The following is a 144,179-nucleotide window of genomic DNA, read 5'->3' on the forward strand; positions in this document are numbered from 1 at the left end:
CGCAAGGGAAGAAAATAAAAGGCGGGCCATTTCTCTGTTAGATACCATAACACTGCAGGAGGAGTTTATAACAAAATGGAAGACGTTATTGATTTAAAGAACACAGAAAAGAACAGATCGTTTTATTTTCACAGTGAATGATGAAACTATTTAGCTAACTGTTTTCAATTTGCACTTCCAATATCTTTGTGTTAGTAACCAGGAGGGCATATTGGAAAGAAAACAAGAATATTTTGGAAAAATCAGTAAGGAACAAATGGACCGTGTATATTATGAGGGAAAAATGCTTTTACATAAATCTCAATACAATTCTGGAACAGAAAGCTCCTGGAGAATCCACTAGGAAACATGGATTTATTTAAAAAAAACCCAAAAAGGTCTGTTACAAAGCAATTTTGAAAGCGTGTGGACAAACTTCACCTGATTAAATCAACATAGCCCCAAAATAAATCACATATATTGAAGCCATTGTAACAAAAATTATTTATATTACCTGAGGATATACCTTTTATGTTAACCTACTGAGCATAAGGAAGTAGCTGACTTCTTGAAGATTAGTTTATTTAGATTGCAATGCTGATTTTAAAAGAGACAATACAGAGCAAGAGCATAGCCCTCCCTTTATTTTCCTTTATGCTGAGAAATAGACAGAATTTCCTCCAAGTAGTTGGTCTTTTACAACAAAACAATGTAATAACTTTCACAAAGCTGAGAGGGACTAAGATGGGAAATGCTTTAGTACCTTACTGTCCTGAAACCAGAGTTCTGCTGCAGCAGTGATGGATGGTGTCGTTTAATTGCTCACAAGACCGGTATCAAATACCATCCTAGTACCACCAGACATCATATGCTATTAAATATGGGGCAAGGAGGTGTTAAGAGGCTGTCTTGCCTCAGTAGATCAAACAGTGGGCACTTGGTTAATTCAGCTTGTGAAGGCAACCATGGTCTAGTCCTTGGGCCCCCACCCCTGGTGGAGTCTGTGGTACTAGAAGTCCTTCCCCATTCACCAGGAGCTGGAGGAAAGGACCTCTGGCACCAGCTTCTCCTTCACCCACCCTTCTTCCAGGCAGCCACAACCTGTGCTCAGGTACTCTGTTGACTGGCATGTTTTCTGACATTTTGTCTGTGTTTAACTGTTGTCTTCTAAACAAACTTGACAACTGACGATTGAAGACGAGTCAATAAGTGTAATGGGTGGTCTAGAACTGAGACATCTGCATCATTCTAATCACTCCACTGATGTGTGTGCATTTGCTTTTGCCTAAAAAAAGTTAAAAGTGTTTGAAGCTCTGAAATCAAGAGATTGAAAAATCAGAGAAAAAACAGGATAAATTTGATCTCACTGAAATCAGTGGGAAAACTCCCCTTAAATTCAACAGAACCAGACTTTTAGTGGTAATTCTCAGAGTAAGGAAAATTAGTAACCTCAAATTTGCAACAGCAAAGGTTTCTCTCCTTTGCAATAAAATTTAAGACTTCCTATTGACATAGTAACATTAAAATTGTGCTCATACCGCATCCTCACTATTCCCATACAAGCCATTATTAACTGAAATCAGCTGTGAAGTGATTAACTTCAGGATAAGGATTGTCCTTTAACATGTGCTTTAACATGTCCACATGATGGTGGGTTGTACTGGTATTGTTATGGTAAAATTATTCTACGTGGATAGACTACCAAACAAGGGAGAAACATAACTAGCTAACACGATTGGATCAAAAATGGGTACAGATACTTGCTGTTCTTTAACACTGATCCATCCAGCTCATAAAATTAAGTCTTAACAGATGCCAGCAGCCAGCTGTGGTACAGGACAGCTGTGATTTCCTACACAGGACAGATGAGGCACAAAGGTAGAAAAAGTGTACAAAAATTGAGACATTGATGAGGACACAAAACAAGAAGTGAAAATAAATAACTTTCTAATAGTGACATCAGAAAAGTAAACATCAGTTCTAATTTATGTTCTTTGAGTATTGCACCAGCTTATCACAATTGCTAACTGTAGTTTTCCCTTACTAAGCAACACCAGAACATTCAGACTCTCCCAAATGTACAAATATAGTAATTAGAGTTCACAGCTACAGTTTTTTGTGGACAGATTTTTATGTCTAAGTGTTGATAAGTAGAAAAAAAAAAGTAATACATAATACAGAAACTATAGAACTAGCAGTATTTCATTACTTGTTATTGTTTTCTATTGCTTTTACTTCAAAAATTCTCTAAAATCACCACTGTAATCTAAAATACTGTTCAATAGAAATACAGTGCAGTAATACCATTTGAGATTTAGGGGTTGTTTTGGTTTGTTTGTTTAAATCAGACCATCCACGCACAGTAAAGTTACCCGACCAGAGCTCTCCGTAACTGCAAAAGTTGGATTCTTTCCCTTTTATGTTAATGCTTCAGCTTCCAGATTCCCAGCTTCTGTATTTGCCTATACTCTCCAAGAAGTTTGTTCTGGTTTTGACAGACCATCATGTGACTTTGTTCTGAAGAATTTAGAAGTACTTAGTTGTTAAATGTATTTATATAAAGCTCTCTGTGTAGGAAGGCAGGTCCGGGGCAGCGAGAGCTGGCCATGGGGGTCTCTGGCCCATTTTGCAGGAGGTGGCCAAGGCTGCTGGTCTGCACAGCCAGAGCTGCCAGGGCAATCCACTGATACGGCTCCTCTTTCTAGTAGCCTGTACTGCTCTTACCCTACTTTAGTAGGATTTTGACCCTACTCATATGGCTTAAACTTTTTTTTTTAGGGAACAAAACTCAGTTTTTCTCAGCTATACCCTTAGAATAGCATGATTCTGTGGGATTTAGGATGTGTAAGTGCAGGCAGTAGCTCAGCACTACCAGATAAGCTGCTACTACCTGAAGGTGCTACAGTCTGGATACAAACAACACTATAAATAGAAGCCTTCAAACTACCTTTCCTGGGTGGAATATGTTGCTTAGACACTGCACAAAAGTGATTCACTAGATGGTACACACCGCAGCTCGGAGATACTTGAAGTTTTCAGGAATTAGATTGTTTTATCTTAACGGATAAAAGTTGATATCATAACACAGATTTAGTAAGACATGCTTTGGGATGAATAAAAATCTTATAGAAAAGGTTTTTGTTTTATAAATTATTCCTCCCTTGCACTGTCAAACATTTTGAAAAGAAAAAGCAAACAAGCTAGCATTGAAGGAAGACAATATGAAAGATTTCTACCTGCTGTTGGGTTAGCCATTGATTTTTCTGACTGAGAATGGTCTTTTCATAGTTACTGACTACCAGGCAACCACAAATGAGTTTGAGTCAAGATCCACTATAATGAAGAGGGAAAAAACCCCCAACCCAACCTTAATCAGTCCCCCCTACTTATCGTAAGAATGAACAATGGTCTTGTTTGGAAATAGGCCACAGAAGGAGGGAAACGCAAACAGCAACCATTAATGCATATTTCACCTAAACCACATAACGTTGTTGTCGTCACAAAAATATTTCTTCATGCTCTTGGTGCAAAAATCTGTTGCATACAGACCAGCAAGGTGGATTTGTTTTGTGGTTGTTTTTCGTTAAGATGGGAGCTTTAAGTTCAGGAAAGATATCGTTGTGTTACATTGCCAGGCAGCATAAACAAGCAATCTGAACCAGGTTTATTGTCAGATTTCACTGCCACCAAATCTAGTACCGTAAATGAACTTTAGACCTGGGAAAATGCAGCTGAGAGCACAGATCACTTTCTCTAATAGCTATTCATAAGCATTTGATTGCTTAATGATCTTTCAGCTCAAGAGTCAAACATTGCTTCATACATAAGCAAAAGTAGTTTTATATACCTGCACAAGAGCTTTTTTTTTTATTTTCAACAAACAAAACACTCACCAAATCTGCACCCGTGCTTCCTCAGACTTCCTCCACCACCACACAAACGCATTCTTTACAAGCCAGCTCTCGCATACAGCCAAGTGGTTTCTTCCTCAGGTGTTTTGTACTATGGGAAATCAGGACTTCATTATACAAAAGGATTTTATTTTTTTTTTAAAAATCAACCTAGCATCTGAACATTAGATTGTTGAATGATTTGCACAGCAACTAGTTTCAAATATGGATGTATGAGGGCTAGGGGGACACATTCCTCCCTCAGACTGCTCAACTAATGAGGCTTGTGGGGTTTTATATTTCTTTAAAAAGCAGCTGTAGCAGCAGGAAATATTCATTTTAAAGCAGTATCAATCTCCATCCCATTCCTGCTTCACTACAGCCTGTTGGACAGGATTTGATAAAGGCCATATTCACCACCAAATCTCTGAGCCACAAAAGGCAGACTCAAGAGTTAAAAAAAGGATTAGAAGACTCAATTCAGCAAGTTTAAAATATCAAAGGCTATCAAGGATCAAAAAGGTATCATTTGAAGGACTCCAAGCAGGAGGGAGCAGAACCAAGACATACCATTGTTGCTAAACACCTGTGCAGCTATTTAAACCTGCTGCAGAACGTAGAAAGCTTCAGCATACTTCGATGGTGAGCAGATTCACTGCTCAGGTCATTCAGTATCCCACAAGAACTAATGTCTGAGGAAATTGACTCACCAGAAGCCTCGCAGCACCTCATTGTTCGTGCACCTCAGAAGGCAGAAAGATGGCATTCCTCCAAATGGCTTTTATGTGCAGGATCTTCACAATTTCTTCTTCGTCTTCCCTTATTTATTTGTGTGCATAAGCAATTTTCAGGATCCCATCAGCTTTTACCAATTAACTTACAGCAAACTAAAGATTCGTGTTGCTTTTTTTCCCAAGCTTCATAAACATCCAAGTTCGCCACTGGCTGCACTGCTATAGGAAGGAGCAAATGGGAACAGGCAATTTTTAAGCCAGCTACTGCCAAGAGAGAGGCCTACGGAACTGTACCTCACCCACGTCTATGGTCAAGGTGTCCACCAAAGGCACCTCACTTCTGTTAAAAGTTTTGGGGAGTCCACAAATCGGAAACATGGTCACGGTGGGGAAATCACTAAATATACTAAGAATTAAAATCAAACTTGTTCAAAATTAACTGATCTAAATTTGAGAGTAATCTGAAATGTAGATTAATATGATCGAGCACTACCATGCCAAAATGCAGAAGTAGCACCCACTTTCTGGCTCTTTTATTCCGATTTCCTTTTCAAGTAGATACTTGACACAAACTTTGGGCTTGTAAAAAGATCCAATAATGCCATGTGAATTCTAATTCCTGTGTTACTCAGGGCATTGTTCATTAGCTTGCAAAGGATTCCTGGTGTTGGATAATTTCTCTAGGATCATCTCAAACATCCTAACAACCAACCTTTGACAATTAGGTAATTAGGCTCAGAGCAAACTATTACATTGAGGAGCCCAGTCACTTTGGCACAGGAATATCTACAACCATGATGTAATTAAGCACCATGAGAACTGCAAAGCTGGTTTCAACTCATAGATGAAACCATGAATACCGATCTGACAGAACTGTTGGTAAATGACTCGGGGGAAATACAGTCAGGACACATTTACATTCAGGTCACTCCAACTGGAAAACATTTTTGAGGAAGACTTGTGGAAAGACTACAAATTAGCTAGAAAATAAAGTTCTCAAATTCTGCGCTGTCAAGACAAACAGTTTCAGGACATGGCAAATTTGAGTCTTAGAAAATTATTTTACATTGTTAAGCAACAGAATCAAGTTCTAGGAGTCCGCAGAATAAACAGTCACTACTTTTTGCACTTTAACAGTAGCTGGAATAATTAAATGTACTTTTTGTTACAGCCTCTAAATGAGTAAATATAGCCCCTTCTTGAGAAATTACATTACTTTGAATCTCCCATAGCTTTTACTCTTCAGGAAATAAATTGGGAGTCACACATTCAGTTTCAACATCTATCGTGAGTTTTAACATCCATCAAGATGTCGAATGGCTGGTTGCTTTTATGTACATTTTCAGGATGAGACCGTTTCCTAATCAGTTGCTTGCATGCTGTATTTAGGATGCACTCATGATGACTCCAGGTATCAAATGGAAAAGGACCACTTCGAAAATACATAAAAAAGTTCCTACCAGCCATTGGACTACTAATTATTTTCTAAAGATTAATTTCTAGGAAAACAAGTTTATTATAAACATTTAAAAACCTGAGCTGTAAGTCCTGAGGAAGCTGCACAGAACAGGGAGGCCAGTAAAGAGAATCACGTCATATCTCACAGAATCACGTCATACTTACATTTCGGCTTCTTTTCTGCCACAGGTAGAAGACTGACAATTAAAAAAAAAAAAAAATAAATACACGGCTTTTGACTATAAACACCATTTGAACTATTCTTTCCAAAAAAAGTAAAAAATCCCTTAACAAATCAATCTAATGTCAAACAGGAAGATATATAAACATTTTATCTTATTTACATATTTCAGATGGCGTTTGGTAGACTACCAGCAGCGAGACTACATGAACTCTCAGTATGCGTACGTCTCCCTACCGATTTATGCGTGGAAGGAAGACAACCAATGTCAAGAACATACTTCAGTAATATCACCCATGCTTCAGGAACTATACTAAACACTGGTTTGTATCTGAAGGTAACTCAAATTAACTTTTGCATACTTCTAGCACGCTGCCCTCAGCGTGGCAGCTTCAAAAGCTGCCGTCCTGCAGCTGCAACACCACCCTTAGCCCAAAGTAAACGGATCCTTGCACGAGCTTCCTATGCATAGTGCAGCAGAAAGTTATAGAAAACTAGTACAGTAAGAACCCTTTATCCGTGTATATTCTTCCACTTATTCTGGGGCATACAGACTCTGCTTCATCTCTCCTGGAAGGAAACACGGCAGACCAGGACACGTGAACAAAATAAGCTTCCACTCTCCAGGCAGAGGGGCCCAGCGCAGAGCTGGGGAGGCACCCAGATACTACAAAAGCGTTACAAAGCGCCTTGAGGAGTCTGCTCTTTCCACAGTACTGTGAAGGAAAACAGAGGGTAAGTGTCAAGAATGGTGATAAACTGCAGTAGTTAGATTAAACATTTATTTTTCATATATTCACAAAATCTTCACAAAAGTATTGAAACTCAAAAAGGAATCAGACTTGAGTCAAATACAGAGATGAAATGTACAAGACAAATGAGCAGGCAAACTAAAAGGTCTTGAAAGTATTTTACTTCAGATTGAAAAACGAACAGTTCAACTGTTCTGTTTAAATAAAGATTTGCAAGATATACAGTATTTTATGAATACAATGCTGGTCATTTGAGGCAATGTAAAACACCTCAATTTTTCCTTCATGCTTTTTTTTTTTTTGCCTTTTTTTTTTTTTTTTTTTTTTCTTTTAGAAAGATACTGTTTACCAAAAAGAAACTTGAGCAGTCCAGGAAAAGCTATTTTCCATTAAATTTATGAAAACCATAAATTGAGGCAAACCTAAGATTCCCAATGGAATCAAGATTATCTTCCCGCTACCACCACCTTAAAATTATCACATGCTTATTGGAACACTAATATCTGCACCCTAAAAGTACATTTGCTTTCAACGATGAGGGTGATTCTTTTAAAAACACTTCAGTGTGGTAAATGCGATACAGATCTTTGCAAGTATTGAGTTTTGGAACATTTTTGCTAATAGCAGCTAACAATACTGGATTAATATAATTTATAAATAATTGTTCCCTAAGCGGTGAACATAAGTCTACACATTCACAATAATCTAAAACAAAATAAATACTGTGATTATGCATAATGTGGTACAAGTTTTACTAGTTTCTATGAACAAAAGCTCAACATCTTGCTGTTAAAATTATCTGATCAAATTAAAATATGAATCTAAAATTTAAAAAAACATTGTCAAATTAACATCACTTAAGCTTAGTGTTTGAGTAAATGTTACGACTGTCTGTATTTTTGGAACACATATATTCTCTTTTTTGAAGTAAAACACTTTAACACATTGAAAATGTTTATTAATTTAAGTGATGACATCAATTCTGGTCTTATTTTAGCATTATTTTACTTTAAAAAAATCATTGCACTCATTAGTGCCCATTAAGGGTCAGGTTGGTCTGTAGTATTCTGTAAATGTATATTAAAAAAAGTTTCTAAAAGCTAAGAGTACTTTTTATAAAAGCATCGTCTCCAGAACAGCTGCATTGAATACAGTCATGTATGCCGAGTACAGACTTTCCTCTTTAAAGAAATATGTGAAAGTAAATGCCACTTAACTTTCTACCACTGAAGTGTCCCAACGCCTGTTCCAAGCTATGCCCGTGAGTGTAGTTACACATTTAATTCGCATTCATGGCATCAAAGTTACTGCAACCTAGAGCTGTAATGCGACTGAACCAGACAAACACGGAGTTTAAATTAAATGACAACCAGATCAATGAAGAAATACTATGAGATATGAAAGGTTTGGGTCTTTAAGGCAATACAAAATATATTTCATTATTTGAAGTTGTTTTGTTGTGTTTGGTTTTTTTAAATAATTAAGTGTAAATATAAAAAGGCCTAAGAGGGGAGTGAGAAAAAAATACTTTAATTGTAAAATTTACTTAAAGCTTCAACAGTTATCATCTCCTACAGGAGTTAGCAAAAATATAAAAGACAAAAAAACCCAGATCTGGAAGGGGAAGGGAAGGCACAAACAAAGAGGCATGGGATTAAAGCAGCCCAGGAATGCAAACGTCTGTAACAAACCGAGTTCTGTTGTTTTCTTAAAACCAAAAAAAAAAAAGAAAACGTTCACCACCAACAACCAAACAAAAAAACCCCAAGTGGTTTTGTATTTCTTTAAAAAAAAAGAAAGAGTCAGGAAGAGACCACTAAGGGGAGGAAGAGAAGGATGCAACTATAAAACCCCATTGCCTGAAATGATGGCACTCTAGAAAACAAGGTGAAGGTTACTTCTCTGAGATGACAAGCTCAGTGTCTACACAAAGCACACATACACTTTATACAAATGAAAAACTTCATTTGCCACCATAAACCCTTCTTTCAGAGGAACAGCTTTTGCAGATCAAATGTTCTATTAAATCTTTTAAATGCCAAGAAAAGAAATTCTGAGCAATATAACTAGTAATGTCTCTTTATATGGATGTTAAGATGACAATTCAGATTATTTTCCAAACTAATCCTGAGAAAAATTTATGTTTACAATTTAAACAGTAATGTTATGTAAAAAGTATTAACAAATCCACTATTACAAATGTCAGTTTTCCTATATGGTCATCTATATATACACAATAAAATGGTAAGTATATGCAAAAATAATAAAAAAATCATGCACAAATTACTTTCACCTTTAAAGGCTGGGTTTCCCTCAAAATACATTTTTTTGCTTTTTTTTTTTCCTATTTTTTGTGTTTTATTTGTTTGTTACCACCCCCTAGACACACTGAGTACTACCTCTACAGGTCAGCATGAGCTGATGGGAAATACATTTATTTTACATTCAAGCTTTTATATCCTAAATGACCCTGTTGTAGCATATGACTTATCAAATGAGCAGCCTTTTTCCTCTTTTTAAATTTTTTTCTTTTTAATTTTTTTCTTTTTTTCCTTTTTTTTCTCCTTTTTTTTTTCTTTTTTTTTTTTTTTTCTTTTTTTTTTGTTTTTGCAGTGATCAGTCTTCATGATCCGTTCCGTGGCGAGCTGGGAAAAAAAAATGCAGTTGCTAATCAATGTCTGAACAGTCTGAAGCTCCGGAAGAGATCCAAGGAGTCACTATCAAACTATCCTGTAGCATGAGATCATTGCACACAGAAGAACAGTCATAAAATAGGCAACTATCTACAAAGGTCTGAAAGGGCCGCATCCCTCTTGTGTTTCCTCTTTTTGCCGTGGAAAAACTGATGGTGTGATTTGCTGCCTTGATGTTGTTTGTTTGTGACTGAGGTACCGTGGCTTGAGTTTGTTGGACCTTGGAAGCCTTTGTTAGAAGAGCGAAATAACCGTGCAGATCCATGCTGTAAAAGAAAGAGAACACGGTACATCAGTGCAAAAAAGAAAAAAGCGTGGCAACTACACAAGCCTATTTCTGGATAATGAGGACGCTAACTCATGGAAGTGTCACACTTGAAAAAATTGATATGGCAAAAGAAGCTGGGCCATTGTTTAGACAGTAGCACGGTACCACGAATCTTTCACTCTGGTGGCTGCAAACAAATGCTCATCTCTAGACCCAAAACCATGCAGATCAAGCGAGGAGAGCAGAGCACTTTGAATTTTGAAAAGGACAGAACTGTTCTATCGCCCCCATTTCACAACCATCAAAAAAATGTTTTACAGAAACCTAAGTCCATAATCCAAGACAACAGATGAAAATTGCTCAAATCTCATCTTCTGTGCAAAATCAAGACAACTTTATTTTAAAATCAGGACAAATTTCATACCACATCTTTTTACAGATGTAGAGTATCTCATATCGTGCATATTCACATTCCAGCACCAGAATTAGCTCTGCGTAATAACAAATACACAACTTATGGTATGTCCAAGGCCTATTTGTAAACTGTCTCATTACTAGCTAGAGATAGTTCGTCAGCAAGTAGGGGCCAGCAAGTCTTCAGAATTACTTTTCAGGAATAATATTCCAGACTATTTTTCATACATTAAAGTCCTAAATTCTGAAAACATAAAAATCTAAACCGCATATATCCAAAGTATATTGTATATAGAGGCATATAATATTTCCAGATTACTGAGCTGTCACAGAAGCATTCTTCAACATGAGAAATCCCCTAAATGCATGAGCTCTGGTAGGTCTCATTATAAACATATTTCTCTTTGGGGGGAAATCATCATCATAGATGAGAAGGAACAAGATGGAATTAATGAAGGGCATTTCAACAAGTATCAATAGCTAACACAGCAGCCAGTCATAGTTTTAAAAATACATTTTTGCTGTTTTTTGCTAAAGCATAGGCAAGGCTCATCAGTTCTCAAATTCTGCAGTAAAGACTGGACTGATGTCCTTTTTGCAAAAAGGAAATGGGTGCAACAAAGCTGTATGCGTCTGGCAAATCTACATTTCCCAAAATAAAGTCAATTCAATTTCATCTGTTTTAAGGCTGGGAAAGCCAGCGTTGTAAACTCATCTTTGTACGCGAAACAGAGAACAGGGTCATTTTAGATACAATCAGTGCTCAAAGCTTTCTAGTGGGGTAAAGGGGAAGAGAAAAATGCAGTGTTTCCTTTCCAGAACAAGCTACCCTTCCATGGAGGGCATGTGAAATATTCAAATAATCTATACAGTTGTTGTTTTCAAACATTTCACAAACCTGAGATTTGTTCGTGTTGCTGGATGTATTGGCTGTTTGGCTATTTTGTGTTTTCCCACTTGACTGGGAGGATTCCAGTGACACTTCTTGTGACCCCACTCTGTTTGTGGTAGACTGACGACAACTCAACTGTTTAGAGGTTTTGCAAGGTGTTCCATCAGAATCCTTCAGGAAAATTTAAAGTATTAGTGAGTTTTTCTTAAGAGTGAGTTTTTTAAAAGTGAGTTTTCCCTTAAAAATAAAGCTAGAGTGGACAAAACTTAACACATGTATATTCTATCAGATATCAAAACTCCTTCAATCCAGAATTCTTACTGAATAAACAGATTTTAAAATGTATTGATGCATGATTCTGATTTTGGGATTTGTCTTTTATTTTTTAAATAGAATTCCCAGATTAATGTCTTACATATTCCTTCCTTTTTTTTTTTTTTTTTAAAGCATATGGCTTAGGACTACCTAGTCTTTTTTTTAAAATACAGTTTTCCCAGAGAAAAGAGGGCAACGTATCTTTGTATCTACTGTATTCATTTTCTACACCTGTTGTGTCAAAACACACTGCAACTTACATGAGAAGAAATTGCATAAGAGGTAACATCTTATGCAAGTTAGGATTCTGGATGAAATAACTAACTAGGGTTCCAAGCTTTCCAAATGTATACTGCGGCAATACACATCAGGAAAAAAAAAAAAACAAAGAAGTTGAATCAAAATCCTAAAACCTCCAGTACTTACTACATCACTAGAGCTGGACAGTGTAGATGATGACGATGATAAAGGACCTGATGAAGAATTTGAAGAATGTTTACTAAGTGTTTCTGAAGTTTTATTTCTAGGTTTTCCCAGTGCTTCATTCTCTTCAGCGAGATTATTGTTGCATTTGTCTAGCTGCTGAGTATCTACTATCAAGGTTACTCCATTACCTATTAAAAACAAAACAGAAGCATCACATTAGCTGCTAAAGCATGTTGCTTTTTTGGTTTCTAATACCTCCTCAGGTATTAAATATTATCTCCAGCAGGACATGTACAGACATCTGCACATGCACATACTTTTAATACATGTAGGCACATGTGTGTGTGTGTGTGCGTATGCACTGTGCAGCAAGCCAACACCTCGCAGGGGGTGTGGTGGTTTCCTGACAAGATCCATTAATGCGCACTATGAAAACCACCAAACATTACCCATAGTTCAAGATGGAAATTAGATAAGACACGGAAGAAGCTAGTAACAGAGCTCAGATGTGCTGCTTAATAACATGACACACTTCAACAGCAATCAAAAAAAAAAAAAAAGGTTTAAATTCTGTTCCTATATGCCCAATACTCAGCAACTCCCATTTTTCTTCTGCGTGAGCTGCTGAAGTCATAAGAACTCCAAGTAAGTCTGGTTGCTCTGTATGATACCCCGCACTGAAAATACGAGATACAGAACTCTATCTCACTAACTGCTACCTTAGCTAAAAAAAATGGAACTTACATCTAAACTAAATCTATGAGACGACCACTGTAACTGTCACCATTATCTTCTTGATTCAGGGTTATTTTTATTTTTTTAATTACTGTTTTATCTCACATAAGATTCACAGGAGTTACTTCTGATTTATACAATATACCTTTGTTGCCCCGCTACCTGTATTTGCACGCAGAGTTCAATCCATCCCTCACAATAGGCAGCTAAGTATCACTCTGGAGCTTGTGGGACTGACCCGTGGTCGTCTGCCATTTCCCGGGTACAGCCGCGCCACGAGGGTCTACAGACTGATGAAGCACGAATGGCCCAGGAGCATATTCAATTTACAAGGACACTGAGCAAAATCACTAACAAAAGCTTTAAAAACAAATAAGCAAAATCCCAACCTAGCCTAAAGAGCGGCTAGTTAGTTGTGTCATCTTCTCTGATTAATTCCTAAGAAGAGAAGACTTATAGTAGCTAACACTCTAAAATTAATTGGAGACTATTAAAATTAATTTTAATTTGAAAACTTCCAGCCAGCAGATACACCTACACCAAAAGAGGGTGGCAACTGGCTGGTAGAGTCAGAAGATGGACAATGAAAATAAATATTATTTCAAAGGACATTTTCAGCAAACTCTCAGGCTAGATTTTGTGCATTTCCATTTGTTAGTAACAAGAATTATGATTAATATTTCAGGATTTCTCTGCTTTGAAGTCTTACTCCACTTATATGGTCAATCCTGGTTTAAATATTGCTTCCATACACATACAGTATGTTAAACTTTAAAATGAAAAATAAAAGAACAATGGAGGGTAAGGATTTAGATTTAAACTAGCATTCACAGTAACTCTTTCTAAAACCTTGTCCACCTTTAAAGGACAAAGGAAAGTGTGACACCAGCAACACATGTAATTTAAACTGGAAGTTTTTCAAAAGCCTCCTTTTGGAAGGCAGGACTCTTTACAGACCTCTGTGCGGACCAAACCTACTGCAGTGCAATAAAGATGTTGTAGTATAGCCTTTTTATTCCTGTACAAATCTAAATTTTCTGGATGAGAACACAAGAGAAAGTGCATCACTGCTGAAAATGAAGATGCATACATTGCCTTATGTGGGGCAAAAGCAACAACAGAATTTGTACGACCACAATATGCAGGAAGTTTCCCCGTCAGCCACGCTTAGTCAAGACTCACCATTACACGAAGACTCTGTCCTACTTTGCATTCCCCACTGCTTCGATATCCAGTCTCTGTACGTGGCCACTTCTTGCGTTACTCTAATTATTCTACCTAATATACTGTAAGCCAAGAAAAAAAAAACCCCAAATGTCACCACAATTCATTTTTAGGTACACAAAATTATAAGCAATCAATGTCTGAGATTTAGACTCATAAAATTTACCTTTCCGTTTCGTTGTTAGGATAATATTTAGCTATTGGGGAAACTGCATGGCTCAAAACAACATAGGCATAATCAAAAGCCTGTTTCACTTGCATGGCACCATAGGAACTCCTCCCAACATCGTTACCTTAAAATAGGAATATAATTAAATAAATAAGTAAGATTGAAACCGTGGTTACCTCCTTTCAGACAGGAAACAGTAACATTTTTTAAAAATTGCCCTTTAAGTCCCAACTCACGGCAATTACTTCTTGTGGAATAGAAGAGGATTAGTGAATCATAAACATTTGAAAGAGCTTAAAAGACCTATAGATGTTCACATGCACAGAAGTCCAAAATGGCAATTCTCTGGGTAAAAGTGCAATACATGAAGAAAAAAAATAAAATCACGTACTGCATATATTACACATATATAACAGTACTATCCTGGATGACATTTTTTTAGATCAGAAACATGTCAACTCTTTTCTCTGAGCAGCACTTGAGCCACCCATTCAAGTCAACAATCAGCCTTAACGTAAAGGTAACAGCCCGGAATGAAACCACTTTGCATATATGTGACTTTGCAGAATCAAACAGGAGGGCATGCCTAAGAGTCTATGTACATTGTAAGGTGCCAGCGTGAGACAGGCAACCACGAGCTTGAAAGGGTCCATCCCGGTACCCCCAGCCCACCCTCCGGCCCACGCTGACGGAGCTCTACTGCTGTTACCACGGAGCACATGGAAGCTGTTTGGCGTGCTCTCTCGTACCCTACCCCGACTGTGGTACAGGCACGCTCTGGCACGACACTGTAGCTTTTGTAGGAACACGTCTTAAAGAAAATCATTGTGTTCTGAGTGCATCTTGTGTTCACAAACATGAACGAGGTGCTTCTGTTTGGGTGTTGGTGGCGATTCTATGCTATTCTTTGATTTAACTCTGCTGGATTAAGCATTCCTGTAACTTTTTTTTCTCAGTCAATACGTTAAATCTTGGTTTATGAGGATACCTGGCTGTAACGGATCTTCGATATACAGCATTGATGGTCTGTAGCCATCCAGCATGCTTTTTTGCACTTCATCCTTGGCAACATAAGAGCCACCATCTTTTATTCGGATTCCAGTCTTCAGATAATTGAAGTGACGTCCATATAATTCAAAAAACTCTATTAAAAGAACACCATAGTTGGCACTGGGCATACAGGCATCTTCCCTGGGATGCAGCTATTAAGAAGAGAGAAAAAATAAATCATTTTCTTAAGACTTCTTTGTTTCAAGTGCTTTTAAGTGCCCATTTTTTTCTACAGCAAACATGTCTAGGTACAATAACAAATAATAATAAAACATAATATATAAAGCAAACATGTCTAAGTATAGTATTTTTCCTTGACAAAGCAGTTTTGCATCTTTAAAACAAGATGCTAACAAAACTTTTATAAACTAATTATCTCTAAAAAATCAAGGTTGGCAAGTATTAAATGTTTTTGACCTTTCAGTTCAATAAGTGAACTTCCAGCACTAACGGCAGGGTTCTTGTAAAAAAGCGAAGATATTTGCACTTCACAGCCCTGGCTTTCCAGTACAAATACAGGCTTTTAATGTACACAACTACACACATAAATGAGCCCCTCGACCATTAAGTATGCAGCCTGAGAGATTACGTACAAAACCAGTTCGTAATTGTAACAGATACGAAACTTCTTTTTTTTTCCTGCAGGAGCGCATGGAAATGCTATTTGTCAATATAAGAGAAAACAGGGGTTGGGAGAGATGTTGGTTTCTTTCAAAATGATATGCCTGTTGCTTTCATTTCTTTTGTGCTCAGCAAACACCGAGCTGCAGCTCAAGGCTCAGGTTTAAAAGTAACTACAATGTGGGAAAGTACAGACACGCACGCAGTTGTACAGTGACATTTAGTACAAAAGGAAAGAACAAGGGTGATAAAGGCACAACTTGGCTACTTCATATTTCTACAATATTTTTCTCCCCCAGGCACAACAATATAGATTTAGCTCATGCATTTTCTTCTCTTAGATTTAAGAGGAAGTTGTGAAACGTGTTTATTTGATACCGGCTTAAAAACCTGGACAAACAAGCAAAATTCCATTGCATTCACAAAAGCACATACAAGGAGTATGACCTGGAAAACAAGGACAGCTGCATCTAACACTAACCTATGTAGCTTGTTCCAAATAATTACGCAATAGTGGAGTTATTTCACCATGAACAACACACATGCCTGGCACCGATGCACCAGCAGATGTTCCAAACATCTCCGATACCACAAGTACCAGTATGGGAGAAAGCACAGAAGACAGGTGGGATGTGTCTGGTTTTAAATGAAAAGGGGGTGTAGAACCACAAACAGGATAGCGTAAATAATGTAAGGATTGATTAAATTCCTTCTTAACATAATGTCCTTTTGCATCAATGGCATCAGTAGATTTCATTAAGCTTACCTGAAGGAAACTGACAGCCATTAAAAAAAGACTATAAGAACCGATTCCACCTGTAAATACTTCATTAAGGTCCCTCTGCAACAGGAACTGTTTCAACACTAAAACTAGATACGGTAACACAGGATATTTCTGAAAGAGAAAAACAGCGGTGTTAGGATACTGTGATGCATGTATACAACTGATGCTAAGAATGCATATTGAAGCTATCTGTTACATTAAGTTTCAAAGCTAAGTATTATTCTAACTTATTACTTTTAGCAACAGGGGAGAAGCCAAGTGCTCTGCCTGTGATCAAGACAATTATTTTACCTCTTCAACTCTGGCGGCAGACATTAACAGCAGAAAAAAAGTTATTACCTCATAAAATCAGAATGATTGTGTTTGAATATATAAACATGCTTGCGTTTCTCATACAAGTGAAAAGGAAAGCCAAGGAGGAACTAAGGAGATATCCGCGTCTGTAACAAAACCTTCCTGCTACAGCCAAGGTGATGTCCCAAAGTGGACTGAGACCCCTGTCCTACAGGTACTTCAGCATTCTAAACAGTTCTTCAAAATCACTACACCCAGATTACATTTTTAAAGGAGCCAAATACATACCTTTGGGTAACTGGTCCTTGCATGGACTCCCTTAGAGGCACGCGCGGAGCAGATGAAAATTTGGGACAGCAGTGGAGGCTGGGGCTACGCCTGCACTGAGCTCCCCCTCACAGGGGAGGGGGCAAAGGGGCTTGGGAATATCACTACTCTTACCAACACAGGGCTAAAAAGTTCCTTAGTGTCAGAGAAGAGATGTGGATCATGGTATCTGCGATTGCAAAAGATTAAAGGCAAAGAATTTCTCCAAGAACTTCTCTGCATGAGTCTCACGGCGACTATCGGGAGCCCTATTTAACCGAAGATCCCAAGATCACCTTTTTGAACTATTAAGAACTTACAGTCACAAGCTGAAGTGTTGAGTACCAGTATATACCAAAATTTAAAGACAGGATTTTTCTCAGGAAACTGCAAAACCTTATTTAAGGCTTCAGCTGCCTCGGACTTCCTAAATAAGCTGGATGAAGAGAAACTGGCATTTCCGAGGGTAACACTGAACAGGACATCTCAGTGAGCTCTTCAAAGGGAGCGGGGCAAAATAAGACCCAAGAGAATGCCCTGGAAGTGTTTTATAGAGAGATGCCTGAGAACGCCAATGAAGTCATTTGGCAAGTACACACGGAGTTTCCTCCAAGTCAAACCAATGACCCTCCCTGGTGGCACAGCCGTTACCTGCCGTGTGTCAGGGCCGAGTGCCACCTCTCCCCCCGCAGCAGGCTCGGCCGCCCCGTCCCGGGGCCAGCTCTGGTGCGGCAGAGCTGCACAGCCTTGGCTTGGGCTGCCGGGCAAGCAGCCCTGTGGGAAAGCCCCATGTGGGCAGCCCTGTTGAGAGTCCCCCACACTTGCTCCAGAGCTGCTTTTCACCTCAGCTGTTCCCCATGGAGCCTGCTGGAGCCATGCTGTCCCTCACCACTGGCTTGGTGTCCTCAGCCTCAACCTCCTCACTGGGGACTCGTCTGCCAGGCTGCGAGGTGACCCTGCCTACTGCCACCAGAGCCGGCTGCTCTCTGGGCTGGGGTACCGCAGGGCTGCACCCTGGCGGGGAAGGTCCCTGCTCCGAGGCCAAAGCAGCCTCTCCACAGGGTCACAAATAACCCGGGCAGCAGGAACACGCTAACACTTTTATCTTTTTTTTAAGCACACAAAAATGCCTTCAAGTCTCAACAGAAGACTATCTCCTATCTTGAAATTAAGAAGTACATAGGCAATTTTGGGCGAGCATGCAGGGCTTTATGGACTGACCTAAAAATAAATTTATATGCGGAGCGTAAAAGAAATACAGCCTGTCTTGTGGCAGAAAACCAAATACAGACTGCCTGTCCACCATGAGGCAATGCGACAACGAACAGGGTATAAAAACCAAAGTCAGCTACCAAATTCCAGGTAGGCGTCTTACAACAGAGAATCTGGGCATCTTCTTTCCCCAACAAAGGGCTACATTGCACAAAACTATTGGTCTTGATTCAGCAGAAAAGGGTTGGCCAACACAACTGAGTTCTGCTCATCAGACAGAGGCGGAGAGAAGAATCATAGAATCTTCATGGTTGGAAAGGACCTTTGAGATCATCGAGTCCAACCAAACAACCTACAATCTCTGCCACTACAGCATGTTCTGAAGTGCCACATCTAGACGTTTCTTAAATACCTCTAGGGATGGTGACTCAACCACCTCCCTGGGAAGAAAGGCCTCTGGAGGCGCTCCACCCTCATACCCTGAGCAGGGATGCAGAAGGCCTCACCAGCACGCAGCTTAAGCAGAAGGTCTGTATAACCACACAGAGAAGGACTCACGCTGTCCTACTGAAAATGAACTAAGTACGGAGATTTTTCTCCTGTACCCTTCCACAGGTTAAAGAAATGGACACTGTAGAAGGAAACTGAGCTACTATGAAATGTGGCTACTAAACACACATAAAGGAACTGAAGATTAACAAGTTGAAGGCCATACATTCAACTCATCAGCAGCTGAAAACCCTCCAAAATTTAGACAACTTCTTGCAACTTGATGACATTATTAAAGCAGATATACATGATTTCTGACCTCTGTGATTGAAAGTAAAGTGCTTGCTTTATTCAGATTTCCAGAGCTTTCTGAATGAGTTTTACTTGTCTAGCTATTGAAATACTTTGATTCTCCTGCTGTCCATTAGTTTGGTTAAAAAAACCAGAGCAGCGAGTAGTAGAACAGTAATACGTAAGCACTTAAGTGTGACTGAACTGCACTTCATTTCCCTATACAAAACATGAAAATACAAGAAAAAATTTCTAATGCTTTTATGAGACATTTACTATGAATGTCCAATGCACTGAAGAGGGGACAGGAAGGAAAAGAATGTAACGATACTTCAAAACTTGAAATACAAAAGCTCATTGATCCTAGCAAAACGATCCTATATATTACACAAAAATAACTGTAATGTATCTATGCTACAGATATTAGTGAATCCCTGAACAGTAACTTACTAAATTTAAATTATTCTACTAATTAGCATTTGCATGCTGAAGCAATATTCAATCTAGAACAATATTATTCCTACTTTCTGAAGGAATGCGTGGTTATTACTGATTTTAAGTTCAAGGAACCACAGTTAGAAGAGAAAAACATTTTAGACAGGCATTACTGCATTCTCCTTAGTTATTATATCATTGTAACTTCTCCATACTTTCTTTGTGCATTTTACTATCTTCATGCCTTTTAGGACAATATATCTAAAACCTAAGAACATCACAAAATAGTATCAGACAGCAGAAAATAGCAGAGAATGAAAGCGTTATCTCTAATAAGGATGCAGTCAAAGGAAAACAGCAAATCAAATTAAGCCATCAAATATTCAGCTGTGCAGTGCTATTCAGTGTTGCCTAACCTTGATAAAATCTTTGATGAGCTGGGCTGCTTTAACCCCATTCTGTACATTAAAGCTTATATCAACTTTTACTTCAGTGAAGGAATCTGTCAGTTTAATAATAGGTACCTGCAAAACAAAGACAGATTAAATCAATACAGATTTCCAAGACACATTTGGTTTCATTCATACTTACATGCACCAGTAAAACGGAAATGTTTTATGAATTTGTAGAGAGGAGACAGACAGAGAAAAAGGACTCCTATCTATTTAGGAACTCACACTCTTTGACAATCTTTTTACATACACTTTGTTTTTCTAACTCATAAATGCTATTTTCAATCTACTATCCTGTTTAATGGAACTTAACACTTCACCTTCAAAGTGATTCGTTTTAAATTGTTTTTAGTCAGTATCTTGTGCAGAAGCATAGCTCTAGTGGGAAAAACAAACACCAGAGGGAGACAAACACTTAAGAAATAAAGATAAGTGGTAACAGACATTCTTAAGAAAAGACACACTCCTGTCATTGTGGGTCATTGATTCCTCATCAAATTATCTTCAAACAAGAAGCACAAGATATTGAGAGCACTCTGACATACCTCCACCTGAGTGGGTTCCAAGTTATCTCTCTCTACTAATAACAGCTAGCAATTAGACACCTGTTTAAACCTCACCATTCTTACATACTATTACAATTAGCAAAAGGTAGGAAGTTATAATGGCACTAATTCTATCCTGCATAAGACATACTATTACATATTTATATAAGGCTGTACTTACAACTTCTATGTGAAAATGTATTACGTCTGCTTACTTGGAATAAGAAAAAATAAATCATTGATTTATGCACAAACTCCGTCCAGAAATTCACAAGTCCAATCACATCAATTCCCAACAATGACTAGTATAACCTCACTTAAAAGCAAGTGTATGTTGTGCAGTATCGAAAATCCAATGATTTTCCCCAACAGAAGAAATGCGTCTGCTGGTGCGCTATCAAGTATTTTGTCAGTAATAAAAAATTTACTAAATGCAAAGGTTCAATTGGTTCTATTTCAAATTTATATATAAAATAGTTTCTGCTTATGAAAATTCATTCTTTTAACCAAGATCTTTCTTTGATTAGAAACTTAACTTAGAACAAGGAAATACCCTCTTTCCCCAAACTTACAGTTGCTTTATCTAGAACCTTTACTGAGTTTTCATCTGCTACATTGTGCTTTCTAAGAGCTTCTTCCAGGGTCCAAAGAGGTAATGTCTCCCATTTTCCAAACACAACTAAATCAATATCACTGAAATGGAAAGAAAATATAGATTTATTCAAATTAAAAGACCAATACACTTAAAAGAAAAACAACTGACATCCACACATAACTAGAATAAAACTGACAGAATGTAGCTTAAACAAATAATTTATTCTTAATTTTCTGAGGAAAGGGGTGGGTATGAACTCTGACACTTGGGGAAATACAGAGCACTTCAGGGTAGCAAGGGGAGGGACAGACATTAGTCCGCTCAGGGCATGCTGCCGGCAGACTGCCATCAGCTTCTCCAGAGTGATTGAGAGCAAGAAATTAACTTGTGATTCACCACCTTTGACCTGTATTAATCAGTAAGGCCGACTTAACAGCTTGCCACTGAAAGGGACTGCCCTGTTCCCAATCCTCTACTCCCAGATGCATGGCTCCATCTCCTCCTTTACTCCAGGTTTGGTATTTGTCCAATTCACAGCAAATCAATTCAACATATTAAGGGGCCTGGCAGAAACCAACTCCCTCCTTTAAGAAAACTCCAAAACATTCTGGGGTAGTCTTATGCTTCCTTGCAACTGCAAGTTGGTTTTCTGTGTGACCAGAGCAGCAGCCGGCACACGGTAAGCAGCTGGCCTCTAGCGCCAGGAACAGGGAGCAGGGAAGGAGACAGGAAAACTTTGACTTTAGGAAGCAATAAGCTGTTAAATATAATCAAACCATCTAATTAACTTCACTCATCAACTCAGCTCCTTGAAGAGGTGTTTCCATCCTGCTACACTTCCCCACTAAGCACATACACATTCGTTTGACTACGCAGGGAGCTGACAGCCTAATTCAATGCCTAAACTCAAACGCAAGAGGGGACTGATGCCCAAGCTGAAGGCAGCTAAGGCCACTGTGAGATCCTGAGCTTTTTCCTCTTTGCTCGCCAGCTGCTTCTTTAATTTCCCCTGTTTAGTTGGGAACACAAAGAAGGGGGAAATATAACCCTAGAGTTATATTAGCTGGCCACTTCAGTCCTATGGAAAAACGCATTACAGAAAATACCAAAAAATTTAGAAATACTTTTTTACCCCTCACAGATTCTACAGATCTGCTGATTCACAATCAATCTTTAACCACTGTAACAATCTCATATAAACTACCTCCGTGTCAGATGAAGTATCTCTTGCCGACACACGGTGCCGGCACAGTCAAGTTGAGCTGTGCACCATTTAGCTGACAAGGACGGGCAGCACTCAGCCAGTTTCAGAAAACCATGTTCAAAACCTGCCTGGAGAGCAGGAGATGCTGCTGGACACTTCTCTTCTGAACTAAATTACTGTTAAACCCACTACTGATGCTGACAACAACGGGAGACATTTTTCTGAAGCACACCACGAGGGAAAAAGCAGCTCTGCTGTCTCCTTGTGGATAGATTTTGGTTCCAAAATAACAGAGATCCAGCAGCTCAACAATCATGTACCCAAACCTTCAATATCAGCTTAAGTAAAAGGATAGTAGGCAAACTCTAACACAGAGTAACAGAATTAAAAACACACTGTTTCTGAACGCCAGAACCTGAAATCTACATTAATTACATGGTTACTGACAGAGGGGGAAAAACTAGGGCAAAGGGAAGTTTTGAAAGAAGGCAACTGTGAATTCATTACCAACACACAAATTTTGAAAGTTTGGCAAGTACTGCCACAGGAAGATTTTTTTGTGGGTTTATGTACTGTGTTTAAAGTATCTGCATTTGTTCTCCTCCAAAAACTCAGCTGAAACAAATATAGAGGAAAGGCAGTATATGAAATCAAACAGACAGTAGCAAAGCCCTTTTGTTACATCAGTTTCAAAACAATCAAGCAAATCCAGCAAAGAACTATTGCTACCAGTCATGTGGAGCGCAATATCTCTTTTGTAAGCATCCAACCAAGTTTAATCAAGACTATTTAAAATCAATGAAAAAAAGGCCAAATGTGAAAAACATGTGTCTTTGTATGCCTTACTTCTGACTTTCCAAGCAGAAACTGAGCAATTCAGCTTTCCTGCAACACCTTAGACTAAAGCAGGAACTACAGCATCTGTCAGACACTTTCTTTTTCAAAAAGAGATGAAACGATGACTTGGGTATCCACCACTTGCAGTCAGTACTAGATATTAATTCCTCGTGTTCCCAAAGTACAGGATTCAATTCAAGTGTTAACCTCAGACTTAACGCTATTTACATCTGCTTATCCCCTGCAGCCATTTGAGTTGTTCATTCTATTTCTATTTAGTTGTCAAAAATACTTACAACTTCTACACAGAAGATACCAGTGTCACTGAGTAAGAACTTTTATGAAAACTAGTAATAAATTTGGAAAAGGTAGAGGTTGGCTATTGCACAGATTTCACAAAAGACAACTGAAAGAAAAAAACAATTCTGTATGTAATCTTTTCTCTTCAGTGTTAACATTAGCAATAACAAGGTAACATTAAAAGGTTCAATTTAATTGTCTGTGGAGATAAAATTTAGCTTTTCCTTTAAGGCCAACCTCTTATTTTGCTTCAGTCATCTAATGAAGCCAAATCACGAAATAAGCCTTTTTTGACAACACGGTAATTCAGATCTTTTACCGATACATGTAAAATCTATATAGACACACGTATTATAGTTAATAGTCTTAATTACTACATTTATGTACAATTTGCAGAGTACCAATAGCTTAACATTTTCTTAATGTAACAAGTATACACACAAGTAACATAGATCTTGGGAGATCAGATAGATCACCACAGGGTACAGGTTCCACAGGCTATTTTTTCTCTTGTACAGAATTTACACTGAAAAATTACTAACCTTGTAGGTAAATATAAACCAGTTTTAAAACTTCCAAATATCTGCACCTGAAAGACAAGAACAGGATATATGAAAACAAATTTTCAGGCTTCAGAAGACAAACAAGTTCTATTAAGCTGCCTGTAAAGGCTGGGTATTGCTACCCTCCATTGGCAGATTTTGGTATTGCTAACGCAAGTACTCCTTTCTGTTAAAGCACTTACATCTCCAATGTAGAACAAACAGCTAATCTTCATTGTTATTACCCACAAAACATCAATAACTTTGACCTTTTTTTATTACAAAACCTTCTTTGTAATGTAAAAATTTTCACCATTACCAAAATCTGGCAAAACCCAGAAACCAAGATTTGAAAACACTGAAGAATGACACAACGGTAAAAAAACCCAGTGTCAGTTCAATTTATTTTAATCTCAAAGTATACTCTTTAGTTTTTAAACACATTTTCTAAGCTTAAGTTTAAATATACGTCTGTTGCTTTGCATACTTAAAAAAAAAATAATTAAATCATGACCAATTTATTTTTCTGTATTAAAGAGCAAGTAGCACAACTCTGTTTATTTCTGATTAAACAACAAACACAAAAAGTTTCAGAAAGTTCCACGTCCCACAGATTTAGTTTATTGTGCTGGATTTTTACTGGCTCTGGAGGTTTAAATGATCAGGTTTCCACAGTAAGCCGTCCGAAACCACATTCTCATTAACTCAGCCAAGCCTCGCAGGGAGGTCGGACTCATGCGCTAAGTCTCAAAGGGGGACTGGTGAAACTTCAAAGTAAAAATATCTACACATTTGGACTAATTTTCCACCAGACAGTCTTCTGATGTGTTTCCTGGAGCCACCTTACAGACTTGGGCATTCTGCCTTAATGAGTCTCATGCACTAGCCTGACTGCCACCTATTTGTATGTCAAGTGACCCACTTTTTATGTTTTTGCCCTTCTGGATAAGAAAAATGGGAGAAGGAAAGAGATGACGTTTTGCAAGGAAGTGTCTTCATACTTTCATAGACTCAGCAGCAGTATGAATGCTTCCTCTTGATTATTTTACATCACTTCACTCTTCTTACCCTCGCACCCAACAAAAAGCACATGCTGGCAGTAAATTTAATGCTGAAAGTTCATAGCTTCTCACACTAGAGAAGACTGCCAGAGATGCCACCGAACGAGCATCAATATCGTATTTGATCTTGACAAAAGCATAAAAGCATCACAAAGCTAAGAATGTAATAATGGTGATTATTATTACTATTTTTAATCCAGGATAGTAATATAAGCATCCTCCATGAAACTGGGTTGAGTCAAACAAGGATTTATTTGGCCACCAAAAACACTCACACAATAAAACAACCACTAGTGGGTTTGCAAAAAAACTAAATGTGCTTTCACATTATGAAACAAAATAGTGTGTTCAGCTGAACAGCAAAGCAAGCCTTTATTGAATAAACAACCCTGAAAGTATTCATAAACTTACTGATACAAACTTATATGACCTTTACAGAAAGGAATGAGGCAACATCTGCTATTGTACAATAATTTGGAGTATGAGAAACATGGAATTATTATAAAAGAAACCCACACCCACACTTCAATCCCTCTCTCATCAAATCTGGAAAGATGGAAGTAGAAGAGTGGGGAAATCTGAACAGAAATTTTAAAAGACTTTGATTTATCGAATCAGAATTTAAACAGTTGAAGCTCTGTAGCCATGTACATATTTAAAGCATCCCAAATACAGGACACTATTATGACTTGAGAGACGTGAGCATTAGTTTTTGTGGTGTGCCAACTCTGACAATTATGTTTCGATTCTATGCGGACAGAGATAGGTATTGCATTCGTAAGATAACTTAAAATTCACAGTACTTGTAATAAACTCCTACTCCTGCATGTTATTCATCCTACATTTCTGTGAACTGGTTCATATTAAATTCCGAAGTTCCTGAAGGAGCTTTAATGGTGATATGTGTCCAAATACATCCTCACTACGCACAACAGAATGTGGGAACCCACAAAAGCTTGGCAAGTCCTTGCTACCAAAATCCCTCCGCCAAAATAAAACAATCTATCCACAGACAATTTGAATTTCCCTTCCTTCTACATCATTAAGTAGAATTTTCTGAAGTATGTCAAACTAAACAGGATTTATCTTTCTACTTCCATTCCCAACCACAGTATTTTCATAAGTGAATCGTGTGAAGCATGCAACATTGCTTCTTTTCAGATCTACCAGGCCACATAATACTCAGACATGAAGCTGAGGACATTACGACAAATGTATCCTAAATTCCACTGTGTAAGTACTTATTTATTCAATAGTTAAATTTTCATATTCAACTTGTCAAAAAACTTTGTCTTAAAATGCTTTCGTTTAATGTTTTGGGTTGTTCAGTTTCAGTGTAATTAAAGCCTTTCTTATGGTCAGAGCCCTGCTGATGCCAAGAACAGTTCTCACTTACTAGGAATGTTTCCTTCTAAGCACATTCCCTTGAGTAAGAGAGCAAATGACACAATTGCTAACTTCTATAAATAAAGTAACAGTTTAGGATACCTAGTTTTACCCCTCCCTCCATCTGCTTTTTCAGCATTTTCCAAAGTGGAACTAGGAAAAAAAAGAAAAAAAGTATGTGCACAGCCACATTCCACACACTTTCTATATATTTACATTCAGGAAGCCTGATTTTCCTTTTCTTGGTATCTGATTTTTATAGAGCTTGTTTTACCTACATGTTTAGTGAAAATTACAAACTAAATGTGTATGTTCAGCTTACAAGTTTATTTTAGCTGGATTCGCTGCATCTATGGCTCAAAATGAACAGCTTAAACATTAACTTATCACTTTACACCACAGCTACAGCTGAGGACATTGGACCAGATAACACTCCACCTTCTCAGAGCATGTACTCAAAACTTAAATCTTACAAGTAGCTAAACCAACACAGATTTCCAGAAGGTTAGTGATTAACTCAAATGACTGAAAAATTCCAACAGAAGACTGTCAAAGTTGAACACAGTTGAGTTCAACAGTTCAGTTCCCAAGCAGATCTGTAAAGTAAGTACCAGAAAAATAACATTACAGTAATTTCCAAGTTGTAACCTCGCATACTGCTGTCACTCTTCAGTTCCCTTCTAGCCTCCAGAAAATGGAAGGGCGTACAAGAGGACAATTCTTCCTCGACGTAACAGCAGCAGACAAAATGCAGAGTTAGGCTTTGAAGAGCAGTTACCAACTTGAGAAGGAGGAACTGGCTCGCTCTTGCTGTCTCACATTTTCAAGAACAGTGAAGACAGCCAGCCACAGCAGTTTTAACTGGCACTAACAGAAAAGTGAATTTCAGTTTTCAACTGCATGGTGTGTGCTTCTGCTCAGTCCCGTTACAGCCACACTCAGGGGTCAGCTGTCACTGTGTGGCAGGGCTTGCCATTTGCTTCCCCTTCCTAAACAGATTATGGCTCCAAAAACCAGTTTCAGTAGCTTAAAGACTATTTTCCTCAAGGCCTCAAAATCATATATGTGTGTGTGTATAAATATATATATATTAAAAAATTATTTTAATATATATGTATGCACATAAGTATATATGAGGATGTATATAAATATATATATAAATTATTTTTAATATAAAAGACCTAGCTTTTACAGATCAAGTCTAGAGTATCTCCGGAAGCACTAAGTCCCTGTGCCACATTCCAAGTGTTAGCGGTAGCAAAGAAAGATCCCCTGGCAACAAATCCATCCACCCCAGTACACTGGTTAAGTCTGCAGCACACAAACTTGTCTAGGAAATAGCATCATCTTCTCTAGGCTGAAGCAATCAGTTATTCAGGTGAAATTCCCTACTACAGGACTTTGGCAGGGTGTATGATAGTAAGCACCGCTTCATGCCCGCACTGCTTCCTGCACTATTGCCTGGCAGCCCGCTGCTCCTGCTCTTCATGAGAGCCTACAGCAGCGTTTCACTGCTATGCAACACCTGTGAGACGCTGAGGTCTCTCACAGTTCCCTTGGAAAGGTTATTGGTTTTGCTCAAAGAGAAAAATTACCAGAGGTGCGTGGCACTGACTACCAACTCACCGTAACTGTGCCAAGGTGGCTGTCACCGAGTGGAGCGTGCTACTTCCATATTATACCTCACTAATACATTGTCCGTAACAACGTGAACCACCTTGAAAATGTGAGTGTATTTTACGTACAAACCCACACACCACATACATATAGCTTATACAGAATTCATGTTCTGTCATATTCTACCAGTTTCTAAAAACACATTCCAAAAAATAGGTTAAGAAAATCTGAAACGAACAGTGGGTTTAAGTCACTCACGTCAAAACACTACTTTTACCCTGGCAGGATCAAAGAGCATTCCTTATATGAAAGATTCTGCTGTTTGAATTAGGTTTGCTATTCTGGCTAACAAGTCCTTATTCTCAGCTACTGTTACCTACAGATAGACGACTACAACTACAAATCTGCATTCTGGAAATGAACACCGTGTTAGTAGAGGGATACAATTAAACTAGATTCAATTACACTAAAAATCCAACTGTGTCCCCATAAAACCATCCTGAGTTGTAAAAGCAACTTCTCTGGCTTCTCTTTAATCCAACCTTTACTTAAAAAAAACATAGCTCTGCATAGGAACTCTTGTTTCTACTGAATGAAGTACGAGCAAAAACCCATCGTCAGTGGAAAGAGGCATTGCAGACTTCAAACTCAATACACAGATCTACAGACTTGTTTGCTTCTGTACCAAAAACTGGTTCCTTCGAATTTGTAAGATAAGTCAATTTAGTTTAACTGCACATTAAAAATAGCATGGTCTATGTAACGTGGCATTGCTGGCATTCCACCTTAATAGACTTATTCAAGAACGCAGGTCTTTGGACTAGAAGCCCTGCTACAGACTTTTTCAGTGAAGCTATGAGTTTCAGAAGATTTTTTTTAAAACACAATACTTTACAAGCATGCACGCGTGCCTGATATGTTCCCATTAGTCTCAGTAAACAGATATTAATGAGACTAAATGTTGCCACACCTTATGCCCTTCCTTTGACTACAGTAGGTCTAACTTGTCTTTGTTCCTATTTGTGATAGAAATGTTGACATGTATTATTCTAGAAATAAAGATCATCTCTCATTTGACCAGAAATCCTTTTGGGTTTTTTTAAATAAGAAAAAATAAAGAGTATTTTCATTATTCAATACTTCACAAAGTAAAGAGGCACAAAAGGTTGCTTTTTTATATTAACAAATAGAACAGCGTCTTACTCACATCTGCATTAGGCCAGAGCTCTTTTATAACATTTTCTATCCTGTTCACCACTTCCATCCGCATTCTCTCTTCTTCAGGTCTGGGAGACATATACTTATAGAAGTCAATGATTTCTTCATGAAGACTAAGAAAGAAAGAAAAAAAAAAAAAAAGAACAAGAAGTCAGGAAAAAACCCACTGGAGAATGAAACAGCAAGTACTCTAATCAAACACGGTTTTTAAGCTCCTAGTTACCTATTTAGTTAAGGGGCAGTTTAAGAGTAGCATGCAATTAAAAAAAAAATCAGATTCACAACACTGATTAACATTTGCTTTCATGTTAGTTTCTTACGCCATAGGTCAATATTGCACTGCATTTGCTACTAGCATGGAAGCAAATCTAAATCCAAGCGCCTTCAATTCACATTGAAAGTCACACTCTGTATTTTAATGCCAGTGTAAACCATAAATGTCTCAGCCTTCAACTACGAACGCAGCTGTAAGCTCCCACTACACACTTCCCAAACATTTCAACAGGAGGTTTTCAACCAGCGCTTCCAAGGCAGCCCCTTGGCAGCGGCTGGGAGCTTCAGGCGTCAGCCTGTACTCAGTACCAAGCTTTTGAAAGAGCTGGTAGTAATTGTGCCAGTACGAGAGCTAGAAAAACCACTTCTTTTACTGCTTAGAGAAGACACTAAACTAAATATGCACTCCCTCCCCATAACAAGAAAATAAGTAGCACACGCGCAGCAGCAGCGGCGGCTCAGAAGAGTAACTGATTGACAGACAGTTAACCCATATATTTGACAGTTTACCATATTACATGTGCTGCTCACAGTCAGTAAGCTATGTTTAGATTGCCTATGATTAGAGCTGAAATAAAAATGTCTTCATACAGTGCCACAAATTTCTATGCTGCTGTAATATCATAAACACATCATCATCGTCTTGACTAACAACGCATTTAAAAAAAACAGACACAGCCCTTTAACTCCAGCAAAATTCAGATGAACTCTGGCACAGAGCAGCTAAATTAATTTCATTTGTTTCCTGCAATGACCATTACAGTAATAGCTAGTTATTTTTAAAAAATGTATTGTTTCTAGTTACCAAGTGCAACGGTATCTCTCCTTAAAGCTCCGAGGGACCATCAGAAGAGGGCAATTTATTAAGAGCAAGCCCGCTGATGAGACGGGGAATCTAATACTTCCCCACTGCACACAGACTTAAATAAATCAAATGTTAATAATTGGAGGTTGTATACACGTGTCCACAAAACAGTTTAAAATATCTGAAAGATATATTTAACAGAGTCAGGATAGGGATAGAACTCAAACCGTCTGCATTATGTTCTTCAATACTGCACCGTTATGAACAACACAAACTTCTCTCTCTCAGAGACAGAGGAATAAGATATTTACATTACTTTTCACCCCCGCACAGTTAGGGGAATAGTCAAAAAAGCCTAGCAACTTGTGGTGGCCATCACCACAGGCTCTCTATAGCCAACACAAAGAGAAAAAAACTCCTCTGACGGAGTTCCTCCAAAGGGAGATCCAGACAGATACCCGATTTAGCTGTTCTAAATCAACCTTTGGAGAAGCTTCTCCTCCTTTGACACCTACAGAAGGAGCCTTACAAATGCTTAAACTAAAACCTAAAATAACACAGTCCTCCCCAAAACATCTCCTGCAAAAATGCAAGGTGCCATCTCCCTCCTCTCTCTCCCCCTTACTGCCACACTCACATCAAGCCCTTTTCACACGCATCATCTCGGGTACCACAAGGATGTTCTGAACAAAGCAGCTGCAATATTCATACTGATAAATGCTGTTTTCAGCGCGTATTTTGACATTGCTAGGAAATTTCTTACTGCCTCCTACAGCTGCTTTCTTGCTTTTCCTTGGAAGTTTACAAGCCGGGGTTAACGTGCAGATTCCAAACCACCACTGCCATGCCTTACATGGGCACTGACTCCTCCGCCATCTCCTGTTCTTCTATTCTTTGCTGCTGTTCAAGGTGTTGGCACTTAAACCTTCTTACAGCTATCCTCCCATTGCAAGAACTGAATTCAGATCTCCCACTGCAAGAACTGGACAAGTTGAGCACTCCGGCAATGAAGTTCTCCGTTCCCACCACCAATGACACATACTGAATTGCTAATTTAGCCTCCACGTGCTTGACCATTAAGGCAGCATCCAAAAACAGGAGCAACAAGTAAGCAAAACCCTGATAATCAAACTCTAGTTATTTTTCAACCGTCATTTGGTGAACCAGCTTACAGGAAGACCTGGGAATCAGCCCATGGCTTCCTACCACATCTGGAAAACTCTTCACTTTCTTTGCAGGCTACATTGCGGGGAATTGACCAAGCAACAGCCCTCTTTCTGCCTCCGCTCCTCCGGACCAGCCGGAACAGACCTGTTACATCCACAAGGCACAAGATCTGCCCCAGGGCAATGTTTTAGTAACGTAAGATCGAGAGCACACGTGCACTGCGCGCCATGAGGAGTGGCACCACGTTGTCTGAGGGCACTTAATGGCACAAGATGTGCTGGGATAATACGGAGGGACTATCCCGGGGGAGAAATTCATGTATGGCACAGCACAAATCCATACTGCCTGTCATTAGTGGGTCCAGCTGCTCCTGGGCTTCCGCTTTATGGGAGTTAATTGTTCCCCTGCCCCATAAGGGAACTTAGAAAGAACAAGGCAATCAGAAATGAGGTCCCCAAAGTGCGCAAAGGGCCAACCTACACAGATAGGGCAGTTCTCAGGGCACTTCTCTTTATTAACTCTACTAACTCCACTAACACTCCTAATCGAGATAATTATATCAATTGGTGCATTCTTCAGAAGCACATAAAGTAACGATGTGTTGTCAGAACCAGGTGTATTTCTTTTTCTAAACATAAATAACATATGTCTGCATCTCTTTAAATGGGATCCGTCTTATTCCTAGGTAGTCATAATAAAGCTCTGTGGCAAAACAGAAAATTAAGCAGCGTGCAAACACACACAAACTTGTATTACACACACAGTGAATGTTACTAAATAATGCAGAAAAAACAAAATCTGAACTTTTTCAGTAATAGAATGCTTGAAGACTGATAGAAAAGTCCCCACCAGCACACCAGTTGGAAATACTACAGAGATATCTGCGTTCCATCTGCTCCAGCACTCTGTGCTGCCAGGACCGCCTGGGCTGCACAGCCCCAGCATGCAGAAGGCAGGCAGAAGCTGTAAAGGCTCAGGACTACACCTGGAACTGTATTTCCCTGCCCAAGAATGGCCACTGCCAAGAAATAAGAGAATGATTAATTAAAGGCAAGACAAACAGAAGTAGCCACATGCAGATTTCAGAGCAGTACAACATGACTTAGAGGCGTGACTCCAATTAATGTGGAGTTAACTCAAGCTGTATTGAAAATTAAAATTCAAGGTTATTCACTGTCTTAATCAACATCTATTATAGTCGCTGTTTTTCAAAACAATTTGTTTGGATTAATGGAATCTGTTTAACAAGAGCCTCTAGTGGAATTTTGTATCTTTAGCCGAAATGAAGATCAAAGAGACCAAGAAGTTATTTTTGGCATCATAACAGTATTTTATTATTTAATGCCATTACATTCATTAGTTATTTTAGATAAAAGTCCTTAAAAGGAGACTTGTTTTTAGAAGGAAATTACACTGTAATAAACCTGATTTCACCACAGAGAAATTATTTAATTTGGCTTTATAGTCATACTGAAGTATATCAACACCCGAGACCCACTTAGGATGCATGGATAGAGTTCTCTGCAACGCCTAAGAGCATTGGTTTACTGTATTTATTACAGCAAATAGCAGTAAATGAGTGGGTCTTTGTCCTATACTTCAGGAAATCTTAACATGCGGGGAAAAGAAAAATAAAATAGTCTCTTACACTTTCTCTGAGTATGTTTTATAACAAAGCGGAGCTGCATCACACCGTTTTCATGCCCAGTAAGCTGATTCCATCAGAATTTCACAGACTGAACAGAGTTACAGAGAAGAGAAGCCACTAAATGTATTGGATTGTCGAGTCTGTTATGTTTACCCGACAGGGATAGTGATGCATCAGTAAAAGATAAATTATGGCTGCAGAAGTTGTAATCACAAGAAGGACTTCCCGCCGTACCATCACTGAATAGCACCACGAGAAAGACAAGTCTGCTAGACTCAAGCAGTTTAGGTGAAAAGCTGCAGCTTTGTTGCAGATGCAAGCACTATGGAACACAGCGCATTACATTTCTTTTGTAGTTTGATCACACCTTGCTTTATTTCATAGCACAACTTAGAGCTCTAAGTGTGCAACTCAGGGTTCTCAAAATAGCTTACTTATATCGAAGATGTTGTTATTCTGGAGTATGAATCTTACCACACCTCTGACAATCAATTAAAAAATAATCATGTACAAATAAAATGTTGTTTGTGTTTTATACGCACGGCACGCAGGCAGATAGAGGGACAAGCACCTACACTTGACTATGCCCTTCAGCTACCTGAGACACCAACCAGCACAACTTGCTATCGCTCTACATCCAGAACTGGAACCGAGAGTGATACTGGGAGGCACGTCGCCTTATGAAACGTTAAGTGGAGGTACTATAGGTTTCACTTTGCACTAGGACCCCAATATAGACTAAATGACCAGCCCCCTGTGCCCACAGAGCTCAATGGCTTGGGGGAAGCTGACCCAACACCAGTTCCCAGCCCCACCAGCAGCTGCCCTGACCGGGACCATGCCCTGGAGCTTCCCTGCCTGCCCCGGGCAGCCAGATAGATACAGGTAATTCTGAACGGGTTTCCTTACCCACAGGAAAGCACTTAAGCGTTGCCTTTGCATGCCAACATGCAGTATTATGCTAACCAGAGTGTTAAGTTTTAATTGAAAAATTTTCTGCTTTTGTCATTCTGGAATTGTGTTATACTTCCACTCTCCTCTGGCTCTTCTTCACTCTTCATTTCACAGGAGAAATTATGCAGGCATGCATGTTCTAATTTCTCTCATCAGGGTGTTACCCATAGCTTCTGCTCCAACTCTTAAAAACGACCGAGTTAAAAATTCTGCTCATCCATCCCAAAGAGTTTCCTCTGCCTTGGGCATATATATTCTGTTGCATAGAAAATGACATTTGCAACGTCACTGAAGATAATTTAAAACAATGTATAATAACCATATGCAAAAAAAATAAAATAGTGTTCACGCACTACAATATAACCTTTGGCAGGATTTTCTGAAGGAAGCTTTGTTTTCAGAATGATGAATATCTAAATTATTTAGCACCTCCGCAGACAGTGAGCAGAAGTAAGCAATGAACACACAGATGACTTTTGCCTTCCCAGACTCTATGCTTTAAGATGAACCCCTTCTGATTTAAGAGTTTATTGATTTTATACTCACACTTGGATAGGATATCTGCAATGTACCCCTGTAGCACCAAATAAGCCTTTTGTATCTGAATTTTCTTTGGATGAATAATTCCTATAGGACAGTGTTGTCGCCCCTACCATTTTATGTCTCCTCTGGAGAAAAAAAAAAAAAAAGAAAAAATCAAAGGCAACAAGGAGAAATATTGTAGAATCTCAGGTTTATAACCGTCTTTGGCGTCTTTGGGGAAGAATGCGAAGGAGGAACAGGAGGTATTTTAGCTTCTTGCAAGCATCAATACTTAAAAGAGTCCTAACTGCATCCATCCCTCCACTCCCGAGAGGAAAGCTAGCATTGCACAGGAGGAGAGAGAATAAGTTCTGTTTGAAGCTTCCCAAAGTGTTTAACTAAGAAAAAGACTGTACTGGGTTTGCAACTGTAAAAAAAAGAAAAACAAACAACAACAACAAAAAAAACAAATTATGGCAGGAAATTCTTATCCTTTGTAAGTTTCATGAACTGAACAAAGCTTTTCCCTCTCCTGTGTGCGACCTACTTGGTCCTGAAGTGGTTTTGAACAAAATTGTAACTAAGATAAAGGGAAGACACAGAGCGCTCCAAACCTCCCTCTCCCCCTCACTGTTTTATTTATTTTTATTTTAATATTTATTTTAAAAGCAACCTTGACACTCCACAAGATGGGGAATGCAGCAGCTTCCCAAAATAACTTTCACTTTTAACATTTTCTTCCACGAGCTTAATAAAATAATTTCTAGATTACTATTACCATCTACATGTGTTGAATAACAAAAGCAGGAACAGCAGACACTGCGAAGATCACGAATTATTTTCCCACCTACAAACTCAGGCAAAACCAAACATTAGAGTAGTGAAGAGAACTGTAAACATGAAGCATCTGCTGAGGTCCTCCCTCTCCCTACCACCTGGCTCTCTGTAGCATACAAATTCTTTTAATATTTGCTAGGTTTCAAGCTACTGAAAAACCACCTAACTGCACCTGCAGGCGATTTATAGGCAGTTAAGTTTTGTGGTGACTGATACATCAGACTTCATAAGAAACTAAAATTGTGCATAATAAAGAAAACAATTTTCAAAAGCCTCAGAGACTCTGACCATCACTTTTTATACGCTTAGTTACTGAACGGTATCAATATATTATAGGTCATGTATGAACCATATTTTGAGCCACATATGCACTACGGGAGCTTTAAAATGAAACTTCTCAAAAGATGTTCGTATTAGTAACCTGACAAAAGCAGGGAAGCTTAAGGAGCTGGGTTTTTGATCACACACGTTTTTCCTTCAGTTCAGTTCAGACATACAGCTTCACAGACCATCTCTTCACAGTTTACCTAAAAACTGGCTTGCAGAAAAAACAGGTAGTCTGCTGCCATATGATTACTAAACAACATTAAAAATCAAGATATCTACTGTATAAACAGGTTCCTAAGATGCAAATGGAGAATTTCACTTAGCAGAGAGCCAGGCAAATAACATTTATTTCTGCTCCCTTCTGTTATAGCCCAGGCATTTTTTATCAGTCCCCGGCTTCTCAGAGACAAGGTCTGTCGTAACAGGATTACATAAACCCCCCAGATCCATCTATGGCAAAGTTAGCCATGTTAAATCCCACCACCAACTTCTAAGAGCCCCAGGAGAACCTCTTGTCGCTTCCACCATGACGGCAAGGGGCAAGAAGAAGCCAGTGGAAGAAACACCTTCAGGCAGTGTTAGCTACATCCAGAAGACCACCTGTGGCAACCAAGCAGTATTTGAGTAACTTTCAGTATTTGCCCAAGAACAGCTTGACGTTTCCAACTAGCATTTGTTGTCTGCGTATTAGTTCACAGATTGCCTTTTAGGACTGAGGGAGGGCAAAATTTTCACAAACAGGCAAGTGATTCAGGAACCCAGATCCTGCTTTCAGGACTAATGTCTTTCAGGATTAATCACTCTGATACTGAGTTTGAAAACACATTTCTGAATGGAGTTAGTTTGTTCACTTCAACAATTTATGGTGGACTGATCATGCACATTTCTTCAAACGCTGTAGAGTAAAAAAAGATGCCACTAAATTTACATTACAAGACCTATGATTTCTATCCTGTGCAAATACTTGAAAGCATACTGCATAGTCCCCTCTTTCTTCCTGCCAATCAACACCCATCCCCCCCAAATCCCTCAAATTAATGTAGGGGGTTTTATTTTATGTTCTGGATTTAACATTAACTTACAGCTTTAACTGCATCATAAAAGGCACTTAAACAGCCCTGCCTTATGGAAATGGCCAAAGTGTAGGGGAGACGTATTAGAACACAGGAGAAAGAAGCAATGCGGGCATTTCTTTTCAATTATTTACACTGTTATCCCCACCTTGTCATGTTTTTTATTTATTTTATAGGCCCTTTGCTTCAATCAGGATGAATGCTGTCTTCTTTAAACTCATTCAAGTTATTTCTAATTAAAACAGTCAAGCACATTCTTTAGTCAAGAAGTAAGAGAGTCCTTTTCCTACCAAGGTAGAGGCAAGCATTTTTTGTCTGTTTATAAATTGCAACGTGTGCTTTGTCTTCTTATAATACATTCAGATGTACTAGAATTTTTTGTACAAAAATTTGTCTTTTAAGAGGAAAAAAAGTCCTACTGAACCATAGTTATAAATCAGATGCTTGAATTAGTCCTACCAATAAGCAGTCTGAAGTGTAACTCTGCAACTGACCCACCAGCTTTTAAACCCATGCATACTCGGTCCTGCTCCCTATTTTTACAGCATTCCCAGCAAAACCATCAAATTACAACTGGAAAGACCATTTTGAGAAGCACCCTTACTTCCAATTGTTGGTGTTTTGGTTTTTTTTTAATCATACTGTACATTAGAAGAATCTAGCTGAATCACTACTTGTGTGGGAATAACCTTCTATTTCTTCCCTGGAAAGTATCTACATATCATCCCTCCTCATCTCTGTAGGCAAGTGCTGTGAGAGTCTGCTGCTTCTCTTCTCCCAGGCAATAGGTTGCCAAAGCCAGGCATGTGTTTTGCTAACAGACGAGTGGGGGGAAAAAAAAAATAATTAAGAGAAACCGCTCCCTCAACTGAGCTGAAAGAAAAAGTGCTAACAAAAGAACACAAGGAAGCAGGAGAGAAAGGTTTTGTGCAGGAAAAACAAAGTGGGAAGAGCAGAGATGGGAAATAGCTGGTTTATTTCATAATGACAAAAAGGCTTCAACTCTGGTAATATCTAATTACCTTGAAACACACCAGTAATTCCAACGTCTCCTATAAAATACTACCACCAGGTTTTCCTTTAGCTCGCTTGTAGAAAAGTGTTAGTCTCTTGGAACAGTTACATACGCAGAGCAGCTATGCAGTTTGCAACCTCATAATTTAAAATACAGATATATATTTTTAAGCGCCTTTAAGTTTAAAGCGCAACTGTTAGCATGCACTTCATACATTCTGTAATTACAACTTGGGTTAAGTTTCCAAGCAGATAAAACCAGAGAGGAGTTAAAGGTACCTATTTCCTGTAGTGGGGAATTAGTAATTTCTCAGCCTGACAATTCCCTTTGCTTAAAAAGCTCTCAACTCAACTTTTTTTAAACAGGAGCTTAACAAGAAGTAAAAGTAACTATCAGTAGCAGTTCAATTTATATTAGCTGAACTTTCCCAATAACACTGGTGCATCTGGGTTTGTCTTAGGATTGTAACGAAAGCTACAGACAGCAAATCCCTGCAATGCTTGCGAGTAGGTCTGACCGCTTCTGCACCAGCACAACAGGTGGGAGAAGGAGTTAAAAAAAAGGAAAAAAAAGTTTATTAGATCAGTTTTGCAAATATCACCAGTGGTGTTACTATCAAAGCAGAACAGAGTGATACAGCAGGTCAGCTAATACGCCTTTCTGTTCGTCTTCATAAAGCCAGGCTACCAGGAGAGTTCTTTATACATCACTAGCATATTGCTACTATTCTGTCAGTGTAGTAAACATTATCACATAAACAAACAGTCTGTGACCTGCCAATAAATGACACCGCACTCTATCTGGGCAGAGGTGAGACTCACACACTCCCTGCAGGCTGACTTTCGATGAGTGCTTCTGATGGATATTGTGTGCTCGGAAAAAGATCTCCATCTGGAGACTGATCGGAGCTAAAAACTCGCACCAGAGACCTTTGTCACCACGTAAACAGCTGCGTGAGTGGCGGGTCACCCAACATGCAGCCAGGCAAACCTGGCACAGGTCTCAAAACAGGGGTTTCTGACACAGAAGAGTGGAGAAACGTCCTCTACTTTCACACACACAGCAGGTTCTGCCTGGCAAATAAGTCTTCTTGCTTATGACTTGATAAATTATTTGACTTGAAAGATTAGTTAAATGAAAGGAAGGAGAGCAATGTAATTGTCTCCCGTTTCCTTCCATCACAGTTGATTTAAACTTTCAAACATCCACCCAAAATTAGCCCACCCCAGTCCCTAAGAAGGAAGGGAGACACTACCATAACCCCAGGCTTACACTGTTCACCTCAAAGCCACATCAAAAAGCTGTTTAAAGTCCAAGTTCCTACCTGCAGCTGGTACTGCTTACACCCTTGTCCCTGCAAACCAGTAACGCACTGGGCTAACTCCAGAAAGCCACCTCACATCCATCTGTGCAGCAAGCCTGCTGTTTAGCTGCTAAGGAGGCCAGAAGAACCAAGAACAGAATAAAACTCCAAATACCTCTGCTTCAGTAACACACTAGCTCAAACTTACAATAATTTAATATAAAAATATTAAGTCCAGTAACTAGACACAGCTGCAGTTTGTTAATACCTTTTCAGCTCCAGCATAAGAACATTCTCAAACTAAATGTGAAGTGCCAGTAAGCCACCTGGAAAGTCAATGCAGATTCCTAAAGCTTTCCAATATTTTCTAACATTCACAGTTTGGGGAGGCTTTTTTTTTGTTTGTTTGTTTGAGAGGAGGGAATTTTGCACAGCATTTTGGAACATTCAATGAATGAAAAAGTGAACCACAAGTCACTTTGGTCGCATCTCCTATATTAGAAGTATGCAAAACTTCTTATGAAAAGATTTGAAATTAGCACTTAATATTAAAACCACAAGGTTTTAAGTTTGTATGTTAAATTTATATTCTTCAAGCAAAATGGACAGTGACCCCAACTTATCTGTTTGGCACATGTTCCGAACCAGCTTACCACCCGTTTATTAGTTGTTTCTGCACTTTGGTGACACTCTGCTCCAGTACCGATACAAGTTTAGAGGTGCTGCTGTCATACACAGGCAAAATTCAAATCCCAGAAGCACTTCTCCCTCGCGGTTCCAAACGCTCAAAAGCCACTGAAGTGGGTGGAATTTGGAGGAGGAGGAACAAGCAACACATACTATGGCAAAGTACAAGGAGCATCTCAGGTAACTTTTTACTTTGATTATTTGTTATCTTTACAGTATAGGTGCGCACAGTGAACTATGTTCAGACTAAACAGCGCCATATTCCTTTTGGGACTCATGACACAGTAATATGTTCCCTTAAAGGAATATATTAGAAACTATTTGTTCACGTTCTGGTTTGTTCTCTTGTGCTCAGACACTCCCACTTGCAAGGCAGGATGCACGGGCACCAGAAAAACCAAGGGCCTGGAGCAGCAGCACTCAACCTGCACAATGTTTTGGAGAGTCATCAGCCTCCTTTTGCTCTGGTTATCACTCTGAGATAGAAAGCTACAAACAGAAACTGTCAGAAAGGGAGAATGCCTAAGCAGGTCACACACAAATGCTTCCTGAGGTCACCTCTATTAGTCCAGCAAGAGAGATGCACGCTCAAGAGCTCTGATGTCAGGAACTGGAAGAAATGCTTCCTCCTCCAATGTAGGTGACTGGTCTCGTCCTTCAAAGTACCTGTAGAAGCCAGTCCTGACTAAGCCTGTAGATCAAATCATGGATTTTATCATCTTCTTTCCACTAAAGCTTCAGCTAGTACATCTGTCTGAAAACTACCAATATAAGCCTAGAAAATACTTCACTGAAATACCTTCCATGAGTCCAAAATCCTAAAATTCACAGACATCAACAAATGCTGAAAGAGGACTTATAAATGATTTCACGCAACCACCTCAATTGCTGGGTTCTGCTTGGACATAAGGACGAAAGAATCAGCACACGGTGAAAAAGTGGGACTTTACTGGTTTGAGTTAAATCCTCACAATTGACCCAGCCCTAATACCAGGCAGGTGAACGCTGTAAGCCACTCTAGGACGGGACATCCCCAGCATGGCACAGCTCCTCACACTGCCCACAAGTTGAGCATTAACACATTTGTGCGCAGTGTCCCAACAAAAGCAGCAAATGGAGAGCGAGGGGGTGTGCTGAGCTCTGAGACCCGCTCAAGATTCATCCAACTCACCGAAACCACTCTCAATATAACTTCAATAATAATTCAAAGATTAAGCAAATGTGTCTATGGTCCCAAAAGTCTGAGTAGAAGAGGCTGCAGTGGAGACCAGCTACCAGAGAAAGGTAAGAGGATCTCTGCGAGCTCCACAAACGGCCGAATCAACAGGAACTTGAAAGAGCGTGTTCCAGCACGCCTGAAGCAGGTAGGCTTCAGAGGAGCAGAGGCTGAAGTGAACTATTCCAGCATATAATGCTCAGTGACTTAATGCCTACAGGCAAATACCACATTATACAAGAAAGGAGAGAGGAAGTTTGCTATCACAGAGTTATTCTCTTCATCTGCTCCAAGGTGCTGTTATGCCAGGAGCTGACACTGCTACTTACTGCCATTGAAACATTACCTTTATTACCTTTTACCACCTGTATGTGCCCTGTCAAAGTTGGCCAAGTTGTAGCAAGGGCAGCTTCAGAAGAATTCAAATTTAGATAGATTTTAGCTAAGAAAACGGTTGCAGCTGATGTACAACGTAATTACAACAAAAGCAAGACAGCGCTGTCCTTTCTGCCTAATCTCAAAAACTATCCCGTAAGAGGAAACAGCTCGATGAGACAAACTTCGCTTCACCTGATGGTGGAAGCAGAGGTACATGTGAAGAAGCTGCTTACCTCAAATAACGAACTATCTCTTCAAGGCAAAAATCAACATGAAAATTTCCTCCTGTGCTCCCATACCTGCCAAGTATGACCGCTACAAGGAGAAATCCCCATGGATGAATGAGAGTCAAGCACTGAGTCCAAAACATAACAACAAGCCTAAATACATAGAAGATCCTCAAGCACATGAGTTGAATCACCCAATTGAAGATGAGTGTCACATAATAAAGCAAAAATAAAACCAAATAAACTATCAGAACTTCATTTTTTCAGCCTGGCTCAATACTGACCCAACACTGTGATTTGCAATCATGAACATTATTCAGATCAAGATAGTTCCCTTATTGCACTATGTTTAACCCAAGACTTCAACTGACAGTTGTGGAAAGCATGCCGACCAGGAACACTTCTGAATACCTAAGAGATAAAGCCACTGCACAAGGCACAAGTCCACACTAAAACCTCACCCAATTTTCAAAAACAATACGCACACTTATTTTAGATTAAAGCCAAAAATCTCACTGAGGGAGAAGAGGGAGGAATGTAAATGCATATAAAGGAGTATGCTTTTTGTAACAACCCCCTTGAAACAAAACAAACAAAAAAAACCCCAAACCAAAAAAAAAAACCAACCCAATCACTTTTGCTTTTTGTAATATGTAAGAAAAATATCAGCTGTTCCTAAAGTAACAGAGGAAGCGAACAGCTTTAAAATTAACACGGTGAGACAAAAACTTAAGAAAAGAAGAAAGTCACGTTATCTCACTTCCTCAGTCTAGATCAATCACAACATCACAAGGTCAGGCGAGGTCAACAAGCTTTGATTAAGGACTCACTATCTTCAGACTACACATTGACACGTAACAGTAAGATCAACACCTTAGTCATCAGACTACAGCAAGATATTCCTGCATGCTGTATTTTGGCGGTATTCTTACTCTAATTACAGTACAACATTATAGGAAGGGCTTATCTATACTAGATATTTGCAACAGGTTAATGCAAGTTCTTCCAGATTTCACTGGGCCCATAAACAAAGTAATTGTAAGAAAGCACATGACACTTTAAATGTGTGTACTTAAATCTACCTGGAAGTAAATCTAAACTGAGTGAAGACGGACTAGCAATGTTCCTACTCACCTACACACCTCTTCCTCTACTACCCTCATTTCCCTGACTGGGAAGTTTCTACAGGAGTTTAATGCTTGCATTTGCCCTGTTATGTCCCATTACTTGCAGAATCACACCACTGTTTCCTCCATGCTAACAACATTTTCAATGTAGTGTTGGCTATTTCCCCCCCAATAAATCATGCCAAGACGGAATAGTGGAGATGCACAGACACTTACTTCGAAACTAAGCCTCTGCTACCATAGTCTCCTCCAGTAAAAATCCTTTAAAATGCAATGCAAAAAAACTTGCAAGAGGTATGCAATACAGAATGGTGATGGAGAATTCCACACTGTGAAGCCTTCTCAAGCAATTGTACCAAGACTGTGCCTCTTCAGCTGCACACTGATTTTGAATAATTCAGATGTAGTTCTCGTGCCATGGAGGACATTACGAGAGCATCAGAGAGGCTGATCTGAATGAGGGCTGCCAAATAATCTTAATTGTCACCACGGGAGGAAGCAAATTAACAGATGTTGCTGATGTACTGGCATAAGACATCCTCAGACCCAGTCATGCAGGCAGTTCCTCCTCACACTGAGCTGATGGGCTGCAACTGCCCTGGAGCAGCTGCCTCCTACCTGCAACCTACCCTCAGAGCTTCTACCTACCCTCAGAGGTTCACCCCGGAGGTGGCCATGGCCACCATGGTCTGCACTGCTCAGTCTCACGCAAATTTTGTGACACAGCTTTAAGGTTCAGAAAGATAACCACCAGGGACAGCTAGTATCAGAAGATATATACTGAATGCAGCAATACTAATACATTAATTGCATGATAATGATACAACACATGAGTATCGCCAATACAAAGTTATTGGAAAGATTTAAACAGGCTCTAGAGATCTGTAGAAGAGGGTTTTGTACAAACTTGCAAACAAGAGTTCTGCTGCCTCAATTCACGTCTATCTCTTGCTATGACACCAGAAGTTCATAGTATTCCTGGAAAAAATTCCTGCTGTGTTATCTATTGTAGGTTAAAGTTACAAAATGATTAAAGTTCAAATTGCTCCTTTTGTAAAGCTGTTTGCAGCCTAAGAAAAATATCTGAAGCCTGCATCTAATTCCTCTCCTTTTCTTGCTTATAGGAATATTTTCTGTAGCCCCAATTTCTAGGCAAACGGACAGAAATCAGTATTCAAATACGACTGACATCTTGAGCACTCTTTGCTAGTTCATCCAAAAAGATAATTAAAAAAGACAAATGCTCATGATTTAAGAAATTCTAGCATGTTCAAATAATGAATTAGCATGCAACCTGCTCAGCAAGAACAGCAATAGTATTTATTTACTCATAATATGCATTATGCCAGATTTCCACTGGTTATGTCGCTATATCACTACCAGCACACACACCTCTCAACATAATACCTAACCTGGCTCTGGGCCACGTTCTGCTACTGCTGCCAGATCCAACATCCAGCAAAAAGTGTAGGTACCATTGTTTTACATCACATGCAACAGAAACAAAAAAACTTTGAAGCAAAAGTCACCTCTTTAATTTTGGCACATGCATTATTTTGGAGCACATACCCCATATTCAGAGACATGTTCTGAACAATCAAATGAGGTCAATAAAAAGAAATACGAAGTATAATATTATTGCCTATTTTGATAGCAAGGTTACATACACAACTTCTCAAAATCACATTTTAAAGCTGTTTTGCAAATTCCCAAAGTAAAAAACAGACCTCATACTCTAACTTTAAATAAGTGAGTATAAGCTGCCCGGGAATAAAGTATAACAAACAGTAAGATGGTTAAAAAAAAAAGTTGAAGGAGAGAAAAATGCAACAATATGCTTTCATGATATGGGTCCCCATCTATTTGCTAGGACCAACAACACAATCTCAGCCTTCCTAAAACTGACCTTATACTAACAGTTTGACAATTAAAAAACAAGAGCTACAATCCCAATAGTTTAATATAATACTAATAAAGATGCAGGGTGAGATCTTTTTTCAACTGCATACCGCTACAGAAAACATGTATCAGCTCTTAGGAATCAGCAGGCATACAAGAGGGAATGACAAGCTCTTCCTATTACTTAATATAGACATCCCTATCTACCAAAAAAAGGCCGCCAAACTTCTGTTCCTTATATAGCCAGTTCAAGGTAAATAGGTGCCCAAGTCCCAAAGAGAAGGTAAGAATCGGAGAAAACAAAACAGTTCATACGAACACGTTCGCATGCTGTCTCCTCGCATGTGTAGAAACCCACAGGCCTCTGAAGTCCTCCTTAAATTGTTTAAACAAAACATGCAGAAATGTTGGCACCATTCCAAAATTCTGCAAGCACAAACAATACTGTTAGATAATATTTACAGTATATTTCCTAAAGGTTCCCTCAAACTGCCGTAGTCCAACATCTCCATCCCCCAGTAAACTTGTGTCTCTCTCCCAACCCCTCCAAAAGAAGCAATTTCTTACTACAGGAGGCTGTGGAGAAATATCCGCTGTCACTCCACAAAACACAGCTGACCGCCCCGGAGAGCTGCACAAGCTGTCACATGGGAGTCGCCAGAACCGTGCTGTGGCATGACTCAGGACAAGACCGACAGCGACGGTGGATCTTATCAGATGGATACAAGAGAAGGATCTGCACTCGAGGCATACCCTTGCACTTCTACCTTACAGCTTATGTACGCAGCTACAGAGAGGAGAAGGGGCTGTTCAAGAGGCTTTACTGGGGAGCAAGCAGGTTTGTGTCTATGAATGTTTCCTGAATAATTCATATTTATGCATGATGTACACGGTGAATTCAACTGCAACCTGCATTTTAACATACATGTCTTCCCTAATCCAAAGCGCATGCAGCTACTCTAACAGAAGATACGCTTAGAAGTCGTGCACGCACCTCGCTGTTTCACCAGAGATCAGAAGCCTGTGCACAAAAGTGCTTGTTTTACTTACAGGAAGCATTTGTATGTGTAATGAGTAATGCAACAGCAAACGAAGCACCACCCATGCATTTAATTCAAGCACTTAAGAGCACATGATGAAAAACAACACAATTGATTAGGATTTTATCAGATTTCCCTAAATTAGGCATTTAGCCCGGCCAGACGTTGTGCTGCTGGTACACATCCTTGATGATCTTAAAGGTCTTTTCCAACCTAAACCATCCTGATTCTATACTTGCTGTGCTCACTCAGCTCGTTCTGTTCATGCTCCAGCCCACGTGGGGACCACGCGAGGGCCTGAGCAGCTAAGAGCTAGAGAGACACCAGCTAAGTTATCTCAGGCAGGCGGCTGCATTATTGCAGCTTTGTGTCCTCTGGTCAGCTCAAAGCCTGGGGAGATGAGCTTGCACCTGCCTTAATGTACTTAGCTTCTTTCAAAAAAGAGATTAGAAGACCTGAGAAGCTGACAAATTTCACATAAAAAAAAAAAAAAAAATCACAATAGAACTTCTGTAGCAAAGACGTATGGCTTTAAGCTATTTTCTCCCTGAAGTAGTTATGATTTTATTTCACGGTACCCTCTGTAATCCTGGGCGACATGCTCGTAACCCTCATATCAAATAAGCTGAAGCCTGCTCGATTCTGTACCGACCAATTCAGCAGCCGGCAAGTGTGTGCACGTCCTCGTGCAGACCCCTCCTCTGGAGGTCACAGGATTCTCTCCCTTTCATGTTGAAGTTTCCATTAGTACTTCAAAACACTGTGCATTCAGTATTGCAAAATACACAGTTTTCTATTTAACCCAGGTTCCTCCTCAGGAGTACGTATTACCATTTTGCCTGCTTAAACTCACACATTAATTGGCTTCTTGCCTTTGGCTGCAGATTCCTGTGAAAACTAACCAGCTCCCTACAGAGTCCTAAAATCCACATCTCCTACCTGGGAACTGTGTACAAATTGGACTCTTTCCTTTGACACAAAAAATCACAGAAACCTCTGAGAAGACAGGCCAAACTTAGGTGCAAGTCTTTATTTTTGGGTTTTGTTATGCTCGAGGCTTCTGACTTAAGCAGTTCTTCCTGCCACTTCTTTAGCTAGGCTCGATCTAAACTTGGTGAAATCTGCAAAACATTCATTTCAGTATCCAAAAATATTTTTTCTTCCTTTTTAATTGTGACACTGCTAACATTATTCACTGTTGCCCTTGGGACGGACACACATGCACAGAATCCCCTCCAAAACCTCAACCCACGCATCCTTAGCTTTTGCGACTAAGTACTCTGCCAAGACAAATCCAATTAAACTTTTTAAAGGTACGTTATGTGTTAAATCAACAGTAACATCATACACACGCTGTAAAACTTTTCATTCATTTTCTGTGCTATCTGTTGTTTTTAGCACTACTGTCTGTTGACAAAGTCCCCAGAGGATGTAAGATGTGCTGGATCCGACTGGCACAAAGCAACTTGCAGGCAGCACTAGACAATTGATTTACAGCGGTATTCAGAAGACACAAAGTTATGAGTGCCAGAAGACAGTAGAGTACCTGTAATGCAAACATCTACGTTAATAACAGAACTGCAAGTCTGAAAACTTTCGGTAAGGGAAAATATTAAAGATAGATCAGAACGCAATGTATATAGGATAGTACCACTAACTGCAGGAGTAAAAACTGGCCACGTGTTGAACTGTCAGTTTTTCATCACTGGTGAATGTTAGCAAATATTATGCATGCTTTATAAGAAAACTATCTTGAATTCAAAACCAATACGGCTGTGGGTTGCTTTTTAATTATTTGGTTATCTCTTTGTATGTATAAATAGCATTAACTAAGAAAGTATGTTTCTCAGTAGAAAAACAGAGAAGAAAAAGCTGATTTGACTCAACAGATACTTAGCTTTCAACCAAAATCTTCATTTCAACATGTTTAACTTACCTAAATCTTTAAACAGCTAGTTACATGCTGCTATGTGTTTATATAGACTGTCCAACTAGCTAAAAATTATTGGACTGTTTTTCCAGACAGCTGATCAATATAATTGTGTGTTCAGAGCTGGTTTTGCACAGCTGTACACACAAGTAACATCCTTGCCCTGGAAATATGAATGCCACACGTCAGCTTTCAACAGTGTTTGCCAGCAAGTCAGGCCTAACCTTTCTGAAAATGGGACTGCTCCACAATGCTATTCAAAAGACTCAAATATTGAAGAGACTCAAAATTTAAAGTGATTAACTGAACAGAATTACAGGATGGTATATAGGGAAAAGCATTGAGCCTTTACTATTTTTTCACAATTTGCATCAAAACAATTAGGGAAGGAAAAGGTACCTGTTAACACATAAGTAATGCTGTAATAGAACGGCAGGTATCTTTTTTCCCAATAACTGTTAGAACTAGTCAAAACAAATTTGGGAATTCACGTTAGAAATAATAAATTTCAAATATTTACTACTTTACCAACAACCTAATTCGCTAGAGTACAAACCTTTCTATCCATCACTACTGTCGGGTGTCTCAAGACCCGAGACAGATGCCTTACAAGACAGTTATTAAAAAGAAACTCACATGCGGGAGGGATGGCAGCACCGCAGGGCACCCCACAGGCAGGTACGGGGAGGCTTCAGGCAGCCTTGCCAGCAGCCAGTCGGTCACTCCACAACCTTCACAAGACCTAAGCATTCTCTGTGCTTTTCTAAGAGGCTTCAGTTCCTTTTAGAAATGGTTTTCACAATTCTTCATTCAAGGTTTGTTAGCCAACTGCCTCCAAATACCTTTGGAATAAATAGCTTTTTAGAAGCAAACACCACTCACTTCCACAATTTAGGAAAAGCAATGTAGGGGTGTATCTCAGAGACGCTCTATCTTACCTTGCTTTGAATAACAGAAAGAGCTAAACCAGAATCTCAGCATCATGTAAATATATGCCACAAACTAGACAGTCAAGCCACATGTAGACTGACATATTTGAGTACTTTTTGATACTAGTTAAAAAAAAAAAAAAAAAAAAAAAAAAAAAAAAAAAAAAGAGTCCACAATATGCTTCCGCTTCGGAGTTTGAAACTGATTCAACCAAAATCTACTCTAGCAACAGACATCACCTTGAATCCTTTGGTACAGCTGCTGTTATTGTTATTAATATTATTAATCTCTTGCTGAAGCTCACCCTTTCCCCCCCCCATATCTTCAATACAAGGAAAGGGTTTATGGATTTATGAGAGAGAAAGGCACTTCTAAAAAATGATCCTCAACTTTCAAGTAAATAAGTGACAAGCTAGAAGATAAACAGAGTCCAAAAACTAACTTACAAAAATTCAGTACTAAGTACGTTTTACGCACGTTACTTTTAAGTCTTGTAAAGAAAGTTATGGAAGGTTTGGATGTATAGTTACTGGAGAACTTAAAGTAGCACACTTCTACAGTGTACTTTTATGAATTATTATAAACCTAGCAGTAAAGGTAACATAGGAGATGTCAATAAAATAGGGAGCCAGAGGTGGTAACATCTTCCAAAGCGACCAGCAAATTCGAATAGTCATTTGGACTAATCTTACAGAACGGTGATTTCGGAAGGCAAAGAAGTCAATGCTTTCCAGTGGGAGGGGCTGAAGGGCCCTTAGGTGCAAGTTGGGCACACAAAAACTTGACGCACCCAAATCGTTACTGATTTCTAAAATGAGCTGTTCCTGGCCTTCGACTGTCACCATACACCTCCGCCATCCGAACCCTGGAACGAAGCCAGATGAGTTTGTAAAGGAGGAGGATTGGAAAGGGTATTACACCTGCATGCACTATGCCAGAAATCCAGATATCCATACTTAACAAGTCAAATACATGTCAACGGTGCTCTTGCGGCGGGGAGGAGGGGTATGCTATGGATCAAGGCAAAGGTTATATTTTGAGAAGCGTGAACTTCAAAAAACAAAACAAAACACAGAAGTTATCAAATGGCTTTTACCCAGGGCATCACCCGTATCAAAAGCCATCCCCCATGTTTAAAAAAAGGGAGGAGGGAGGACTCAAAACAGTTTTCAGGTAAACAGGACAGAAGATACATATTTGCCTGCCCTCGATCTCTGGGGGCTCCTGCAACGCCAACCAGTGAGACCTAAGCTAACGCAAAAAATACTCAGATCAGCACACACGTTCCACAGACAGAGCTCCATGAAAATCATTAATAATCCCACACTGAAATCCATACTGCTCTATACATGCATGCAAGTTTATTTCTGAGACCGGGTGCCAGCGCACGCACACACCTTCTCTGTCAGGTCTTAGAAAACACACTCTCCGTGTAATTACCTAATCTAGGCGCTTTAACAGCAGTAGGTTACTAATTATTTTTTTTTAAGTTATAGATGCTACTACTATGCACGTGTCCCACAGGCAGCACAGTGCTTTAGAAGCGCGCTTGTCGGTGGCCGCAGCGCCGGCAGCCTGCTCGGCCGCCCCCAGCCCCGGCCGGCCCCGCAGCCGGCGGGGGAGCGGCAGCGACACCGGACACCCGACAACGGCCGGAACGGGCCCGGCGGCGGCAGACACCCCTGCTCGGAGGAGCGGAGTGCCTCACCGGGCCGGCAGCGTGTCACCCGCCTCACGTGCGGCCGCGGTGACAGCGGAGGAGCTGCGGGGAGCTGCCGTCCCCTGCGGATAGGCGTGCCCGCACCATTAGCATGCACACGGGCACAAGGGCCCGGCGCTGCCCCCCGCCGCACGCCTTCGTTCCCCCCCGCCTTCCCCCGAGCCGCCGCCGCCCCTGCCGGACGCGCAGCCCGGCCCGCCGCCGCTCGCCCCGTCGGCGCTGACAGCCGGGGCGGCGACCCAGCGCCCACCGCCTCCCCCCGGCGGGCCCGGCCCGGCCGCCCTGCGCCACCCGCCGTGGCCGGGGCCTGGGCCGCGCCCCGCCGCCGCGCCTCAGGTGCCGCGGCCCAGCTCCCCCCGCCGCACCTCGGTGGCCGCTCCGACACCGCCGCCCGGCCCCGGCGGGCGGCCGCCGCTCCCCGGGGCGGGGAAGGGCCAAGGCCGCCGCCTCCTCCGGAGGCCGGGCCGGGGCCAGGCCCGGCGCTGGCCGCTGCCCGGCGCCCCCTCGGCCGCCCGCCCGTCCCCCGGCCGCTTACCCCACGACTCCCTGGCTGTAGTTCCTCTTCTTCCAGGGGGTGCCGGTGTAGAGCGGCTCGGCCAGGCCGGCCTGGGCCCGGGCGGCCGGCTCGTCCCCCAGGGCGGGGGCCCGGCCCTGCCCGGGGGGCCCCAGCAGGAGGCTGTAGTTGAGCCCGAAGGTGCTGGCCTTGTTGTCGCGTTTCCTCTTGTTGCTGGCGGCGGCGGCAGCAGCGGCGGGCGGCCCCCCCCGTGCGGGCCGGGCCCAGGCGGCGGCCCCCGGGGGCGGCGAGGCCTGGTGGTGGCTGCGGTTGTGCTGGTTGTTGGCGCTCTCGAGCGGCAGGAAGTCGGGCTGGGGGTCGGGGCGGGGGGCGCGGTACATGCCGGGCGGGGAGGCCGGGCCGGCCCCGGCGGGGGCGCTCTGCTGCTGCTGCTGCTGCTGCTCCTGCTGCTGCTGCTGCTGGAAGTAGAGGTTGCGGACCCCCTGCGTCGTCTCCCAGATCTGCATCCACAGGCGGTTCGAGGGGCCGAGCTGCTCTGGCTGGAACCAGGCGATCCGGGGATCCATCAAACGGGGACCCAACCCCGGCTGCCTTCGCTCCCCGCGCCGGCCGCCGACGCCGAGACCCTGTCACCGGGTCCCAGCGCTAATGGCGGCTCCTATGGAAGGGCAGCTCCGCGCCTGCCTGCTCGCTGCCGTCGCTCCACAGCCCCCGCCCCTCCTGGCGAGCGCGGCGAGGCGGGGCCCGGCTGGGCCGCCGGCACACGGGCCGCGCGCAATGAAGGGGGGGGCGGGCGGGCCCCGGCCTCGCCACCGGCCTGTCACCCGCCGCCACCGGCCCCCGCTCGGGAGGGAGCGGCGGCCTCTCCCGACGCGCAGCCGGCCCGGGCGGCCCGGCCCTCGGGAGCCCACCGGCCCCGCGCTTCGGGGGTACGGGGCAGGGAGGGGGGAGCCCCCACCCCCCGGGCCCGGCTCCCCCGCCGCAGCTGCTGCCGGGGGGCCCCGGCGTGCGGCACCGCTTTAGGGGGGCCGCTTCTCTCCACCTGCAGAGAGTGTCTTCTCCACTCGTACAGGCATCAGTCGTACCAGAGCAACGTCCTGCGCAGCCCTTCTCCCACACCGTCAGCACCCAACCCTCTTTTTGGGATGGTTACGGGCACTGCTGGGCGTTCCTGCCTTTCACCGACTCCAGAGGGGAGGAAAAGAGCCCAGGTGCCGAGCTTGTAGAGCCAGCGCTTCTGCAGACGGAAAAACACAGCACATACACAGCACGGCAACGTTTAGTAGTATGAGTTCTGCTCAGATTCGGTTTTATTTTTAGTGTTTTCATACTACAGCCTTAAAACATCTTTAACATCAGCTAGAAAGTTTCCAGCATGCTGCATGGAGGGCCTGGTGCTTCCCACAGCTTCTGAACTGCATAGGACAGGATTTCTCTTAAGGAAGGTGGAGGTTTTGGAATTAAAAAGCTGCGATCCAATTCCAAGCAGTCCCCGAGGTGGGCAGTTTGCAAAGAAGTCATCTTAGCACCACTTCCTGATGACGGCCAAAAGCCTGAAGTTCTGGCTTCTCCCCACCATCCCCCAGTGTCCAAAAGCAGGACATTTTGTCCTCAGCCTTCTCTGTTTCATCACAGGGTGTCTGAACTGCGTTGTCCAAGAGAAACTCAAATACAGCAAGAAGCTGCAAGGAGGAATTTGGTCTTTGAGTTGACAGACTTGATTAACTGCTTTGAGAATTAGGGTCTGTACCTAAAACTACCACCAAAGCCAACTGGAAACTGGTGGAACTTAAGCACAGCTTGGAACTGGAGAAAAACGACCCTGAACAATCCTATTTCCCAAAACCCACATTCTTCAGTTATTCTGGAAATTATAAACATACCAGAAAAGGGCAACTAGGAAATTACTAACCTGGTGTTCCTCTTACGTCAGATGCACATAAAAAGGTTTCAATTCATAAACTTAAAAAAAAAATACAGAGAACTGAGCATAAGTCTAATAAAGGATTTCATGTTATCCTTAAGGAGATAACAGTAACAGGAAAAAATACTTGCTTTTTTAAAAAAGCTGTTTTGCAAAAACTGATGATTTGTTCTACACTCGTAGCACATAAACATAGACAAGTTTTGTTGCAGGACTGAGGTTTATTAATTTACAGGATTCTCAGTAGCAACCCCAGTCCCAAGCAAATAAAGCCAGGACACAACACAGGTGGTGTGATACCACAAAGGCTTTAGATTAGGGAGTATACCTATGGGGTATTGAAAAAAAAACCCAAACAAGAAAACCCACCACCACTTGAATACGGTCAAAGTGATTTTTTTTGTTTTAATCATGACTTTGAACTCTAACTCTTTTACTTACTAAAAAGAAAACTTTTCAGAAAAAGGTTATTTAGAAACATCACACATTTTCTAGCTGAATCAGCCATTCTTCAGTTAAATTCTGGAAGTGCCTTTCACTCGCCATCAAGGGGCGGGGTGGAGGAAAGAGGCTAATGCAATTTTCCTTAAAAGTTCAAAAAAAAAATTCACGTCACAGGAGAAAGAAAACAAAGAATCCTTGCCAAGATTTTTGTCAAAAAAGGAACACAAAACTAGAAGGCGTAACATTGAAATCCCAAAGTATCTTTAAAAGTGGTGCACATATTTATGCGAGCGCTGCAGAGCCCCAGGGCCGCATCAGGACCCTCTGTTGTGTTGAGACCATGTAGCAGCCACAATCGTTCTAACACCATACAGGTTATTACAATGGTATCTTATTCCAGTTCATGAGCATTTTGATTTAAGACCTTAATATAACAGTAAAGCAAGGAGTTCCTGACACCCAGATTTGAAAGAGAAAAAACAAAAAAGGCATCTTACCATATCCTTCATGTGCAAGTCTCAAACTATGTTTTTATGTGGTCACTGAATTATGTCTGACAAAATGCCTCTCACAGAAACAAGGAACTTGTGAAAATAATACAGCAACAAAATTAAATTCGAGCAAATTGATTTAAATGCATGCTATTTTTCCTGGAAGGTACTAAAGTTAACGGTTTGAATTTATTTGGAAATTAGACCAAAAAACCCCACCACTCAAGTAAAAGCTTCTTCAAACAGAAAGGCTCACCATGTTTCAGCCCTTGTGGAAAAACTTCAAGTTTTGTTCTGCTGTGACTGTCAGAGCTTTCAAGTTTTGCCAATTATCTTAATGTTATATATCTTAACAGAATGTCCAACGCAAACTATATTTAGATTGTTTGCTCAATTCATCTGTGCCAGAAAAGAACAATTACATTATTTTCAATTACCACTACCACTGTCTGAATTTGAATTTGCAGCAGTAACTGTAAGGCTAGACGTTTCTATCCAGTCCTCTGGGAATGCTTTCACTGCAAATTACTTACAAAGGAAACAGAACTTGAGTTTATGTACATTTTTGGTTGGTTGGTTGGTTTACGTTAATATTCCACAAGGTATGCACTTCATTTATAATACTTAAACTACAAATGGATTTTAAATTAATTTGTTCTCCGACACAGTTCCCATTTTGTAATTTTGCTATGCTGTGATTTTTTTTTATATTTTCTCTCAAAATACAAGCATAAAACCAAGCCAAGTAGTACTGGTTGAAGTTATTCTAGCTCCTCTATGATGATAATCTTTAAAAAAAAAAACATACTGTGCAAAAAAATACCTTCAACACACACCACAAACCCCAAAGAGTTAACTATTGACTGTGATGTGGTATACGGCCATCTTCTGAATGCCAAGGCATGCCGTGTAAGCAGTACTTCACAACAAATGCTTCTTCAAATCTTGCTGCTTGTTTCTTTTCATAGAAAGCAAAAATGAACCACACAGCAATGATAACTCCTTACCTACACAGCTGGGAACTCAACATTTTGCAGGCTGCTGAGAGGCCAAAGCAGCAGCAAACGCCACGGGTCCTACTGCTGCGAACGGGGCGGGGAGCACACAGCCCTCTGTTCTCTCTCCAGTTAATACCACAGGCCCACTTAAATTCAGCACCTATAACATCTCAGCTCAGAGCCACATTCTGTTGTGCTCGATGTCAGCCAGGGAGACAGAAAAAGCAGAAATCTGTACTTTCAAAGGACTGCAGTTTTTAGTTGACGCACAGACAGATGATGCCTTAGGGACAAGGATAAGCAAACAAATTCCGCTTCAGATACCTGTTTTGATACCAGCCTTATCTGTGTGATTACATGAAGATCACTTACATCTATTTACTTATGCTGCACACTGTCTAGATCGGTCCAATTTCTGCCACCCTCAAAGTATCTTCAAGATCTGGCGTTGCCTTCGTAGGCTGCCGAGGATCTTGTCATCGTCTCAAGCTTACCCAAAACCTATTTAAGTAAACTAATGCCAAAAGAGCCCCCAAAACATTTAATTTGCACCACATCATCACTTCTGCTGCTGCCTTAATTTTCTTTAACTGTGTCAGAACAACTTTTATAGCCCCAATCTTACAGCTTAGCTCTTCTGTACTTATAAATCTCGTCTGGGTTTAGGCGCCAATGTGACACTTGTTTAAGTGACTGATAACTTGCCTTGTCTTCATAGACTAAAGTCTTCAAAAGTTTTCTATACTTTTCCTATTATCTTCTGTCTTGTCCCTTCCAGGCAGAACGTGCTCTCTAAATTAATGCACAAAATTATTAGCTCTCATTCAGTCACAAGCCCTCCGTTAGACACCAAGAGCAAGTTACACTAAACTGGTAGCTAGGCAGATGGTGGAGTAAGATTTTCTCATTCCGAGAAATAGAGACATCAAAATACGCAGATAGCTAATTATTATAGCTATAATAACGTAGAAACCCCAAAGGAAGATCAGAGCTCCATTTTGCTATGGGCCACTGGTAAGGGCAATAGACTTTGGCAAAGATCTTACAACACGGGATGTTAGGAAATCAGATATAAAACTGTCATTAATGTTAGCAATGAGGTTACCGAAACAACAAAAACACCTCCCAAAAGGTGCAGCTTACCCCTCTGTCAACCCAAACATTATCTGGTGAGCTGGAGACAGAGCCACCAGCTCATCACTGGTTCATGCCCTCAGACAAACAGCCCCACCAAAGTGCTCTGGTCACCTCGGATGAAACAAAGGTGAAGGGATTATTTTAGGTTTTGTATGTTATAGTACAAACTCACAAGAAACCAAAATGCCTTTGCCTGTCCTCATTTCTCTTTCAGCTATTAGCTAGAAATGGCATGCGTACCAGAAGGTAGAAGGAAATATTTTAAGCATTAAAATTCATATACTTCTGCAAGCGATATGATTCCTACTATGCACCTATCTAATTATGACACAAATGATTCTTTTATTTTTAAGAGATTCAGCTGATAAGTGCATAGGAAAAAAAAATAATCCATGCATTCCTACTGCTGGAATAGTTTAAGATCTAAATGACAGTCTCTTATCTCTTGAAGGGAAAAAACAGGGTCTGATAGATTCTATGAAGAAAACCAGGTTTTCTAGTTTCATGCCCTGTCTTCTATGTATTTATCTTCAACTTTCAGATTCATATTTGAAGATGAAATGTTTCTTCTCATTAATTACCTAAAAACAAAAACCACCTCAAACAAAAAATAACATATTTCCTTGTTCTAACAGTCCCCAGGAACCAGATTCTGATTCTACGCTTGGTGTAAAATGCAAAGTCCTACACTTGGGACAGAGTAATCCCCTGAGACAGAGCAGGCTCTTCACTGAATGATCAAAGAGCAGCTTTGGAGAGAAGGACCTAAGGGTCCTGGTGGACAGTAAGTTGCAGAGAAGTGTATGAAGTTGAAGTTGCAGTGATGACGGCGAACAAATAAGGGGCTGCATTAGCAGAAGCATGGCCAGCAGGCCCAGAAAACTGATTACTTCCCTCTATTCAGCACTCAAGAGATCATGTCTGGAGTATCGTGTCCAGTTTTGGGCCCCCCAGTGCAAGACATAGTAGGGCAGGTCAAGCAGAAGGCCACCAAGATGGTTAGAGGGCTAGAGCACATGCTGCCAAGGAAGGGCTGAGGGAGCTGTGTTTATTTAGCCAGGAGAAGGGGGGAATTTAATTGTTGTTTTGCACCACCAAATGGGGCTTGTAAGAGGAGATGGAGGCACTCTTCTTGGTGGTGGGCAGTCAAAGGACAAGGGGCACATTTTGCAGCAGGAAAAAGTCCTACTAGGTACAAGGAGAAAAAGAAAAGCGTTCACGGCGAGGACAGTCAAGCACTGGAAAAGGCTGCCCAGAGCTGCAGGATTTCCATCCTTGGAGATGCTCAAGGCCTTGCACAACCTATCTGACTCCAAGTCCTGCTTTGAGCAGGGGACTGGACTGAGACCTCCGGAGATCCTTTCCAACATGAAAGGAGGTTGTAGAGAGATGGGGGCTGACCTCTTCTCCCTGGTGACAAGTGATAGGACGAGGGGAAACGGGTTCAAGTTACGTCAGGGGAGGTTTAGATTAGATATTAGGAGACATTTTTTCACTGAAAGGGTTATTAAATGTTGGAATAGGCTGCCCAGGGAGGTGGTGGATTCACCATCCCTGGAGGTGTTTAAAAAAAGGGTAGATGGGGCACTGAGGGACATGGTTTAGAAGTGGCTCTTGTCAGGGTAGGCTAAAGGTTGGACTCGATGATCTTAAAGGTCCCTTCCAACCTCAACAATTCTATGATTCTATGATTCTAACATAGATCATCCTGCAATTCAATGTAGCACCCAGAAAATGACACCAAAACTTTCTGCATGAAAGTCCTTTTTAGTGCTCCAAACAAATAGTAGTGCCTTTTATTGGGCTAATATTATACTATCCTCTGTGTACAGCAAGTATAACTAACACTGGAATTAAAAATCTGTGCAGTCTTATACCATAATCCACTCAGCTACTCTTTCCTCAGCTGTTACGCTCCAGGCCTCTCCGCTGCCTGCCCCTGCCAAATCCCAGTATAACCTTTCAGCTTCTCCGTGCTCCTCAGGACTTCTCCAGGCCAGGCTCAATGGCCCTCGAGCCCTCCCGGTCCCACACTCCCACTCGTTCGTTCCATTAGCAGCCATCGCATCGCATCACACATTTCATCCAGCTCCTGCAAAGTAACAGCAGTAGAGGACTCCCAGGCAGTATAGCTGCTGAAACTCATTTATCTTTCTCTTGCATTTGACAAAATAACGTATGTCAGGATTTCATAAAGTCATTTGCAAGTTAGCCGGTCAGTTCCTGAGCCTGCTTTCCAATCTAAGAGACTGAAATCTAACAAACTGAGCAGATTTGGTCTTTGTAGTTTCGTGCCTAAGACCACGGGCAAAATTTTTCCAAAAACTAGATGCCTGTGCTAAGGCAGCATGTTAAGGGAGGAGGGGGAAAAAGGTCCCATTTCAAAAATCAGCGTAACAAAATGCTTTTGTGCTTGGTTGTGGTGTGGTTTTTTTTTCCTTAAAAAAAAAAAAAAAAAAAGAAAGAGGATCTCATTCACAGAAACAAAACCAAAGCTCTTGATAGGTGGAAGTTCACATACAATTTTCATGAATCAGTGACATTTTTTGAAAATAGAGATTTTTAAGCTGTAAAATACAGAAACTATCAAAAGTATTTGAAAAAGATATTTTAAGCACTTAAAAAGTTACTTTAGATAATACCACAGTGTAAAAAAATACTTTTTATTAGATTCACTACTTCCTTGAATTAAAATTCATCATCGAATTCATGTAGAATTACAAGGAAGAAAGTAAATCAGGAGACTTGATTTTCAGAAATACCAATCAAAATAAAGTAAAAACAGGGAGCCACGTATAAGCGTAGGATCCTCTTACACTGATTTCCACAGCAGAAAGCTATCATACTGAATTTATCTTCAATGAATCTGAAACAGTTTTCGATAAACCACCTGAAGTAACAGATCGAAGTGCTGACAGTAATCTAGACAATTGTCACACACGTCTCTTGGGAAGCTTGCCATAACTGCCCATGCGATTCTAGAAATAGGTAAGAGCAAATATGAACATTCTGCCACTGCTTAATCCCCTGAAAAATATCTCGAGCTTTTAAAATTTATTTCTTGATCTGGCACATAACCGAGAATATTCTCTAAATTAGTTTTTCATGCAGTTATAGTTTTCCGCAAGGGTACGTGAGGATTTCTAAACAATGACAGTGATACAGACTTCAGGACTGCAAGAGCACATTCTCATCACTGCTAACACAATCTCAAAGTATGTTATGTTTTTTCACGCTGATGTGACTTTCATATTGCATCAACCCAGAAGTATAAAAATACTGAGCGTAAAAAAATGCAGTATTAGCATGAAAGCAAAACCGCTCTGCACAATAAATTTTAGAAGTTCAAAATGGTTATATTTTTTGGAAAACATTATTCAATAAGGGAAACCTTGAAGTTCCTCGATCTTTCAAGTTGGGGTTTTCCCTAGTGTCTCCTGATACGCAATGAATCTTCTCAAATTCATCTTCACATTGTCAAGAACACACAGCTGATCTGTACTATATTGTCCTTTGCCTTCTTTTCGCATCTGTAAAACCAAAAAATACATACTTTACTAATGGAGAAGTTTCTCCAATTAGCTCACCTAACCTTTACAGTAATTGTATAAATGTCTTCTGTCAAGGCATGCCACCCCTGCCTTTTGAGAACTCCAACATGTGCACATGCATAGCTAGCAATTACTTCTGCGAGTCAATTTACCGTAATACATCGCTGCCTAAAACGAGACTACTGTTGGTATGCTATTTCATTCATAAATCTGAAACACAAACTTCTTTTCTGTAGCTTTTTATATTAAAGACCTTGCACATCTAACTAACCAAACAAGTGTAGCACTGCCAGTTATGTATTAATGTGTATAGTGCTTAGCTTTGAGAATATGAAAGTCACTCCTCAGGCTTCATCTGACTAAAGAAACAGCATATTGAAGGTCATATTGAAGGTCTATTTAAGACAAGGATGTACTTAGAATTACAGTTTAGAATTCTGGTCTTGTGATTCTTGAAAATACAGAATACATGATCTATTTTAATTAAGCACCAACAGAACAAAAACGTCCACCTAGAACTACAGCAAGTTAAAACCAAAATATGTCAATGTAACTTCAGAAGGGACTTCTCTCTGACCAATTTAGCTGTTCTCCTCCTTTTTCTTTACACGGGTTTCAGAACAAGACAGTGATTTGGACATCAATAATACTGATGGTGTAATACAGATGTTGCAATGCAGATGCTGCGCTGTTACCTGGACGGTTCCATGAACTGCAAGGTAAGTGTTATTTGCCTTCCTCTAAAGCGGAATATCAGAAATTCAATTACATGTTTTCTTTTTTTGGTCATATTATAGAGCCATACGTTCCTGCTTAATTATCTCTTTTAGCAGCCCAAATGTCAAAGCTTTAACCAACATCATGCGTTGAGATCCTGAGCTGGCTGCATTTGATGCCTACCCTCATTTTGAACACTGGCTGAAATTCTTTCAGTGCTGGAAGCAACTTGATCTGTACCGATGCCTTTTCTGCTTCTTTACCATCTGCAAATACATCAAAAAGTGCATCCAAGGCTTCCCCTGCTACCACAAGAGAAGATTCCTTCATAGCAACCTCAAGAAGAAATTTTCCAATCATCTGAAATAAGAAAGAAAAAATTATTTTTCCAGCAATGCCTAAGAAAATTGAAAGAAGTATCAAAACTGGTTTAGACTTGTAATGCAAAATTTGCTTTTTCACCTTTAGTGTTTCAGCTGTATCTTGTCCTTTTGCCAGGACACTGCCAGAAATTCCAAGGATGCTCACTACGTTCACTCTAACACTGGCATTGCTGCTGTGAATACCAGCTTCACATAAAGCCAATAGCTGCTCAGGAGTCATACACTGTTTAGCAAGGGAAAAAAAAAAGAAGGAAAAAAAAAAACCCACAAAAAAGAAGATAGACAGACATATTTACATTTTCCTGGAAGTTTTTAAACATGACATTTAGATTATTTGCTTTTACAGAATACAGGCACATTTGTAACAGAGAAACAGTCCTGTATTATGAAAACTACACGAATTCTAAAAATGTAATCAAGCCAGAGAACAGTTAAAACACCCCTTTTCAGCTTCTTAAGGTGTTTCTTCCAGAACGTAGCCAAGGCCGTCATGAAGCTGAAAGAAAAAATTCTGAGCCCAAAGGGATTTTCACAGATTTACTGAGCTCAATAGGTATTTCCAACTCATTACGACTTACAGTATAGAAGCTCATTTTTCAGTTTAAAGCCAGAAAGGACCAGCAGACCATATAGTATTATGTCTTGTATAACAAACTATTATGCTTCATTCCTATATTTAGCTAATTCATGTCCACCCAAGATTCTAGAAGGACAACTAGCTTCAACTAGATGACATCAGAAAATAAAGAATCCACATTTCTAGGTGCTGATTTACTAAATGCTTGTCATTATATCGATGTCCTGTGGCTTATCGCTATTTTGGTTTTGAAATACTTTTCATCTGTTTACATGTTAAGGAAGAGATATATAAAAAAGTCTGCTGTAAGGTTCATGAAAAATACGATGAGCGAATGCTATGAAATCTGTTCTTTCAGTGTTCACAGTTGCTGAAATTTAGCATTTCATTTAAATGGTTTTGTTTTAAAAACTTTCCAGCACAACCTCACATAAATTTTAGTTTGAAAAGCTTTTACCTGTGAGATGTTCTTTGATGCCATTGTTTGTAGGAGAGCCCTCAAAGCGCTGGTTATGGCTTCCAGGAATTCTGTGTCTGTAGGGAGTTCTGTCAAAGAATTGAACCCAGAGCCAAGAGTTAAACAGGAAGATGAAGGATACAAGAAGCAAAGAAATACAAATTCCTTAATCCCTTAATTGTTCCTCCAGGTACTGCCACAAACAGGAAGAGCTACATTTTCAGAGACTGGTCTTTGTAGGTTGTAACCATAGTGATTTGTTTGAATTCAGTATTAATTGCATCTGCAGGTTAGACCACAGTTGGTCCTCATTTTCAGGCACATCCCTGGTTAAGACACTGGTGTGACCTAACGTACGGTACAAACCACTGCCGTCAGAACAGAAGCTTGAAAACTGGTATCGCGTCGAGGCCATAATACAGGAACTGGGAAAACTACAGAAGCTGACTGCGTACTTTAACTCCTTTCTTCCGTCTTCTAAGCAGCCTTTTTAGACACCCGGAACACTGGCCTCTTTCCAATTCATATAAAGAGTGTGGTTTCCAGTGCTTTAATAACCTCTCAGAAATGTATGATTCAAACGCTGCATTATTCTTGTTCAACTACAAATTCATCGATACCAGCCATCATCTCCAATACACGTTCTGCATTTCTTGAAGCTTTTTAGTTTCCTCTAATGTGTTCTTATTTTCTGGACTACTCCAGATGCAGAAACTCTCAATTATTTCTTCCGTATTGCCTCCCTTCCCATGTATGCAACTGGATCTTTATGCCTCTTTTTTCACCCTGTAAACCACAGAATTCCTTCTAACCACATGTTGGTATGTTACCAACTCCATCTGTCAGTTTCCATTACATAGCATTTAACTATTAAAAAAATTGCATGTTAACAAAAATGGACGTGGGCCATTAAACTAACTTATTAGCACCCTCTGTCTTCAGCTAGCCACTTCTCCAGTTTCATGGAAGAACTTTCTGACTATTGCGAAGCGCAGCATGTAGACCCTGAAATCTTACAAGTCCTGCTCTTCAAGCATGAGTCAGATAGTTTATGTGAACTTCTTTGCATATGTCTTCGTATTTATTTTCATTTCCTGCATCTTAGGGTTTTCAAGCACTATGCTCTCAATAACAATGTTCCCATAGACTGATCACGTGCTTTTAACGACATTGAGAAAAAGCGTGTTTTGCAGGCAGATGCGTTTTCAAGCATTAATGCAGTGTCATACTATACACTACAGCAAATAAGAACTACACGTACCACATTTGTGGCTACAAATGAAGACGCCTGAAGGAAGGAAAGAAAACTGAGCTTCTCAAGCTTTTAAGAGACAAGAAATGACAAAGCCATGCATATGCTAGACTTCAACACATGTGTCTTAGGAAAAATGTTTTCTGACAATTTTGAGAATCAGCAGGCTTTTCCAGCCTTGAAGAATATCTCTTATTTTTTGAAAAGCCATCATCACTGACCTTAAAATAAAACCAGATTATCAGAATAGTCTGAATGAAGCAGACCGTCAGGGAACCAGATCATTAGCTTGGAACTGGGTTTCTGGGGGATTTTGCATCCCCCCCCCCCCGCCTTTTTTTTTTTTTTAAATAATCTCAGTTCAGCTTCTCTAGTGTCAGTAACAGAGATCATAGCGTAAATGGTCCAACAGTATTATTGGAATGCTGCTGATCTGATGTATAAGGTTACAGGAGGTAGCTGGAAGTGCTAACTGCTGCATATCTACACTAGACCATCCAATAACACTGACACTAGCAGGTCTAGGGGGAAACCATCACAGTATCTCTAAGAAATAACGCAGAGGCACTGCAGTGGATACGTTATAGTGTTTACCAGGATATATCCGATATTCTGAAGTAGTATTTTTAGAAAAATTAAATGTATTGCCTTCTCCATTGAAATCGAAGCACCACCATAACAGGAAGTTACACAGCTTTAATATTTAGTCATAAAATCTTTTCACATTTCCTTAATGCAAATGTATTTTCAAGAAAGCTATGCAATCATACGCATAAAGCATGTCCCAGACACAAGGCGGTTGCTATCTTTCCTACTGTAATAAGCATGCACATGCTGGAGATTTTTGCAACAACCACCTTTGCCATAATTTCATAAGATTCCTAGAAAAAAATACGTGAAAGACCGTGTTAGATACCCTTTTTTTCACATGTCTATTTAGGCTTGTTTGCACATTTAAAGGAAAATGTCCCATCTTCTCCACGGCTTGTCTGATTAATGAAGAACTGCTATTATCACAAATATGATGAAGCAAACAGTTCCAAGTCTCGCAGCAAGGCAGGGTTTATCCACCAACTCAGTAACTTTCTGCATGCACACAGGGACGTATTTCTTGCATTAGGAGCATTCTTATCTATCTTTGGATAAACGCAGCTTATCAGGATACACTGTTTTGTCAGCACATTTCCAACATCCAGTATCCTTGTTTTGAAACTCCAAAGGGATAAAATTAGTAATATAATGGCATTAAAACTTAGCAACGTACACGGCTACCTTATGTCTATATGAAATAGGTCAACAAGCCCCCTTTACCAAACATCTTACCCATTTTAGAAAAGACTAGCTGCGAGAGATGCTGTGCAAGGGACTGAAGTGCTGAAGGTCCTCCAAGACAATCCACATCTGACACTAACAAAATGCTGTGGAGACATGTTAAAGCTCTACACTGCACCGCATTCAGCCTGAAACAAACAAAACAAAAAATGCACTTAGCAGATCTCTTTGAAAACAGATGTTGAAACACAAAGAAGGATCTTGAATTAAATAAGGCTGTGATACGTTGTGCAGTTTACACAAGTATTTGTATCTCTCATTCAAAATCATGTATCAGATCTGCCACTGTCCAGATCTTAAAAGCAACCCAAAGATGGACAATCCTTCTAAGCGTGTTAAAACAATGGAATATATATGAAAAATAATAAAAGAGACAATGAAATTCCTACTTTTTAATTAATGGTTTCCAAGACGGATTGTGCATACAGATGTCTAGAGCAACACTGTTCGGAAAAGCAGTTTTTTCAAGAATCTGAGGAGGGGAAAAAGAAAGGTTTAGCAATATAGCGCTTCTCTTTTTTTCTTTTTTTCTTTTTTTTAAGGTGTTTTTGGGGGGAAGACTGAAATTTTAGCTTCATGTCAAATAGATACTTCAAACTATGTATTTCTAAGCTTTCCAGGTAGCAAGTGTCTCATCTGCTAAAAATGCTAGAATCTTCCTCAGTCACTCAAATGGTGCAATTATACATTGGGTTAAGCACAGCATATTTTAAGTATCCAACTGTACTGAACAAAAGGTGATTTCCTAGGTTTCTGCTACTCTTTTATTTAAATCTTTCTTCTTACGGATTCCACTACAGAATTTTCAGATAGCAAGCAGTCTAAAAGACTTTGCCATGAAACTTATACTGCTTGCTATTAATTACAAAAAGCCTTGAATGTTTTCATCTCGCACTTTATGTCTTGGGTCAGAATTCTACCACGCTGATGAACTATCATAATAACTGATTCAAGTGATGAACTTCATCTTTACAACCCCAAATAAGAATGAGCAAAACAACACTGAAACAAGAACATCTGAATTCTTGTCAGTGTCAACCACTGTACTTCCAACACTACGTATACAACAGGGGGAAATAGCAACTCGCACTTGCTCAGTGCTGATTGTTGCCATTCACCTCCGTTACTTCCACCTCACTTTGCTAACATGGAAATCTGGCAGTCATGCTTCCACCCAAAGTTCCCTTCCTTTTTGCGGGTAATCTTTTTCATGTCCAAATTAAGGAATAACCACCTTTGTATTTTGGAAAAGCCAAATTAAAAAAAACCAAAAGCACCAGATTTCTGAAACACGCGAACCTTCTATTCCCCCTTACATGAAGAAATTATTTATGGCGAGACAGCTCATGTGATGACGCTTCCACCTCTAGGCAAAAAAAAGCAAAGCTAAATTTTAAAAAAAGATTCCTTTTCTCCAGATGAATTGGGCTAATTTGTTTGCCTACCTTGGTATATAAATCAGGCACAAGGGGAAGACTGTACCATGTGTTAGAAATAAAATAAAAGACAATACCTTCTTTGGAATTAGGTTGTTCAGAAATGCTGAGTTAACCTCATCAGAGAGGCACAGGGGTGACATTAGCAGCCCACTCCCCTCATTGTATGCGTTCTCCATAAACAAGTCGCTTTCATCACTGCTGGAGAGTTCTTCCCATTCGTCGTCAGAGGGATCTGAGAACAGAAAACAGGCTTGTAAATGTAACAGCGCTCATGCAATAGGTATCCTACTTCTCAATTAGACTTGGCTCCAGCTCTTGCTTTAGGAGTCTTTAAGCTGTTGGGCCCTAATGAAGTGCCCCATAAAATGTTATTTTATATTCACTCAGGCAACAAGTATTCTTATAAAAGAGGTTCTTCATACACGGGTGCTTCACTATGCTTCACTTAAAGATATCAAAAAAAGGTATAGAAAAAAACATTTCATAAAACATTTACCAAGATTTTAACTCTGATTGTACCATTTTACTTTTTGAGGTAGATTCTCGCATACAAATACACCAGTTTAACTTAACTTGTTTACTACCGGCAATTAGTGTAAGGCGCCTGTTTCCTCTGGCAATACTGAAGCCACAGACAGATGTCCTCTGCCCGGGCACTAGCTGGGCTGCGTGAAGATGTTACTGTCGCCACAGCAAGGTCACTTGAAAGGAAACCACGGCAGCAAAACAAGCCAAAGCAAGCCAGGTGATCTCTGTTAGCCACTTCAGGCAACGTTATCTTAAATTAAACTAGGTTTATAGTTATAAACCTGATGAAAGTTTACACTTACATGGTGCACTCTACTATCAGAGCTGTAAGGGCAGGCATGGCGTGAAGGGCTGAGGTAGTGCTACCGAGGGGCACAGCTACCGCACAGTGAACCATCTGCCCACGGCTCAAGGCAGACTCGGCCAAACGAGCACAAGCTAAGTCTGTCGTTTATATTGAAACTGATATATATATATATATATCTATATCAGTTTACACTGATTTATCTGAACCTAGTTACATTTTAACTGGTGTGACACTGGTGTTACGCAAGTCCTCGGTCTACAGGTTGGACTGATCCTCCTCACCAACGGGCGAAAGCTCTGCCTGCGTACACAGGTTCAGGGTATTTAACTGCTGTGACGAAAAAATACCATATTCACCTCCAAGTAATTTTTGTCTGGCAACACAGATTCACGTGAGATCTAGGTACTGTAGTAACTACGGTAGCAGCCATGCACTTTTTCTGTGGCAAAAAGTAAATTCATTCACTTAAAATACAGCAAGAAAGGTCCAAATGAACACATTTCACCCGCGCTGTGCAGCAGCTTAGGAATTTATTTGAAGGTGATGACTACCGTTTATCTGATGCAAAGTAACTCATCAGGCTGTGGCAATTTGATCATACCGGCATCTTCTTTTGCTTATGGTAACAGCCAATTAATTCTATAGCTGTAATATGCTAGTGTTAATAGCCTTTGTGTGAGAGAACAGTTCTTTTATGCTTTACCACTCCACAGTACCAACAAGCATGAAAACAAAGCAGACATCCCCCTTTCAGTCAGTCTCTTGCCCCTTCTAAAAAATTACAAAGCAAAGCAAACAAAAATCTCCTTTGAAAATTGAATGACAACTATACGAGCTGACCACGCAATTCAGCAACAACAGAAGACGGCCGTAGTCCTGTGTTCACAGTGAGTGCCAGGGCTGAGCAGGAACCGGGTTCTGGCACATCAGCCCTTAACTAAGATCAGGTTTCTTGAACCGTTTTTGGAAACACAGAAGCATTTCCAATGGCAATCCCATCCTAACTAGTGCTGGTACCCTAGGAACTGCAGACTGGCCAGCTATGCTGGAGTCTCCTGGCTTCCCTCCCGTGTCCCCGTTAAGGTGAGAGGATTCTGCTTCTTCCAAACGCCGGCCGGCGTTCAGCAAAACGCATCCCTTGCCAGCCTGGTTATTTCCCTCAGTTCTGTGGCAAGCTCAGTGTTTCTATGAGCTCAGCACAATGGCTAAAGCTATTTTAGTCCTCAAATAACTTGAAAATTAAATGAACAGCTGCCTCTGGATTCCTTTTAATTTCTACAGACTATGTTTCTGTCTGCCCGTGAATGGGTAAAGTACTGTAGTGAAATACAACACAATCAACCTTACATTACACTGAGTGAATGGCAGAATATGCAGCTTATCCACAAGAGATTTTCCAATTAAAGGGGAGAGCTTATGAATTACAGCTCATTAGATGAGAAATGCAGTTATGAAAGGAGCTTCATATTACTAGGTGCAGAATTTCCTTGCGCTGCAAAAGAAAAAAAAAATCACCATTGGGAATATCTGGGCATTACTGTGGATTTTATTAAAACCTGAAAGATTTACTTAGGAAGTTATCTCCTACACAATTACTTTTGCATCAGGCTCTCCAACTGTACTAGCAATTAAAATTTTTAGGTTTTGGAGGAGTTTTGGGGGGCTCTTTGTTCATTTTAGACAGAATTTGAGAATCATTTGTCTTCCTGAAGATTTGGAGAAAAGCTATCAAAACTGCTTCTCAGAGTTCACAGAAGATACAAAATATCTATTTCCCACACCCCCCCCCCCCGGAATAACAGCCTTTCTTTCTCCTCCAAAAAGGCAGAGAAAAGGCTCATCAAGGTGGAACTCTGAGCAGCCAAAAGTTGCACTGCTGACAGATTTGCATGCGAAAGCTGTCTCTCCTCCTTCTTTGGCAACACTTGTAGTATCAAAACTAAATCAAAACTAGAAGATTTATCTGCTTTAAAAAAACTGATGCCCCAGTCCTGCAATAGGATTCACGCCCACACTGTATCAGACGAGCACTCAGACCACACTCCAACCGAACAAAGAATTTGCTGTAATACTTTTTAGGAAATATCTTTTTGGCACAGCGCTTTTTTGTTTGTTCTTAAATGTTGTCATATATAGCATAATGCAAAAAATATGTAAGTGACAGAAATTATTTAAATGGGAATAAAACCACTTAAATTAGTAATAAAAATACAGTCCAATCTGCCCCTCGGATGAGGGTGTCAGGGACATGAGTCTATATGCATTCACCCTTAAAAGCTAAGATCACCAAACAGCAAACTAAACATGACCAGGAACAAAATGCATCAATGCATCACAACACTTGCAATGGAAAAGATTCCTACAAACCTTCGCTGCAGCACATATTAACAATGATTTCCAGAGCAGTCTGCTGAGCCATCAGTAAAGCTGTCACTTCTTTCAGTTCCCACTTATCAGACTAAAAAAGAAAAAAAATATGAACCAAATTAAATTTTGTAAAACAACATTTCAGCACAATTTAAAGTATCCAGGCTGTCAGTTAAAAATACAATCCTCCAGCCATTTCTGCTTCTCACCCCTCCCCATTAAATAAATAAATAAAGAGGAAAAAAACCCCAAGTTATCTTTCTGCTGGATGCTTCCGAACAAATTTTACCTTTAAGAAATGCCACCCACACTGTAACAGACAAGATTAGGTAATGTCAGGTAATGTTTTATTTCTGTTGTTCATTTCATGTACACACTAGTAAATGCATTCCTTAACCTCTGTGTCATCTCCACTCATGACCGACGCCATTAGAAGCATTACGGCTTCTTAATTAGATGCTACAGCCATTAGAAGTTTCACTCGCCTTATACAGAGCTCAGAACTTCCTGCAGCAGCTACAGGTAGAAGCGTCAGACAAGCCTGTACCTTCCGCTAGAGGAAAAAAAAGGAAATGCGCTTTCCTGATACGCCATGCAACTTGACAACTTTGGAACAAGTTGTGCTGAAATTCTCCATGCTCATCTTTGAAGTTTCAGCTAAAATAGTCAAGCTATTTGGGAGTTAGGATTAGTAACACTCGTAACTAGTTTACTCTGGATAACACTGCATCAAGACCAGTCAGATGCTCAGCCAAATGCACGAAGCTGCCCAAAAACCAGCCAGCCACACTTACTGGAAGTAGATCTGAAATATCATTTTCTCTCCTGACTTTTCCTTTTGGTATTTCTTCCATGTCATCTTCACTCAAAACACAGTTGTCTATAACATCACTCATGTTTTCTTCTGTTTCTGCCTCCGCAGCAAGTTTTAACCTGTTTTTTTCAGCTTCATTCATACGAATTATCATTTCGCCAGCATCTATTGCTAACGATTCTGAAAATATCTTCAGGATTGCATTAACCATGCTTCCCAGGCTGCCTGGTGGAATGGTATCCTTGATATTCCAGATAGTGCCTAAACATGAGATAGTTGAAATATAAAAATTATTCAAATACTCAATTCCCAGCTCCATAATAGACATATATTTTTCAAAGGATGCAGCCTCCACTACTTAAAATACTCAGTGCTTATATTTCAGTATGAATGTTCAAGTCTTTTCTCTACAGACTCGTATTTTTTTCTGTTTAGCATTTCATATACTCATCTGTAATAACCATGTTATGCACACATATTAAGCTCAAGTAAATTTCATCATGTAAGTATGCACAGAATATTTACGTAGAGTGACCCTGGTGACACTTCACCTGCGATAACAAATCCACGTGAGATAAATGAATTTTGAGAATCCTTAGAAAACGTTTATTACACTCCAGTATCAAAAATCACCACGGTTAAGCATTTGAGGTAGAAAGAAGACTGCAAGATAGAGAATCCTAGGTAAAAAAATCTAAGCCTATTAAGACCAAAGCAATTCCTGTACTACTTCTTATTGACTCATTCCACTGTTGAAAACCAAATGAACAGTTAAAATGGGTTATCACACTAAGCAGGCACCAAATTCGGAATCAAGCATTTAAAACAGTTTTAAAACTAGTTGCAAATATCTGGTCACTCCAAATACGGTCTGGTCACTGCAAATATCACGGTCCCAAAGACAGAAATAACCTCACGAACCATGAGGCTTTGGCAATCCGATGCCCGGACTATAGCAGAGAAGACTAAGCTGTCTGCCCTTCCCACCCTCCTTTACTTGCCATACTCTCCATCACAAAGCAACGAACGCCCTTGAGCATCGTACCTGCTATCAGTGTTCTCAGAAGGACATGCTTCATGGTGCTCTCTGGACACAACATCACCGTTTCCAATATTTGTTGTGCAGAAGCATTAAATGAAGAAAGAAGATCTGGATTATCCTCTGTCACTGCCTGCAAGCAGTTCGCTGCAGCAAACAACAAAGATAATTAACAAACCCAATAGTAGCTTTCACTCACCTAATGGGAAAGCATTATCCTCCTGAAAGCTGGAGTAATGAAATGTAAGACAGTGGAAAAAACATTTAGTGAAGCATCATGTTGTAATGCTATGACACTGCCCTTTACAAACTGAGTTTTAGATGAAAAGATGTTCTATGGCAAACCCGTATGTAAAAGAGGTAAGGACAGTACCACATCAGACACGGAACTGGCTGTATTAATTTCAGCTACTCAAAATTCAGTTCCTCCATTGTATACTGACTAAAGAGAACACCAAAAAATGCTGTGAGCGCGTATACCTGTAAGACTATTATAAGACTATATTAACAATATAACTAATGAAACCATGTTGAAAGTGATAGGAGTTGTTTGGGGTTTTTTTTTAGATGGACTATGTTCTTTGGTCTACGAATTAAACCCTTCATTACCAAAACCAGAAAACAAAATGAAAAACACAGCCTCCATCTAGAGCTTTCTTTCCACAAAATTTTTCCTCCCGTGTAACCACCAATAAGCCATTCTCCTTTGGACTGAAAATAAGCGCAACAGATGTCAACTTCTGAATGGTGTGCTGTTCAGAAGGGAATTTGAAGTCTTATACTCAGTGCAAAGTTGAAGTAATGCTAGGGCAAGTGCATTATGCAATGGATGTGACATCAGTTTACATTCATACAGTAAAGAAAAAAAAAAAAAAAAGTATTTTTAAATCCTTAGGTTCCCTTTTTACCACTTACCTACTGAAATAGCCAGATCTACATTCGTGGAAAATTTCTTCATGTAATGTAACACATCCTCCAGACATCCTTCTTTATTGAATATGTATACCGCGGTATTGTTGCATTCACTAATGCATAAAAAAGATTAATAAAACGCTTTTCCCAGGAAAAAATTATCGCAACAACATTTTAAGTAACGTGGACTCACTATTACTCACATTTTAAAAATCCACTTAAGAATTACACATCAGTCAAAAAGCTATCCTTCGTTGTCGAGGTTATGAACAACTCTGTCTAAAATGGAGAAAGAGAGGCTGCGATACCCTGGACGCCTTTGAGGAAAGCTGGCCTCTGCCAGCTGCTTCCTCACACACAGTATTTGGGAGCTTATTTGGGAGCCTAAATAGAGTCTCATGCAGACAGATCCAGACAGGGCATGAAAGGCAGCTTATAGCTGCAGGCTACAAGCCAGCCCAGGACTTTCTGCAGCCATGGAAGACTTCATCCGCAAACTCACTGAAAACTGAGCGGGCTGTTGCCTCTCACGTCAATATTTGCTTACTCCAGAAAGTGACTGCTCCTAACATTCAGAAATGCATGCTGAATAAATGCAAAATGTGACATTTACTGTAATTATCTAACAGTGGGATTTGTATTTCTTCAAGTGTTCACAGCTGTTCCCATTTTTAAACTAATATATTGATACAAGACAAATTCAAACTAAAAAAGCACGGAACCTAGCTAGCTACAAGGGTCTTCAAAAATTTACTTTTGAAGATACTATGTCTCAGCATCAATGCCAGCCCCAATTTTATCAGTACCAAACTTAGCCACGACGTCAGCAGTTCGTGGTCATTGCCACAAAGTTCAAAACACAGAAGTGATTTATAGCACACTTAATGATTACAGTTCCTGCTCCAAAGCACTTATGTCTACACAAGCAATAAAAAAAATGAACACAAAACATTGTTGAGTCAGTTACAAAGGGTCATGTATGCTGTGTAAGATGCTGAGCAAGCACCTTCTGTACTGTTCCAAAAAAAAAGCAAACCCATTTATAAAAAAGGCCTCAAGCCAGCAGCCAGCCAGCCAGCCATAGAGGCAGCTCCACTAAAATACTGTACAGTACAAAACAAAATTCTTTATGGACCGAAGTGTATAATGACGTGGAGCTGTTACAAAACAAACATAACAAAAAATTCAAGGAGAACTTTCAGAACAGATTTGTATCACTTCAATGTTTATAGCTATTTCTGTATTAATAGTGTTGCTATTTCTCTTCCTTCACCTGGTGTTTCCAATGTAAACATGTAAAATGTCCAACAGACTACTAATTGAACAATTCACATTCTTTCTCACATGCTTAAGCCGATTTGTATCAGTGCCTCGGTCACTAAGGGATAGTTTGTCCAAACATATAATATTAACTTTTGGGATGACCTGCAGAGGGAGAAAGTAGTACAAAAACTCCTCATATTCCCAGAGCACTGGAGTCCGCCAATCAGAATTTAATTTTCTCCATCTCCCATATGATGATAAGGATACATATTCAGAAAAAAGTATCAGAACTTAGGATGAGCAACCAACAGAAAAAAAAATGTTGTCACTCTCCTAAAAGTAATGACCAACTTTGTGCATTTTCAGAATCCTTCACTTACAGAAGTAATTTACAGTAGAAGATAAACCTGTATTTTAGATCAGATGAGGGCTTGCCATTTATTAAGCAAGGCACACATAGGAGCAACACAATCAGAAATCAGAATCAGCAACTGAATACCTCTTCCCATGCAAGAACAGTCATTTCTTTTCTGCCTCAATTACCATGCTCTTTCTCAGGAATGATTTAATTTAGCTTTTCTAAAAGGTCAGTGTTCCCCCAGCACTTACCATACATTCCACAGCAAATTAATAGCCTCGTTGGCTATGTCTTCAATATAATTTTTGTTCATCTCTCTGCATTTCTTTGGAGAGAGCTGGTTAGGATCTAGTCCAGTGCTACACTACAACCAAACAAGAGAACCAGGGTTGGGAAACAAACAAACCAAAAGAAAGGCAAAAAACTTAAAACATTAACAGCAGAGTGAACGGAGAGATCTCTCATGAAGTGTTTATTACCAGAAAACCTGACCGGTTTCCTATTCTTTATGAAAGTTTTCCTACTCTTTATGAAAATTAGACCACAATGGAATTGAATCATTCTTTTTTTTTTTTTCCTCTTGTAGGAAGCCTCTTACAGTACTTGTTTTGCATTCAATAGCCTTCAGAAGCATTTTTTAAAGAAAGAAATTCTTAACAATTTTAGAACCTGAAATGCTGTTTCTTGCTAATACAGTCTGTATGCAATTTTCAGCAGTTCTTTCTGATCACAAGATTAATTCAGCTAGTGTCTTACTGTGCTTTACAATAATGCTATTACCCATATTTTAAAATGGGGAAGAAACATACAGAAAATGATGGTATTGCTCAAGGCTGCTCATACAAAGACAGCAGGTGACAGAATTCAATGCAATTTCCAAACTGCACTGCAACACCTGGACCAAACAAAGAATAGGTATTCAGTACAGATTATTCTACAATAGCAGTAATTACCCAAATGTAAATTCAAGCTTTCATTTAGACAAATTTATTTACCAAAAAAACCCTCGCTAGAATAATGTTGCTACATAAATGTTGGATCTGGATCCTGACTGACAGAATAGACTTGTCTTGACCAATGTTCCAGATCCCAAAATCTCCAGACCGTTTACGCAAAAATCATCCCAGGCAGCAAAACTCACAACGGACCCAAGTTACCAGGCCAGGAGGCAGAAGCAACTGCTTTGAAATCTCTAGAATAATTTCTGTACTATTAAACCTATTGAAACGTTCTTTTAAGAGATCTTTCAAATCTCTTATCTTGATAATAGCTACAAAAATTGAGCTATTTTTGAAAATGGATAGATCAGTTTTTAAATCAGAATAAAAATAAACATACCTCTTTCAGAAGTGCGACAAGGGGTGTCATGATGTCTTTTGTCACCATGTCATCACAGACTTCAAATCCTCCACAAGCACTCAGATTTCTGGGGAAAAAAATAAATGCTCTGGATCAGATACAATACTTTCCAGTAATGTTTAAAAAACCCCATATATTTAGTATTCTTCTCTAAAGGTTATGGTACTTTATGTTCTAAAATCAATCTGCTTAATTAGTAACTTTAGTCTTCCACCTTCCTAACATAAAAGAATAACTTTGGTGTTAGGAGAAAAAAAAAAAATAATTCACTTACTTGGTTAGGGTAACTAGAAAGCTTATCTGTACTAAAACATGACTTCTGTCAGGTATTCCTCAGTGTAAGATACAACATGAATGTTAACAAGTACTAGCATTACATTTCAGTACAAATAAAGCAAGCTGTAGGTCTGATCGCAGAATACCAACTCAAAACGATGCTGCTCAATATTTACAAGTTTCTCAAAGCCAGCTATGTGCATTCTCGAACTAACCCATCGCTCCCACAGTGATATCAAAACACAAACTGCCATACTAACAGCATTCAAGTTCTCCGTATTTCTTCATACTACTATTGTGGTTTTTTTACCCTAACATAGGGTTGGAAAGCAGCGTTTGGCAGTAGATAAAACAACAGTAACTAACTTAAACCCTGCTCCTGACATTAAAGCCCCACGGCAACCTATTGGAGCAAGAAAACCCCTCTCTCAGGGACTTTGACTGATGGAGGCATACTTACTTACTCAAAATGCAATTCAAGCAAGAGAAGCTGACATTCAAGTTCTCAGCTTTTAACAGCAAAAACCCACTCTTTTCTTTACCATACCAGGAATACCTCATTCTAACTCTGAATATCGACAGTTGCTTACCGGAGAGCGCCCGCAGCTGTCTCACGAACAGCTAAACTGTGATCCATCAATAAGGGTCCTAGACAGCGGACAACATCCCTCTGCAGAAAGGCTGGGATGACATGCTTCTGCTGCAGCAGCTTGGAAATGCTGGCACAGGCATACTCTCTCACCTCGGCACTGGGATGCTGCAGCTGGGGACACACAAACAGGGCAGGTGAACGGGAAGGGAAAAGGCAGCTGAAGTTTTTATTGAGTGAAAAGACTCATCTGCCTTTTGATTTGCAGGCTCAGCACTGTAGCTCCTGTTTTACTGCTCCTGAATGGAATCAAGAGCTTTTAACTTCCATGGAAGTTTAAAAATCCTTGCCTGAGTTATGTGTGTTAACTATATGACTAGGTAAATACTATTCTGGGTGTTTAACAAGACAGCCGTAGTTCACAGATTTGACACTAGCTGGCACTGGTGAGGCCTCGTACCTGCCTTCAATTACCATGTTTAAAAAAAAAAAAAAAGACAAAAGTGAAAAGTGGGAGGAAAAATACCTTCAAGGAAGTATGAGACATAGTACATGCTACCATAAAGAAAAACTGAAGAATCACAAAATACGAAAACACACGATAGCCTTTAGACTAAACCATCTGCTTAAAGACAGGAAGCAAGCATCCAAAATATGACACTGACTTGTGCTCTAGCGGAGGTTTAGGTGAGATGTAAGAACTGCAAACGGTAAAAGCGATAAGACAACAGAAGTGCCTATCCTGGAGGGTCACGGAGTTCACTGAAAACCTAACAGAAAAGATAAACATCTGCTGAAGAGGGGAGTGGAAGAGAGTGGTACATCAGATCCCGCCTCACAGAAACTGTTAGAGGTCTCTCAGTCCATCCTCACCTATGCAGTTACATATTTTTGTACTCTCTTTTTTGTCATTTTTTTTAAAGGCTAAATAAGTTAGTCCCGAAGATCAAGTAGCGATTTGTTCAATGAGTGAACAGAGATTTATTTACTTAAAGGAAAATAGATTTTTACTTCCGATTCTGAAGTAATGAGTGCGGGAGGAGATTTAAACTACAGTTTTCACCTGGAATACTTACACCAAAAGCAGGAGCGTGGCCGACAAGTGGCCAAACCCACTCTTTTTTCCTTATTTTCCATCAGTCATTTCTTACGCGTGTCTCGGACTCCTCGCTCTGGCTCCCTGTCGAACGCTCCCCGGCCGGGCGCACCGAACCCCGGCACTGCCAGAACTCCTCCGCGGTATCTCCTGGGACGGAGAGGGGCGGAGCGCGGCCCCCGCCCTGCCCCAGCCCCCCGGACCCGGTCACGACGGGGAGAAGGGGAGCCCGGCGGGGCGCGGAGGGCCGAGCCCGCCACCGCCCACCCACCCCCCGCGGTCACCCCCTCTCGCCGCCCGCACCTTCTCCAGCAGCTCGGCGGCCGGCTCCTCCTCGGGGCCGCCCTCCCCGTCGCGGCGCTGCTCGGGGCCGGCGGGGCCGACGGGGGCCCTGCGGAACCTCCGCGCCCGGCTCTTCCCCATGGCTCCGCCGCGCCCTCGGCGCCGGCGCACACACGTGTGAGCCCCCGCGCAGGCGCAGACCGGCCCCGCCGCGCCCCGGCCGCGGCTACCGGCGGCCACCGGCTTCCCAGCCACCGGAGCCCGGCAGCGGGAAGGCCGGGCCCGCGAAACGGGGTCACTTACCCCAGAGCGGGACGGTAAGCCCGGCACCGGCGGTACCCTCAGGGGGTGACTCCACTCTGGATGTCTCCCCAGGACAAAAACCGAGTGACACAATGTCCTCTGACAACACTCGCAGAGGCCGGATTGACCTGTAGGATGGAAAACTGGAAGGAATTGCTCTCTGGTGTCAGTACCTTAAATTTTAAGAACCCCCATCAAATACAGGAAATGTCAGTCTGGTATAAAAGTTACAGATTTCAGCTATAAACTTCTGAAGTTCATCTGAGATCTGTACTTGCACAGCACAAAAGAAGGTGACATCTGTTTATACAAAGAATTTATTTTGTACACATTTACCTACAAAATATACAGCAGTTAAAAATAATGGATGGGCAGGAGACTAACTGGAAAAGATTACTCGAGACAATTCTTAATGTCTCAGCTGACAAATCAATAGGCTGCTTTTAAAAGCCAGCCTACCTTGTAGTAGGAGTTACTGAAGTTGCACCAGCTTTGCAGTTTTAGTCAATTAAAAGAGTTCGAAACAATTAAAAAGGCACCTTGAACAACTTAAACTCTTAAAATCCTTTACAATTTCAGCTACTCAAAAGTTACACTTTATGCATATAACATCCACACCTTGCTTTTAACACTCTGAATAACAGCTTTTGTTATTTTATTGTGGCACTCTTGATATTTTCTTCACCAAATCTGAAGTTACACATTTGCAATACTCGTTCCATATTCAGACTATCACAGCATAAAAATCCACTCAGAACGGTCGTGTGGACTTAAGATACAGTACAACCTTACAATCAGGAAGATACAAGCATATTTAAGACAATTTTTAAAATATTAAAATCTTAAAATAGCAGTGTTGTGAACCAGATCAAACAAGGAGCTATGTATGACCACCGTGAAAGCGGCCGGTGTGCTGTATGTACAATTTGACAAACGTGATCCTTGGTATATCTGCAAAGTTCTTAAACAGTAAGAGCAGTTTTCTCCAGCACAGACAGACAGTCTTTCTGCAAGCTGTTCCAAAAAGAGTGACCAGGAGACAAGGACAGCTGTAATGAGTAAGTGTGCTAATAAAACATCGTGGGAATGGTAAGTGTTCCTTTCAATACTGTTCATGAGAACAACAACAAAAAAAAATCCACACAGCAAATATTACTTCTTTTCCTGAACATTGGCATTGATCTGCTATTTACAATAGCTTACAAAGACACATAACACAAATGAGGTTTGATTTTCAAGTTCAACTTCACAGCCGATTAACATACTTCACCTGTATGTTCTGCTCTAGCTGAAGTAAAAAAGTGACACTAATACTGAAAAAGAGGTAATCAGAAGTAGCAAAAGCACTGGTAATATGATAAAGAATTTGGATAAATATTCAAGAAAGTAATATTGCACACTTTCACTGTCAACTGTGTAAGACTTTCACCCCCAGGCAGTGACAACCAGTCCTGCTTGTTTTTTTGCTGTCATACTACCTTAAAAAAAGGTCATTTTTGGTTTCCATGGCAGTGGAAAAAAACTGAAGGAAGACAGCCCTTATTGAACATGAGGCCTAGGTTTCAAAATTAATTTTCCAGTCTGCAAGACAGAAAAAAAAAGTTTAGACCAATAATCACACTTCAATTTTACAGGCTAAGTTTAAAACAACACACAATACAATACTGAGTATTCTACATTCCCATTTTGCAGACACACAGAATTTATTAAGGCATATACAAGTGCTGTTCAGAAAAAAAAACTGTGTGTCTTTTCAAATTATTTGCATTCCTTTAAGAACGAGGTTTAGGCAATGAACTTACATCATCACAAGACATGTTATATTCTGCCAAAACAGTTCGACATCGGGCTGCTATACTGTGTGGATTGCGTTAAGGAAAGCAGCTAAAACTTGTACACAGAGCAAGTAAAAACTGAAAAAGCAATATTGGCACAAGCTTCAATGACAGCAGTAACTACAACACTTTTAATCTGACAAACACGATCGAAGGATACATTGATGGTGCCACCACTCTTTTATGTATGCCAGCAAAGAACAAGCCTATTAGGGTAATACAGCTAATTGTGAAAAATGGGTGATTCCAAAGTGATGTGAAAAAAGACACCTAGGAGAGAAATCAGATTGGTCCCACTGCATACCTTTTAAAACATACAGAAAGTTGCTGCGTAGTTCACTTAATTAAAAAAAAAAAAAGTACTGCTCATAGCCATTTCTAAGTACTTGTGAACAAATCTTTAGATAAGCATTCAAGGTGTAGCACTTTGGTAGGCATTGTTCCAGGACATATTCCACAGCAATTCCAGACAGCTTGAGAGCTTCACTAAAAATGACCTCACAGTTTCATGGGAGAACCGCTGTTCAAAATACTATACCACTTGACTGCAACACCAAGCTATGGAACAGACTACATTTGGGATTAGCATTTACCTTTTGTGTCTCCGGGTCTATTAACCAGTTCCAGGCACCGGTTGCTGTGCAGACTGATACCACTATCAGAATCACTGATAAAGAAAAGAACGAGAGTCATGAACAGTACACCTCACTCCTATTAAAAAGCATTTATTTTTCAACAGCAGCTCTTAAGCATTTATTTCTTCTCCCACTTCTGAGGGAGGAAAAGCTTCTACTTGGAAGCTAGCAATTAAAATAGGCAAAGAAACTTCTATTGTGTGAAACCGTAAAGATTATGTACAAGTTTCCTGGATAGGACAAACAAGTAGTACCAAAATCTAAATTCTGCCCAGTAAAAGCATCCTGATGCTTTGAAGAAATTAGTTTCTGAAATAGCACGGTTAGCAAAAATAGGAGTTGGAAGACTAGAGCAAGAGTTGTACCAAATGTTCCGTGTGCTATTTGAGCTTATGCAGTCTGGGCAATAGAAATGCAGCACCATTAAATTGCAGAGAACTAAAGCTTCTATCCCACTAGCTCTTCTACGCAAGAAAAGCCTGAGACTCTAGCACCAGCAGTTTCAGGGGCACATCCAAGTTGCGTTATGCTCCCCACCCCAATCAACACCATTACAATCAAGGAATGCTGACAGAGAAAAAACCCCACAACATTTAAACAGGAGTTAGAAGGCACATTAACATTAGCACATAAAGATTAATAAAAACCTCTACACATCCAGAATGAACAATCGATTCACTGTAAATGGATAATGCTAGATACGTATTAGAGAAACACAAGATACTAGACTGATTTGAGAGACTACAAAGGGTTGGGGAACAGGGGTTGATGGAGAAAGAAAACAGCACAAATACAGAGGTAAAGAAAGCTCATATTCTATTGCACACCCACAAAGCCTTGCAGGTCTCATTGGACATTTGCAGTTCTGAGTGTTTTCTGTGGAGCCTGAAGTTCTGGATGCAAATAAAGTCTTTTACTGGGGGGTGGAACAAGGGGAAAACAAAAATGAACACATAAAAAAAAAAAAAAGAGAAGGCCCAGAGTTACCAGCCTCTTTAAGATCATAGGAAAGAAGCTGAAAACAAAACCCAGATATTAATGAAATACCACTTTCAGATCTGTAAAACTGCGGTAATTTACTACTGAGTTGTATATCCCGTATTGATATCACAAAATTTAAAATAAAAAATAAAGTATCCCTAACAAGTTACGTTTTCAAAAGAAATTTCAAAAAGATCTATCAAAAGCATAAAGCTTCTTCTCTATATAAACAATTTTTTTCCAGGATAACCGGGAGGAAAAGTTAACATTGGGTTAAATACCCCATTATAGTTAAAATAAAAAGTCCCTCTTTTACATGAATTACAAAACCAGCAAAACAAGCAGTTAGGAAAATAAGTAAGCTCATGAACACAATACTAGTTATGCAAACCTCATTTAAATATGCTTAGAAGTTTCCAGTACTTTTTTTTTTTTTAAAAATTCTATCTGACAATTCTGGAAGCCAAATGCATTCCTACAGTAGGTGCGCACAAGTTGTGCAGATCTACTACAAATATCTGCTTGCTTCCCGATTGCTGTGAATGGGTTGGTTTTTTTCATTTTGCTTTTTAAGTAGTCGTTCTTCCAATTCCTTCATTTGAAATTAACCTCTTGGCCTCTCAGGAGAAAAGATGCTATTTTGTATGTGCTAAAAAACATCTGTATTCTTTGAGGATGGAAATTTCATCAGAATCTAAGAACAAAGAAAAGCAGTCTGTTTCAACCATAAAAGTAATGATCCCAAAGTTGGCAGAATATCTGTGGTATTTCTGCCTTCCCCCCTCCTTCAAATTTTCCTGTTAAAACAGAGATTAGGATATATTCTGCCCTTAAGGCACACTGCTGTAACTTTTTCACCTTACGTTTTATAGGGACTATCTAACCCAATCATATTTAGTTCAAGTAACTATAGTGACTGTCTGGGAAGTCTGAGCCTTCAAAAAAAACCAACGCAAAACAGAAACAAACATAACAACTTAATGTCCCAAGTATTACCAGAATTAATCAGCCTTGAGCAAATTCATCTCGACCTTGTTTTTCTAACCCTGGCTAAAGTATTAGTTTGGTATCTCGCATTATCTTGTTGCAGAGTGTTTGAATGTATGCCACTGAAATTTTAAAGAATTTAGGCACAGATTTTTGTTTGGGCAAACATAAATCAAAGATATACTCTAGAAAATCTAAAAAGCTTGAAAGATAGAAGAATCCTATTTATTCCTTGGAACATCAGACTTACTTCTCCAACGTCCTGTAGCTGGTTGCAAACATGCAATGTATTCAGTAAGTCTTCGTTCAAAAGCTTTGAGATCTGGGGAGGATGTACATCAAGCATAATTAGCTCTTCATCCATTTAGTGAAATTTTAATGTAAAAGATAAAAGGAATTCACTTTTCCTCTATGCAAACCCACTTCTTAAGCAGAGAAAACCAATGCAATGACCATTTAAACTTAATATAAGCACAGGCAAACTTTAACTACAATGTTAGTAGTACAACAACGGAGTTACACCAAATGCAAGTAACGCTTCCACTTACAGAAAAGAAAATTTATATCCATTGAGAAATCAGAGTATTTTAGACATATTTAAAAATACTGGGAGTTAGATTTAGAATAGTTTAAACAGCCCCTCCACACAGAAAATAATTAGCACATTTTAGAGTATTAAGTACATCAGGCAACCATTAAGTTCTATTATCTATGTAACAGCAATTAAAAAAGAAAAGACATTGACCATTTGCCAGCTGTTCAAGGGATTACTTGTAGCAGCATGGCTTTGATGACTTTGGTTTGTAGAAACGTTTAGTTCCATGATATATACATACACACACACACACACAAAAACCCACAGCAAACACTAGCCCAATTATGTTGTTTGAATTTTTTTCGTTAAATAGATCATTTTCCTTATTGCCATCATTCTCCCATTGAAGTTGCTGTTAAATGCCAAGCAGCATTTCACATTCATATTCCTAATTCTTTTTAAAAAAATCTTAGCCAACCACCTAACATTTGTCTACATGGAGCTGTTTCACCTGAAGTCTACATTAGATTTAAGCCTCTGTTCAACAAGGTTAATATTTGACAACATTCCAGTCAAAGCCAGAATTCTACCTGAAGTTAAGTTTGTATTAGTGTATTCAGCTAAAGTGTTTCAGTTAGCATCACTCTGGATTTTTTTCCTTCAAAATTATTGCTAAATTCCTACTGCAATTATTGCTAAATTATCTACCATAACAAAGCAATTAGAGAATAAAATTCGAAGAAATATTCTTATTATGATCATTACTTATGCATTTTTCCAAACTGTAAATTTACTCCTGAGTGGTTTGCAGGTGAATTCACGGGGGAAGATTATAGCATTTTGACTTCAGCCACAGAACAGCTAACTAGTCTTAATTACTGTCATCAGCCCGGTAGTTATGGCCTGTCCTCCACCTCCCTTCTGGGGAAGCTAAGCCACTGCCAGCAATTAAAGCTAATTAACTGTTCCCTGACTAGCACAAACTCCTACAACTAGTCACTGAGGTGAAAGGGGGAATAGGAGGCTTCACATGAAAGCCTGCTATGAGAAATTGACAAATAGCACCCTGTAGGCATAAAATAAAGCTATTGGTAACAAAGTTCTCAAGAAAACACTTATAGACGGCATTAAAATAAAAAATGGGAGGAAAAGAACTTTCAGAAAACAGGAACTTAAAGCTTTGACTTATTTTTGGATATCCAAGAACCTTCTCTGAGTTTACCACTTTGGCACCTGGCAGCTCTAAATAGCAAGGCACACTTATTGCATCCCTACAGCTTGCACAGACATAGCAACAAAAGCTGTGACAACGCCGGACTATGGCTTTTTGTTGACAGGTCTACCTCTAGTCTGTGCTACAAAACACCTGCTAAGACCAAGACACTGGTGCATTTAAAAAGTCGCTACCAGTCTTACTTTTGGACAGTAAAAACTCCTTTCAGGGTTTTCACATCCTGTAAGCCGTAGCTTCAAGGAACTAGTAACCCAAAGCATCGGTGTTCTCAGACCAGAGGGGGCTATCTGAGGTCGCGTTCCTCAAACGCGAGAGGGGCCGTGGCATCGGGCGATGCCAGTGCTCCAGGCGGGACCCGCCGCGGCGGGAGAGACATTTCACGTCAAAACCCGTGAGCGGATATCGTCCACAACCGCACAAGCCGACTTTAATCGGCTAAAGCCGAGGAGCCTTATGGAGAAGGGGCACCGAAAGGGAAAGCCCACCGGGCAGCTCCCTGCGGGAGGCAGACGGGCCGCGCCCGGCACCCCCTCAGCACAGGCCTTCCCCGCTCCCCGCCTCCGCGGGGCGGCCGGAGAGCAGCCACCGCCCGCCCCCCAGCCTCAGGACGCGGAGGCGGCCCCACACACCCAGCCCCAGCTCGCCTGTCTGGGCCGAGGAGGTGCGCCGGCCCCAGGAGCGCAGCGGGGAGGGTGCCGAGGCCTCCCGGGACCGCTTCGCCTCCCTCAGGGCAGCGCCACAGCGGGGCCCGCTCCGGAGGGACGAGGCGAGGCACTGAGGCAGCCCAGCCACAGAGCCAGCAGCTCCCAGCACACCGAAGAGATGGCTGTAGGCTGGTTGTGGGCCGCCGCACTCACCCTCAGCCTGGTCCAGGGAGTTCATGGCGGGCGGGCGGAGGCAGCGCGCGCCGGCCGTACCCCTCGCCGCCCTGCAGCCGCCCGCCGCCCAGCCCGCCCCACACACCGACCTGGCCCCACCCCCTCACAACAACACCAAGTTCTATTGGCCAGCCTCCCCCTCACCACGCCCTTCCTTAGCAAGCACGGCTCGCATTGGCTACCGAGAGGCAAGGGGCGTGGGTCGGGCGTGGCCCCAGCCATTTGAGGGCGGCGGCGGCGGCGAGGTGCGGAGCTGTCGGGCGGTGGTCGCCGTCAGGGTAGCTGGGGTGGAGCGGTGGGGCTGGGGTGGAGCGGTGGGGCTGGGGTGGAGCGGTGGGGCTGGGGTGGAGCGGTGGGGCTGGGGTGGAGCGGTGGGGCTGGGGTGGAGCGGTGGGGCTGGGGTGGAGCGGTGGGGCTGGGGTGGAGCGGTGGGGCTGGGGTGGAGCGGTGGGGCTGGGGTGGAGCGGTGGGGCTGGGGTGGAGCGGTGGGGCTGGGGTGGAGCGGTGGGGCTGGGGTGGAGCGGTGGGGCTGGGGTGGAGCGGGCAGGTGCGGTGGTGTCTCGCGGGAAGCTCTGGGGGTTTTGCTGACCGTTGGTCCCCTCAGGATACGAAGCTCAGCAGCGCCCGGGCCCTCTTGGAGCGGTTTCTTCTGGGCGCGGGGCCGCTCTCCTCGGTGGGACGACGGGCGCGAAGTGGTGGCGGGTCCCGGGTGTGGTGCCGGGTCGGCGGCCTCTAGGCGTGGGCAGTACCAGTAGTGTGGTGGCGAGCCCTCTCCGGGTTGCCTGGCCGAGTCCTGATGGGCTGTGGCTGTCGTTTAGGGGGTGGTAACACCCTAAATAGCGAGTGCCCAAAGGTGCTATTTAAACGTTGGGGGTTTTTGTAGGTTGTAAGTGCCCCTTTGGGCATACGGTGATCAGCCATCGTGATTCTATGGCCGTTACTGCTGTTTCCTACCACCCCAGGTCGTATATGGAGGTAACCAAACAGTTATTTTTCCTAAATGAAAGCTTTCAGAGTTACAGAGGAACTTGATGAGCAAGCTCTCCAGGGACCAAGGCTCACCACACTGTCACCTGTTTTCAGCTAACCAGTATTGGAGGCTGCATTGGTGTTTTGTCGTTCAGTGAGAGTTTTGTGTTGCTGTCCTCTAAAAGTGGTCACTGAGCTGCATGCAGTGCTCTTACAGGTGGGATGGGGTATCATTTCTCTCCTTTTGTGACCCCTGGGCAGGGAATTACTTGTGTACAAGGACTTTCTTAAAGGGAACTTGAAAAGCTGTGAAAATATGATTTGTAGGTATTTTGCTCACATTGGTTTTAAGTGGAATCACAAAAAATTGTGTCTTCTAGAAAGTCTTAAGCTACTTTTGCTTTGGTGATGACCAACTGAATGTAGAGGATGGCATAATATCTTCTGCAGAGCATTTAGAGTCCAGTTTATTATAGCTTTGCCTAGTTAGTTTATACTAGTTTTGCCAGAATAAAAACAGAAACACTCCCACTGGTGGTAGCTGGAATTCTGTCAGCTATGTGGAAAGGTTGAGCACCTCAGTGGTGTATTTTTTTGGCTGTTCATAAAGACTATAGCAGGTATTAGCGCTGGGAAGTAGGTGTTTTCTTCCTTACTACAACTGTACTTTTGTAGTTGGTAGAACCTTAAACTAACCAGAACCCCAAGCAATTAGATGCTACTCTGAAAAATGGAGTGCTGTGCATAGCCCTTGGTGATTTCTACCATCCTGAAGGTATCAGAAAGTTGTGATTTGCACTAGGCTATTTACACTTCTGTAGGTTTGTTGATGTGCAGATCTCCTGCTGGTCTCTTTTATCTTGCTCTAGCTATTAGGTTTATTTCTGAACAGATACAGGTATCTTAAAACTGTTTTTTATTCAAGCTTTCATGACTTGTGACACTTAAAAGCTGAACCTACATTAGGAAAAAATTCCAAGAGCAGTAACCCTTGAGATGGTCAAGTAAATAGTAATTCCTTTATTGCTTGTAATGTAAAATTTCTTGTGCAGTTCAAAATGCCTTTATTTCCCTGACTTTTTTTCCAAGTAGCTTTTACTCTCTTCTGAACAATTCTGTTGACTGGAGACTAGAAAAGGTAAATGAGGCAAGACCATGTAACTGTCATCATATTAAAACTATAAGTTGATTAAACTGTTTCTTAGGGTTAGTGCATCTGTTTGTAATCCGTGATATCTTTTTCTGTCAACACCTGTGAAGCCTTAAAATTAACAGCTTAAGAAAAAGGGCCTAATGTATGTTTGGATTGCTTCATAATGTGGTAGTTGTTGGAAGAAATATGCTCTGTCAGCCTAGAAAGATATCTCAAGTATCTCTTTTCAAGGTGCAAGGGATGCATCTTTGGTGTCTATTTCTGGTTCTCACAGCTGTACTTTGAGCATAATGTGAGAGCATCTGTTAGCAGCATCTGCTGTCAGAGATAATTAGGATGGGTCACTTGTTTCTTAGTTTAATTGCATTTCCACCCTTCTCATGAATGTTTTCCTCTACGTAATCCCTTCTCCTGCTCATTTTCCTTTAAGCATTCCCTCCCTCTTGAGGCAACAGGTTACTTCAGAGATACTGTGTTAATGTTTAAGGCTGTTAAAAATTCAGTTGTTTTGGATTTACTAATCCTGTGTCTTTATAAATCTGCTTAGTGTAGTAACTACCGTCCAAGTTCGAAGAGTTTTGTCCTAACTTACATTTAGTGGTATGAAGATAGTGTTTAATGCTTTATATTGCTTTTCTAAGTAGATTTTGGAAGCTTAAAATCTTATAAAGGAATTGTCCTTTTTTTCTTCCTCCATCTCATTTTCCCTGAGAAATATTATTTATCCACAGAACTACTGCTTGGTTTTTTTTGTAAGGAGAGCCATGTTCAGGACTTCATGGCTTAGACAAAACAAAAATTCCAATCAGAATTTTTGTTTTGTCTAAATTTTCTCTCTGTTACACTTTTTTTGTAGCATAGTGCAGAAAATACTTCAGAGTTTATTGTGGAAGATGAGCTTTATCAAATAGCAGAATCTTCAGTAGAAAAGAGAAAGCCTTTTGTTGGACATCTGAGTGTAATCCACTAGATCATCTCTACATAATGTATGCATACAATTGTACATACAATTTTTGTGCGATGTAGTAAAAGATTAATTTTCACTTCTTAGGATTGTAATTTGAAACTTGTTCTGCCACATTGAATATAAGTTATGGCTTGTGATGCTAAAAAGAGTTTGACTTTTGGTAGTCTGTAAAGCTGATTTGTCTTCCTCTGCTCTTTCTGCAACTGGAGTGAGGTTTTTATGTACTTTGAGGTACTTAGGACAGGAGCAGTAAAACTCACCCTCTTATTCCCTATAGCACTTTGGAAGACAGGCTTCTTATATGGAAGATAACTTAATTCCTTTTTTTAGTTTATCACATTTAGGTTAGGGTAAAAGAATGTTGTGCAAGTTCTGTGCTCTAATTAGCAGTGTTTTACTAATCTGTGGTGGCTGTTCTTTGCTGCTTGTCTTCAATGTTATTTAGTCTCCAAACTTTCTTGACTTGCAGCCCATGCATAGATCCAGGTAGACTCCCTGTCTTCTGAAGTGAATGATGTGTAACAGAAATGTTGTTAGGAAGCAGTTTATGAAAAAAGTGTCTCTTTAGCTATTAGGCATATCATATCAAATTAAACAAAACTCCCTCACAACTTTGTGTTCACTTTTTTGTCATGTTTTTGTATTATGATAGAATTCTTGCTCAGTCTTGAATCGTGTATTCAATGTTTCCAATTCCTAGTCCTTCCCATTTAATTCCCAAGTAGTGTCTTCTCAGCCTCTCCTCATGTTCTCCCACACATTGTATTTGGTTTTCTAAACAGTTGACAGGGGAGAGATGTATTTATCTGCTTTTTCATTGTTTTGAGGGCTACCTTAGTTCTTTAAATGTCTTTCCCAATAGCATTAAGTGACAAAATTGTCTTCTTTTATTGACTTTCAGATTGGAAGTTACATGTTTAGAACAAGATATTTTATTTTAAAATCTTAGATTTGTGGCAAAGATATTATACCGTAATGAAGGCTCACAGGAAAACCAAACTGTTGTTAACGGTGTAGAGAACCCAAGACTGAAAGCTGAACTTGTTTCTTTTCTTTTCACAGAATGGTAGGGGTTGGAAGGGACCTTTGGAGATCATCTAGTCCACCCACCCTGTCCTGCCAAAGCAAGTTCACCTAGATTGGCTTGGATGGGAATGCATCCAGGTGGGTTTTGAGTATCTCTTGTGGTTATAGCAGTGTCACATCCTCACTGGGGGTAGACAGGCCTTGAGAGGTGGTGAGGCCACTGTTCTTATCTGCCTGGTCATTCCCCATGGGTATGTCCCCATCTCCCTCCCTGTCTGCCACTGCTGAGTAGTGTGGCCCCAAGGCGTTAATACCAGCTGCGATGGGTGCAGAGCGCAGAAGGACAGGTTGTGGTGCTGTTACAGTGGTGTTCATGTGGTTGACAGCTTCCTGAAAGTTGGCTTCTGGTCACTTGCTAGAACTCTTTTGTTCAGGATGTACCTTTTCAGTAAGGTCTATCTTAGATAAGGCAATTGAAAAACATGCTTAATTTAGAATGTGTAAGTGATGCACAAGTGCTGCATCTTATTATGGGAAGCAAAGAAATTAAATATTAATGTAAGTCACTTTATATCCTGCAGTTCGCTGATGCTTAATGAAAGCACTTCCTAATGTTCCATGTAAACTGTTCAGTACCTCTTTACTCGAGGGAAAATGGATGAAGCAAAAGCTTTAGACGAATCTTGTGTAAGCAGAAATCTTGGCTTAAAATGTCCCACTGTGGTTGCAGATTTTTGTGATGACTGTTGTGATGTCAGTGCAGTTTTTCAGGCTTTCTTTAAACAATGTCAGGAGGAACTGACTGAGCTGCTGTAGAGTGTATCACAAGGCATTCAGTAGGTTAGGCAAACCCAAAGAAGGAAACATGACCTTTTTGCATGTCCCTAGAGTTTGTTAATGAAAGGGTAGTAAAGGAGAAATAGTACATCACTTTTATTTGATATAATGACACTCTTTAAAAACCAAACATAGCATGAAAATCTATTAAATGTGCTTATTTTATAATTTTTTAACATTCTAGATTATTCTAGCCTTTAAAAGACTTTTCTGGTAACATATACCTAACCTCATATTCTTACCTCTTCTAGTATAAATCCTTACAAATCATGTCGGAAGAATCATTCTTCAAGGGATTTTGAAGATCTGAATAGGTAAGAAACTTTCAGTAGCATAAATAGAAATTATTCTAAGACTTTGAACATCCTATGTGTTTAACAGAAAAGTATTTGTAATGCTATAGGAGGAACATTAATTTTAGTAGTTGTCTGGTCATATAAATAGATAAAATAATTAAGAAAAATATCTCACACCTCAAAGCCTAACAAACTCTAGACTCCATGCTCCAAGATAGTTTCAAAGCACTGTCTCTTATGGGCATCTGGCTACTGAGTTTAGTAGCCAGTCTGTGGCAAAAAAAGTGGATGTTCTTGTAATGATTTGAATTGGCAACTTTTATGGTGTACAGGCTTGATTCTAGATACTTATTTTCTGGAAAGTTTGTTGTCTCCTATTGTGCTTTGTTTCAAGAGCAAAGAGGGCTTTTCTCCTGTTCTCTTTCAGAATGCATATGTGCCTATTTTATCTGTTCTGGAATCATCCTGCAATTTTTGAGGATTTGGTAAGTAGTTACCTTTTTCCTTAAATAATTGTTTTCTTACTATTAGTGGTAAGGAAAACTTACTCTCCACTAGATACTATCCACTAGAAACTAAATCTAGCTGTGTAGAAGATGCTGAGTGCATAATCAAATTGCCTGGAATTTTCCAACTTCTGTTTTTGTATTTTATACTTCTGAAAATGAAATTGAATAAAAGTTCTCAAGAGTTTTAACACCTTCTAGCTCAGCTAAAGCTATAATTAAGTAAATTTCAAGTTACTCATTTGTAATTCATACAGTTTAGAAAAATGTTGGAATGGGATTAGGTGATGTGGTCCTCTAAGAACCTTTGTTATAGTGACTCTTGTAGGAAGATAAACAAGGCTTTTTTAATGAACTACTAAGGAGTTATTTGAAAGAATGAGATGCATGGCTTGGCAGGAATATCATTGTACTGAGCACAAAACTAACTTGGTTTAGGTTTTTTAAAATCTGGGGTTAAAACATTGTGCCAGTCCTATATGCCCTTTATCCTTCTAGGAGAGCACACAATAAATTTCAAAACCCTCATCTTATTAGCCTGGTCTATATTTATTGAAAGGATACTTTATATCCCCATGAAATATGGGTAACTTATGTGGTGAGATAACTGGAGATGCTGTGAAAAATAGAAAATGCAGAATAGCAAGAGAAGCAACTTGCTGCTAATGCAAAGTGAGCTTGTATGAGTTGTGGGGAGTAGTCTTCTGCATCAGTTCAGTCTTGATGAAACATATATCAATTTTCAAAACACTAAGTGTAAGGGAATGCTGCTAATGGAGTATATGTCCGATGTATTTAAATGCTCCCATAAGCATGGAAGAAAAAATATTTTGTGTGAACTGGCCTTTTACTTTGACTTGGAGAAGAGTGCATTCAAAATATATTTTCTCCTTAGCTTTGAAGAGCTATTTGGGCAGCAATATGAGCATTCAACAGGGAAAGAAAATTAGAATGAGATGCCAGTACTCCTAAAAAGGTAAGAATTGTACTAGCTCCTATTCCTTCTTAGAACATGCATTTTCATCTGTATTTGACAGACAAGTTCATAATATCCTTCAGCGTCTCTTCAAGGCTGAGTGGTGGTAGCCTTAAATCATTATAGAAAGTCATGACTGGTTATCTTCAGGACATACCACTCTTTGGTAAATCTAGGGTGCATGTGAGGCTTGAATTGCTGAATGAAGCTCGTAAATGGTGTTTGACCAGTGTGGATATTTTTTCAACATGGCTCTTAAAGTATTTAGGAAAGGTGTTGTGTAACACAGCTGAAAAACGTTCCAGTTTACCTCCAGGTGTCTGGCTATAGGAAAGAAAAAGCAGTCTGGTGAATTTTCCTACTCTCTCACTGTTTTCCCTTGGAGTGAGATTTGAGTCCCAGCATCAAAATGGAAGAAAGTTCAGAAGAGAATGGGGCAAAAGTTATCCTCCGTGGGTTGGTATAGATGAATGGGCTGTTCTCAGTAGATTAATTCTGAGAAGTCTGCAGCCAAATTTAACCACGTTTCTTATGCTTTCTTGCATGTCTTTAACTAATTTCCTCAGGGAAAAAGAAAAGGAGGGGGGAAACCCCATACTTCAAAGAACTGTTTTTATCATTTTTGACAGTATTGTTAAATGGTAAAGTAGTGAAGACTTGGTGATGTTCTAATATAGTTTTGCAGTCTGTGCTGTTGCTTAATTGATTTTTCACTTGGTTGCAGATGACTGCACTAGGGATGATTGTAGAGAGAAGCTGTACCTGCAGTTTTACCAACAGATGCACAAAGAATGAGACACCTTCTGACTGTCATTGTTGCCATCGGCAAGGAGCAAAAGTAGGTTTCTATTAAGATTTATTTCAGCTAATTCTATTACAGAGGCAGTAATTACATAGGCAAGTGTAACCCAGTTCAGAAATGTGACCCTGCAAATATGTAGATAATGTTTGAAGATCATGCCTACTTAATGTTTCTGCATCTCCTTAATACTTCTAGTTAGTCCTAAAATTTTTTATGTGTCTCCTAGGCTTTGGAGTATGATAGCCAAGAGGGACCTGTCTAGGTTTTTAAAAAAATTGACTTGAGAATTAACTCTGATCTTAATCCAATCATAATTTCTCTTTTTTTTTTTTTGTTTTAAAGGCCACCTTGCAGCATTTGGTTGGCTTTTGTGATCTCTTAATCTAGACATACTAAAAGTAGTTTCAGATACTATTTTTGCCTGAGTAATCTTTGTGGGTTTTGATGCATGTCAGATACCTTTCTAATTTGAAAGATTCCTTTCACAGTTGCCCACAGAAGGAAAAATGGAAGTTGTCTGTATAAAAAGGACTTTCAAGTGCACAGAACTTTCTGTCTAGTCTCTAGTTTGTAGTAAGTACTTGAAGCAAAACTAGAAGAATACTTTGGAATAAATGAATTCTTAGAGTAACATTCTGTTAAGCAGAAGACAAACTTCTATCACAGACGTGTCTCTAATCCTGGAAAAGAGTTGGGTTTTCATTATGTCACTGTTCACCTCCTGGAGGTGAGCTGGATCAACTTGAACACGGAGATCTTAACTACTCAAATACAGAATTAATTCTTCTAATAAGAGGACTATCTAGAGAACTGGAAATCTAAACTGTAGTTCCTTTGAATTCCTTATTGCTGCTTTGATATTCTAACTTTCATTTCTTTCCCTCCCCATAGCAAGGTGTTTTATAACAAATTTGCTATTGGTATCACTTTCCTATGTATCTAATACATTTGAAACTTACAGGAAATGTAGACCATCTACTCTGCCTTCACATATCTAATAACAGAATCAACAAAACTATCTTAAGCTGAGACAGTTGCTTTTTTGTATTGAATTTTGGTGCTGTAAATGCAATATTTAATTCCTTTCCTCCTCACTGACCTCCATATTTGACACATCCCTTTTTTATACTCAAATATGATTGGGAATACACCAGATATTTTCTGTTTCAGTTCATGGAGTGTTGCAGAAGTGTAGTGGTACATAGCCTCTTCAAATGCGAGTTGGAAATTCTCTGCTACTATCGTGGTTTAGTGCTCTATTGCAGTGTTTAGTCAGTAGTAGAGAGACTTGAAATCAGATCCTCCTGAAGCAGATCCTTCTGGAAACTATACTAAGGCATGTGGAAAATAAGGAGATGATTAGCAACAGCCAACATGGCTTCACTGAAAGCAAATCATGTCTGACAAATTTGGTGGCCTTCTATAATAGGGTTACAGTGTTGGTGGATAAGAGAAGAGCAACTGACATCGTCTCCCTGGACTTGTGCAAAGCATTTGACATTGTCCCGCATGACATCCTTGTCTCTAAATTGGAGATGGACCACTTGGGTGAGTTGGCTGGATGGTTGCAAAGAGTGGCAGTAAACTGCTTGATGGCCAAGTGGAGACCAGTGACAAGTGGCATTCCTCAGGGGTTGATATTGGGATGGGTACTGTTTGACATCTTTGGCAACATGGACAGTGGGACTGAGTGCACCCTCAGCAAGTTTGCTGATGATACCAAGCTGTGTGGAGTGTCCTAGATGTTGGAGGGAAGGGAGGTCATCCAGAGGGACCTGGACAGGCTTGAGAGGTGGGCCCATGTGAACCTCATGAAGTTCAACAAGGCCAAGTGCAAGGTCCTGCATATGGGTTGGGGCAATCCCAAGCACAAATATAGGCTGGATGGAGAATGGCTTGAGAGCAGCCCTGAGAAGAAGGACTTGGGGTGTTGGTTGATGGGAAGCTCAACATGGGCTGGCAGTGTTTTTCCTTGACTATTTACTGTCCCATTGGTAATTTCAGGATCAACTGTTTTGGTGAAGCAAATGGAGCTTGTGACTCTGATCTCTCCGTATTGCTATCAGTAAGAAACATGATCTCCCAAGTCTAAAAGACCAAAATCAAGATATCAGTAAAATTCTTAAAGTGTAGTTCAATATTATTTTCAGTTGAATATTTCCCAATGTACTAGGATGATAGAATTGAATGATAAATATAAATAATTTCATAATGTATTTCACTCCCAAATCTAGCACTAAAACATGATCAACCAGGAATCACTAACTAAAATTCTTTTTATGTATATTATACCTTCCTACTATATTTTGACAAACAATTTCAAGTTTTTCTCCATGTGGCTTAAAATGGAGATCACAGTTACTTCCTGACACTGTAGAAAGTGTATCTGATTATTGGACATGATGTTTTGTGGGGTTTTGAAACCTCACAACATTGGACTTGAACTTTGTGGCTTCTGGTACATACAAGATGGTGACAACAGCATGGCAATGGGAAACAATGACACAGACTTTTACTTGTATATAACCAACTTCTCTTTTTTTTTCTTTAGGGAAATATGCTACAATTGTAGGCAATCAGTTACAAGAACCTGGTTCTGTGATGGAAATAATATACCTTATGTAAGTCAGATATCACACAGATATTCCAAGAAGTTAAAAATGATGGGTTTGTATTTTTGAACAGACAAATGTAGCACTTTCCTCTTGCACTGTAATCATGCTTCATTCTTCTATTGAAAGAAAGTTTAGCTTGTTTGAGAGATGTCACTTAAAATAGTCATCATTCAGAACTGTGGTTCAAATGTCTTTCAATCCATTAAAATTTTAAATGATGAATCATTGCATTCTTGGTAACAATTTTACCTACTTAAAATGAGACAGTTTGAAACAGCTCACTGAATTAACTTATAATTCATCTGTACTGATTGCTGCAGCTTAAATGGCATAAAAATGCATGTAACACACTATCAGATATCATAATGAATGATAAGTTGTATAGGAATTCCTGAATTAAAATTTCCCTTTCTTCCATTGATTCTATGTAAATGAATCAATAAAATCCTTCTTAACGTTTTTTCTGTATTTGTTTTAGGACTCTTTATTGCAAATTTTGCAGCTTTTATCACAAACACATTAGTAAAAAGGCACTTTCTCCTGGAGGGAAAGTGACTGCTCTGTTCTCCAGTTAAGTAAAAAATACGCCGAAATTAAGAAGAAAAATCTGTACCAATCCTATTTCAGTTGTAGTCTTTGTGAAAGTCTTTGTGTGGAATTGGAATCTTTATCTTAATTTTAGCTTTAGATCATGAATGACCAATAATGTTTTGACAGTGGGAAGGAGAAATTACAACTTTTTGTGTTTCAAATGAAGTTCATATACTGGTGCTAAAGCAAAACTAACCTCTGCAGCTACAGGAAGGCTATATCAATACTTAACTGAAGGCTTTAAAAATCTCTCTGTTATATTGCACAAACTTAACAGCTATATTTTTTAATCTTTGTGTAAAGGTATGAAGTAGATGAAAACATAAGCTGCATAAAGCCAGCTATCTCTCATCTCTGTAGTGCATCGTAACATGCCTGTGGAGGCGGCACTGGCTCTGATAGTTAAAGCTTTTGGGAATACATTTGCTGAGTGTGAGCAACAGGAGTGTACCAGGATTTCACGCAAGGCAGCTGATCTGCTGGATGACTGCCTAGCGTGGGAGCTGTGCGAGACATACACTGTACCTCTGGGCATTAGACACATTTCTGTTAAGTGCAGGGAAATACTTGGCTTGGGTGGAGTCAAACTCAGTAAGTGACCATGCAAAGACCAGAAAAGGTATCACTGAAGGTATTAATGTTTCTTCTCCCTCTGAAATACGAGTTCAAGTATCTTTTAAATCTGTTATAAATAAGCTTGGGTGCATTCCACATAAATAATCTGTAAATAAATTATAGGCAGTAGAGATCAAAAGTGCACATATAAAATGCTGGTGTGTGTATTAATGGGCACGTGCATCCTGAAGTAGGGTGCATATATTCTTCACAGAACTGGACATGTTAGAAGGACATGTACACAAGTCCCCTAATGGGCAATTGCTCTCTCAGGTTGTGGTTGCAAAGTGAGTATTTGATTATCTGCTAATGTTGTTGTGTATTTTCAGTTTTAATGACACTGTACACACAGATACATTTAAGTTAGTAATATCTGTCAGTCCATTAAGCAGAATGTAACTCTTGGTTTAAGAGAGTTCAGTAATATAACAGTGTATAAACTTATTTGAATTACAAAACTTAAAAAAACAGCAGATCAGAAAAAAAATAAACCCAGCCATATATGTAAGTTCTAGACTTGGAATATCTGTGTCATTTTGATCTTAGGGGCTATTCTACAGAAAACTCTTGAATGCCCTTGTGATAAGGGGGTAGTGAGGTTCTTGCAAGCTTCTACTTGTGTTCTTAATGTCTTCTGAAGAATTGCTTACCACTCTTGTTCATTTAGACTGAGCCCTGTTGGAAAAAAAAAAAGGCAGCTCATTCTTGAGCTGAAGGTGAAGACACAGCGTGTCATGAGGATGCGAGGCCATGTAGAAGCACTGCCACCCATACCTTATGTAAACCTCCACCTCTTCCACTGCCAAGCAGGGTTGCTCTTGGGCTGGTCACCTTTTCCTCAGGTTAAACCTTTGATAGACTCTCAGGAGCTCTTCTTCCAAAGCTATTTCAGTTTTGTATTTCAAAGTAATTCATTCTGGTTTTGTGACTGACTTGATCACTTGCCACAGTACGTTTACTCATAAAAGTAGAACAAAACATGGTAGATACTACATGAACTGCAATCAAGTAGACGGGTGGGATGTGTAAAGATCTGAACTTGCAAATATTTGGCAGTGATCAAATAATAGTTGAAAGACTGGAACTCAGCCATGCTATTTTCAGAGCAAACTTTCTGGGAAAGAATAGGAGAGTAGGGGAGTATACTATTCTTTATCTAAAAATGAATTCGTTGTAACATTATAAAAGCATAAAAATACAAAGCTCATCTTTCATGTCCTTAGTCTGAAATCAGATTCAGCTACTGTCCTTGCATCTGTTTGAAGTTGGTATGGGTTGAGGTGAACACCTGGCTATTTTAGAAAGGCTTTTTTCCTCCCCTGTTGTGAACTTTTCCCGTTCTACAAAGCTTTCTTTTTTAGTTACCAAGTTGGTTGCAATTCTTTTGAGTTACTGAAGCTCATTGAAAACCAAAAGGGCAGCAGAAACGGTGAGGGCGGTTCAGGTTTTAAACGTGAATATTCTTGGATGTGCAGGATTAGAGTATGGTGCTTTGTTGTAAATTAAATACTGCTTTAATGATTGAAATAAAAAGGCAAGTCAGCAAAAAATATTGTGTGCTTAATTTGATTATTTTGTTGTATTAAATGGTAGTGTAAAAAGAAACCACATGTACGTTCTTGACAGCTATCGATGTTAGTGCTGAGTCTGATTCCTTGGAATGGATTCCAGGCACAAACTGTATCAAAACTAGTGACCTACATTGTGGTCATGAATTAAATCCTTGCTTAGAACCAGTCTCAGATGACATCCAGTATGTTTGTTGTGACAAAATCACTCAAATAATATTTGGCTTTAGTTTTCCATACCAATTGTACTTCATCAGTTTATGTTTTAACTTGCCTGTTCAGGTTAACGTTAGCATGAGGGAGAGTTTTACTTTGTAGCGTGCTCATGCCAAGATTAGTAACGCTGCAGGTCAGTGTGCTCTGTTGTTAAATACGTACACTACACTATACTTGTAGTGCTGTGGTGGTACATCTTTTAAAGTAGGGCACTATGAACGATAAAGGCATTTGTAGCTGTTGGTGTGTCGTGTCCGTGCTTTGTCTGCAGTGCTTGTTTCCATACCTGTTTTCAGGAAGGTAACTGGTGTTTCTTAAGCCTGGAAGTTTTAGGCCCTCACAGTTAGGAGTGTCCTGTGCAAACAAAAGCAGATTTTACTGTTTGTTTTAAAACAGGTGACAGTAAAAACCACTTCCAAACAGACTGCTAGATGCAAAGGATAAGCTTCCACCTCTCCTTTTAGCACCTGGTAAAGAATTTGGACTTCTAGGATATTCTTGACGTCAACCTGCAAAATGGCTACTGCTTGGAGGGACACCTGGCCTTTTGCCAACGGCAGGTGAGAGTGTTGAAGCTCTGTAGCTGTTTGATTTAATAACTGTAAATCACTTCTAGTTAAAACCTTCCTGATGCTGGCAGCCACACATCTATTCTAGCAGGACAACTTTATTTCATATAAATAATGAAAACAACAGCCATCTTTCTTCAAGCCAGTCTCATCCCAAAGGATACTGTTTCCATATTGGAATCTATATCTATATATATTCTTTATTGGAATAATTAGATATCACTTTCTAAAGCATGCAAGTCCAGTGGGTTTCTTTGGCTTTTTCATAATAACCAGGGTACTTACCACATAGATGCCCACGTGGTTGTCATCCAAGCAAAATGAAACGTTATTCACAGTAGAAATACAAGAATGTAATTTATAATTAGAGCATTTAGAATTTTAAAAAGGTAGAAAAATATTAGATATTTCTGTAGATGTAAAATAAAAATAATGTGTAGTTCCTGATTTAAATCTTTTTTATTGGGAGAGAAAGAATGCCTGATTTTGAAGACAGCTGGAGAAACAAATGAAAGCTAAACTGGAAATAACTAATTTTCTTACATCACCATTTGAGTTTAAAGTTCTCATTTTAAACTCTTCCAGGGTGGGAGGAAAAAAAAATCATCTTCAGGATCCCTATAGTTCACTGAGAGTAGATTTGAAAAGGTAGATACCTGTTTAAATGAAGTACTGAATGACTTCAGGTAAGCAGTTATGCACTCTGCTTGCAGGGTTGCAGACCTTGATAGGGAAATCCCTTCTGGCCTGTAGGAAGGCTGGCTAGCTTTTCTGTGAGGCTTTGCTGCTGTTTAGGTAGACACTGGGGGAGAGGGGAAGGAAAATGAGACACCGGAAACAATTTTCTCCACTTTTTGTCCTTTTTAAGGAGTGAAGTTTTTCTTCCTTGGTAGGAGTTACAGTAATAACCAAGCATAATGGTTAGATGTGTAAGTAATTGGCCATCCCTGTGTTTTATGGACATATAATATATAAAAATATACTGATGTACTTCTCTAGTTGTCAAATGAAGGTGGATGTTTTTACTGCTTTAGGCATGCAGTGCTATGGAATTATCAGAGAGTGTGCAGTAGCTGTGAGCTGACATAATCTGAAAGGTGTTATCAGAACTATAAAAGATTATTAGAGAATGGTGTGGTTTTTTCAAAGCTCTTCCTCTTGGCATGGGTTGATTCTTTCAAGGTTATAAAGAGGAGAGAACTTTTCTCTGTGGTCGTTCCAGATAAAATAAGTAATTGCTTTAATTTGTAGTAAAGATGATTTAGGTTAGATGTGAGGAAGCAGTGTGTGGCCAATTCATATTGAAACACAGCGCCTGGACAGGAGCGAGAATTGGTGAGACACGCACCCATCAGTGGTAATTCAGGGATACGTGATTCTGCATCAGACATTAGGACAGGACATACCTTTTCATTGTAACGATGTTCTGCAGCACAGTATCAGCTGGAGGGAGTGTGGTAGCTTTGCAGTGGGCCCTTGCCTGAAACCTGATTCAGGTATGCAGGATACATAAAAGGAATAGGATATTAGACTATATTATGCATTGAAGTGAGAAGTCAGATGTTAGATTACCTATTTGAGGACATGGAACAATCAAAAGTTTATAGCAAATCACTAGGTTTGATAATACAGTAAAATGAAAATTTGAGATGGCAATTAGCCTTTCACTGATGGAAGAGGGGAAGTGATTTTTACATATAAGTAGATGTGGGGAGAGTGACCAGATCCAGAAACTACAACTGTCTTACAGTATTTGTTTTATTTTGTCACAGCTATTCATGTTAAACCAGTACAGCATCAATGGGGAGCTTAACTAGGAAGACACTGCTGACACCATTGGCAATAGTGGAAGTCCTGTAACCACATGTGCATCTCACCTTCTGTTGCACCCCAGCCTGTGAGAACCTGTGAAAAATTTAAGAAGGCTTTTCCATTAAAACAAAGGTTCATGAATGTTAGTGTTGTACCTTTGTAACTTTAAACAGTCACGAAATAAAGTCAATGTGTTTTACACAGTTGTCACCAATTTCACTTTGTGGTTGAACTTCATCTGACAATTCAAGTTAGAATGGACAGGTCTGGTCAGACCTGGGTTTCAGTGCATGTTGGATAGCATGGGTGGAATTTCTCTAAATTCATGGGAAGTCCATCAGTTGTTTTTGCATTTTACAGTATAGAGAGATTGATTTTAGCCTCAACCAGAATTGTTGGTGTTACTTGCTCACCTAATAACTGACAGCTTTGAAAGAGTTTTATATAGATCTCTTGAATATTAAGTTTGCTTGGGACTGGGGTTTTTTGTATTTTCAACTGTTTACACTTCCAATATAACTTGAAGTTGTAACAGTGGAAAAATTAAGGAAAATATCAAAATAACTTTAGTTAGAAAAGCAAGTCAAGTAAATTAATGTGAGGAACCACCTTAATCTGTAGCTACATACAAGCCAATCAAATACCAGATTTAAAAAATATTTTTAATAGCCATTCTACTGAAATATTAAGTCTACTTGGATTTAATACGTGCAAAATAAATAGTGGCTGCTCTGCAAAAATACTTAAGGTTAAATTATTGCTTATAGGTTGAACACAAAGAAACAATGCCAGAAACACTGATCTTGAAACTTTGTGTGGATTTTTCCACTTTCTGAAAGGGGCAATTACTTCAAGAAAATAGTTTAGATGTGAAGATATGAAGCACACTAAGTTACTGAAAGTAACTTCTGTAATGCATTAAATGCATCATAGGTATTACTTGCAACCATAATAGGCACTGTACTTTTTCAGAAAGTAGTCAAATTTTTAAATTATTGTAATGTCTTTAAAAGTGGGAAGTAATTTTCATTTTATGTATTTCTTGTATGGGTATATGACAGCTGCTTTTCATAATTGTAGGGGAAAATTTATGCTAATAGTGAATAGCGAAGAACTATTATGACTAATATGTGGGCTTATCAGTATATCAGACTAATTAAATCTTTTTGTTCTTTTTGTAAGACAGTCTGTCTAATGCTTTCACTGTGGATCGCGTACTGGAGCACTTCATCTAGAAGGCTACAGAATTACTTCAGTATTATGTTTTTCTGATAGTGCTTGCTTGATTTGCTCTGTCGTAACTCATGTTGTCAGATGAGTTTTCACTATTGAATTTGTTCATTCTATGAATTAAATCAATTCATAAATTTAATTTTGCCAAGAAACAATACCAACTATAGATCTTAATTGATCAAAGTTTTCCTGCAGTGCAAATCATGGAAAATACCCCAGTGCTTGAGAACTGAGTGGTGTCTTTCTGCAAGGCCTGCCAGCTTATTTTTATCTTGCAGCTTTTTTCATTCACTTAATGCATTAGCTAAAATCATAAGGAAGTAGCTGTCAGCCCAAGAGTAAGTAATAATATAACTTATTATTTTTCAAGACTCCTTCTAATACCTGTTTTTAAAAACGGAAGTATGACTTCTGTGGTAAGCGATAGTCTAACGGTAGTGCCCTCTTTGGATAGCTAACTAGTCCCACCTCACTCCTAACTATGCATTTATTTGGCTGTTGATACTCCAGTGTCTGAGGGCTGCACACACTTGTAGATTACCCTGCCAGTGTCCATGGGAGAGAGAAGATTGCATAGGCTTTCCCAGGGGAACCTGGAAGCTTGTTTCGGAGCCCAGAATTGAACTAATTCTCTTGAGCCCCACTGCAGGTCCTTAATCACAAAATCATTCCCCACTTCCCCCAAAGGGATTAAATGTAATAACTTGTATCATTTAAGGGGTTTTCTTTTTTAACACTTGAGGTTGAGGTTTTGAGTTGAACTTTGCTAAAGAGTGATCTGTCATGGTGTAAAATCTCTCTTTTCAAAGGCAGGGGCTGGGAAGTTGCAGCGCTGCTCTGGCACACACTGGGATTGATCAGGTCCTGCTGGCACCTCATCCCTCCTCATCTGGGGAAGGTGTGAAAATGACATCCTGTGGGAATAACGAGTGAAAGAGGTACATGGCTGCACAGGGAAGAACAGAAATGAGGCATGTAAAGAAAGTGAAAAGAGGTGCTACAGTGCCGTTTTAGGAGTCAGCTTGAGCCTCTGACTTCTCATGTGAAAAGGAAATTAAGGGAGCTTACCAAGGCTAAAACAGTTTACAGCTGCATTTGGATACAAGTGGGGCATTTCTGCGGATGCTCGCTTTTCAGGAGGATTAGGTTTAAGTTAGTAGCCTTGCTGAGGTGAAATTAGAGAAAAATAAAACCCAAAAGTTCTAAATGCAGCTGCCTGTGCGCAAAGGAGATCATGTTTGAAATGTCACTCATTTGAATACAGTAAAAAACAAAAACCCAACCAAACAACAAAAACAAACAATCCCCCCTGAAATCCAAAAGCCCAAACCTTGTTAGAACATTGTCAATTAAATGAATTGTGAACTTTCAATTCATTTTCCTGAGGAAACTTCTGAGCAGCTAAAAGTGGTTTAGGTACTTCTTTCATTGACCTGCTACTAGCAGACTCTCAGAAGTGGTCTTAAACTTTATTGCAGACAAATAAAAAAAGCTTGTTTCTCCTTCAATGAGGTGTTTGGGTGAGGTAATGCTCAATTTTAAGTTGGTTTAAAAGGCCAATGGTCCTTTACAAATGTTCACTGCACTGGAGAGTGTGCAAGAATAGAGCGATGACGTGCAGCACCGTACAGGTGAGTAAAGGAAAAAAAAAAAAAAAAAACAGCAAACTGAACCTTGACCAGGTAAATATTTAAGTTCTCCTGCGCTTTAAAAGGGCTGATACCGCTTCCCTTACAGAAGCAGCATCTGGTAGCTGTGGCATGGCGTGGGGCAGCCGGTCTCTCTGTCTCCCTTACCCAGGCGAAGGGCCAGTCCCTGGACTGGCCGCCCCGAGGGGAGGCCTCTCTGCAGGTGTGGGGCAGGGCCGCTGGTTGTGAAAAGTGAAGGAGAGCAAGCTAATTCCTGCTTAGCCACTTCCAACGCTCGTTTTTTATTCGCCTGTGAGTTTCTGGAGGTTTCTCAGTTCTCCTCAGAGCTACCGGCTGTGCGTGGGGCTGTGTGAGGCAGCCGGCTTGCTGAGGACATGGGGGTGGAGGAGACTGAAACTTTGCCGGTTGTCCATCTTCCGGTCTTCAAAACTTCATGTTATGCCTGAGGATGGGAACAAATATGAAGTGCGGCCCATGTCAGAGGCCAGCAGGAAACATGACACGGACACCTAACGACTCTCAATGCATCCTTTGATCAATCTGCTGTTTATTTTCCAAACTGCTCCGTTGTGCAGTAGTCACTTGAGGCCTACGTTGTGCCTTCCAAAGCAGAAAGCATATCAGATGAGATTTTAACCAGAATCCTGCTCCAGTGATCAAGTAGAAAAAGGAAAGATAACTTTCATCTGTAGTTAAGGCTGACATATGGCCCAGAGTGCTTGAATTATTGAATGCTTTTCATATCACCAGTACTATCGTTGATTTAGATGTCCTCGGGGCTCATGTGGTGATATATTTTAAAGGCACTGTATTTTTCATCTTGCACTCTTACATCTTTAGCTGGATTTACTTTTCTGACAGAAAAGTTGGATTTAAAGTATTTTTCAGGCAAGCACCAGCGCTACTCTGACCTGCTTTTGAACTTAAACGTTGTATCTGGAGTAAATGAAAACGTTGCTGTTGAGCTGTAGTGGTTCTGCAGAGGCCTGGCAAAGTCTGAGTAACCAAGGCAGGAGAAAGTGACTTCCTCATTTGAAACATGTATTTTGGGGCATATAACAACTTTTTGCAGTGTACCATTGTCACGGCTGCGTATCAGTGTGACGCTTTCCGTAGTGCCATGCACCCAAGGTGACAGAGATGCGGGTCCCTGCCCCGAACAAGGACAGTGGGAGGCTGCCAGCTCCCGGATGCTCAGAGGTGCTGGGGGGGAACGGCCCTCCCTGCCAGCCCTTCTCCAGGAGCCTGGGAACCGGACACGAACCATGGAGGGCAGAGAGGCATCTGAAGCCGCTCTCCTGCCTGAGCGGATCAAAGTGCTGCAGAGAGCCCTGTAGCTGCTGCAGCCCAACTGAGGGGGAGGAAACAGTGCCCTTGCTTTGCCTTTTATTTCCATGGGCAAAATGAGCATGGCATGCCCTCTACCCGCTGCAGACCAGGGAGGAAAGTGCACTGCTCCCTTGGCCTGTGTTTTCTTTTATCCTGTTGCTTCACCAGCTGGCAGCTAGTGATGGTGAGCAGGTGAGCCTTGTGCCGGGACGGCAGTTCACAGTCTCCACCTGGCAGGGCTGTTTGTGGCCAGCAGTGCGATGGGAGCAGGGTCCTGCTGCAGGTAAGAGCTTCTTCATGAGATGTTTGTCTAAAGTAATTTATAAGCTGCAAAAACAGGCTTTGATTAATGCAGTTTTGCTTGTGTGTATTGTTAAAAGGCTGTGTATAAAACCTGGGCACAGTGGGCTTAGCTGTTTCCATGCCTCGCAGTGCCCAGGTGTGGTGTGAATCGGGTGGGCTGTGGGGAAGCCTGTCTGCTCGGTCCCCCTCAAACACTTTCATGAGCTGTGGGATTGAGAAAAAGAAGTTACTGGTTTATGGAGGTAATTTCTGGTGTTCTCTAAATGCAGAGCGTGAGTAGGGAGGCTGGGGCTCGTGTACCTGACCATGATATGTTGGCAGTAAACTTTGGTCTTTGCAACAGATGTGTTGAAAAATACAAATATTGGTTGGCTTGTAAATTGCTGAGTGATGAGTGCTGTTGCTTTAGTGTCTGAGTCCATCATGATGGAAGCTTGATGATTAACTATTTTAATGTTTTTAGGTACAGTTCTTTTAAGCATTTCCTAATTCTGTGTTCTTTCTCAAACTGTTTTTTCATAGTTACCTGTGATACTTAGGGTTGGGCATACACAAATACTTCAATGTGTTTTTAGTTTCCTTTTATATTTTAATAAGTTTTGCTAAAGATGAGAGTGCTGCATGGGCACCAGGCAAGAAGATGTTTCCTCTTGTGATAATAAGTTATTTACATGGTGCTTGGTTTTCCTTGTTCTGTGGGCTGAATAAATGGTGTGAGCCTAAAGCCCTAATCCTTTCTTTTGTGCTCATTTGTGTGTTGTAAGCTTTCTGACGATGTTTGTAAAAGCACATATTTTATTGGATATTTTCATCTTTGGTACTTCTTCCTCATCATCCCTTTATAATGTTTAATGGGATGTAACACTGTTGGGGATGTAAGTGGAATGTGTAGAGGGAAGAAAATTTCCATTCTCGGGTCTGTTATGAATGAAATGATGTACAGTGTTGGCTTGACAGTACTTAAGGTACTTTGATGTCTTAGCAGCTTCTTAATATCCCTTCAGTGAGAACTAGTCATTCAGAAATGCTCGCTGCAAAATTCTGGCATCCCCTCTAATTATAATTCATTATTTCCTGGGTAAATTTTAGACTCAAGTGTCAGTAACTGAGAACTGTTGAGCTCTGATTGATTTAAGGTATGTAACCTGTGTTCAGTGCTGGTTTTATGTATTGGGGCTACATTAATAGTGCTAAAGCTGCAATATCAAATATTTGGAAGATGCTGAACTGAGGCTGTCGTTCAGTCCCATCCCTGATGTGTACAATGATTATGCTGTATTCCTTAGTCTTCTGTTGTGTTTGATTATTGTTCGCTTATTTGGAAAGGATGTTTGTGTCAATATATCTGGGGTGTTTTAAAATCAAAGCCGCCTCATGTAATAAAGGCAGAGGGTGTTGCAGAAGTTGGAAGGCTCCTCATAGATAAGAGTCAGCAATAGACTCTAATCCTCTGAGGCTGGTAAGCCTGAGAGATCACAAAAATCACAATGCTCTTCCTGAAGTTTCTTGCCTGTCACAGCTTTTCTGTGTAACTTTAGGCAAACCGTGTAAAAAGTGTTGGTAACTGGGTCCTGTTTGTGTAAGGATTTCTTTATTTTGAGTACCCAATTTGTTATGCTGGCAATGGGTACCCCAAATCCTCTGACTCTTTTTACCTCGGTGACAAGGGACAAATGTCAGAGAAAAGTCGGAGGAAACAGGAGGCTGCATGCAGTGTGTGCTAAATGCTGGGTGCTAACGGAAGGCACTCCCTTAGTCGTACTCCCTACAGTAAAAAAAAACCCAACAAACCCTGATGGTAAATAAAATGGTGCATTTCTCCTTATCAAGTAGATAGTTGCTCAATTAGAGAAGCGGTGTGTAATTATGCAATCTTGCAATCGGAGAGTGTGCCATGCCACACATAGGTGTTGGAGAGACCTCGTGGTGGACCATATTCCTTCAGCTCAGGTATGTCCTAACGCCTGAACTCTTTGTTCTGCATCCATAAAGCTTTGTGAGGCTTCCTAGGGTATGAAAATCAAACAGAAATCATAATTGTATTGCTTTATTTAGTAGCAGTATTGCTTTACTGTATTGATTTACTTTATTTAGTAGCAATTTCCTATGCAGTTCAGTGCAAACCAGCTGTGGAACAGTTTAGTAACGTCTGCTTGGGTCTTCTCTCTGACTTTTGGAGGGAAGAGTGCTAGATTGTGTAATTTGTGTAAACTAGTTAGATGCGTTGAAGCAAGACACATAAAGCAAATGGGATGAATGGAAGGAGAAACTCTCCTTGGAAATGTATCTGCTGCCTCTTGTGAGCTACGGTGAAATTGCAACAGCAGATCGCTTGTTTCTCGTGGAAGCTGTGAGGTTTCAGTCCTCTTCATCTCTCGCTGTAAGCATTTAGGCTCTTGGGTTAAATCTGACTGAAATTTCTGCTACTGAGAACTGTGTGCAAAGGTGGGGTGCAGAGACAGGCTGTGGGCGGGATGAGTTGGTTTGTCAAGCCAAGCACAGCCTGCATACCGTAGATTGAGCTCTTCTAAGTGTTAGAAACCCTTTATCTGGCGAAACTTTCAAACAGCGAAGCAGCAAGGTAGTAAATAACAAAGACTTTGTTTCCGCCTGACTCTGTTGGTTAAGTGGACTCAATCAGCAAACACAGCCAAAGGCAAGAGCTGGCTCTTGCCACACATCTGGGTACAAAGAAGGCAAGTTGTGTTTCAGATGGGAGATGGTGCTTTGGGGCTGCAGCTGGAAGACTTAGTGCTGTGCTGCAGTGAAAGAAATAAATACAATCCTTGCGTGGCTTATTTTTCTTTTGGTTCTGTTAGCAGAAGGGAGAGCACTTTTACTGGTGCTGTTTCTGGAGAAAAAAGTACTGGAATTGCCTGTTTGGGGTCCATATTTTAGAGAGGATTTGGAGATACATTGGGAGCCTATTAGAGACCAGAGATAGGAGCTGTGGCTGTGGAAACAAGCCTCATGCTGCTAAGTTCTAAGAGATTGATTTTTCTCACAAAAAGATGATTGGATGTGATGCGAGTGTCCGGGTACCTCGGCAGAGGACAGACATCTAATAACTGGGAAGCTCTTTACCCTTGCTGACAAGGATGTAATGTGCCCCGAGTTCCCAGGGTTTACCTGTTGAATCGCCCTCCACCCCTCCTCTTTTTTCCCTTCAGTCCTTGTAGGGACTTGCAGAAACCACTGTTGGTACGTTGTTTTCTCTGATGGTTTTTCTACAGTTTAGAGCTCCAAGGGGTTAACTGCTTTAGAGAAGTCATCCTGATGAATGGACAGAGTAGATACTCTAAGGATTCTGGGCTTGCATCCCTGGCAATGGCCAAGGTGATGTTATTAACTGCTCCTGCCATTGGTTAGCAATCACAGCTAGCGCCTTCACCTGCAGCTCCTGCCTTTCCTACCCGGGTGTCACACCTCTCCTGAGCTCGCTGAAAGGCTCCTTCAGCGCCTTTGTGCCTTCCTTCCACGTGAGGCCGCACGCCTTGGGTCCTAAGGCAGTGACATAAGGGGGGAGGGAAGGGGAAAACAGCCCTTTCTATGCCAGGTCTGCTCCGTGACTTTTTAAATTGTTCACCCGCAAGCCTCCCTGAGCTCTGCTTCCCTGACCGACCCGCTCGAAGGGGCCCCAGGACCAGTTGTGGGAAGGGGCTGTGGGGATTGGGAACGTTGTGAGTTTAAACTGAATGGGAGCTCTCAGGGGCTTGAGGGGACAAATGGGAAACTTGAGGGGTTTTCTAAAAGTTTTTGAGAGCGGCTCGGCCTTACTTCAGGGATTTGAGAAAGCCGAGAGATGCTGAGTTGGCTCAGCTGTTGCTGGTGAGGGCAAACAACCTGTGTGAAACCCAGAGACCCCTCATGTCCTGAGAGACGTGTGCCGGTGCGCTGGGGTCCCGAGCGCACGGGCGCAGCCCCGGGGAAGGGGGAAGCCCCCTCGCAGCGGGACAAAGGAAGATCCCGGCTCCTTGCGCCTCCTGCCCGGGGCCCCCGAGCCTCTCCCTGCCGGGCCGTGCCGGTGCTGGCAGGGTTAACGCCGCTCTCCGGGGGCGGCCTCCGCGGGGAGCGCCGGGCGGCGCCGCCACCTCTGGCCGCCAGGGGGCAGCGGCGCACCGGGGAGCGCGCGGCGCGGCGGGGAGGGGGCGGAGCCGCCCCCGGGTCCGGGCGCCAGCCGGGGGAGCGGAGGGAAGCGCGGCGGAGGCGCCGCAATGGGCTTAAATCGAGCGGTTTAAGACGTTATTTCTGCCGGCAGGGCTGTTGGAAGGGGGGGCCGTGCGGGCGGGGGTCGGCCAGGGCGCACAGAGCGCGGGGGAGGAAGGTTTAGCAGGGGAGGGCTGGGTCTGCAGGGTGCGCGGCGTTGTAGGTAGGAGTTCGCTTCTGGAAGCCTGAAAGAAAAAGGAAGGGGCGGGGGGAAAGATGGAAGAAAAAAAAAATTAAAATAGTGCGTCTGAGTCTTGCTCGGCTAGGTCGGGATGTTTATGTCAGAACAATATGCTAGAAGTTCTTGATCGTTTCACTGATACCCATCTGTATAAGTACCCTATTCTGCAGTATTTTTATCCATTCGGTATGAAGCCTGTGCTGGCAGATGATTAAGGAAAGAACAGGAAGAAGAAGTAGAGCTGCGTGACAGAGGACTCTCTTCCCCAGACTGAGGGGTGTCTCACACGATCCCCTTCCCATATGTTTGAAAGCAGCAATCTGAACAACCAGGGCTGTGTGTCAGAGGGTGTGATGGGAGAGAGCCGGACAGGGGGACAGAGGCTGCAGGCTTCAGGCACGGCACAGAGAATGAGCCTAGGCAGGGGATGCACCCTGAGGCCAGCCCACACTTGCACTTTGGCAACAAGAAGCACAAGAAGGTTCAGCAACACCGCGAGGCTAGGAGAATCACCAGCTCTCACTTGCTTGATTAACACCGGCGTTCTGATTTTAAAGTTGTTTTATCTGGGGAAAATCAAAGGTCTTCTCCTATCTCTGCGTCTGTGCTCCATCTTTCTTCTGCCACTGAAAGCCTGCGTAGCTGAACTGGGGTGGAGAGGGGAGAAAGTTGTTTCTGGGTTTCCTTGCTGTTTCTTTGTTCTACTTCCTACCTGGAACGTTTGTAAGAGGACATGTAATGGAATGAAAAATTTGGTTAAAAAAGGTGGAAACTTCCATTCAAACATTGAAACAGATTTGAGTCGGAAAGGGAAATGCTCTTTGCCAGCTGCCTCTGAGTTTTGAAAACAAGCAAACAAAAATGTCACAAATCAGAAACAAACATCTCAAACATCTCCTGTGCAGAAAATGCTGTACCCACATAGACATTACAGAACATGTAGAAATTTGTGCATTACTTTGATTTGTTATGAGAACATGTAGCAAACACAGGCTGGCTCATCTGTTAAGAATCTCCCAAATATACTAATGAAAGATTTGATAAATTCAACAGTACTATAACAGGAGATTTTTATGGCACCTCATGCCGGTGTCCTGGGTCTGTCTGCACTGGGAAACTGCATCCTCTCAGAAGTGGAATAGTTTTTCACTGTGGAAGACAATCCCTCCATACCACTGGTGTGCAAAGTCACCGCCTGTGCTTAGGCACAAACTGAGTTACCTGATTAATGTTAGTGTTCATCTGTACTTTCAGCCTGGGCTAATTTTAGAGCCTGGAATAAGGATGATAATGGATTCAGTTGGTCAGAAATAGCTATTCTGCTTTGAATACACTGAGCTGGATCTAGATGAATTTCCCTACAGAGGCAAGTTGTTTAAACTAAGCAGGTTTTGCCCAAGTTGTGCATCATCTGCAATTAGCCAGCAGGGCAGGCGCCACTCCAGAGCCGGCGCTGGGCTCAGCTGTGCTCCTCAGCACCCGCACGGGCCCCCGTCCCATGCTGAAAGAGCTGGGGGTCCTCAGTGGTCACCCTGACCTGCCTGACAGTCACAGCCTTTCCGCATGGGATGGGGTTGCTTGACCCCTCCTGATGGCAGAACTACGACCTCCCTGGAGGCGCAGGCTGGTTTTGCTACTGGTAGTGTTTATCCACAGTACCATGCAGGTGACACATCTCTGTCTGTTTTGCTGGTTGCTGTTTGAAATTAAATTGTTGTGTCAAAAAAGCAACACAACAGGATGATACAACTGGAGTGTTTTGGAGAAGGACAAGGTTGGAGGGGAGGGGGGAAGGAGTTTAAAAATTTTTTGTCTGTGTGTAAAAATGGATAGAAGTTTCCTACCGTCTCTTCCCGATGCATTTGGATTTGTAAGCCCCTTCCACCACTGCATGTCCCCACCACAGTGCTGTGGGATGCAGTTATGCCACCACAGTCATGGGTCTGTGGCAATGCACTGTCCCTGGGCGAGGGTACCACAGCTGCCTGTGGCAGCACACAGGGCTGTAGGGAGACATTGGTATTTCAGGAAAGTCTTGAAAATAATTAAAAATCTGTCTAGTCTCTTCTTTAAGAGAAATGCTGCCAAAGAGAAAAGGAATGCAAGGAGGAGGAAGTACCCCTTCTGGAGTTTGATAACCCCCTCTATGGGGGTCTTTGCTTTCATCCTGCAAAGCACCCGCCCAGCAGGGATGCAGCTGTGCTGGCCCCCGGGCATCCTCACCATGCAGCGTGCCCCCTGCACTGCGCCTGCCTGGCTCCTGGCTTAGCCACACGCTGAGCTGATGAAAATGTTGGAGGCGAGAGTTCAATGTTGAGGTCCGACGTGAATGAAGCGTGGCAGGGATGTTGTCTCATGAAGAAATGGTGTGGGAGAAAATTGCCGTGGATCAATGTAATCTAATTTCTTTGCTTCTGTGATCTAAATACCTGCTTTAATAATTTATTAAGGGGGAATGTCTAACGGGCAGGAGGGAAATGATAAAGGATGGTTTAACAGAAAGTGGTACAGGGCAATAAAATATTGAAGCCAGTCATTAAAAGGTGCGTGATGTCCAAGTAGTTAAAGGTGGGAGAAAGGGAGAAGGTAAGACAGGCTTTATGTGTTGGGCAAGAAGCACTGCAGGACCTTTAGAAAGTAACTGGTGGGTGTGAGCTTTGTCGTTCTGTGCCTTTCCGTGCAGATCCTAAAGGGAACGATGGGCTTATAGGGTCTTTCATCTGTGAATTAGATTTAAATTTAAAACCAAAGAGATACAATACGAGGTTTCTGGTTCCCAAAATTCACTGTTTTTTTTCTTCTCTGCTATTAGTTTAGTTCACAGAAAGTGGATTAAACTTCAGTTGTGGCTTGAGCTGCTGGACCAAAGTGCAGGTAGCCTGGTGCCCTTGGGGGGCTGAAGTGCACACAGTTGTCGAGGCACCACCCGCTCGTGGTACTGCACCCGCCATCCTCGCTTCCCTCTTGTAGAATGGCCTATTTGCGGAAGAAACTAAAAGCAGACAAAAGCTGCTCTGAGGTGTGTTAAAGGGAAACATCATCACTGCTGACACGGTCTGCCCACAGAGAGGGGAAGGACTGAAACTGTGCAGCAGCGACAGTATTGGGGGCAAAAATAGCAAGAACTGGTATGGGGAGGAATTAATTGCACTGAAACTTCAGCAGATTTTGTTCAGATATTTGAAAATAAATATTCAGCCGAGTGTCATCAGGATCATAGAGAGTGTTAAATTTTAATTCTTTGCGAACCTTATTTTCTGTGCTTTCTAGGGATATCACTGTGACACACAGGGAGCGTGGGTGCTGTTCTCACTGTATCTTTGCACTTGCTTGTGCAAAAGCTTTTAACTTGGACAGTATCTGGTAAGCAGCAAGAATAAAGGGCCTTGGCATTTGGGTTTTTTTTTTGTCGTCTTATATCTTTAAGCACTTTGTAACACGTTATTTAAGTTTCTGTTCATAATTTTGCATTAAATAGTATGAGATAGGAAGGACTTGTCTGAGACTTGGTTGTCCTGTCAGACAAGGACTTGTCTGAGACACCAGCTTGATTTTTCTGCTGCACTGGAATTTCTTCCTGATAGCTCTGAGCATGTTTCTGAACCATGGGGGCTCTGTCTCTGGTGATGGGACGGTGCTCAGACTTCTGTGAGGCTCAGGCTGATGATGGAGGGGTACAGAAATACATCAGAGAATTAATTGTTTGCTCCATGTATCTTTGATTTTGCACCCAACGACAGTAATCATAGGGAATTGTAATTTGCATTGATTTTCTATATATTTAATGTTTTTTAAAGTTTACTCTGCAGAAAAGCAGCATTGATCTTTTATACAATTCTGGATCCTGGCTGTACCCGGTGGTCTCTTCATGCATTTCTTTTCCTATTAATAGTGCTTAGTGATTAGTATGTAGTAAGTGATTTAGTCAAAGCTATTTGGAGGCCAAATTTTCTAGGGAGTTCTTGTGGTTTTACAGTATCATTACTAATGGGCTGAATTTCAAATAAATTCAAATTTGTTTAATATTTAGCAACCTGAAGCCTATGTAAGCATTACTTCTGGCATGCCCACTCTAAACGGCCTGTGTGCATTCAAAAAGGTTTGTATCCACGACATTGCATCAACAGAAAAGCACTGAAATAAATAAATGCAATGGTAACACTTTGCCAACTGTGTTCCAGAAAAAAATCCTTCCCCCACTTTCATTCATCTCTAATTACAACTGACCCCCCCTCTTGCCAGGCTTTCGGCCCCACGTTTGTGTGGGGCTCTGGAGCTGTTGGTTGGAGGAGCCCCACAATAGGGACAGGAGTCGGGGCAGAGCGGCTGATGGGAGTAATGGCTTTGCTTTGTACATCTGTCAGCTAATGCTTAACTAATGCAGAATTACTGTCAGCCTCCTGCGGAGCTCACTTTCCTCTCCACCTGAATGCGTAATGACTCTGTGGCAAGGAATTTGAAATAAATGCTTAATGGCCAGACATTTAGAAAATTAGGAAAGTAGCAGAAGTTTGTCGTGGTTGTTGTCTTGCCAGCTTTCCTGGCCCCCACGGCAGGTGTGGGGCAGTAGGTGTCGGTGGCACAAAGCTCTCCATGGCACTGGTAGACACTGGGCAGCCTTTGCCCACTGTTCCCTGACCACGCCGTGCTGCCAGGGGACACCTGCAACTGCTGATGCCTGGGAGATGCTGGCCTGGTTTGGGGGCTACTTCCCCTGCAGGGGTGGCTCTGCATGCAGGATTCTCTCCCCACTGCCAGGCCCCTTGCTGGCGTTCCCCACTGTCCCAGGGCATTGCTGGTGCGTGGGGCTTCTCCTGGGCTGCGGTGCACCCTGGAGCCGCCGCCGCGCTGTGCCCCAGAGAGCAGAGCAGTCCCTGCGCTGAGCTCTTGTCGCTCAGCTTGCAAACCCCTCTGGAACCATGTGGGAGGAAATATGTTTTCTAAATGTTAGTCATTACCAGCTAATGGGGATGTTAGCAAACGGGGTGAGCTCGGAGATGCGGGGGTGGCCAAGTGTGGGCCGGCGGGAGGGCTGTGCTGCCATGGGGGCTCGGCAGGAGGCAGGGACTTGCTGTGGGCAGCCCTGAGACAGCCAGTTCCTCCAAATATGACTGCTGGAAATGGTGACCCGTGGCTCAATAGGATGGGGGCAAATCCCAGGCAAATCCCAGTCTCCTTGCAGTGGGGACTATGTTCTCACTCCCCAATGTTCCCTTCCCCAGAGGGGCCACAATGGCGTACAGGAACATATGGGTGTTCCTATGCTGCTTAGGGGTAAAGTGGTCTGTGTTAGTTTTCATCCGTTTTGGCTTGTCTGTGCCTGGGCAATGAGGGACTGTGGTGGCCGGCAGCCTGACCTGGTGGCACGGTGACAGCCAAGGCCGACTACGCTTCCTGCAGGTACTGCTGAATCAGAGGTAGTTCTTCATCTGGGGTACAGTCCTCATAAGGTCTCCATGGCACCTGCACCAAAATAATTTCAGGTTGTGCATCACTACCTGCCTCATCTCTCACTGGAGATGTTTGGAAAACAGTACTGACCCCCCTGCTTTGGGCAGGAAGGGTGCACATAAAAATTTTGGAGGTGGAAATGTTTCCACCAGTACTGTTGACAAAGTTGGGCCTCACCTTCTTCAGTGAACTGTGGTATCCTAATTTCACACTTGGTGTAATAGTGGTAGTTGATCATGACTGAAGAAAGGTGGCTGGGCTGAGACATCTGTTGCAGACAGTTGTGAGCTCCTCAACACAAGGGTGGGAGCATCCTGCCATGTGGGAGTATGTTTCCTGATCCGGTGCCTTTAGGATTTTGATATTTTTGTTGTTGCTTTTTTCCCCCAAGTGCTACTTTTCAGCTAGCAGAAAACATTCAGGAAAATATTTGTGTTGGAAAAATTTAAATCTACTGTAATTTCTTGGTACAGACACCAGGGAAAATACAGCCCCACATACAAATATCGATTTAGGTTTTAAAAATAAGCTGTGTCAGAGGTGACTGGTGTTTAGTCTTTGAAATACTGCATGAAACATGTATTTGGAAACCCAGACATGAGCTGAGAGCACAGGGCAAAGGCTGGGCCTGCCAGACCGTTGTGCTGAAGCAGGTGATGGCAGGTGGCCGCAGCACGAGCTGGTGACCGGCTGCTCAGCCAGCCTCAGCACAGGCACGGGGTTTAGGGATGTATGGGTGTATGGCTGCGGGCCATGCCAGCAGTGCCCTCCTTGGGAGTGCAGCCAGTGCCCTGACCTCTGGCAGTGTCCCTGCCAGCCTGTGCTGCCACAGGTCATGCGTGTGTTTGACCCATGTATATAGTATTATATACAAGCTATCTTTGAAGGGTATGTCCATAAGGTGACATGGAGCCTCAAGAGGAGATGCCCAAGCTGGCTCCAGCAGCCCGTTCCCATCCCTGGCAGTGCCATGGAGGCACAGGGCTGCATGGACCAGCCCTGGGTGCATCCCCCGCTGCCTCCATGCACGAGGGTCAGGCTGTCTTTGTAGGAGTTGGCAGAGCTTCCCACTGGCTTGTTAATAATCAGACCTGCAGCGAGTCCTTTGCAGGTCATGGCACCTCCAGCAACTGCTTGCTGTGACCACCCGGGCCTATTAATAAAGTGGCCAAGGAAGGGTGAGCACTTTGGGTTGGACTGGATGGAGTTTGTGTATCCTTATGCCTTGTGCCACACTATTGTTGCTATAGCTGATGCTTAAACTGCGGAAGAAAAGAGGGGAAGAAAAAAAAAAAAAGCCAGGAGATCAGGAAGGGGTTAGGCAAGTGTTTGGTGCATCCTAAATTGCCCCACAGACTGATTCCCTTGCTGAAAATCAGCAGGTTTGCCACCCTGCTCCCCAGGCAAATGCTCAGTGGCCTGGCAGTCATTTGCTGTGTGGGGAATTTTTGGCTTCATGTATTTCCAAAGAAGGTAACCCAAGCTGCCATTGGAGGGTGTACTGAGTCCTGACGCAGGTAGACTTCCACAAAGCTCCCAGGGCCCAACTACTTTGAATTCATGGGTCCAAACCACCAAACTTCTCAGTTTTAGAGCCTGGTCTCCTGTAATCTGCCAGTGCAGCAGAAACAGGACGTCTCGCCCAGCGCAGTCCTTCTGCCATGTGAGATACTTGCCTTTTGCCCTGGAAGTCCTCAAAGCGTGGGTGCTGTAGAAACAGTGTTTTGGGAATCCCAATTTATTGTATCCTGCTGATTCCAAATCAGATTTACTCCCTTTACTGATAAAGGGATATTTTTTCCTAACTGCGACCATGGTGAGCCAGCCCAGCAGTCAGGCTGGAGCAATTCCTTTTCAGGGATTGCCATCGGTAGCAAAGACTTTGCTGGCGAAATTAGGCCCTCAGAGACAGCTATGCCAACGCAGCTGAGACACATGCATGTCTCCAGTCACGGTCAGTGTGGCCATAGAGACTCTGGTCCCCAACACTTCTGCATGACCAACTCACGACTCACTAGTGTCACCGGGCTGGCTTACATATGGTCTATTGGCAGGCAGGGCAAGTATAGAGTTGTAATGGATAAATGGTCAACCATGTCCTGTACCAGCTTCCATCGCTTACAAATAAAGAGGAATTGCTCTTATGTTTTGACAATATCCTCAGAAAAACTATTACAGCAACCACAGGTTTCCACTCTCATGTCTCCTAAAGCTGTGCAAAATGAAGGGGTGGTTGCTAAGCTGTTACAGGGGTCCTACACCTTATCTTCTGCCAAGGAAGCAACAAACATGGTACGCTTATCTAGGTCCATCTGGGCCAAATATTAGCTACAGCCATGTCCAGCTGTCAAATGACTTAATTGGACTAGAGGGCCCCATGTGCTCCAGGGTTTAGATCTCTCCTTCAAACAGCCGCTTCCTCACTCTGCCAATGCATTCCCCACAGCACCGTCACTCATCTCCTAACAGCCACGGCTCTAATGGTTTTGTTAAATTTTGTGCATGGTTTGTAGCATCCATTATCTCTTTTACATCGTCCCTTTTGAAGGGGAGGCTCCACACGGGCTCATTCGGGTAGTTCCAGCAGACCTAAAAAGTCAGTCTTCGCTTCGTCTTGGTACAGCACCATCTGCAGAAATCAGAGCATAAACGCAGAGCGAGAAAGGGCAGCAACAACAAGAGCAGAAGAAAGCAGTGTGCCTGGGAGAGGGATATGAGGAGAAAAAGAGAGAATTTTCTTTGATGTATTCGTTTCCTCTTATTAGTATCCATCTAGTGGTGCTCAGGCTGAGATAGCTGACCTGTCCAAAAGTTAGTGATCCACACACAATCCACTCCCAATAGTGCAAAAGTACAGACATCACAGAATGAAAATAGCAGAAGTCAAGATGAAGGAGGAAACCACGGGCTGTCAGATATGAGTGGGAATAACCTAAGTTCACCCAAGTGGCAGAGGTACTATCTTAGTTTGTGGAGAGTGAGGGAAAAAATGTCTTAACAATCTCATTCTCCCACCTATAAGCACATCTCTTCTGTGTTTTCTATGCTGCTACTGATAAAGACTGCCCACGCTTGAAAGGACCTGGCAGGGTACAAGGTCAACCTTATACAATTTCCTCTAATTGTGTGGGTCTGGCTGACCTCCTTATTCCAGCACAAGGAGGGATAACGGCAGGCAGAGATGACAAGGGAAAAAGACGGCCAAAACTTTTCCTGCCCCTGTGGCAGGAGACTGCCTACAGTCACAGACCACCATTTCTATAATACAGGTTCTCAGTGCCTGGGTGCGCTGGCTCCTCACTGCTGCCTGCCAGGGCAGCCTGTGCGAAGGACATGGCAGAAGGTGCAGGGCATTACACACCTGAATTAGCCCGGCCTGCCCAGAGCAGATGGCAAGCTCATGTTTGCCCCACTCTTGGCTTTCTGTTCCTCTGCCAAGGCATTGCGTTGCTCTGATGAATAGAAAAAGGGGGTAAAATACACTCCTGTGTGCTGTGAGCCAGCCCTGCCCTCTGCTGCGTGGTCGTCTCCTTTGGCTGCAGGTCCTGGAAATGCTACATCCCTTTTCAGCTCAATTTCTTCATTTAGAGGGTGCTTTTGTGCTGCAGAGGGTGTGTTGCTGTTTCCTGGGAGATATGCTTGTGGGTGAAAGTGATAACTCATCTCCTGGCTGACCACTGCCCAGACGTCATACGATGGCGCCCAGGGCAGTGTCCCCTCTGGACTGGAGGGGAATGCGCCTCACAGCTCTCTGCAGCAGCACTTGCACAGCTCTTCCCAGTGAGTTTCTTGAAGTCTTGCTAGTCCTGGAAGGAGGTGTATTGGGCATTGGTACTAGCTTAAAAGTTTATTTGAATTGCTCCCTGGAGACGGTGCCAGCTTTGTGTTCAGCTCTGTTGGAAAGAGATGAGAAGAAATTTCACAGAGACAGTAAGTCAATATCAGTGCTCATAGGTATCGCTTCATAATAATGCCTTTTGACAAATGGATGTCAGTTCTCCAGAAACTTAGCTCAAGAAAGCAGAAAATGAAAACTTGCTGCAAGTTTTTATTGCCGATGCTTCATGTACAATCACTGGGAGTCTGCACCGTCTCCTTCTTGGTGCTTGTGTTCCTAAGGAGATGAAAATCTGATAGATGGACAGCAGTAAGATAAATCACTGGCTCTTAAAACTATGGAAAATAGTGTCACAGGGAATAATTACTCAGAACCACTAAACAGCTCTGCAAAGAGGAAATGTGTTTTTAGGACAGATCTATCATGGCTAGAAGAAGCTGCAGGATTTGCCCAATAGGTCTATGGCTGTGCTGGCCCAGGGGCTGGGTTGCTAACAGCAGCAACGTGACGTGAGAAATGCTGGGGTGGGTGGGTGGCGTGCTCTCCCCTCCAGCAGCAGGACCACTGGCAGTGACGGCTGCAGTTCCTCCTCTCCTGGCACCCGGGGGGCTGCGAGTCCTCTATCCACTAGCTGTCCATCAGGTTGTTAATGCACTTTGGAGGATGTAAGGACTATCCTCTTGGTTTTCCTGTTACGAGAGGAAAGGTAAAACAACATCAATTTCTAGTGGAGCCAAGTGCTTGCGATTGCCATTGACTCTCATGGGGTATCCAAATGCTCAGCTCATTTGCAGTGATCCTCCCCAAAACGCACTCATTTATACTATGTGAGAGGCGGTTTACTGTAGCTTGCAGAGGAAAAATGGAAAACCATGCTGTCTACACAGAGGAGGATTTATCAGCTCTTTTCCAGGTTTGTCATGTTTGCCTGCCACCTGTGAGCTTGTGCGACCCCCCAGCCACCTCAGGATCCCTTCCTTTCGTGAGGCCTGGCAGGTCGTGGTAGTGGGGTGCTCTGGCTACTTGGGGCTGCCTCCAAATTTTGCAGGGAAATGTAAATTGTGTGAAGTGAACTCTGGAGCTCGTTTCTGGCGATGCTGCCACATCACAGGGCTGTCTGCCACTCTGCTTGGCCAGAAAGCACATGAACCTGCCAGTCTGAAAAACTCCCAAACAAGGAGCCTGTAACATTCTGAAATGCGTTACTTGGCTCGGCAGGGCTGAGTGGATTATCCACTTAAAACTCAAACAGTTGTGTTGATAAACTTTGACATGAAAGGATTTGGGAAGCTTTAGGACCAGATAACCACAGGAGTGCAGGTTGGGAGGGGATCTTGGGAATGGCTCAGTACACCTTCCTGCTGTGAAACAGGAACAGGCATATCTAGACTACTGCTAGCTGCTTGCCTCACCTGGTAGGGAAAAACAAACAAAGAGAAAACAGCTGGAATATCTCTGGAGATGGCTTGTTCCTGTGCTTCTAATGGAAAAGTTCTTCCTCAGTGCCAGGCTTGAATCTCCCCTGCTGCTGTTAGAGTGCATCATCCTTGCCCTGGACCTGGAGCAGGACTGGTTTGCTCCTCTTTGCAAAACCCTTTACCTCCAGGGAGATTGTAAGCGTGTCCTCCCTGAGACTCTTCTCCTGTAGACCAAATATAGTCATGCCATTAAACCTGTCCTCTTAGGTTTTTAAGCTGCTCGTGGTTTTTGCTGTTCTCCTCTGGGCTCTCTGCAGCTCGCGGTGGGTGGCTGCTTGTGCTGGTGCCTGGCATTGCTGCTGCTGGTGGCTGTACTCTGTTGCTGACTTCTCCACTCACATTGCTCAGCAGGGATGGGGGCTGTGTCTGGGGCTCTCCTCACCTCCTTCGAGCTCCTTCTCAAAGGTCTCACCTCAGTCCCGCTGAAGGAAACGCCAGTAGTTGAACCGAGAGCATGGCTAGGGCTGGACCTGCACCCTCCCGCTTCCTGGGCACATGCTGGGGAGTGAGTGGACATGCTGGGGAGTGTGGGGACCCAGCTTCATCTGCGGCTGGCACTAATACCATCAGAGCTGGCTTCTCAGAGCCGCACAGAGGTGAAACAAATCCGGTCCCCTCCACAGGGAGTGGGGCATTGTGTAGGTACAAAGCCTGCAGACTGCGTCCACCACTGGCTCTCGCGCTCTTTGTGCTCCAGCGCCGTCTTCTTGCACAGAAACTCTGATGTATTTAAATTGTGTCTGTAAGATATTTAGCCTAATGCTTGTGCTTGTCTGTAGCTTGCAAGAGCTTTGCCTGGCCCTACTGAGGAGATTACACATCAGTCTTGCTAGACCTGTTTTCAAAAGCAGCCTTTAAATCTGTGCACTGAAATTGCTCTTGCAAGCGCATGGGTGAACAGCCTGACCATGCCAGAGCGCTGGCCGGTGATTGCAAGTAGAAGGTGTATAGAAAAAAACCCCAAATGAACAAGTGTAGAGGTAGACCCAGGGCTGTCTTGGAAAAAGAGAGCATTGTATCTTCTTTTCTAGCTTTTATTTTCTACCAAGCCACATATATTGAACAGCCCTCTCAAGTCATTTGAGGATTTTAGGATGTGCAAAAAGAATGAATGTGAAGAAGCTATTTAATAAATAAAGTTCTGGGGTGACATGCCAGCATGGTGATGATACAGCGACTCTAGGTGCCCAGGACACCACATGACCACAGACCCCTTGGGACTGATGCACCAGCGCCAGACCCATGCTCCACGGCACTGCTCCCCTCTGGCACTTGCCCGAATAAACCCAATCCCCTTTTTACTCCAAGGGCTCAGTGCTCGGCTGCTGTAAGCTGCAGCTAATGACTCACAGTCCATGGAGAGCTTTCCAGTTCCACTGCCTAAACCCTTAGATATGCCTTTAAATCTTATGTTAACAATAAAACATGAAAATGTGCATATACAGGTAAAGGCTTCATGGAGAATGGAAGCATGAGGCTCAAAAATATTTTAGCTATGTAAATCTTTTGTTTAAGAAAAGGGTAGTTGTGTGTATATATACATAAAATTTACCAAGGACTTCCTAGCTGCCTGTTTTCCTGGGCACCATGGTGGTAATCTTAGCATAATTACTAGGTAGACAGACAGACAGATATAGCTTTTAATGCAAAAGAGCTTCTTAAAGCTGGCCTGTTGGAGTGATTTTCTAGTTTGTTACTCCCTGTGCTGTGCAGTCATACTCGGCTGCCCATCGCATAGGCCTTCCTGGGGCACTGGCACTGGATGGTGGTACGGCACTTTGAAGGTCTATTGATAGTATGGGTACCATTAAATAGTCTGTCTTCAGGCTGTGCAGGATTCAGGAGTGTGAAATGATAGTTGTGCGTATAACTGCAGGAGGAAAAAGAAGAACAAATACTTTGGGATAAATGCATACCCCAATATTTTAAATTGTTGTTGTTTAAAATACAGCTTGATCACAGAAAGGTTCATGATGAGAGCCACCCTCCTTTTACCTTTTTGGCCAACAAGGAAGCAGGCCTCAGTAAGCAGCAGCCCAAGGAAAACAGAATGTAACTCAAAGACTGCATACAAGTAGAGGTGGCTATAAATCACAAAATTTAACCTCACATCCGAACTGTCCTACATTTTTTCAGACTTACATTTACCATTCTGAAGGTTTCCAGAAATTAACACGATATCCATTTATCACAACAGGGTGCGGGAAAAATTAATCTTAGTTTCTATGTTTGTGCTGCCTGAAATGGCGTGTCTGTGACTGCTTTAATCTGTACAACCACAATTTGTCATCTGACTTAAAAGTTTTGGTGACATTAATACTGAGTGTAGCTGAGGACTGAGATTTGTACCCCATTTTGGGGTGGGTGCTTGGTCCTGCCTGTAGGACAAGCCAAGAGTGAAAGCGGGACCTGGCGTGGGATGGGGGTCCTAGGAGGGGGACGGGAGCTGCAGTGGTCACCCCTGTCCTGCCGTTTGGGTGGGCTGTTGCGCCATGGCAACAATGGGTTTCCTTGATGTGGATATAACAGATTAAACCGGTTAAAATTTCTGCCACAAGAAGCATCTGATGCTTTCACTTGGGGTAGCCACCATGGCAAGTACTATTTTTTTCTAGTTAATTTTAGACATCAAGAAAACCTAATTCCTTCGGGTTGCTTTCAGTGCCGCAGCCTGAGAAAGCGCAGCACAGTGTCGGTGATCTGTTTTCCACAGGGGCTGCTGCGATGCGCGCTGCTCCACGCAGCTCCAAAAGAACTGGGGCTGCTGTAATTAATGTAGCAAAGCCTTGCTTCTTGTCTCAGTTAATTCCTTACATTTAGATGGTGAGGAGTGCTAAAGGATGGACCAAAATATTCTGTATTTAAAAAAAAAAAAAGGAAAAAAAAAGGAAAAAGAAAGGGAAAAAAAAAGGAAAAGAAAGAAAAAGGAAAAAAAGGAAAGAGAAAGAATAAGGAAAAGGGAAAAAAAAGGAAAAAAAGCTGGGATGAAACCAGCTCCTGTGTGCTGAGAAATGGGCTGTATTGGCAGGCACGGGGCAGTGGCTGGGAAGGGCTTGGAGAGAGCAAGGTGTGTACCCTGGCCTTGGAGGCCTCCCATTGTCCATTTTCCCAAACACAAATACAATGATGGCAAAAAACCTTGCAGTAAAATTTGCAGGGTGACTCAGGGCAGGGAAACTCTGCTCACTGCAGCAGGACCCCTGATGGTCTCACCTCCCTGCTCATTAACTGGTGTCTAAACGAGACTTGCAGGGGTAAGAAGCAGGGAGCAGGAAGGGCTGATGCTCTCCAAAACAGGCCTATCTTAAAATACACATTTCACTATCCAGGCAAAAATGAGAAATTTGCATATTTTAACTAGAATATTGTCAGTCCAGTGAAGCTCCTGCTGCTGGACTTTTGCTGGCTGCTGTGTTAAGGTTTCAGGCTGGATCCTTATGGATTTTCACCTTCCTTACTACATGGAGCTGCATCTTCTTGGTCTCCCCCAGTAACAGCCCTAGATGCATTTTCCACTGCTGTTTTTACACATGTATTTAGTCCGTCAGGATCTTCATGTCTCAAAACTGGACTTGAAAAAAATACAATTTTAATTGAGCATTAGCTAATTGCTGTCAAAAGCAATGTTTACTCTTTGTGTTTGAGGAATGTGAAGACCTGGGCTTTGCAAAGCTCAAGCAGGCAATACGGCGTGGCCAGTGTCACAAGAAGTTTATCGAGAGGAGTGATTGCAGATTTCTCTTCGTGGGGATTAACCACAGAGTCAGTTATGCTTAAATATAAGCATATGCTTAGGTTAATTTGATTTTCATACTAAATAAAGCATGGTGATCATTGACCAAAGTGCTTGCGCTCAGAAGAAAGCTCTCTGCAGTCTGAGGAAGGTGTACACCGAAACTGTTTGAGCTGGAGTTTGCCTGCCCATGGGCAGCATCCTCCTCTTCTGGAGCTTGCGGGGAGGCTGCGCCTCCCTGCTGGGGGGTTGGCTCCCACGAGTATGAATGTTTTCTATGTCACTTCAGCCCAAATTGGTGGCGTTAGGGCAGATCAACAGCCTAGCTGGCTGGGGCCACACACAAACCCATCTGCTTGTGATCAGGTGCGGGAGCCCTGAAGGGGTGCCCACGCGGAGGGGAAGGATGCTGGACGTTGGTGTATTTAGCAGATGATGCCCTAATTCAACTTCCAAACAGCATTTTGCATTTAGGTTATGCTGACAGGGAGCCACCCTGCAGCTAAGCAGAAAAAATCCCCAAATTTGCATGTACGGGTGTTTGCACCAGTTTCTCTGTGGCCGCGTGCAAGCAGTGTAAGTGAAATTGGGCTGCAGCTTCTGCAGGCAGGCAAAGCCCAAGCGACTTGCCAGGCCAGGCATGTTGCCGGCGGCACAGCCGTAGCTGGGCCTGGGCATCCCCTGCCCCACAGGCGGCTGGTACCCACAGCCTGGCTCCACGCAAACAGCCCTTTCAGTGTGCCTCCCTGCTGATGGCTTCCTCACTGACAGAGACGGCTCCTTTTTCTGGGAAGGAGGCGATGTTGCGGGCAGCAGAGCTGCTCTCCTGTGTGCTACGTAGGAGGGCCTCCCATGCCCCAGATACATCAAACCGCATAACGTTATCTCCTAATGGGAGCGCTGGGACTCTGCTTCAGGAATCTGTAATGTTGGGGCGGTTCCTTGCCAGGAGAGTGGGACCCACGGGTGCCAGTGGTGTGGGCTGTGGCAGCTGGCTCGTAGACAGGGCGCCCGTGGGAAGCAGAGACCCAACAGGAGTTTAAATCAGATATCCCTGCTGAGGGAGCCCTGCAGCACCAAGCGCCATGAGGTCTCCGCTGGCGTTAATCTCGCTCACGTCTTCCTGCTGCACTCCCCCCAGGGATGTGTTTGTAATGGGGTTGGAGGGTGCCAGCAATCCATAAAAGAGTGACAGACAAGCTGTTATATTGTTATATTTTGCTACCTATCATTTTAATGTCACTTTTAATGTATGAATTATACCCCCATTGTGTGTAATTATATTTCTCCTCCCAACCCTGCTCAAGGAACAATGAAAAGATGGAGCTGTTAATATTAAAAACAGCACATCTCTCTCAAAAAAAGTTAGAGGTCACACCTTAATTCCTAGTGCATGAGGATAGTTAATCAAAAGATGATGGGACTAGAATGAGTATGGGGACAGAAATATCCTGCACAATTTCTTGTGGAATTTAATTAGAAAGGAAGTATTAATAGCATCTGTATGTGCAACTCTGTTTTGCCTTGCAATGTGAATAGCCTTACCTGGAGCCAGGCTGATGGAAAGCCCATTGAACTTCTCTTTCTTTCCTCCTCTTTTTTTTTTTTTTTAAATAAAGAAAAATAATGAGCCAAAATCAATAATAATAATACTTAATAGCAATAAACCCCAGCAGGAATCAATTTCCTATCAGCTCTCCTTAGAGTTTCTCATTTAGGTCAAGAGATGATGCTAATCGATGAGGCATTTTGCAAAAGTTCGTGCTCTACTTGTCCCAGTAATGAACCTTCAACCTTTAATTTTCTTAGTAGCACATGGTTCCTCGATGGGAAAGTCACCGTGGAGGCCTCCATGTTGGAAAACCAATTATTTATGCTAACTGGGGGGTTGGTACTGTTTGACTTCGGTCCCCGGTTGCTTGGGCAGGTCCGTTCCTGGGCCACCCTGTCACTGTGGGATGAGCGCTGGCTGCAGATCAGAGCTTCCAGGCTACTTCCTTCCCAAATGACACACTGTGCTCCTGGGGCAGGGACCTCATTCTGGCTTCAGATTCGCAGAGCACAATTGCTGGATGGCACAATTGGAAAATGTTTAAGCAGAAATATAGATAGCTTATTATAACAAAGAAGTGCATTTCCTTCCTTTCCCGCTCAATACAGATTGAGGTTTTTAATATCCCTTTTTATTAATTTTCTCACAAAAGAGGAAAAAGTGAATATAGTCAATATCTTACAACTTGATTTCAATTATGAGATCATAAAGCAGACTCTGTTTCTTAATGAATTAAGAAATGAAGACTTGGTTAATTGAATTCAGCATAGCTTGCAAAATGCTTTGTTCAGATGAAAACTGCTACGAAAATGTGAAGTGTTTTCGTGCTGGTTATTTTGTTTGCTTTCCCTCGGTGGTTGCCATGCAGGTGGGCTGGAGGCTGGCTGCAGGCATTGGGCAGAGTGTGGCCCAGCTGTGCCTGGCATGGGGACACGGGTTTGCAGCTCTGCTGGGATTTGGTGGGAGATGTGGACCGATGGACGGTGAGAGAATGTGGGGAGGAGGCCAACACTAAATGGGATGGGACATCTCTTGGTGTCACACATGCTGCTCCCAGCTCTGCCTCAATGAATGCTATATCTCAAAGAGCCCATCCTTCAAGTGCCTATTTTTTAAGATTATTTTTTCTGTGCAGCAATCCTGATGCTGAAGGAGATAAGGCCTCTAAACCAAATTAAATGTCATCCTTAGTCCCCAAGCATGGTCCAACACTGGTGCTGGAGACCTGAACAAAGCAAACCCCAGTCATGCCACTGCCTTTAGTAAGGGCAAGGAACTTGCCCAGCAGTTTCAAAACAGTAGTTTGTAGCTTAAAGCTTGCTCAGGTGTCCCCTAGGATGCCTCTGCCCAATGCAACCACTTTAAATTGTCCTTCTGCTTCCTTGGTTCATTGTTATATTTTCAAAAATACTCCTTTTCTTAGGACAGTGAATGACCTGCATGGCCCGCCAGTAATGTCAGAGCCTTCCCACAGCAGCACCCATCCCATGAATAGCACAGACCAGACAGCAAGGAGGAGTGGGGCCTTTGTACAGCAACGACAGAGGATTGGAGAGGTCCTGGTCTCCTGTCCCTCACACCGACATAAATGAAGACCATTGCCAATGAAATCACTTGGCAAAGTCAGTTCCTTACCCTGACATGGGGCCATTTGCCCATTGAGGTTTTATGGCATCACAGGTAGAGGTGAAGTCAAAGATTTTGCTGAGCTGCACTGTAAAATGACAGTGCTTCGCCAACATCTGCCTTCGTAGTGCCGATGTCAGGAGTCAAGATTTCTCAGAGCAGCAGTAACGCAATAAGCCCTTCGCAGCAGGGATGGCCAGAGCAGGGAGAGCTGCATGCCGCTCTTATTAGCAGATGGCTATTAAGAAGGGGGAGCACTTGGCTACCTCAGAGCTTGGATTTGTATTTACCAAGGAAAAAAAAGCATGTTATGCAAGGGAGGTTTGCTTTGACCTTTAGATGAAGACTAAGCATTCAGACTGTTATTTTGTAGTGGTGCCTTGTTTTCCTGAAGCTTCTTCAATGTGGGCTTCCTGGTAAAACTGAGATCTTATTTTATATGTGACGTACGCAGAATGATCTCTCATCATGTCTGCCAAAGATTTTAAAAGTATGCATGGGAGCAAGTGTCATCTGGGCATGAATGTTTGAACACAGTCCTTCTGGGATCAGTTGAGTCCCTGAGCTGTGGGGTCTACAGTTAGATCACTGACTCAGCTGAGTGATTTGTACAATTACATGGAGGCAGGCGACACGCTACAGGCTGAGCATCTATGTGAATAATAAATAATCCCACCATTTGCATTCCTCCAGCATGCCTGTCTTTTCCAACCAATGGCCCCTGCCAACCTTTTGGAGGTGGTGGAAGTCAGTGCTTGGTTTATGTCCTACCAGATGATGGTACAAAACCAGCTGGTGCCTAGACATGTAATGCCACGCTGTGGGGCGAGCTGTGCCCACTGCAGGGCCGCCATGCACACACAGCCATGGCAGGCTTGTCCAGCCAGCCAGGCGCTGGAGAAGGGGTCTGCAGCTCAGCGGAGCGAGAGACTGCTGCCAGTGCTGCAGCAGAGAGTCATTTTGTGATGAGGAGTGTGTGCTCCCAAGGGCAGACACCAGCTCATGCTGGGATGAGCTGGGATATTCTCGTTGTCCCTTGTGCTGCTGCTCGTTCCAGCACAGGGGAGATGGAAACCTGGATGGGCCTGAGCATCCTTCCTTTGCAAAGCCTTTTATTTCTGGAAGGGATCCAGTGGCTGCAGCACAGGCGGAGAGGAGGAAGCGTATCGCCTCCACGCAGGGGCACAGGCATGTTCAGGCACTGGGGCCGCTGGCGGCTGTCGAGGATTTCCAGCAAGTCCTAGCTCTCAGGCTTGTGCAGGCACTTGGGCTCCAATTATAGTGATATCTTGCTCTCAGTCCAATTAAAATTTCATAATCTCTCCACCAGCTGGGGTGGACAGAGTGTTACGCGAGGTCAAGAAATATCTTCTAGCTACAGTACTTCTCCAGGAAGTTTTGGCTCCGTGAGGAATAATACCTATACAGATCCAATGGAGAAGGGCTGTAAAACCGCAGAACTTGCAGCTTCCTTGCAGCCCTTTTTGCAAGCTATTTTATTCTACGTTTGGGGGCAGGAAAATTAGGCTTTGAAATATGAGTTGTAGATAAGGCTGTGAGGAAGCTTAGGATCACAGCCTTAGGTGAAAATAAAGCTGTAATACATAAAGCATTAAAAAGGTGAAGTATAACGGCAGCCTCCAAAGACTTCTGAACAGCTGCAAGGAAGTCTGCCTTATTGCTGTGATTTTAACATGAATTATATGACACTAGGAAAGACCTGCTTCTGATCAGAGAAATGGCTACATGGCTGTTCACTGCAATACACCGAGGGCTCTATTTTAATCAGAGGTAGCTGCCATTTGGCCACCTTTTTGTTAATGGTGTTATTGATTACATAGAGCTGCTCCTAAGCCTCAGAGCACTTTACAGAATTAGGGGAAGCCTCTAGAGCAGAGTTGTTGTTTGTTTGTTTTTCCTCCGCAGAGCAGCTTCGCCGCAGACCAAATCCTGAGGTCTGTACTTAGCTCCGTCTTAGCCAGACCTTGCTTAGGCAAAGCTCCAGCTGGCTTCAGTGCTCGCCCAGCAAAGGCAGTGAGCAGCTCGGGGCCCCGTCCGGTGTGAGCGGCCAGTGCAGCCAGTGGCAGGAAATGCTCTGATTTTGCCCAATAATTAAATTTGTAAATAATAAATGAAGTAATTAATTTGGGACTTGCGAGTGCCTGTCCCCAAGCTGAGTGTTGCTCACTGTTTAGGAACGGCGTGCTGGGGGCAGAGCCAGGCAGGGTGCGCTGCTGCAACCCCAGACAGCCCAGGAGTCACGGTTTGGGGCATCCAGCCCAGGTGTCACTGGTGCAGTTGAACATGTTTTGATTTACCGGCCTTTGTGAACGGAGCTGTAACCCCATCAGCTGCCCATGCCCTTCCCTAGAGCCTTGACTTGAGAGTATGCTGTGCTGGGAGATACTTGCTTTGCTCTCCAAGCTGGCTCTGGAAGTGCAGCTAGTGAAGTGCGAGGGTACAGGCAAGCATGACTTTTCATCAGGTAGGAAAACTTTCACAGCAGAAGTCGTCTCCTCCCACGAGCAGCTCCTGGTCTGGCGTGACAGCAGCAGTGCTGCTACCATCTGTTGGTGAACAGCAGAAAAGGAGCAACAATAAACCTCTTAATAAATCACATCCCAGACGCGCAGGTATGCGCCGCACCACGTTTGCCGCCATCCCTCAGCAAGCATGGGAAGGTGTGCCATGCCGCAAAGACCCCTTGGAAATGGAAAAGCTGGGTCAGAAGGTTCCCTGGGGACAGTGCCGGCTGTGCTGGCACTGGTGAGCAGCAGGTGACACTCAGCTTGGGGCAGCGGGGAAGGCAGGAGGCACGCTGCAGCAGGCTGGCAAGGAGCGATGGCCTCCCACCGCATTTTCCTGCAAAATCCCATCCCTGGTGGAGCAGGAGGGGCAGCACAGGCAGGGGCAGTGCCGGGGCGGACAGCACGGCTCCTGGGCTGCAGCTTTGCCAGGACCACCTCACGTGCTGCCAAAGCGCAGGTGCTGAGAATGCAGCGGGTGTTGGGGCTGGCAAGCCCCACAGGGTGTCTTCTCCAGGGCACAGTGGCTGTGTGGGGCAGCCCCAGCATGGTGGAGATCTGCTGGTGAGTTAATTCTGTATTTCCAGGCCTCTAGCAGAATGTCCTGGTGCAGGGGAGCCTGGCAGAGCTGCAAAGCAGGGGCTGAGCCACTGCGAACAATGGCTCTAAGGTGATGATACGTCTTAACATCTAAGAGATGCTCGTGGAGATCTGAACCTGCCCTTGCAGGTGCTGCTAATCCCTGGCAGAAGGGTTACAGCTCCAGACATTTATTTATCGTTTTAGAGGACACTCTATTTATCATTTAAAGGCGCTCTCTAAGATGGCAACCAGCCTTGACCACGGTCCAGCTCATCCCCCCAGCTCCCTGTGGAGCAGGGCTCCTGCGGCTCCCGCAGAGGTTTTCTGTAAATGTTCTAAAGCTCTTTTTGTATTTTTAATAACATGGTGGACAATAACTCTATTTACAGGGAAATCTTCCTTTTGCAGGAGTATCATGTATACCTCTTTCTTATTTGTTGCTGCCTGTTCCTACAACCCTCTTGCAAATGGGTAATTCTTGTTCTGATTTTTTTTCTAGCAGAGATGTTTTGTTTTCCTGTTGGCTGATGCTGTCTGTTCAGTCTGTGGAGGATTAACCTATGCGCTGTTGCTAGGTGGCCTTAAGCAAAGAAATAATGCAGATCACAGGCTCCTGCATTCCTACAGTATGTAACTCCCTTGTTCAGCACGATTTTTCTTTCTCTACCCTTCTCATGTTTAGTGTTTATGGCTGCGGAGGTATATATCAGAGGATGCACATGTAATTTGAACAAAAATAATGACTGGAGCCTTCTCAAACGTCAGGTTTATTTGGTCTTAAAATATTTAGTAACTAACTCTTTGCCAGCTGTTTCCGTGGCTTGGTTTCTGATGGTGTCCAAGCCTCTTCCATCATTTTCGGATTTTTTTTCTTCCTGAGGTGAAGTCTTGGGCTCCTGAGGGACAACACGGCTCATCATCACAGCCCGCAGGGACTGGGAGCAGGAGGTGCCAGCAGGGCTGGCACCTCTCTGAGACCACCTGGCTGTGTGGGGATCCCATCAGGATTATAGCGTGATGGGTCTGTGCATCCCATCGTGTACAAAAAAAATACTGAGAGCTGGGAAGAGCTCAAGGAAGAGCTGCAAAAGTGATTGCAGAGCCAACAGAATTGACGGGGGAGGAAAGATTAGAAGAATTTTGTAGTTCTGGCATGCCTTACTGCCAGGTCACTGTCTACCAGCGCCTGTCGTATTTTGCAGCAGTTTAGTGCTTTTGCTCAAAGAACCTTTGAAGTCTCTTATGACCCAAATACAGCCCGAGTTATGGAGCATTCCCCAGAGAGATGGAGCAGTTATCAGCTCCGTTTTCTCAGTGGTGAAACTGAGTCAGAGTGATTCGAGAGCCTTGTTTTCCTCACGACTTATGCTCAAATGCACAGTTTTTAGAGGTAACTGCGCTTCACATGGACACAGAGCCCGAGTCCTGCAGCAGTGCCCTGAGGCCATGCAATATTCACTGAAAACCCGGTCACGCTTCTGTCGACTCCAGAGCCTAACTTCTGCCTCTGCTCCAGCGCCCGTCTCTGCCAGTATTGCTCTGGTCCTCTGTGTCCTGCCTGCATGGGCATATTTTCTACTAACTAAAAATAGTGAGAGGATTTTGCAGCATGGTTTCGTAGTGAAACAGAACTCTGCAGCCTTCATGCGTGCATGTCTGTACCAACCTCTGATGGTGTTAGAGAGGCAGAGACCTCAAAGGCACTCAGTTTCTTCAGCTGGGGGGTGGATGTGAGCACCCTGCAAGGGCAGACAGGTGCCTTCTTGCTGCATGTCCCTGGGGAGAGCACCCGTAGGCCTGGCTCTTTCTGGGAGACCTTCGGTGTCTGCACCTCCAGAGCGAGCTGTCAGAATAAGCCGGTTGTCTTTTTCTGGGAAAGCCTTTTATACCAACCTTTTTTTTCCTGTTGTTGGACAACTAATTCCCTGTGCTGGCTGCTGGTACCTTGGGATTTAATTTTCTTTTTTACTTTGACCCATCCTGTTGTTTGAACTGCTCAGCAGCGTTTATCAGCCCTCTTCGGATGCTGATGAGAGCTGAGCAAATACATCACCGTGAATATTTAATGAGTTGGGGTTTAAAGTTTCCACATGTCTTTTCTTGAGAGTTCATTTTACAGACGTTTTCTGAAATGTAGTTATTCTGAAATCATGTGAAATCTCCTGAAATTGTACACTGGACTGTTAAATAATTATTTCACACCAACACCATATGGGGCAGGTAGGAACTGCCCATGTAAGCCCGTAGTGTCGCAGCCAGGTCCAGCCAGGGATGTGGAGCCATGTTTCGAGTGTACGCACTCAGGTGTGCAAATGTAGACAGCGGTTGCCATGAACATTTTCCACATCCAAAACTGCTTGCTGTTACTATTTTGCCCAGGAACACTCAGGTCATTTGACCAGTAAGTAGAAGGCAGGTACAGTACAGCCCCAGGCAGAGCTGGCAAAACCCTCTCTAAATTACAGCCATCTTTGTTTTGCATGGCTATCACTTGCCCACCTCTGTTTCTGATCCCCAGCTAGGGACAATGTGACCCACGGGCCTGCCGAGTGCTTACCGTGGATACATTCCTCCTTCCCAGCCTCTTGTTTTTCAGGCTGGCTCGCGTGTTGAATTTGGCAGTTTGCATTAATAAAATAGGTTGGTCTGAAATGCCCACAGGATTTTTTTTTCTCCTAACACAGCAGGGTGGGATTTTTTTTTTGTATATAAAAAGAACTCTGATGTAAAAATACATATTTCTACAAAGCTCTTGCGTTCTTCCTCCTGTGGCTCTTTAGTTCAGCCGCCCCAGCGTGGCCCTGGCGCTCGGGGCTGGGGATGGCCATCTGCGCCATGTGAGCACGGAGCCGCAGCCGGGACACGCTGCAGCAGGGCAGGCATCCGTGTGCGAGTACGGCTGCTCCTGTGCAGTGTCGGAGCTAACTGCAGAGGGGAAGGATGGGCTTATAGCAGGGCAACAGCCTGGGGATTAGGAGAAGTTGACCTCTTCCCATCCAGCCAGGCTGCCTTTATCCTGCATTCACTGGGCAGGTAACAGCTAAAAACGCCCCAAAAAGGCAAGCTCTCCCACCCTGATGCCACTCTGAGCGAGGCAGAAGCACCGTGGCAGGGCGGTGGTGCTGGATGGGGCACATGGCTCCCCTGAAACAGACAGCAGGCAGACCTCTGTGGACATCCCAGGGCTGGTGCCAGGGCCCCTCAGAGGGACAATCCATGTTTTCCCTCCTGCCGTGGCGGTACCTGAGGCAGCAGCCGGCAGGCAGGCTGACCCTACTGAAAGCCTGGGGGCAGCTGTGGCCGGGGGCAACCTGGACCATCTGGGAGGAGGTGGTCTGCAGGAAAGCTCAGTGTCATGGCTTCAGTCAGTCGCTGCCTCTAAGGGGCTGGTGCTCCTGCCCCTGCGTGCATCTCCACCCAGGGAAGCAAGTGGCCTGGCAGGAGCACCAGCCCCACATACCATGCCTCACCCTGTGGCAAGCAAATCTCCAAATGGCTGGAGAAGAAACAAACTGCTGTGTGTTGGGAACTATTTTAATTTAACTCCAGAGGAAAAGCAGGACGGTTGGTGCTGCAGTCTGCAATGACTCACAGCCCTGTGGTAGCCTTAAGCCGAGAGTTCTTTCAGGTGCAGGTGTCTGCTAATGCTGAAACAGAAATAGCAGTGATGGTTTTGTAAACTTTATGCAAGTGCTGCAAACTTTATACAATTAAGGAATCTTTCACAGTTCCTAAACCAGGTTCTTTCATCTTTTTTCTTTCTTATATAGGAGAGAACCATGTTTGTGGCTAAAATTAGGAAAGTGTTAAAAACCTGGCACTATGTACATGTAGCTTTCAAAATATGAATGCTGAGGTTTTGGAAAGCCCTGAATTTGGCTGGAACTCATTTCCACTGAAAGTCAACAGGAGCTCGGCAAGTAGCTTCCCTAACTTTATTGGGAAACCCCACCCTATGTGCCTGCTAGATATGCCAGGGCACTTCAGGAGCATTTCACAAACTAAAGGCAGAATCGTTGATGTAATCAAAACTTCCCAAAGTTTTTGCTGGCTTGTGCGGTATCGGGAGTACTCAGCCGTTGGTTATTAATCATCACACAGCACTTGAAGAAAGCGAAGCCTCATACAAATGTTATGTCTTATTGCTATTGATTTGTTGTAAGGGTATGACTTGAGCAGAGTATGGTCAAATAGATTAACTTTATTAATTATTTATCGCATAGTAACTAGATATTTAATGTATCTGTGCAGCTATTGTGTCTTCTCTGCAGTTTGATTAACATTTTCTTCACGCAGAGGACGACCACTCACGTGCAGTAAAACATCTTTTCCGACATGAAATCCAGCGGCAGAGCAGGGACTGCCCCCAGCGAGGGCTGCTTTGTCGCGGGAGCTGGACCCGCTGCACAACAGCAATGGCTGCGCCGAGCAGGGGAGCTGCCCCGGTGCCACGGCGCTTCAAAAGAAAGCTGTGTGCAGGGGGAGCAGCGCCGCGGCCCCCGCGGTCTACGCCTGGGAGTGATGCTGTTACAAATCCTGGGCCAAGAAAGCGGGGTTGTGAAAGACTGGCAGCCCAAAAAGGGAGGGGGGGAGTTAATCTGTGGGATTCGGTGGGGAGAGCAGCGGGCGACCCCGACTCCCGCTGCGGGGCTGGCGGCAGCCAGTGTGCGTGTGGGACAAGGGCTCTCCGGGGCCGCGTTCGGTGGTTCGGCGGCAGCGCCGCTCCCCGTCCGGCTCGGCCCGAGCGTGGGGCCCCCATGGCTGCCCCATGCACAAAGCGAAGGCGAAGCCCCCCGTGGGGCCGGGGCTGGCGGCGGATGCCGGGCTGGCGCTCGCTGCCGCCAGCACCGTCACGTGCTCTGGGTTTCGGCTGCTTTCCTTGGGAACGCGTCGGTGACATTTGGGTTTCCTAAAAGCAGCAGGCGTGTGTGCTGCTTGAACTCAGGCCGCTTTTGTGCTCGGGGGAGGCTGTGGGTTGTGCCGAGGGGACCCAGCCCAGGCGGGGGCTGGCAGGAATCAAAGCGGTTCACAAATCGGTGAGTTAGGATGGCGGAAAACTCCTTTCAGAGAGGCTGTGCGTTCCCGGCCGACAGCGGGGGACCCGGGGCCGCGCACCCCCGGCCTCGCCGCCCGCCCCCTCCCTCCCTCCGCCCGCCCCCGCCTCGCCCCGCGGCGCCACTCGCTTTCTCACAGCTCCCGCTGCTTCTTGTTCCTCCCCCGGCTCCCGTTGCTATGCCCCGCCGGGCCGGCCACCGGCAGGAATTCGTGGCCCGTCCGGCTGCTCCCAGCCTGGCCTCCGCGCCCCCGGCTGCGCCGCGGTGAGCCCCCCGAGCTGCCGCCCCGGGGCTGGGCACGGCACCGGGGCTACGGCCTCAGAAATGCACCGCGCTCCTTTCCCACGGCATGTCTTCACGGGGGTGCGTTTTTCCCCCCTCGGGGGTGGTGGGGGGGAACATCATGCTGTTCCCCGAGTGGAGACGGCTCACGAGCCGATGGCCACTTTGGGCTCGGTTTCCCCCCAGGGGCTGGAGGCATGGGCGCTCAGCACTGCAGCCACCACTGCCACCGGGCGGAGCCTGCCTCGCTGCGCCCACCACCCTGGGTGCCCTGGTGTTCCAACTGCCCTGGTGCTGCTGTACCATGCCACACCAGGACACGGCAAGGACCCCCAGTGGCAGTGCCCACCCAAGAAAGCCCCATAGCAGTCCCCGGGAGGCTGCTCCTGTGGCAGAGGCTCGCCCCAAGAGAGTAGTGGTAGTGGTAGTTGCCTGGAGAAGTGTGCAGGCTTCAGGTGTGGGATTTTGTAACACTCTTGGATGTTTGTGCCTGCGTCTGGGAAATGCCATGCACTGGGACCCTGGGTGTTCAGTGCCTGGTTGGAGGATGCAACAATAATATTGGTCAGTGTAGCAAGATAACCAAATAAAATAAACAAAGAGCAGGGCAATTTTTAAAATGGTATTGTTATACATATTTTGAGAATTTGCACTGCTGCATTTAAAAATTTACTTTAGGACTAAAAAAAAAAAAGTAAAAATAAATGTAAACAAACGCAGCTCTCCTGATATCCTCTGGCCTCTTCTATTTTGCCCAGCTGACTATAAGCCTTATCGCTGATAAGCTTTATTCCTTTCTATCTGAGAAAGGAGTCCTAATAAGAGAAGAAAAAACACTGCCAATCATAGGATTTAAACAGGACATCAGTGGGGCTGATAATGGGGCAATATTCTGTGACTCTTCCAAAACCCTGTGGAGAGATGAAACCGAGAGATATCTGTAAAAACCTGGGCAGAAACTACTTGACAAATCTTACTGAATTTAATAGAGAATGAGATCTTTTCCCTGGGTTTTTGGCATCATCCCACATTATTCAATAGCAAGGAGATAGTTTCCTATTAGTTTCTATAGAAGTTTTTCACAAGAATAAAAACTGCATGTTCTCATACTGCCACCTGCTCCCCACTGCAAGCTCATTCACGTTATCACACCGATTCAGAGGGGGGGGACCATAAATATCTCAATATTAAAGAACAAACTTTCTTTAAAATGTTGCTTTCAAAACTGCCTGGGGGTCTGTCGGTGCAGCTGTGGGGTTTGTTAATCAATAGCACCACGCAGTATGCGGTGTCTTTTTGCATAGTTATAGAATGAAAGACACAGAAAAGAAGCAAGTGGAAACTATTAATTTTGCAGAACAGGACTTGATTTGTGTTTCAGTTTTCTTTTCTTCGGTGCAGTAGGAAGGAGTTGGAAGAGGAGGTGACAGCAGCAGTTTGGCTGCCTGTTCTCAAGCCACTTGGTTTAATGTTAAACCTCTGTTTGGACTTTGCTTTCCTGGACCCATGAGCAGCTCTGGGTTGCAGAGGGGACACTGCTGTTCCCCTGGGACATTGGGCAGCAACAGGGCTGAGCTGGAACACGTTATACTGCAGTTGTGAGCACCAGCCTCATACCACTGGGTACCAAAGCTGTTGGGCATGGTTTTCATGGTAGAGACAATCTCGAGGGTTGAGAAGGTTTTGTTAAAAAAGGTAAGCATCTCTACTGGGTGCATGCTTTTTTAAGACGCAGCAACAGTCGTAGATGACACGCTGATGCTGGCAGGATTGGAAATGTGATCAAGGATTACTATTTTTGTTCAGTTTATGAGGAAACAGAGGTGGGGAGAGGTCACTTCTCACTGTTATTTTACTGGGAATATACCAGTGGAGTGGAAGCCTTTGTAAATATAGGAATTTTTAGACAAGCAGTGCTTGTAAAATGCTTGTAAGAGCCTAGACCCTGGCAACAGGTTGCTCTTTGGCTGCTGTTAGGAGACCAGTCCAGATGGCTGCTGCCCGGCTCGTGTTTGGCAGTCTTTGATACGGCATTTTGAGTCAGTTTCCATGGTGTGGGTGCTGCCAGGTCCGGTTCCCGGGGTGAGTTTGCCCTGAGGCCTCCCAGCACTTCCTAACACCCTGCTGGGACCAAGTGTATTTATCGGCTTTGGAAATCCACCTTACACTTCTAGAGATGGCCCTGGTCTAGTGGGAGTGGGACTTCTTGACTGCAAGGTGTAAGGAAAAGCGATGGGCCCACTGTTATTAACATTGATAAACCTTTTAGCTGGATAAAAAGAAATCTTCTGTCTCCGGAGTGTAATTCTGGACATCTCATAAACGTTGCACAGATACATGCCACACATATTTATAATCATAAAAAAGAACAAGGATGCCTGAATATATGGGGGACATGAATCACTCCTAATGCAGGAGGTCGATCCATAATACCTTAAATAAGTACTCTGAGTCCAAGTGCTAATTATCTGCTAATGGGGTATTTGTTCTCCTTCAGTTATGTAAAAGTACACAGCATTCAGCTTAAAGAGTGCGCTTAAACGGCTTTGTACTGGTGGAGAATGAGCAGCCCTGAAGGGGCTGCCGTGGTTTGCCCTGGAGCCCCTCGCTGAGCTCCTGATGCTCTCCTCTCCTCTCCTCTCCTCTCCTCTCCTCTCCTCTCCTCTCCTCTCCTCTCCTCTCCTCTCCTCTCCTCGGGCCTCTCCACACTTCGCCCACTGCCCTTGCCATTTTGCCTGACTTTCTGCCTCTGTATCTCAATATTATCCTAGTCAGCAACGCTGGCAAAGGTGTAAATAAAATTAAAAATCCTATGTCGTGTTTTTTTGCTGTGGCTGCTGGTCAGACAGCAGTGACGATGCCTGTTGAGTACAAGGGGGGCTTCCACCCAAGTAACAAAGCCCCAGAAAGTGAATGAACTCTTTGATAGCAACCCTGGTAAGAAGGGGTCTCAGTGGGCACAGTGAACTGCTCTCATGGGGAGAGAGATGCAGTGACCCATCCTCGTTGCAGAAATTGCCTTGTCGGAGCTGATGTGGAGGAGCGGGTGAGGGCTAGGGGCTTGTGCTGGAGCCAGCAGCTGGAGGGAGACCCTGATGTACCTCCATCGGCCAGCTCACCCCAGTGAACACCTTGCCGTACACCAGGGCTTCACCTTCTTCTAACTAATTAAAATTGAGAATGTATTTTTTTTCCTTAAGTCCTCCCTTGAGAAGCAGTACAGACCCATGTGCAGTGGGGACAAAAGGAAGCAGAATAAGTTGATCACAGAGAGATACTTTCTCTGAGCTGTGTTAAAAATATGGAAATGTTATACTTTCTTATACTAAACGTTATAAGTTATTAAGTAACATTATAATGCTGTAAATTATCTTTACGGGAATATTCAAAAGGCAGATGCAGAGCCTGGAAAATTTGTGCTAAAGGTGGTTTTGTCATGAAGTGCAGAGCCTCTGTCTGACTCCCACACTGTTTCCTGCAGCATCTAATTGGAGCGGAGGCCAAAATGAATACTTTGCTTGGTGAACTATGGAAAGGGAAAAATACCTGCTTGTATTTGTAGGGTATTGCATGGCCTGTATCTTTAGCACTGTTATCAGTAATGATTGTTTTCCTGTAACTGTGCAGGGGTGTGTGTGTGCAATTCCTCTACAGATGGGTATTTTGTGATATTTGAGCTAAATTCAGCTCCAGTGTATGATAGTATTTTTCAAAAAGTGTCACTAACTGCACCACTTATTCTGCCTTGATTTCAGACTAGTGTATGTCTTCTTTAACACAAGAAAAATGATTGATAGAAGTAAGTGCCGTACACAAGTGAAAAGGAATTTGAAATCACCATGCTTATTAGAGATGTATGAATGCTAATGCTGGTGCACATGGCCTGCATGGCGTGCCGTTGGAACAGGCTTATAATCCTGCGCATAGTAAAATGTGTTTCACAATGAAACTTTACCTTTGTTTTTCAGTGCTCTTGGATAACATCTCATCTCTTTTTACTGTAACTTCCCAAAGTGTAAACTCGGGCGCTGTGGCCAGATCCTGCTCGCAGGCACACCAACGGCTCTTCACATGAAGCCTCTGGTTTGTGCTGCTCTGTACCCCGACTTTCAGGCTATGTCGGTCCTCTCTTATGACTGGGATGTGGGGATGCCAGTTATTTATTTATGTAAAGTGTTCGGAGGCATTAACTCAAGAACACCATAGAAACTGGGCTGGTATTGTAGTCGGGGCTTTTATTCAGGTTGTCTGATGCACTGTGGATGCCGCCTGCCTTTGTGTGCTCCAGTCCCATGTTTATCCTGACGATGCCTTTGTGTTCCCTATTTGACATATTTTACTGTAAATAAAGAGCAACACTGTCTTGCAGCTGTATCCACTGTGACATTTGACTCTCTTCTGAATGAGTTTATTGTGCCGTGTGCTTTGGAAACATTATCTCTTTTTAAGAAATAATCCAGCCCTTTAATAGTTTCCTGTATGTGCCTGTATTCTTTTGCAGATCCAGAGAGCTCAGGTGTTTGCCCACCTCTGTCAAACCTCAGCCAGTCTGGTTCCTGCCGTGCAGAGGGCTGGCGACGGTGGAGGTGCTGTGGGCACCCGGTCTCTGCACAAGTTGATTCCCATTTTGTATGGTCTTTTTAGCTGCACATAAACCCCCTGATCAAACATGCTGTACGCCTTTTCCTGGGGCTTTAGTGTTTTGCCACATTTCTCTTAGATATTATGCGATGTCTCTTAATTAGGTCTATGCATATGATACGTTCTTTAATTTAAGGTTGATTCTGTTACCAGCTGCTCTACAATTAAGGTCATCCTCCCCATGCTGCCTGGTCGTTTGGGGTCCACCAGATCAGTCCTTTTATGTGTTGAAGACATTCTTCTTTCTGACTTTAGAAAGTTTAAATCCTTACTGAGGCTGGATTTCTCAAAGTCAGCTTTGTCCATCGGGGGCCTAACTCCCACAGTCCTCACTGAACATCCCAGCTGTCATTAAGTTTTTATTTTTGCCTTTACACAACTGTGCTATTTTTATGTAACTTGTTATTTCAAACTGATTCTGAAACATTTTCAAATTAATTATGCCTACATATAGAAATATATAGGGTTTTGCTCTCAGTATTGAATGCCAATAAATCTATATGTTATAGAGAGGCTGGTAGTCCTGCCTGCATTTCCCATAGTAAGGCTGAACCATCGGTTTCCTATAACGCTGCCAGGGTGGAACTACCTGAGATAACATTGTCTGTGCCAGTTCTCTGCTTTAAACATAAATTGTTTGGAGAAAACTGAAGCCAAAGTGCTAATATTCTGAATGCTCCCTGTCAGATGTGGATGGAATAATATCCAAAGACAGCAGGTTGGTGTAACCACTTTCCAAAGAGAAAAGAGATCATTGTTAGTATTGCTATGGGTAATACCTTCCTGAAAATGTCATCAAACTTTAAAAATTATGTTCACTCTGTGTGCACATGGCAGAAGAGAGAAGAGAAAAATTAAATCATCATCTCGAGTTAGTTGGCATGAAAAGTGAGCACATGTATCTGTTTTCCCCTACGTGAAAAAGGAGTATGTTCGTGCAGGCTCTGGTGTCTTTGAGGAGTGTGGCAGCGAGCGGAGGGGCAGGGCCCACCACGTCCCCCTGCGGGCTTGGTGCCTCCGTGTCAGCCTCATGGGACTCGGATGGGAAGTTGGATGGAGGAGGTGGTGGACGCTGTGAAGCTGTTGGTTGTCTGCACCAGCAAATCCCATCTTCAGACAAGCCATGCTGAGCTCAGGGGGCTGCGCTGCATCTCCGTACTGGTTCCCTCTCACCAGCAGCTGCTGGTGTATAGTATGGGAACTGTGTCATGTATTATATAGGACAGTGACATCCCCAAAAGGGGTAACAAGCAGAGAATCCAGCATCCAAATTGCCCCAGCGACCTGACGAGACACGGACGTCATCCGGAGCTGCAGGAGGGCTCTTGGTTCTCTCCTGGAGAGGACAGCTCTGCACTTTGGCACTCTCGGCTTTGCGCTTCTATTAAAATTTCCCAGAATAAAAAGGAAAGGCATCTGTGAGGAAACAAGATTGATAATAGATTCAAAATGTATTTTTATTGCATTCTTAAATTACCATAATTAAATTAAATTATTAAATGTATTTTTATTAAATTAGCACACAGGCTGGTGTCATTTGCCTTAAATATTTTAATAAAGCCTATGAAGTCTTCCCTTGTTATTAGCGCTCTTGGAATGTATCTATTTAAATGACAATGTGAGTTTAAGTTCTGGCATTGGGAAGAGAGCTTGGATGGGTGAACTCTGCATTTCTCTGGGGGGCTCAGCAGGGTTACGGGGCTTTCTTTGCTCAAGAGCGGCTGCGGGACCAGAGGGTAGGGAAACCACATAAACTCTCTGTACATATATCTGGAGGAGATACACAAACGATGTGTTGTGACAATAGAGCAGCAAAGCATTTAGGCACATGTTGAAAAACTCTGTGGAACAGAGATGTACTTACAGAGCAGGGCCTGGAGGAAATCTGTGTATTGCTGGGTTTGAAGATAATAGAGAGGGATGAATTAATAATTATATATGTGTGCACTACATTTAAAGACAGATTTATGTATGTGTTTCATTTTTTTATGTCAAACTTGCCTTCCTGCTTTCTTTATCTCTAGCTATAAACTGGGTATTTCTCAACAGATGCCAGCATGGAATGCAGTGGTTTCAAGGGTGCTGCTGCTTTGACGACAGCTGTGAGAGTGAGCTTGAACCATTTTCATGGGAGGGGTTCAGGATGCTCAGACCAGGGCTCCGCACCTTGCCAGCAGCTGCTCCAAACCAGGTAGGGGCTTGCAAATAAACCTTGTCACCAGGCCTCTGGCAAGAAAAAAGGTGAAAAAACCACCCAAAATTAAATGAAAATTTATAGATTTCTTAGCAAATTGAAAAAAAGGGGGAAAGTTGTAGGAATGGTTCATTTTAATTGTGGCATTTAAAATTGCTTTTAAAAAAGCATAGAAAGTGTGGAGGCAAAGGGCTGGATGGCAAAGGGGCTTGGGATGGCAACGGGGCTTGGGAATTACTTGCCAAGTGGAATGTGTAAAACTAAGGTTGAAATCCCCTCTTTGCCTGATTGCACGGGGATTTGAATTTGGGTCTCTGAACTCCTCTGAGAGTGCCCAACCGCCGGCACATTCTGGGATGAGAATCTGTCCTGCTGAAGCTGCTCTGCTTTGTAAGAATAATTAAATATTCATCGGGCCAGTGAGAGAACAGAAACAATTTGATAGCCTGGGGATTAAGCCTCTCCAATAAGATGAGGATACAGAAGTAATTCAGTTCCTGATCTGACTCTGATGCTGAACGGATATGAATCTAGGGTCATGCTGACCAAATTTACCAATGATCCTGGTTGTGTTTTTCAGTATATGAATATCACAACAATTTTTTTTTCTTTGTCAACCCTGCTTATGTCTTTATGGAAAGTGGAATCACATCGGCTTTTGCAGCAGTGAATCTCTGTCGACTAGAGTTATCTCCATTTTTTATTGGGATCAGATTTAGGGTCACGGGCTCTTTACCAGTCCATCGTTGTCCTTTCTGAACCCCCAATTTGATACTTAGTGCAGTGATGTAGAGGAAGTATATCTTTATTATAGTGGTGTTATAGGAAACATTTTTTACTATATATCCAGTCCATGGTGGTAATCTGGAGTCATACAGTAGGAGGGAACTGTAAACCTTTATTATGACATTAATAAACCCAATAGTTTCTGTCAAACCTGAAGAAACCAGAAAATCACTACTAAACATCCACTCAAATGCGATGCTGTGTTAAGAAAAATCTTCACAGTTCTATGCTGAATTCACTTGATCGAATGACAGACTCATTCCCGAGTTGCGTTTCTTTTGTTGTGTGGGAAAAAAAAAGAAGAGAGGAAGATGTTTTCCAGGTAAAAACCATTATCAGGAAATCGGTGCCTTCACACAGCCCCTGCATCCCTCTGGTCCGAGCCCACCCAGCCGGGCAGAGCATGGTACTCTTCCTGCTGGCCTGGACCAGGCGGCCAGATCGGGGTGCTTCTGCCAGGGCTGTTTCCACAGTACCTGCAAATAACTCACCCAGATTCCTTCCATTCGAGACACCTTCTCTTTTGATGTCTGGATGTACAGTCGCTCAGGCTCTCCTGATGGCACGGGCCCATTGCGTTCCAGGGAGAGGATGCTTGGAGATGTGGTTCCTCATGCTGGTTGGGACATGATAAATGCAGGGTTGGAAGTACCATGGTCCTACAAAGGAATAAAGACTGTGTGAAACCAACAAGCCCCGTCTAAGTGGGAGAAGAAACTCATTGAGCATTTATCTTGAGCAATGTCATTCATAACTTGGCACCGAGTGCTCCATGGGATAACAACTTTAAAACACTTAGGATTTTTCTAGAAGAAACCTTCCCAGCAGAGAGGCACGGGCGACTCCAGCTCCTGCTAAATTTAACACATTGGGAAAGGCAAAGTAAATAAATCTTCCCCTCCAGCTCTCCAGGAGCAGCCGAGAGGCGGGGGGGCGGCGCGGGGGGGGGGGGTGTTTTAAACGCCCCCCCCCGCAACTTTTCCCGCGGCCGCTGAGCCGTTCGAGTTCGGGGGAGATTTCACCGCCTCCCCGATGCAGATCAAAGGCAACTCGACGCGCCACCGCGGGGGGCTGCGCGCTGCGGGACGGGCCGCGGAGCCACCGCCGGCCGGGCGGGGCGCGGGAAGAGGATTCGGGGCGGGGGGGGAGCGGCTCCGCGCGGTTCCGCGCCGCTCCGCGCCGCTCCGCGCGGCGGCGGCGAGTCCGGTCCGCGGCGGCGGTCCGCGTTTTGCGGGCGGCCGCTGTATTTCCCGGGCCGTCCATGGCTCGGTGCTGTTGGCTCTCTCTCCGTCTGATCGGCGCAGGCTGCGCGGGGCTCCCTACGGGATCAGAGCGCTCCCCCGCCGGGACTCCACTCCTCACATCCTCCTGCTGGGACTCAGCTACATTTCCAGCCAAGCCTGGCTTTATTATGTGTGTCTGCACTGCAGCCCCAGCAGCAAGATCAGGAGGAGGAAAAGGAGCCAGGACAAAGAAAAGAGAGGGAGGCTGGCGAGAGCTAAAGAAAATAAAAACCCAGGGCAGCAGCGGCAGCAGCGGCAGCAATGAAGGCAGGAGCGGTGCCACCTTCCAGCGAATAACCCATGGAGGCAGCTAGCGGCCCCAGCATCGATGCAAAGAAGCACTTACCTTGTTCCGCGAAGTGCGTGCGTGCAGGGGAAGGCGGCGGCGAGCGCGGCCGGCTGCGGGGAGCCCACCCGCCCGCCCGCCCAGCTCCGCGCCGCGCACGGCCGGCCGCGCCGCGCCGGGGACACGGGGCGGCCGCCCCTCGGCCCCC

General features: G+C 42.6%; 4 protein-coding genes across 6 annotated transcripts; 1 reads left to right on the top strand and 3 right to left on the bottom strand.

Moving 5' to 3' along the window:
• Positions 1-7,028: 7,028 nt before the first annotated feature.
• Positions 7,029-52,029, bottom strand: TENT4B (terminal nucleotidyltransferase 4B). The gene is made up of 12 exons (XM_063334390.1): positions 50,983-52,029; positions 29,359-29,482; positions 24,088-24,134; positions 21,182-21,302; positions 20,029-20,136; positions 16,568-16,696; positions 15,119-15,332; positions 14,128-14,254; positions 13,920-14,023; positions 12,003-12,190; positions 11,268-11,432; positions 7,029-9,953 (listed from the first exon to the last, which is right to left on the bottom strand). The coding sequence occupies exons 1-12, from the start codon at positions 51,525-51,527 to the stop codon at positions 9,774-9,776; spliced, it is 2,052 nt and encodes a 683-aa protein (XP_063190460.1). The 5' UTR covers positions 51,528-52,029; the 3' UTR covers positions 7,029-9,773.
• A 6,543-nt stretch (positions 52,030-58,572) lies between these two features.
• On the bottom strand, positions 58,573-77,286 carry HEATR3 (HEAT repeat containing 3). 3 transcript variants are annotated; one of them, XM_063334393.1, is made up of 16 exons: positions 76,552-76,823; positions 76,141-76,245; positions 75,477-75,649; positions 74,590-74,677; positions 73,503-73,615; positions 71,634-71,743; positions 70,725-70,865; positions 69,660-69,940; positions 68,866-68,956; positions 65,738-65,895; positions 64,614-64,696; positions 64,216-64,352; positions 61,641-61,729; positions 60,686-60,829; positions 60,407-60,583; positions 58,573-59,485 (listed from the first exon to the last, which is right to left on the bottom strand). In XM_063334393.1, exons 3-16 carry the CDS (start codon positions 75,521-75,523, stop codon positions 59,366-59,368), a joined length of 1,779 nt encoding a protein of 592 aa, XP_063190463.1. In that variant the 5' UTR covers positions 75,524-75,649; positions 76,141-76,245; positions 76,552-76,823; the 3' UTR covers positions 58,573-59,365. The 3 variants fall into 3 exon arrangements, with proteins under 3 accessions (XP_063190463.1, XP_063190461.1, XP_063190464.1); XM_063334391.1 differs by lacking the exons at positions 76,141-76,245; positions 76,552-76,823 and adding an exon at positions 76,875-77,286; XM_063334394.1 differs by lacking the exons at positions 74,590-74,677; positions 75,477-75,649; positions 76,141-76,245; positions 76,552-76,823 and adding an exon at positions 74,061-74,137.
• A 1,311-nt stretch (positions 77,287-78,597) lies between these two features.
• Positions 78,598-84,335, bottom strand: CNEP1R1 (CTD nuclear envelope phosphatase 1 regulatory subunit 1). Its single transcript, XM_063334395.1, has 6 exons — positions 84,221-84,335; positions 81,845-81,916; positions 79,585-79,658; positions 79,152-79,261; positions 78,959-79,013; positions 78,598-78,737 (listed from the first exon to the last, which is right to left on the bottom strand). The coding sequence occupies exons 1-6, from the start codon at positions 84,243-84,245 to the stop codon at positions 78,696-78,698; spliced, it is 378 nt and encodes a 125-aa protein (XP_063190465.1). The 5' UTR covers positions 84,246-84,335; the 3' UTR covers positions 78,598-78,695.
• Positions 84,336-85,438: 1,103 nt separating this feature from the next.
• On the top strand, positions 85,439-97,761 carry LOC134515428 (nuclear receptor coactivator 5-like). Its single transcript, XM_063334396.1, is given in 12 exon segments — positions 85,439-86,348; positions 88,393-88,494; positions 89,445-89,507; positions 89,917-89,974; positions 90,891-90,971; positions 91,696-91,809; positions 93,203-93,321; positions 94,325-94,391; positions 94,393-94,439; positions 94,442-94,537; positions 95,340-95,520; positions 95,522-97,761. Coding segments are annotated over 7 exon segments (735 nt in total). The 5' UTR covers positions 85,439-86,348; positions 88,393-88,494; positions 89,445-89,507; positions 89,917-89,974; positions 90,891-90,971; positions 91,696-91,762; the 3' UTR covers positions 95,700-97,761.
• The last annotated feature ends 46,418 nt before the right edge of the window (positions 97,762-144,179 follow it).

This window comes from Chroicocephalus ridibundus, chromosome 4 (assembly GCF_963924245.1).
Source record: "Chroicocephalus ridibundus chromosome 4, bChrRid1.1, whole genome shotgun sequence".
Classification (NCBI taxonomy): domain Eukaryota; kingdom Metazoa; phylum Chordata; class Aves; order Charadriiformes; family Laridae; genus Chroicocephalus; species Chroicocephalus ridibundus.

Excerpts from the sequence above, each read along its gene's own strand:
- HEATR3 (XM_063334391.1), bottom strand. The coding sequence starts at position 76,994 with ATGGGGAAGAGCCGGGCGCGGAGGTTCCGCAGGGCCCCCGTCGGCCCC. Across the intron at positions 71,744-73,502 it reads AATTTGCTGTGGAATGTATG|TGAATGCAACAATACCGCGG; the intron begins GTAAGTGCTGGG and ends TTTATGCATTAG. Across the intron at positions 65,896-68,865 it reads TAATATGTGCTGCAGCGAAG|ATCCCTCTGACGACGAATGG; the intron begins GTTTGTAGGAAT and ends TTCTGTTCTCAG.
- CNEP1R1 (XM_063334395.1), bottom strand. The coding sequence starts at position 84,245 with ATGAACTCCCTGGACCAGGCTGAGG. Across the intron at positions 81,917-84,220 it reads CTCCCTGGACCAGGCTGAGG|ATCTCAAAGCTTTTGAACGA; the intron begins GTGAGTGCGGCG and ends CATCCTCCCCAG. Across the intron at positions 79,014-79,151 it reads AGAGTGGTGGCACCATCAAT|TATAGCAGCCCGATGTCGAA; the intron begins GTATCCTTCGAT and ends CAATCCACACAG.
- TENT4B (XM_063334390.1), bottom strand. The coding sequence starts at position 51,527 with ATGGATCCCCGGATCGCCTGGTTCCAGCCAGAGCAGCTCGGCCCCTCG. Across the intron at positions 20,137-21,181 it reads AGGTTCTAGATAAAGCAACT|GTACCTATTATTAAACTGAC; the intron begins GTAAGTTTGGGG and ends TTTGTTTTGCAG. Across the intron at positions 12,191-13,919 it reads GACAGAGTCTTCGTGTAATG|GTAATGGAGTAACCTTGATA; the intron begins GTGAGTCTTGAC and ends TGTTTTTAATAG.